Source organism: Drosophila busckii, chromosome 3R (assembly GCF_011750605.1).
Source record: "Drosophila busckii strain San Diego stock center, stock number 13000-0081.31 chromosome 3R, ASM1175060v1, whole genome shotgun sequence".
NCBI lineage: Eukaryota > Metazoa > Arthropoda > Insecta > Diptera > Drosophilidae > Drosophila > Drosophila busckii.
This window is the reverse complement of record NC_046607.1, coordinates 15293399-15408309: the sequence shown is the minus strand read 5'-3', so window position 1 is coordinate 15408309 and position 114911 is coordinate 15293399. Positions and strand designations below refer to the sequence as shown.

General features: G+C 40.2%; 22 protein-coding genes across 31 annotated transcripts; 8 read left to right on the top strand and 14 right to left on the bottom strand.

Moving 5' to 3' along the window:
- Nucleotides 1-536: 536 nt before the first annotated feature.
- LOC108603679 (odorant receptor coreceptor) lies at nucleotides 537-3445 on the bottom strand. Its single transcript, XM_017992682.2, has 7 exons — nucleotides 3310-3445; nucleotides 2712-3019; nucleotides 2134-2648; nucleotides 1853-2066; nucleotides 1369-1573; nucleotides 1126-1281; nucleotides 537-1065 (listed from the first exon to the last, which is right to left on the bottom strand). Exons 2-7 carry the CDS (start codon nucleotides 3017-3019, stop codon nucleotides 1015-1017), a joined length of 1449 nt encoding a protein of 482 aa, XP_017848171.1. The 5' UTR covers nucleotides 3310-3445; the 3' UTR covers nucleotides 537-1014.
- Nucleotides 3446-13808: 10363 nt separating this feature from the next.
- Nucleotides 13809-15356, bottom strand: LOC108602170 (casein kinase I). The gene has a single exon (XM_017990206.1). It carries the CDS (start codon nucleotides 15260-15262, stop codon nucleotides 14159-14161), a length of 1104 nt encoding a protein of 367 aa, XP_017845695.1. The 5' UTR covers nucleotides 15263-15356; the 3' UTR covers nucleotides 13809-14158.
- An 8294-nt stretch (nucleotides 15357-23650) lies between these two features.
- LOC108601989 (ras-like protein family member 10B) lies at nucleotides 23651-34295 on the top strand. Its single transcript, XM_017989983.1, is given in 6 exon segments — nucleotides 23651-24226; nucleotides 27827-27949; nucleotides 32708-32821; nucleotides 32891-33004; nucleotides 33087-33154; nucleotides 33227-34295. Coding segments are annotated over 6 exon segments (936 nt in total). The 5' UTR covers nucleotides 23651-23851; the 3' UTR covers nucleotides 33369-34295.
- LOC108601990 lies at nucleotides 28687-29330 on the bottom strand. Of its 3 annotated transcripts, none has more exons than XM_017989984.1 (2): nucleotides 28890-29330; nucleotides 28687-28836 (listed from the first exon to the last, which is right to left on the bottom strand). In XM_017989984.1, the coding sequence occupies exons 1-2, from the start codon at nucleotides 29311-29313 to the stop codon at nucleotides 28697-28699; spliced, it is 564 nt and encodes a 187-aa protein (XP_017845473.1). In that variant the 5' UTR covers nucleotides 29314-29330; the 3' UTR covers nucleotides 28687-28696. The 3 variants fall into 3 exon arrangements, with proteins under 3 accessions (XP_017845473.1, XP_017845475.1, XP_017845476.1); XM_017989986.1 differs by having other exon boundaries at nucleotides 28687-28824; XM_017989987.1 differs by having other exon boundaries at nucleotides 28687-28819.
- A 2250-nt stretch (nucleotides 34296-36545) lies between the features above and the next one.
- Nucleotides 36546-41823, bottom strand: LOC108604270 (eukaryotic translation initiation factor 2-alpha kinase). 2 transcript variants are annotated; one of them, XM_017993666.1, is made up of 4 exons: nucleotides 41296-41823; nucleotides 39362-40097; nucleotides 38146-39291; nucleotides 36546-38092 (listed from the first exon to the last, which is right to left on the bottom strand). In XM_017993666.1, the coding sequence occupies exons 1-4, from the start codon at nucleotides 41532-41534 to the stop codon at nucleotides 36752-36754; spliced, it is 3462 nt and encodes a 1153-aa protein (XP_017849155.1). In that variant the 5' UTR covers nucleotides 41535-41823; the 3' UTR covers nucleotides 36546-36751. The 2 variants fall into 2 exon arrangements, with proteins under 2 accessions (XP_017849155.1, XP_017849156.1); XM_017993667.1 differs by lacking the exon at nucleotides 41296-41823 and adding an exon at nucleotides 40200-40286.
- A 477-nt stretch (nucleotides 41824-42300) lies between these two features.
- Nucleotides 42301-43887, bottom strand: LOC108601894 (protein RER1). Its single transcript, XM_017989868.2, has 2 exons — nucleotides 43369-43887; nucleotides 42301-43295 (listed from the first exon to the last, which is right to left on the bottom strand). The coding sequence occupies exons 1-2, from the start codon at nucleotides 43453-43455 to the stop codon at nucleotides 42759-42761; spliced, it is 624 nt and encodes a 207-aa protein (XP_017845357.1). The 5' UTR covers nucleotides 43456-43887; the 3' UTR covers nucleotides 42301-42758.
- A 948-nt stretch (nucleotides 43888-44835) lies between these two features.
- LOC108603746 (E3 SUMO-protein ligase RanBP2) lies at nucleotides 44836-53542 on the bottom strand. The gene is made up of 5 exons (XM_017992819.1): nucleotides 53234-53542; nucleotides 46814-52933; nucleotides 45909-46755; nucleotides 45240-45848; nucleotides 44836-45181 (listed from the first exon to the last, which is right to left on the bottom strand). The coding sequence occupies exons 1-5, from the start codon at nucleotides 53303-53305 to the stop codon at nucleotides 44868-44870; spliced, it is 7962 nt and encodes a 2653-aa protein (XP_017848308.1). The 5' UTR covers nucleotides 53306-53542; the 3' UTR covers nucleotides 44836-44867.
- A 240-nt stretch (nucleotides 53543-53782) lies between these two features.
- LOC108604419 (E3 ubiquitin-protein ligase TM129) lies at nucleotides 53783-55450 on the top strand. Its single transcript, XM_017993885.1, has 2 exons — nucleotides 53783-54742; nucleotides 54807-55450. Exons 1-2 carry the CDS (start codon nucleotides 53909-53911, stop codon nucleotides 55356-55358), a joined length of 1386 nt encoding a protein of 461 aa, XP_017849374.1. The 5' UTR covers nucleotides 53783-53908; the 3' UTR covers nucleotides 55359-55450.
- Nucleotides 55451-55562: 112 nt separating this feature from the next.
- LOC108604420 lies at nucleotides 55563-58936 on the bottom strand. Its single transcript, XM_017993886.2, has 2 exons — nucleotides 58187-58936; nucleotides 55563-56063 (listed from the first exon to the last, which is right to left on the bottom strand). Exons 1-2 carry the CDS (start codon nucleotides 58394-58396, stop codon nucleotides 55884-55886), a joined length of 390 nt encoding a protein of 129 aa, XP_017849375.1. The 5' UTR covers nucleotides 58397-58936; the 3' UTR covers nucleotides 55563-55883.
- A 955-nt stretch (nucleotides 58937-59891) lies between these two features.
- On the bottom strand, nucleotides 59892-61745 carry LOC108604579 (E3 ubiquitin-protein ligase MARCH5). The gene is made up of 4 exons (XM_017994110.1): nucleotides 61728-61745; nucleotides 61003-61566; nucleotides 60738-60934; nucleotides 59892-60676 (listed from the first exon to the last, which is right to left on the bottom strand). The coding sequence occupies exons 2-4, from the start codon at nucleotides 61546-61548 to the stop codon at nucleotides 60196-60198; spliced, it is 1224 nt and encodes a 407-aa protein (XP_017849599.1). The 5' UTR covers nucleotides 61549-61566; nucleotides 61728-61745; the 3' UTR covers nucleotides 59892-60195.
- Nucleotides 61746-61961: 216 nt separating this feature from the next.
- Nucleotides 61962-63263, bottom strand: LOC108604580 (Golgi to ER traffic protein 4 homolog). Its single transcript, XM_017994111.1, has 2 exons — nucleotides 62773-63263; nucleotides 61962-62710 (listed from the first exon to the last, which is right to left on the bottom strand). The coding sequence occupies exons 1-2, from the start codon at nucleotides 63163-63165 to the stop codon at nucleotides 62081-62083; spliced, it is 1023 nt and encodes a 340-aa protein (XP_017849600.1). The 5' UTR covers nucleotides 63166-63263; the 3' UTR covers nucleotides 61962-62080.
- Nucleotides 63264-63586: 323 nt separating this feature from the next.
- On the top strand, nucleotides 63587-65745 carry LOC108601788 (uncharacterized protein CG5902). Of its 4 annotated transcripts, none has more exons than XM_017989721.2 (4): nucleotides 63587-63672; nucleotides 63769-63838; nucleotides 63902-64141; nucleotides 64223-65745. In XM_017989721.2, the coding sequence occupies exon 4, from the start codon at nucleotides 64469-64471 to the stop codon at nucleotides 65270-65272; it is 804 nt and encodes a 267-aa protein (XP_017845210.1). In that variant the 5' UTR covers nucleotides 63587-63672; nucleotides 63769-63838; nucleotides 63902-64141; nucleotides 64223-64468; the 3' UTR covers nucleotides 65273-65745. The 4 variants fall into 4 exon arrangements, with proteins under 4 accessions (XP_017845210.1, XP_017845209.1, XP_017845208.1 ...); XM_017989720.2 differs by having other exon boundaries at nucleotides 63899-64141; XM_017989719.2 differs by having other exon boundaries at nucleotides 63894-64141.
- A 208-nt stretch (nucleotides 65746-65953) lies between these two features.
- On the bottom strand, nucleotides 65954-69557 carry LOC108604758 (protein UBASH3A homolog). 2 transcript variants are annotated; one of them, XM_017994347.1, is made up of 8 exons: nucleotides 69353-69557; nucleotides 68924-69164; nucleotides 68664-68859; nucleotides 68357-68458; nucleotides 67958-68127; nucleotides 67562-67889; nucleotides 66628-67500; nucleotides 65954-66562 (listed from the first exon to the last, which is right to left on the bottom strand). In XM_017994347.1, exons 1-8 carry the CDS (start codon nucleotides 69463-69465, stop codon nucleotides 66324-66326), a joined length of 2262 nt encoding a protein of 753 aa, XP_017849836.1. In that variant the 5' UTR covers nucleotides 69466-69557; the 3' UTR covers nucleotides 65954-66323. The 2 variants fall into 2 exon arrangements, with proteins under 2 accessions (XP_017849836.1, XP_017849837.1); XM_017994348.1 differs by lacking the exon at nucleotides 68357-68458.
- A 147-nt stretch (nucleotides 69558-69704) lies between these two features.
- On the top strand, nucleotides 69705-71619 carry LOC108601636 (ras-related protein Rab-7a-like). The gene is made up of 4 exons (XM_017989534.1): nucleotides 69705-69809; nucleotides 70536-70775; nucleotides 70846-71202; nucleotides 71262-71619. Exons 2-4 carry the CDS (start codon nucleotides 70596-70598, stop codon nucleotides 71346-71348), a joined length of 624 nt encoding a protein of 207 aa, XP_017845023.1. The 5' UTR covers nucleotides 69705-69809; nucleotides 70536-70595; the 3' UTR covers nucleotides 71349-71619.
- An 889-nt stretch (nucleotides 71620-72508) lies between these two features.
- On the top strand, nucleotides 72509-73200 carry LOC108601339 (ras-related protein rab7-like). Its single transcript, XM_017989238.1, has 2 exons — nucleotides 72509-72703; nucleotides 72769-73200. The coding sequence occupies exons 1-2, from the start codon at nucleotides 72509-72511 to the stop codon at nucleotides 73198-73200; spliced, it is 627 nt and encodes a 208-aa protein (XP_017844727.1).
- Nucleotides 73201-73550: 350 nt separating this feature from the next.
- Nucleotides 73551-74224, top strand: LOC108601338 (ras-related protein Rab-7a-like). The gene is made up of 2 exons (XM_017989236.1): nucleotides 73551-73724; nucleotides 73790-74224. Exons 1-2 carry the CDS (start codon nucleotides 73551-73553, stop codon nucleotides 74222-74224), a joined length of 609 nt encoding a protein of 202 aa, XP_017844725.1.
- Nucleotides 74225-75412: 1188 nt separating this feature from the next.
- Nucleotides 75413-77461, bottom strand: LOC108601929 (polyadenylate-binding protein-interacting protein 2). Its single transcript, XM_017989906.1, has 4 exons — nucleotides 77221-77461; nucleotides 75832-75984; nucleotides 75670-75770; nucleotides 75413-75602 (listed from the first exon to the last, which is right to left on the bottom strand). Exons 2-4 carry the CDS (start codon nucleotides 75973-75975, stop codon nucleotides 75473-75475), a joined length of 375 nt encoding a protein of 124 aa, XP_017845395.1. The 5' UTR covers nucleotides 75976-75984; nucleotides 77221-77461; the 3' UTR covers nucleotides 75413-75472.
- A 541-nt stretch (nucleotides 77462-78002) lies between these two features.
- Nucleotides 78003-80495, bottom strand: LOC108602217 (sialin). The gene is made up of 7 exons (XM_017990263.1): nucleotides 79796-80495; nucleotides 79510-79743; nucleotides 79151-79450; nucleotides 78941-79090; nucleotides 78757-78889; nucleotides 78460-78704; nucleotides 78003-78402 (listed from the first exon to the last, which is right to left on the bottom strand). Exons 1-7 carry the CDS (start codon nucleotides 80114-80116, stop codon nucleotides 78229-78231), a joined length of 1557 nt encoding a protein of 518 aa, XP_017845752.1. The 5' UTR covers nucleotides 80117-80495; the 3' UTR covers nucleotides 78003-78228.
- A 4204-nt stretch (nucleotides 80496-84699) lies between these two features.
- LOC108601778 lies at nucleotides 84700-89189 on the top strand. The gene is made up of 10 exons (XM_017989705.1): nucleotides 84700-84780; nucleotides 86040-86347; nucleotides 86407-87133; nucleotides 87193-87312; nucleotides 87372-87491; nucleotides 87663-87926; nucleotides 87995-88153; nucleotides 88215-88346; nucleotides 88399-88548; nucleotides 88597-89189. The coding sequence occupies exons 1-10, from the start codon at nucleotides 84717-84719 to the stop codon at nucleotides 88695-88697; spliced, it is 2145 nt and encodes a 714-aa protein (XP_017845194.1). The 5' UTR covers nucleotides 84700-84716; the 3' UTR covers nucleotides 88698-89189.
- A 388-nt stretch (nucleotides 89190-89577) lies between these two features.
- Nucleotides 89578-91295, bottom strand: LOC108601674 (probable cytochrome P450 304a1). Of its 2 annotated transcripts, none has more exons than XM_017989579.1 (3): nucleotides 90930-91295; nucleotides 89972-90834; nucleotides 89578-89916 (listed from the first exon to the last, which is right to left on the bottom strand). In XM_017989579.1, the coding sequence occupies exons 1-3, from the start codon at nucleotides 91273-91275 to the stop codon at nucleotides 89584-89586; spliced, it is 1542 nt and encodes a 513-aa protein (XP_017845068.1). In that variant the 5' UTR covers nucleotides 91276-91295; the 3' UTR covers nucleotides 89578-89583. The 2 variants fall into 2 exon arrangements, with proteins under 2 accessions (XP_017845068.1, XP_017845069.1); XM_017989580.1 differs by having other exon boundaries at nucleotides 89972-90856; nucleotides 90930-91077.
- Nucleotides 91296-91647: 352 nt separating this feature from the next.
- LOC108601675 (kinetochore protein Spc25) lies at nucleotides 91648-92539 on the bottom strand. 2 transcript variants are annotated; one of them, XM_017989581.1, is made up of 3 exons: nucleotides 92286-92539; nucleotides 92023-92230; nucleotides 91648-91967 (listed from the first exon to the last, which is right to left on the bottom strand). In XM_017989581.1, exons 1-3 carry the CDS (start codon nucleotides 92401-92403, stop codon nucleotides 91676-91678), a joined length of 618 nt encoding a protein of 205 aa, XP_017845070.1. In that variant the 5' UTR covers nucleotides 92404-92539; the 3' UTR covers nucleotides 91648-91675. The 2 variants fall into 2 exon arrangements, with proteins under 2 accessions (XP_017845070.1, XP_017845071.1); XM_017989582.1 differs by having other exon boundaries at nucleotides 92023-92227; nucleotides 92286-92533.
- A 397-nt stretch (nucleotides 92540-92936) lies between these two features.
- LOC108604556 (probable aminopeptidase NPEPL1) lies at nucleotides 92937-103376 on the top strand. The gene is made up of 6 exons (XM_017994085.1): nucleotides 92937-93014; nucleotides 93855-94867; nucleotides 94933-95089; nucleotides 98162-98338; nucleotides 102885-102995; nucleotides 103056-103376. The coding sequence occupies exons 1-6, from the start codon at nucleotides 92937-92939 to the stop codon at nucleotides 103185-103187; spliced, it is 1668 nt and encodes a 555-aa protein (XP_017849574.1). The 3' UTR covers nucleotides 103188-103376.
- The last annotated feature ends 11535 nt before the right edge of the window (nucleotides 103377-114911 follow it).

Sequence of the window (114911 nt, the reverse complement as noted above, 5' to 3'; positions counted from 1 at the left end):
TAGTGTCAAGCATATGAAAGCGGCCAAGACGAAATAAAATTCCAAGCTCGAACCCTTGCAAGAGCTAGAGCAAGAGCAACAGCTCTTGAGCTTGAGGCCGGGCCGCAGCTAGTTGGCCGCATTTGGTCTTTTGAGTTCAGCTCAGTTCAGTTGCAGTTCGAGTTGAGGTTGGGCAATTTAGGAAAACCATAAACATAAAGCGCGCTTTCAAAACTACAACAAGCTGATATATAACTTTGTATGCGTGTGTGTGTGAGTGTGCGTGTGTGTGTATAATTTTAAATTACATTTTTGCCACTTTAATTGTTTGCTGCAATTGTTGTTGCCGCAACTGACTTGGCTAACAGTTGCTTTTTAATGCGACTGCCAAAAAAATAGCAAACAAAATTCCAGCGCAAAAACTATTATAAAAAATAAATATTATATATAGTGGAAATGGGCATTAATAATTTACATTCAATTAAGCGCGCTTTTTGCGCAGCTTTTCAAACAGAAATAAAATTCGAAAATATTTTTAACATGCAACGATGCGTGCAATACGAGAGAGTTAAATATTGTTGATTGTTGAGCGGGTGGCTGCATAATAAATAAATAACGAGCACTAATTGGTCCAAGCCTGTTGAGCTCAAATGAATTGCAGACAGCAAGAAACGTAAGCCTTAAATTCTAATTGCTTTTATAAAGTTTTATTTTTGCATTCAGCGCTTCATAGCTCTACACATGACAACAAACTGTAAGCTGTATTAATTAATAAACATTTGTGTATTGTGTGTTTAGTTTAATAGCAGCACACGTACGCTATAATTGTGAGCTTTGCATAATACTATTTGTGGACTTGATTGGGGGTGTAGAGAACAGGCGCTTGCTTATATCAAGTATACGCCCAGAGTGCGGCTGTTTTGTCAGCTTGCTGGAAATGCTGCTAATAAAAAGTAAAAACTTTGACACAATTTGCTGATGCTGATGCACACAATAATTTATCAAAGTCAAGTTGCTGGCGCTAGTTGTTGTTGCTCACTTGAGCTGCACCAACACCATGAAGTAGGTGACAACAGCTCCGAGCACCTGTAAAAGTTTGCCAGTTATAAATTGTAAGCAAGCACATAGAAATGAAACACAACTTACCGATGCAAACAAATCCAGTGAAACGGTAAAGAACTTCGCACCCGATATGCTCATAGCCTTTTGGCACTGCTGGCAAACGATCTGTACAAAAGTTTTCGCCTCCTCAGAGCCATCGTACCAATGGCACGAGTATGCCGCCTCCATGACAGATGAGCTCTGTGTGCAGCAGCAGTCAAACAAAGTAAATAAATATATGCATATATATATATATATATATATATAGTTTGTTTTGCCTGCACTTACCTCCTCAATCAGGCGATTGCCAAAGATGCAAAAGTGAAACACCTGCGCCAGAGCATAGCCCAAATAGCCAACCACCGTGAATGCATAAACATTGACGCCATTGATTTTGGTTGCCTGGTAGGCCAGCAGGGTCAGCATAATGGTTGAGACCAACATATGCAACAGCAATGCAGCGCCATAAGTATCGCCAATACCAGCGACCAAGCTGCAGAGATACATATATATTTATATAGAAGAGTATTGTATGTCAATAAGCTGTCAGTCAATTGCTGGACAAGCACAATCCCCAATAAGCGCAATGGCAATAGCCAGACTATGCAATCAAAAAGCCACAAAAGCAATAACACAATAACAATTGGCTAAAAGTGAAATTGGTTTTCATGTCTGAGCGCACTCTGGCAAATGCGCTAAAGAAAAGTATTGTGAGCTAAGCTCTTGTGAGTTATATATTTTTGCTTAGCATCGAGCGCTTTAATCAACTTACCGCACAACATGCTTGTGACGCTCGACCCAATACTTGATGGCACTGCGCACCATCATCTCCTGTTTTTTAGTTAGTCCATTGGGATTACCCATGGCATTGCCATTGCCATTCGAATTGAACGACTGCAGCGTAGTCGGCGCACGAAACTGTGCGCCCCAATCGGCCTTAGTGCTGTATATGCCAGTGATGTCCATGTCAGTGCCAGGATCCTTCTCTGTACAATTACAATTAAATTGAGCTCAGCAAGCAATTAATCATGCTGTGTGTAGCTGTCTGCTTACCCTCATTATGTATCAGCTCAGACTTGGAGTTGGCCGACAGCGATCTAAACAAGGCAGCAGAGTTGGGTCGATACGTATCCAGCGAGGCGGAGAGTTCCATAAGCGGCTTCATAATGCCCTTCAGATGCTGCAGCTGCTCGCAGGCAAAGATGAGCCAAGAGCAGAACATGACATCGCACAGATTCGAGTGCACCATGGAGAAGAGCACATAATAGACCTGCAGCGCAAAGCTTATTATATAGAACAAGCCCTTGCCGGCGTCCCAGGGATAGAATGCCTTGATGGGCAGCCTGGGTATCTCGACGGTTATGGTGGCGTTCGTATCATGATCAATGGCAAACTTGACGCTCTCGCCAAAGAAGGTAATGGTCGTCCAGGCGGTGGCCGATGCAAATGTAGTAAGCATGACCAAGAAGAAGAGTTTGCGCATTTTGGCCAAGGCTATGGCATGATAACGCGCATCCGATTCGGCAAACAAGGGATGTGAATTGGCCTGATTCCATATATTAAGCGTTCTACGAACGCACATGTGTTAAAATAAAACTGTAACTTAATTTTGCTTGTGCTGTGTGTTTTACCTGTAAAAGTTTTTCTGATTGATGGCCAGATAAACGAACTTGATGATGCAATGGGTAAAGAATAATGTGGTAATTGTATTGCCGGACAGCTCATTGACCTCCTCGGCATTTAAGGCCATGTTGACCAGTATAAAGCCCAACTGCATCACAATGACCACCAAATGTATTGACGAATAGATCTTCTTTGTCAGCGAGCTGCCGCCGGTGAAGTTATGCATGAACAGGCCGGAGTACTTCATGGCGCGTATATTGGGCATGAGGTCGGCCACCAGGCCCGTGTATTTGCTCGGCTGCATTGAGGTTGACATCTGTGCAGACACACAAAATCAGTAAAATTAATTAATTTGCCGTCTTTCTCTCTCGCTCTGTGCGTGTGTTCAGTGCTATTTTTTCATCCCAAAATTTAATTAGGCAATCATCGAAAGTGGCTTAAGTGCTACAAATTGACAAAGTGCCACACCAAAGCTGCCGCAAATATGTTTTATTCAACACAAAGGAGAAGCAAAAACAATTTCGATTAGCTGAGATAAAATTTCATGCAGATTTAATTTGATTTATCTCTGCTTAAATTCCCAATTGAAATTGCATTTAAGTTTACCTTTGCTATTTTATGCACTTGCAATATTTATTTATAATCAATTAAGCAATGTTTACACTTGCAACATTTTCACTTTTACTAGACACTCGAGGCTTATCTTAATTCGAAAAGCCGTTAATTCTTGAGCTAACTTGTCGCTTGCAGAGCTGTAACGTTAATGAAAGCAGCATTTCGAGCTTACCAACAGTTTATCCTTTGAAGTCTGAGTACATATGTATGTGCCCACAAGGAAGCAGCACACATGCAACCTAGACCTAGACTAAAGCGTGCTTTGAAGACCAAATTCCCACGCCACGCCCCTCGGTGAAGCGCCCTCGTGTAGTATTAAGGGCCAAGTACATAACACAAGGACACTATATAGTTCAAATGAACTCGGCTGCTCAATCCTTGCCGGCCTAAGGTGGGGGGCTGTCTCTGCCACATTGACCGCGCGTTGCATGTTAATGAAAATCCATGGCGGCAGCGCACTATATACTTTGTTAACTTATAGAGCTGACTTTGGAAGCGCTGTAAAGAAGTTGCTGCTAAAGCGGCGCCGGCTGCTGAATTCTCACAATTAAATCAGACACCCACGAACTTAAGCTCGTCGTATACTTGTGTAAAGCATGACAAGTGTGTATGTGTATGTGTGTGCCTGCGAGTTAGTGTTAGTGTGGCACAGTGGCAAAGTCGCTTGTGGTCTATTTGGTGCGTGTGGCATCTGTGGTATTCAAACTTATGCAAATTTTAAAAGCATCGATTATTTCAAAATGTCTGCTTGTGTGCTTGGATTTAACACACCACACCCCAACCTACCAAAACCATTTAATTCCCACTTTAAATTGGCCAATTGACCTATAAATTATAGATAATTTTGAGAAACTTTTATAAATAGCCGCTGTTGTTAATGTGCTATGACAAGTTTTAGGCCAACAAATATAATGACAGCTATTAGTTTGGTAACCACATTAGCACTACATGCATGAGTGGTAAATCCATACGAGCTCACCTGGCGAGTCCCAGCGTTAGAGCTCGAAAGCAAATACAAACGCAATTGAGGCTATCACAGCCTCTACGCATACAGACGCGTATTTATTTGTTTGTTTTTTAATTGAAAATTGCTTGCTCGCAGCTGTGTTATGTTTGCCATTTGCAGTTCGGCTGCCATAAGCGTACACAAGCCTATTTGTGTAGCTAAACTAATTTGTATGTGTATGCGGGTGTACGTGTCTGAGTGTGTGCTGCCACTACAGATTAAATAATATTGATACAATATTTAATTGGTGCGACAAAAGCGCTCGCCATTCAATTAAAATACGGTCGAGTAAATCAAAATAAAGGCATACACACAAACATATTTACATGTCCATGTAGCATGGACGACATGTCCAGACCAAAATCATAATTAAATTGCAAATCTAATTAAGCATTGCCTGTCTTATGCCATTTGCTTGACTATTAATTATGCAAATCAACAATGTGACAGTATTATCAATTATTTAAATTGTTACAATTAACTTGTAAGCTATTTTAAATAATTCCAATAGCATGTTGTCTATTTTGCGGCGCATTTTAATATTAATAACCAGACACGAAGTATGCTATTCATTTATTTATGTGTGTATGCTTACATAAGTCAAGTTGGGCTCACACTTTAAGAGCTCGTCGTGGCATCCATAAATTTAAAACATTCCGTTAGTGTTAAGTCATATATTGCAGTAAAATAAAAAAACAAGTCAATTTTCATAATGCAGCAAAAAGTCAACAAAAGTCAATAACAACATTAATCTTAAGCACATGACAAGCAAGAGCAACAACAAGAACAGCAGCAACATCAACAATGGCCGCACAATAAAAACTCAAAAATCCAGCGCACAAAAATTATTTGTGCAATTCATCAAAATGCTCGTAAATTACGAAATCAATGTGACACACACACGCACTTAAACAATTTTTATTAACAAAACAAGCAAAAGATTGCAAATCAATAGCAAAAAAATCTTGTAAATGACAAAACACAAATACGTAACAGCTTAGGCCACTTTATGGTGTCCCATGTGTGTATGTGTGTGCTTGAGTATGTGTGTGACCACATAAAATCAGAAATTATTTGCAAAATACTTGAGTGTTACGTGGCCTTCAAGGCTCTAACAAATTTATGGCCTATGCGCACCACAAGCCAAGCTAACTGATTGAAAATACATGTAAACATTCAACTGTCTGTCAGTCTGCCTGACTGTCTCACTGTCTGTGTGTGTGTATGTGTGTGTGTTCGCATTGTCATAAGCAGATATGTGTGTACCAAAAAGCAAAAACAAAATCGCAGCCATGTCATCCAAAACGCCAAAATTTATTATTATTTATTTCATGACGCTTGGCGTAAGAAAGATTTCTAAAAATACAATACCGAATATAATGAAAGCTCATAAATTCTGACTGTATGCGCTGCCATTCGGCGCGCGTGTGTGTCACACTCCTTTTGTTGTTAGAGTTTCAAAGGCAAGACCGGAAGTGTAGGGAAGTGCCTTCATGGCTCCACGTCGAGACAGTGTCAAAAGTTTCACATTAGATTTATATGGCAGTTGTTATGGTTGTTGTTTCACCATTGTTGTCGTTACACTGCCCAGCATAAATCTTGTGCTGCTACCGCTGCTGCTGCTGCTGCTGCTGCTGCTGTGTGACGCGTAAACAGGTCAATGTTTATGCCAACTTTTTAACAAAGAAGTTGCCGCTGTTTAGCCGTTACACATACGCCCCATGCTCTTCAGCATATTGTCAACGTATGTGCACAAATTTTGTGGGTGTGCGTCTGTGTGTCTTTGTTTATGTGTGTGCAGACATTCAAGTTTGTTGGCTGCCACAAATGTTGTCAGCGCGGCAACTAAACGGGTTTTGGTCCTGCGGTTACCTATATGAGTATAAGTAGATTATGCTGCTATATATGTTAGTTGTCTTCAGCTGTTGTTGTTGCTGCTGCTGCTGTTGCCAATAGTATGCTTGTTGTTTAGCTGCCATCTGCGCATGTTTGCTGCGTGAGAGGAATCTCTTATACGCTACAAATTATATGGGTAGCATAGCTGCTGCGTTGCCAGTTGTTGCATTAATTATGTAAGTCAAGCATAAGAAGATATTAAAGCTGAGCACATCAAATAAGTCACATATAACTTAATTATATATTAATTTTAATTGGCTAAAATATTTAAGCTAAAGGCAGAAACTTTTGTATTGAAGCCATTGAAAGCTGCTTTTGAAATTTCTTTATGAACTGTATTTAAGTTTGTCAACATCTCTACGCCATCTGGCAACTCTGGCAGCTTTACACGTGCACTCGCATACATTGACAACTAGCGGGTCACGCTTACTCTCTTGAGCTACGCTCTTTGGCTCTCGCGTTTTGTGCACAGATGCTGAGCAGCAGCAACAACATTTGGCCAACTGCTGGCGAACAACTTCATCTGAAGTCAGTCAAAAATGGTCCACCGTCGTGCTATGAACAGCCAGCAGCATTCGCAGCCGCATTTGCCGTCGCAGCCTTTTTAACAAGCACTGTAAGTCGAACTCGCAAAACGTGCGTGTGCGTGTGAGTCCCAGCCTCTGACTGTGTTCTATGTCCTGTGTCCTGTGTGTCTCTAACTCTGTTTCTTTGCGCTGCTAACTGAAATGGCTTCTATGTAAAGTGTATGCGAGTCGAGCAGAGCAAAGTGAGTGGCCCGTTGCCCATATCAATGGGTCGATGTCTCGGCTCTGTGTCAATGTATTGGTGTCGCCGATAAGCGTATACTTCTTGAGCTCTGCTGCTGCTGCTGCTGCGGCTGCTGTTGCTGCTGCTTGTTAGTGAGCGTAAACAGAAAGTGTTGCGGATATAAATACCAATGAGAACTTGTGCTAAATCCGTAAAGCAAACAACACACAAAATTTAGCAGAGCATACACACTAACCTAAAAAAAAAAATAGCAAATAGCGAAAGCAAAAGAAATGCCATTTGAATGGCCAGAGCTAAGTAGAAAAAAAAAAAACTTGAAGTGCTGCCTATGCTGTGCGTGTGCCTATCTGTGTGTACGCGCTGCTGTGTATGTGTGTGTGCACGGATTTATGCAGCGTTAGTTACATAAGCTATCAACATGCTCATCAGCAGCAACAGCAGAAGCAACATAGACACACAGCATCGTTAACATGCGAGCCGCCTGTTGGCGCGTCTAAGTATGCTATGACTTTGACTTTATGCGCAGCCAGCAATAAGGCAATCGACAATGAAAATCGCATTAGCAACACCAGCTTCCTAGCATAAACTATAGCAGCAAAAATAACAACAATAGTACTGTTGCATTGCTGTAATCGCTGCAATGCTATTGACTTGGCTTGTTATAAGCTCTAAATACTCTTAGGGTATTGAAATTGAAAGTGAGGAAGTGAGGAGGAGCTCAGCTGCTATTGCTGCAGCTCAACGCCCAACAAATTTGCAATTTCTGTAGCTAATTAGCTAACTAAAACCAACTGTGAACAGCAACTACAAACACAAACAAACAGTTGTGTTTTAAAAGTTTTACCCATGTGTGTGTGTGTGTGCGTGTGTGTGTTTGTTGTTGTTTGTGGTGGGCGTGGACATGCAAAGCAGAGTACATTAAGTAGAATTTTAACCAGCACAAGCAGCTGTCAGCATTAAGAGACTGTGGTTAGACAGCGCCCAGAGTATGCTATGAAAGCGTTGAGGCGTGAGAAAACAACAACAAACATGGCCAACAAAAGCAAACCGCAATTAAAATTTAATTAAATTTGCATTAGCTTAAAAACAAAGCAAAACATGTTGTGCACTGACAACAGCATCAGCAATAGCAACAACAATATGTTATCTTTGTTGTTTCTGCTGTTTAGCCAGCTAATTGTGTAATTTTTGTAGCTAACAATGCAAGACAAGTTGGCGCCTCATGCTGCAGAAAGATAAGCACATGTAATAGCTACTATAACACGACGTGCAACCTTTGACCTCACACCGAAACCCTTTCTATCGGCCAAGCGGCAGCAGCAGCAGCAGCAACAGCAAACAGCATCTGCAGCATTGTCACATTTTGTTTGTTTTTTATTCCACATTAACAAAACAAACAACAAAAAACATACACAAAAACCAAACGATATTATGCTGCTGCCAACAGGCCAGAGCGACAACAACAACAGCAACATTGCAGCAACGCGCAGCAACAACAAGCAGCAAACATAAATGTGACAAAAACAACGCAAAGCCAAAAAGCAAATTCAAGAAAAAAAAACACCAAATTATTGTAGCAACAGCAGCATAAAAAAGAACAAAAAACCGAAAAAAAATAAAAAAAAAATTCATAATGATGATGGATTAACTGCTTTGTTGCAAAGTGTGTGTGCGTGGGTGTGTGTGTGTGAGTGAGTGAGTGAGTGAGTGTGGCAAGTGTGTAGAGCGGGCGTGTAATGCACACAGTGACGACACAAGCAACAAAGCATAAGCGGAAACGGAACTACAACAACAACAATAACAGCAGCAGCAGCAACAATAATAACAACAACTGCCAGCCGTGTGGCGGCAACATCAGTGCAAGTGGCAGCAACATCATCAACAGCGTCAGGAACAGCAGCAACAGCAGCAGCAGCAGCAGCAGAAATCGCAAAAGGTTAGTTGCGCTTGCCATGAAATTTCATCTTTTCCTACTTCTGCTGCTTCCGCCACTCGTTATTGCCTTATTTCTTTAGCTCTCTCACTCGCCTGCTGCTCTTTCTCTGCCATTATGTCTTCTATATATTCATGCTGGCGGTTAGTCGCTGGCCAACCCGAACCGCAGACGCCGACGCCAGCGCCAGCGCCAGCGCCAACACAGACTTTGCATAAATCATTATTTCTGCATTAATTATTAAAAATGTATAAGCAGCGCACGCAGGCAGCGTGGGCTACATTAATCTTCGCTCCGCACCTACTACGTGCTGACGTATTAAGCTTGTAATGCGGCAATGAGCCAGACTAGCTGGCAATTAAATGAAATGGAATTATGTATATATATGTATATGTATATGTAGCTGCTTGCCATGTGGCACGTGCCACAGATTCATCTTATAATTGACAACAATTCCAATGTCTGACAATTGCCAGACAATAGTTGTAGTCAGCACAAAGCGATCTAACTACTTGGGCCTTGGCTCGTGTGCATTTCGCAATTCTGTGTTATGACCAAGTTTTGCCAGCATGAGCAGCAAGGCATTGGTAACTTTGTTTAGTTGCAAGTTTGCTGAGTCAAAGTTTTATGCGAGAGTGCATGTTGAGCATTGTGTGCACTTAGGCTAAACTAAAGTTGCGCATACGCCGCATAGACGCAGGCATTTAAACGCAATGCGACTAAAAAAATAAATACACACACACACACACACACTGTAAGCTCAATAACAACAAAAATAGTTTTAATAAACAATTCGAACAAATACAAACGCTGACTGCAACAACAATGCAAATAAAGGCAACAGCAATTCCAAACAAAGCATCATCAAAGCAGCAAAAAGATTGCAATTGGCAGAGCTTGTTGCATGTTGCCTTTGTCTGATTGTTTACCCATTATGTGCTGCTGATGCTGCTGCTGTACTTTGCAAAATTTAAATCAGACGGCAGTCCAACTGTTTGTTTGAAGTATTTGCTTTTGAAATTATGCTGCCGCTATCGTCGCTGTGCGGCACACGCAAAGCTTTTCAGTTTATTATGCTGTAGCAAGTACTAAGTAAGCACAAAGTAATTAGAATTTGTTGGATATGGAAATTGATAGCAAATATTTGTGCAAACTTTGTGGCACTTTAAAACTAGCGTAACTAAGGCTTAGCAGTATTAAATAAATATTCACATTGGGCTTACTTTGCACTGAATAACTGCAACGCAATTGATAGGCATTGACATTTTTAATTGAACTTGAACATTTGTTGGGCTCACAGCGCATATACTATTAAGGCCTCATTTCTAATTAGAGACACGTCAGCACTACGGCCGAGTCCAAACAGCGTGTATTTAGCCTGTCAGAGCGAGAGGAACATACATATTGCAGGCAGCAAATGTTGTATGCATTATTAATTCTCTCTGTGAACTAACAACAGCTGTGCATATGTAAACCTGCCAACAAGATAACAAAAATTAACAACAACAACAGCAGGTAGAACAAGAAACAGGTAGTGACTCGCCTTGCCTTGACCTTGAATTTAACTTTGAAATCCATGCATGCACGTGAGCTTTAGCTGAAAGATAGAATAGCTCTAGTTCAAGTTGTTAAGCAAGCGGCGACAATCAAAGCAATTTAAATTGACAAAGGCACACATAGTCCTGCAAATGGGTTTTTCTCAGCTAATTTTAGCTCCAAGCGATAAACAAAAGCGCGTGCAACGCAAAGCTGTGTAAGGCAATTAAAAAGGGTCGCAGTGGGCGTGGCTGTCAAAAAAAAAAAGCTGATAAAAGTAAACTCTAAAGCTGTCAAGTGTTTTTTCATTGTTCTTGTTGTTTGTTTGTTTGCCTAGAGATTGGTTTGATAGTCCGAACACATACAGAGTATTTAGAGCTATTTTTTGTGATTTTTTTGACGTTGCGCGCATGTCAAAAAACCAACAAAAAAACTAACTGAAAAAATAGATTTAATAAACAACAGCAACAACAACACTTCAATTTTAGATAAACTTTTGTGACACTCGGCACTTTTTTTTTTATTTTCGTGCTGTGTTGTGGTTAGTTTGTAAAAGTGTGTCAATAAAATCAATATTTACACTGCCTATCTGACTAAACGTTCAATTAGCGCATCAATCAAAGCCACAATTCAAGCGCCCACTAGCTTTAAGCTGTGTGCTGAGTCCTTCAAGTGGGCCCCACTCTTCAAATATTCCACTAATTAGCAAATGACTTTTGTAAATAGACAAAGCAAAGCTTGCGCTATGAATAAAGTTAGGCACTTGTTTTAAGTTCGCTTGACTTTGCAGTTAAGCTCATTTATACTAAATAATTAATTTAGTTAATAACTTAAAGTTGAACAAAGTGCAAAAACTTTTAAATAGTTTTACAGCTACAAGAATTAACACATTAAAACTTAAAAGAATCTGTAGACTTTTAACTTATGAGGCTTAAAATATTCTAAAATTATTAAAATCATTTAATTTGAAATACAATTAATGCATCAAAGTGAAGCAAACGATTTCAGTGGCAACAGCAATTGGCAATTGCTCGCAAATTGCAAATGCATGACCAACCGCATGAGTCGGCCCGAAGGCTAAAGCTCGAACGCAATTTGCCATTAAGTCCACAACTGCCGCAAATTGCATTAACGCTGTCAAACAGTCGCAGAATGTGCCGCATAGCCCAGAGGCCAAAAAGCGGGCCAATGGTTCAACATTAATGCGCACTTAAAAGCATTAAGCTTAATGCGGACACATTAATCATACGACACATGTAACGTTATGACAGAATTGCGGACGCTTATCAGCGCAGCCAATAGCAAAATACGTCCACAGCACTGATGACTGATTTGCAGCTGCAGCAGCAGCAGCAGCAACAACAACAACAACAACAACAGCTGCTGGCCACGAAGCCACAAGCGGCATAGCAAAACCACAAATGCGCCCAAAGTTATGCAATGAAAGTCAGCAGTTTCTAGATTTGCATGTGTGCATGTGTGTGTGTGAGTGTGCGGTTCGTATTGCAGCCAAAAATTTATGAGCTTATGTTCGCAGCGTTAGCGTTTGAAATATTAAATATAACTATACAAATTTAATGGCTTAAGAGCAATTAGAATTAACAGAAATTTCATTTTGAATTTAATAAACACTTTATCGTTTTTAATGCTTGTGCTATTAAGAAATAAATATGAAACAAGATATAATTTATTATTGGCTGAAACTAGATATAATTTATTATTGCCTGAAACTAGATATATTTTATTATTGGCTGAAACTATATATAATTTATTATTGGCTCTAAAGCGAATAAGTTGTGGGTTTATGCTAAATTATATACGAAGAATTGTAATAATTTAAAGAAGTTATGTTTTGGAAACATCTAAATACTATTTGAATTGCTTTAAATTTTTGCGTTAGCTTTGTCTTTAGCTCCGAATGCAAAAAATTTGTTGACATTAAAGCAAGAATTCGAATTTTTGGCAACCAATTTGCGCAACAACCGCAGCTACTTGGCAAGCATATGCAAATTAATGCTAACGATACGTTAGCGCAACTCTTAACTGCACACTGACGCACAAACATGTGTGCATGTGTATGTGTTGTATAATTAACAGCCAAGTGAAGCTTGTAATTCATTGCCCAAGTCGTTTAGCGCGTTGTGGCAGCAGCAAATTTTCTCTTGGCATTGCATAATTTTTTGCAAACAGCTCACCGCTTGCCAACAAATTTTAATTAACACACACACGTTGGTATATTGCGGCTTATTTATAATTGCTTGCTGGCAATTTACATGAACGTGTACGTAATTGAATTAATTGTTAAGCCTCGAATTAGGCGCACTTAATTAAAATCTTGTTTGCCGAACAAACTGCAATTGCGTAAATCAATGGAAATTATTGATTAAATGAAGCAGCTGCCGGCAACATCAATCATACACACATTACGCATACGCCATATAGCCACAATATTTTAAGCCATTGCCCACTTAATGCATTATACATTTGTGGCAGCTTAGAACATTAACTTTGCCTCATACCGCAGGCGTTCATTTGTCATCTGGCAATCTCAAATCTCAATTGACCTGCAAATCGCAGCGATTTGCGTTAAGTGACCAATTTGAATGTCAGCAAGTTCGTACGGCCTGCCATATGACTGGACATTGAGCACTGCGCATTGCTTATAAATAAAATACAAATTTGTTGCCATTTTTGTTGAGCTGACTTTGGGGAGCAACAAAGAAAGAAAAAAAGGAAACTTAATTTCAAAATGCTTTGCCAAAATATTTTTATGCTTCACAGCACCGACTGACTGAATCTTTATTAGTGTGTGTGTGTGCGTGCAACATTTGCCATTAGGCATGCAACAGCATGCGGCTACTTTTGGGCGCCAAAGTCGTGGCAACTGTGCTAGTGCCTGGGCTAGATTTCGGTCCCAAATCCCAAGCCCATGCTTAGCCAAGCGCAAACACAAAGCGATACCGACTGCGGTGCCTGTGGGTGTGGCTAGTTGGGTGTGTGTACGTGTGGCAAGCCAAGTTATTTATAGATTTATGCACACACACAAACACACACATGAGTATATAGCGCATATGTGCAGGCAGAGCTCAAAGAAATCGCTTTAGGGCAGCAGCAAATAGTAAAGTCACCATGTGTGTGTGTGTATGTGTGTGAGGACTAACCTGCTTTATAGCTAGTGCTTATAATCAACGTCTTCTAAGGGGGATTGGCTTGCAGCTGCCGCTTGGTCGCGTCTCCAACACGCCTTGACTTGCCTTCTAATTAACCCTTTTATTAACACGCCAGCTGGCTTAACCCCGACTAGAGTTTATACACTTACTTAAGCTTACACCAGAACTTAGATCAGCATTCAAAATAAAAGCAGTTTATTAGGATGGGCTAAGAAATAAAAAAATGAATAAGCCAATATGCAATATAATCAATAAAAGCATTTGGGTTGACTTGTAGAGTATTTCAAGTGCAGAGCGCTCTGTCTCAGTTCTCAGCCATGATAAACAGCAAAAGTTTGCCAACTTTTTGTATGTAGGTGTGCGTGTGTGTATGTGTGTGTGTGCGTGCCAACACAGCCAATTATGCGAAAAGCCATTGATTTGATGAACAAAGAGCTTATACACGCCCCACTCACACACACACACACACACACGCATACACACACACAAAACTGTATACGCTGCAGCGCTAGTGACTGAGCGAGTTAATTAACGTGGCACGTCTATATGTCGCCTCCTGCTCAAACGACGCTCATACTTTGCTTTGCGCTGCTGTTGCTCCTCTTCATCAATCAGCCGCTGCTGAAACTCGTCGGCCGTCTCCTGCTTAATGTCCACCCAGTCATAGAGACAATCGTGCAGAAAGCGCTGCGCTTTGAAGAGCACCTGGAACAGCTGTCGCAAGTAGGCATAGTCCGGCTGCTCCTCGAAGTGCAGGCTGCGACAGTACTTCATGTACATGTAGAACTCTGTGGGTATGCCGGAGCAGAGGACATTGAGCGGCAGCGTGGATTTGCTTTCGGCTATCTTCTCGTACTTCTGGCGACGCGTGTCTGCGCTTATGCCCTGCCAGGGCAGACGACCGCGCAGGAAGTACATCAACAAGTAGCCCACAGACTCGAGGTCATCGCGCCGCCCCTGCTCCGCATAGTGGGCACGCACCGAGGCGTAACGTGCAGTGCCGACAAGCTCATGACGCTCATTGTACGTGATATGAGTGCAAGTGCGTGGGCGATAATAGCGCTTGGCCAGTCCGAAATCAATCATGAACACACGTGCACGCTCCTCGCCCAGGCCCATCAGAAAGTTCTCCGGCTTGATGTCACGATGCAGCAGGCAATTCATATGCAAATACTCGACGCGCGCCAGTATCTGCAGGCCGAGCATTAATGTGGTCTTTAAACTAAAGTTGCGCGCACAAAAGTTCAGCAAATCCTCTAGTGAGGGCCCCAGCAGATCCACCACAAGCACATTGTAGATGCCTTCGGTGCCAAAGTAACGCAACTTTGGAAAGCCCAAGCCACCACGCAAAATGTTATAGATCTTTGCCTCGCGCGGCAGCTGCGGATACTTGACACTGCTGCTCTCCAGCTTGACGGCCACCTTGTCGTCGCCATCCTCCACATTTTCCGCTGAATACAATTCCCCAAACGAGCCGCTGCCAATGGGACTCAAGATTCGATACTTGCCGCCAATGATAATGTCACACAATCTGCCACGCTTAGCAGCCGCAGCCGCAGCCTGCGGCGTCGGCGGCGGCGTCGTCACCCCTGCCCGCTGCTTGCCCTTGTCGTTAGCTACACGCGTAGCCATGTTTAGTTGAAAACTATTTTGGAAACGCTCCACATGACTTGTGTGGAAAATCTGTTGTCACAAACAATAAATTATACTACACACCGGATAGAAAATATAACTCATATATCAATATATATGCAGCGAGTGCTGAGTTGGGCAACAAATCTGCCAATCGATTTGAGCATGAGTTACACAGTCACTGCCATTGCAACTTCAACTGCCACAGCTCAAAGTTCAATCAAACAACAAATTGCTTTTGTTGTGTATTGGCAAACGTAACTCAATTTCACACTCAGACATCTTAATGGCAAAATAATTGTACGCTCTACACTGCTCTGCCTTTTATTTGCCATCAACTGCAGTCGGTTGGAGCCTGTCGATGCTGCAATGCAGCCTCAGCTCAGTTCATAATGCATCACTCATACGCCCTCGCTGCCTCGCTGCCAGCAAATTGATTAATTTTGTAAATTGATTAGGCAACCTGGCTCTCTGACCCCTCGAAGGCTGCCATACGATAGATATCAGCAACGTTGCCAGACTTACGTTGCAATTGCAATTAAATTGCTTTGCCAGCGTTGCGTTGGGTATGTGTGGCTTATATCGTGTGGCCCAACTTATTTATTTATTTATGTTCGTTCAACTGCTCTGCACATAACTATGCACTGCACTGTAAAGGGCAAAGGACTGCCTGCCAGTCTGCCAGCATGGGAGCCTTTCTGCCTGACTGTTATCTTTCTGTGCTGCTGCTGCTGCTGCTGTTGTTGTTGTTGGCATTTCGGTTGGGCATAGGCGCTTTTAAGTTTATTAGATTTATGACCCAAATTGTTTACAAACACGCACTATTAAATTTGCTCTGGGCATAACCGAGTTTTAACATTTTTCGTTCACTATACAGTGGCAGTTTTGATTATAGTTATTGCGCCAACAAATAAAAGCACTGCAATTAATACTCATCTGCATATTAAGCTGCTGGAAAGCTTGTAATAAAATTATATAAACTGCCGACTCGGCAATTTTAATATACTTTTTGCTTGGCTGATTTGCATAGAGCGGCGGCAACAACAGCGTTAAACCCTAAACAAAGGGATCTGCTTATTTATGTGACACATATATATGTGTGTGTGTGTGTGCGTGTAGGTGCACATACGCACATTAATGCCTGGGCTTATGAGCGCTGCTGCTAAGGATGTGGCATTTATTTAGAGCTTATGGCGCATTAATTTTAATTAAAATGCTGCCACAACAACCCACTAGCAGCATGGATTACTAGGCGTATGCTTTATGCTCTAGCTGCACTTAAGCCGCTTAATAACGAGCCCTGCTGCTGCTGCTGAGTGGCACGACTGAAAAGGACACTATTATAAGAATACTCGGGCGGGCGGCTGTACAAGGGTTGAGGCAACGAGCCAGCCTGGCCACATAGCTGTCAGTTTGAGTGATTTGTTGACAGTTTATGTCTCCGTTTGCAGCATCAATGACTCAAGTTTCAAGTTGAAGCTAAAAGTTTCAAGCGAATGAGAGAGCGCACAACATTGTGTCAAAGGTTATGAGCAAATTGCTTGCACATGTTTCGCATATTTCAAACTCGTTGTTGTGTATTTTTCACTGCCCTGCCACAACTTGCTTATTTATGCATGCAACTTTGTTGTTCTTGTTGTTGCTTGCCACAGAGATAACTTTTTTCGGGGCCAGTCACATCATTTACATGCTGTCACTAACACATTGAAGCGTCCGCAAAACACAGATAAAGATACATTGATAGCTTGTTGTATGCTATGCCACTGGGCTCACGTGCCGAATAACTACATTCGAGTTGTGATAAATTGCATTGCCATTTATTGAGACAACTTTTGTTGCTCGCAGGCAGGACAAGTCCATTTCGTAGGCGTTGGTGTTTTTAACAGTTATACAACATTTAAATTTCAATTCTCTGCTTGGGAGCTGTAGCCTATAATTTTATAGCTTTTAGCCATACACAAACGCTGACAATCTGGCAAATGCAGACATGTGCAGATTTGTGGGTTTTCGGTGGGTTTATGTTTCTTGCCAAGCACTCAAACATTTTAACGAGCACTCTTGGCGCGCCTTGAGTTGCAAATTAGTTGAAATGCTGCTGGTGCTGCTGCTGCTGCTACCAGCTTGACTTGAATGTCAGTCAAGTGTGCTGTGGCTGCCAATTTGTAGCTCAACAATGTAATCATAATGAAATTTATAATTATCATGCTGACACTGCGCTATGGCCATGCCCTGCAGCCCTCTCTCTCTCTCTCTCTCTTTCGCGCTGTCACTACATGGTGTGGAGCCAGAGCTGATTAACCAAAAAATAGCTGACATTGTTGCCGGAGCCAAAGTTGCCCACAAGGCAAATATGCTTGCACAAAAAGTCATTAAAAGCGACATGAGCAGAGTAAGCGATAGAGCGAGCGAGACAGCCAAGGATGTTACCTTTAGTAATGGCAAAATATAAAGATTCAACTGGGCGTATTATATTCTTAATTGAATTCCAATCTGTTGAAAACAATCAGCTGAAATTGCTACATAACGACTTTCTATTTATAAGCAGCAGCCTTTAAGCTTGGACTTAGTTTAAAGTAACATGTTCGTCTTCTTTTTTATTTTTTGTTGCTGCTGCTACTTGTTGTTGTTGCTGTTGCTGTTGTAAAGCAATTGCTTAAATGCATATTCAATTTGTAGCTCGGCAGCCAGTCACGTACAACTTCAACATAATTTTGACGCGTTTTGGCAATTTGCACACGTTCAATGGCCTTTGCCACGCCCACGTCTTGAGCTCTATCAACACGCCTTTGCTGCCACTGCCACTGCCACTGCTACTGCTACTGCTTCTTCTTTTTGTTTGTGGGTGTGCGTCTATTTTTAAATTCCATAGGCGTAACTAGAATTTAATTTTTCAGCTGCCTGCCCATAGAGCACGTACTGCACTTGTGTGAGTGTGCGCGTGTGTGTGTGTACTAGTGGGGATATCCCAAAGGAGCGGCGCCATTTTAAAAAGCGAACAAGAGTAAACAAAGCCTCGCAAGTTGCCATAGCATTCGAAACAAAAGCACTTGCCAGACATCCCAAGTTGTTTATCCATCCATATTAGTGCAAAGTTATGGCAGGAAGAACATAAGTTCTAATATTAGAGTCTATGTTTAGAGTTTATGTTTATCATTTAATTGCTCAGCGCATTAAATTTACGTGGGCTGTCAAACTGATTTAAATGTCTTTAATTTGTGGGCGTCACATGTTGAGCACAGCTACACATACATAGGTGTTTTGCTGCGTGTGTGTGTGTGTGTTTGCTTTTATGTGGGGGTGGCTCTTGGTTTTTACAAGTCGTTTGGCGCTGCTATGTCAACCAAGCTGCTTGCTGCCTTCATGCGCTGCTTAAACGTTTTAAATTTCCTTTAGCATATTTTTATCTCTTGGTCGCCATGAGAATCCGTTGAAATATCTACTTAGGCACAGGCACGCCAGTTATCATGTATGTCTGCGTGTGTATGTGTGTGTGTGTGTGTGTGTGTGTGTTTGTATCTCAACTCGTGCGCATAACAGTTTAAGTAAAAAATAAGAAAGGGAAAAGCAACTCATCTGTCTTGCATTTTAATGATTTAATTTTGCATAAGCTTATATACATATATCACAATGTTGAGCTAGTGTGCGTGTGTGTGTGTGTTTATGTGCTTACTACAAAGCTGGCAGCCACAGCTGAGTGACATTCCATTTGTTGACATTAGCCCAAGCCTCGTTGAATTTCTGATAAAGGCGCGAGCTTTTGTTTGCCTGCACAACTTTCAATAAAAAATATACGCTCATTTATGTCTGTCTATGTGTGTGTGTCTCGGTCTATATGTGTGCATGTGGTAGGCATGCCAACTAACTATTAACTAAGCGCAAAACTTTTTGTCATTGTTTGTCACAAGTTGCAATTTGTTGTTGCAAGTTTTTGCACTTTTGGCTTCTTTTGCAGCATTATCAGTAATTGCACAAAGGATATGCGTAATTTCCGCACAGGATACAAACACACACACACATGCCCAGACTCATCGCTGACAACTGCTAACGAAGTCCTTCATTGGCTTGACTTGTGCGTGTCAACTTCAACTATTTCGATTTTTGCCCTTTCTTGCACCTTCGATGTCGTCGACACGCACTTCAGGGCGGGCGAGCATTTCACACGTAGCGCCAGACACGCCTGTCAAATGAATCCAGCTCATCAACACCCAACTGTAATTCTATTGATTTCTGGCTTGACAGCCACGCGCGTGTCCATGCTCAAATTGTTGTACACACATCTGCTGTTGGTTTGTGCTCATTTATTAAGCGTGCGAGCTCCCCATGTCAGCTGCTGCTGCTGCTGCTGGCAGTCTGCCTGTCTGACTGGCTGGCTGGCTGGCTGTCTCTCTGTCTAGCTGTTATGTCTCTCTGTCGTATTGTTTATTTTTTGGCCAGTCAATGTTGGCCTCCGGCACCGGCACGTACATAATCCTCTCCGAGCAATGGAGCACACGTTGTAACGCTTAATGACTGCATTGTGGCCATTTGCCGCTTGGCTGCTTGGCTTTTATGACTTGGCGTTCATTGCGTTGCGCTGTCAGGTAGCAAAATAATTGTGCTCAAATTGTAGTTTCATTGTAATGCAGTTAATTGTTGTTGCCCCAAGAAACTTTGCGCATTAGCCCAAAGTCATCATATTAAAAGTGCTCGACTCTCGACAGCAGAGAGTGCTGCTATGCAAAATATGTGCGTCATAGTTTATTATTTTACTCCTGACACAATTTAGCCACTATAAAAAAAAATAGCTCGCATTTTTTGTAGCCATCAAAAAACATATCAAAATTCATAGCCTACTTAAAAGGGCTTAGCAGCCACTCATGCAGCAACACAGCATTGGAAAAAAAAAAAAAAAGCAATGCCACAAATATGTATGCCCTCTAAATCTGAAAGCAGCCACAGCGCCGGCTTGGTTAAGTCGTGCGGTTAAAGCTGCTTCCTTCCACTCAATTATATTAAGATGCAACAGCAACAGCCAGACGCTGCTGCTGCTGCTGCTGCCACAAATATTGTATTTCTTGAAATATTGGAAAAGTTTTTCAGTTAAAGGGGAAAACGCAAAGTACTGTACGCTTAAATAAACATAAAGCGTGGATTCTTCTTGCGCTCGCTGCTCAACTGAGCTGACTGCAGCTTAAGACTTGAACTCGAATTTCGAAGTTTAGCGCCAGCAAAAAGTTAACGCAAAAAATTCATGAGCTAGAGTTGCTTGCAGTCAAGTTAAATCATCGAATGCCTTGGCGCGTGCTCAAGTTGAGAAACTGACTCCCACTCCCAGCTCCCAACTCGAAGAATCGCGGTAAGCCACGGCAAACGTTTTCGTATTTGCTGAGCACTCAAAACGCACACTTAACGCATCACGGCACTGGCGCTCTCTTTGCTGCTTCCTGTGCTTGACATTACGACAAATGTATGCAAAAAAGGGAGTAAAACGTTTTGTGTTCCTTGCCCAGGCATAAGTGCTCCTGCAGTTGCGCCCGCTGCTTTCTATTGTATGCTTAAGCGAAATCAACGAAATCCAAACACATTGACAGTGCTTAAGTATTTTGTCTGTATCTTGTGCTTTGTTCAGCAAAGATGAGCGTGGGCGACGGCATCAACAACTAAGCGCGTCAGGTGGTCCCTAATGGCGAGCAACAAATTTTTATCAACCATAAAGCGAATAGTGTGCGATATTTATAGATTCAAGCGGCAAATTTATAAAACAGCTGGAGCGCATAGCAGTCAGCTTGTGTCTGCTTTCACTTTTCACTTGTGCCAAACAAAATGCTTTAGTTGAAATTCTTATTTGGTAGCAAAAATCAATATCCTTTTGCCTTATTCTTTTTTTCTGCTTATTTTCTGGCAGCAAATGTCACACATTTCATTTCCGTTCTGTCGTCTATCGTACGTCGCTGACGCAGCCCAGCCGTAAATTTGCATAACAGGCGTTCCCTTTACGGCTGCTGCGCCCGTTTGCCATTTTTTTGGTTTTTTTTGCAGAGTTACAAGCCAAAATAGTTTGCAATGTGCACACACAGGCAGAAGAATTTGGCAGCAGAGCACACGCAAAGAGCGGCTGCTTCTTTGACAGCTGTTTGATTTGCATGCAAAAAAGCCAGCTAAGCCTCAAACACACACCACACACACACACAAGCACAAGCACATTTGTAAAATAAAAGCAGGCAAAAAACTTTATCAAAATGCAATTTCGGTCGTCAGCTGTTGGGTGAAAAGCAATTTGGTAAGCGGACCCCCAGACAGTGGCATTGTCAAAGATCTCAGTGAAACGTGCAGAGGCGTTCGTAATTAAAAAGTGTAAAACTTTTAATTGATTGTCTTGCGTTTGTGGAGCGCTTAACGCACTACATAATAAGTTGAAGCATTCGCCCACGCATAAAGCAAAGACAGACAAGTAACAACAACCACAAAAGCAAAAGCAACAACAGTAAGAGCAACTGTGGCAAGTTGCTCTAAAAACAATAAATAAACCAATAAAATTTGAGTGGCACGCAGCACAAAGAAGCAGCAAGAGAAAGAGACAGAGAGCGAAAGCGAGTAACAAAGTTTAACGCAAACACAAACAACAAGGCAAGGCAAACGAAGAACCGGAAGTGAGCTGCAAAGGCATAAAACAATAGCAGCCAGATACAAATACATGCAGAGAGGCAGTGGGAGTAGCAGAAAACAAGCCGAGAGCAGACAGTTGGGCAGGACATAAAAATGGTCGGCATGGCAGGCTGGCTGGCAGCCTGGCGGCTGTAGCTTGGGCTTATGCATGGACTCCATGAGTCTGACAGCGTAAACATTCTTGTATTTATTTTTTTATTTTATTTTGTCTTGTTTTTTGCTAAAACAACAATCAGCGCAAACGGCGTGGCATGAGTGATCCAACAGCAAAGTGAAACTGAGACAATAACGCACAAGCTGCAATTGTGTAATGTTGATACAGATGCCAGCCAGTCGCCAGCCAGCCAGCAGCCAAAGGTAGCAGCCAGGTAGCACATGTGGCACAAGTGGCAAGTTTTCAGTTGACAGATTTATGCTCACTCATACTCACACCCACACACACACGCTCAAACACCTCAAGCTGCTTTATTTTTATTTTTGTTGCTTACGGCGCTCGTATCAATCAATTATGCTACGTGTGCGTATACGTAATTTGGCTAAACAAAAGCCATGGCGAGCAGTTTGCATTGAAATTTTAGCCTACAATTACTTTAAGTTTACGGTATAAAGTTGCTCAAGGATAAGCTTTGCAACGCCCCAGCACTTTTCTTACTCGAGTTGATATGTCAAACAACTTCAGTGTGCGTGAGCGTGCGTGCGTGAGCGTGCGTGCGTTGGCGTTTAATGTCACGCCCAAGCATCGTCTTAAATGAAATCAAATCAAATCAACAGCCCTCAGCTGTTGCTACCACACAATTTGTAGTTGTACGTTGTCTAAAAATAGCGTTACCTAGCTGTCTGTCTGTCTGCCTATCTATTTTGGAGCTGTCAGTCGCTGCTGCTGCTTGCGTTGCCAAAATTTTGCGGTTATTAAATTCATTAAGTATACGCAGCGTGAGACTGTTAGACTGTCAGTAATGATGATAGATGCAGAAATTTTTGGCATTTTGTAAGCCAAGCAAACTAATTAAGTGAACTCCTCTACACAGCTAATAGGCCAACTTATTTAGCTGGGGTAGAACTTTTAGCAATTCAGCGCTCATTTTTCAATTGCTGTTAAATGCGCATTCATTAGTCATTTAAAACAGGCATTGAAACTTTTGCCCAACATGTTAAGCATTGCCTAAATTAAAGTCTACGCTGTCTGTTGCGCTGCGCTACGCTTATTTATTTATTTACTTTTCTTTTGGCACGTTGTCAAAACTTTTCTAATTATAAGCTAGCTGTCTGCTAAGGCACAAAGGTTGCCAGTCCCAGTCCAACTCCAAGTCCATGTAAAAATGTTGATCAAAATTGGCATACATTTTTTACGCCTCAGCGAATTGTTGCTGTTGTCGTTTTTCGTTTACGCGGCGCCGCATTTGGCGGCAGAAATCAACTTCCGTTGTGCAGCGGAAGTGAAATGTGAAATTTGAAATTTATTATAGGTAATACTATAAGCAAGGAGGCTGGGTTGAGTGGCTGAGTGTAAACAGCAGCGCCAACAAAATATTTATGTTATTAAAATGAAATCATAAAATCAATGCGCAATATCCGCTGGCATCGCAATAAATCTAATACAAAAGCTGCCTGCTATGACCACTTGACCAATAGACAATTGAGTGTCGGTTTAAATTAGTCTAGTCTGAAAATAAATGCCTAACATTTGCACGCATTCTTTTGTATTGCAGGTCAGCAACAACAATAACAACAACATCATCAACAGCAAGCCGCTTGTACAATGCAGCAACAGCAGCCACAACAGCAACAACAACAACAACGACAACAACAACTATTATAAGCGCAGCTTTAACCAAAGCCACCAATTCCAATTGATTTCTGCCGCAACGTTATACATTAAAATCATTCAAGCTGGCGTCGTTAAAGCGTAATAACAATAATATAAGCAATTATAATAACAATATAATGTGGAGTAGTACTATATCGCCAACAAACTCTAAGAAACTATTGATCGGAAGCACACGAAGCGTTGATTATGTCGGTGCAACAGCAGCAGCAGCAACAGCAACAGCAGCAACAGGCAACACTAAAACCGCAACAGGCACAGCAGCAGCAGCAGCAATTTCCAAAGCAACTAAAACGCAACAAAAGACAGCGAAGCCAACAGCAACAGCAAATACAACAAAAATCTCAATTGAAATGGAACTTCATATACAAAATAAGTGCATTTCGGCATAGCGTATCACTCTGGAGGGTGGTGCGGAGCCGCCATGGCTGCAGGGCCCCCTTAAAGCCGCATTTTTGGGGGCTACTGGCGTCGGCAAAACAAGCATATTACAGGTAAGAGCAAACATTAAACATTTAAATGTATATAGAGTGCTGCCAAAGAAAATATTTAAATAGTTGTGCAGTTTTCATTATTGCAGCCACAAATGAAAACCACTTGCAACTATTTATACAATAAATTTCGCTCTCTAAGCACTCTCAATTAATAGAATTTGCATTGCTATACGCCCAATGCTACGCCCACTGTTGGGTTCGAGTGCGAGTGCGTTTTGCATAATGCCCATTGCACTTTTTATGGCTACAACTTGCCAGCTTAGCTGCTGGCTGCATTATTAATGCCTCACCAGAGTACAACCCAAATGGCAGCCAAAAAGTTAAGCAGGTTAGCAGCAAACTTTTAATAGGCCAAAGCCACCCAAAGCAGCTGACACCCAGCTACCCAGCACTTTCACTCCTCCCTCTGCCCTGCTTGACACTGCTTCATTACTCTACACTAATTACATTTGCGTGCGTGAGCGTATGCGTAAGCGTAAGCGTATGCGAGAGCATCGTTAATTTGATTTACAAAAGCGGCACATCGCATCACAACGCTACGTTGCGCATCCATTGTGGTTTATCTTTTGTAATTAAACAATGGCTTTGGCACAAAGTGCTGCAAAATGTGTTTCTATGTGTGTGTGTGTGTGTGTGTGTGTGTGTGAGCGCAGCTGCGTATACTCTTTGCTTAGAGCATGCTTAGGATATGACAGCACTCAAAGTATTTAATTGGATTTGGCTACAACTTTTAGTTTGCTTATCGATTATTGTAATCGAAATCGTTTTGCTTGCAAACTCAGCAGTCTAAGTACATGCACTTGAAATAATAAACCTCTTCGCAGCAGCTGCCAGCGCAAGCGAAATATATAAAGTAAACTCGAGTCGAATTTCAATTTCGATTTACTTAGCAAAATGATTTCAATTTCAGTCGAAACTTGCTAGCAGCATATTCTATTTCAAAGAGCTGACGCTGCTGCGCCAATTACAGCTCTAGCTTAGCTAATTCAATTAACTGCAACGCAACAACTGCAGTTGGCAGCTGACAATCGGCAGTTGCAAGTAAGTATTAGACTATTTACTATTTACAGTTTGTTGTATGCCATTTGCTGTCCCTTTGGCATTTTCGCAGCTGCGCTTAATGTCTATGAGGGTCCACTGCACAGCTGTGTGTAGGATGTGTGCTATTTATTTGGCTAAAGTTAAAACGTGTTTATGCTTTTAGCTGCCCACTCAGACGCAAACCCCAACCACGTTGCTTCTTTTATTGTGTGTAATGTGAGATTTGCGCATTTTTACGGTATTTTAAACGCTGCAAAATCAATTACGTGCTGTTTAATGGCTGTTTTTGTGGTCAGACAGAGCGACAGCTGCGCACAAAGTTTAACAATATATATAAGTGTGTGTCTGTCTGTGTGTGTCGGTGTGTGTCTGTGTGTGCTTAGAGGATCTACGCAATAAGTCAATAATAGCTTACATTAACTTAGTGGTGATTGGCATTGACTGCTTCTATAGCAACTATATATTTAAACATATACGTACGTATACTGCGCTCCAGCTGCCCACACAAATCTCTCAATATTCGTAATGCTGAGTCAGCGCATAAGCTACTCCCACAAGTTGCTGCTTAGTGGTAGTTGCAACAGCAGCAGTAGCAACAGCATCGTCTCAGCTACATCCAAAAGCTCTCAGGCGTGCATAACTCAAAGCCCAGTTCGTAATATTAGCAACTAAAGCCCCCAGCACGAGGCAAACTTACGTTACGGTACGTGGTCGAAACGATGCCATTAACCCGCAAGCGTTAGCTTTAAGGCACAGGTTATATAAGCAGCGCCGTCAAGGCAAAATGCCCCAAACATAAAGGACACGCTGGCAAAGGCATAAAATAAATTTTTGCCTAAAAAAAAGAGAAAAGGAACACAAAAAGAGGCTGCCCCAAAAAGAAAAAAAATGTGCCTGAAAACCATTATGAAAAATGACTGTGTGTGTATGTGTGTGTGAGTTAGTGTGCAACAATGTAGCAAACTGAAATGAGTGACAGGCTCAAAGGATATTTAACGCCTGATTGCGTTTTAAAGTAAAGTGTAAGTCATATTGTTACAGTCTGCCGACATTGAAAGGCACAGATTGCCAATTGTTGAGTATGTTACTCTGTCTGTGTGTGTGGGGCGCGATAAGCCTGGAATTGGCAATTGGTATCATTGCTAAACTTGCTGTCCATGTTTGCAGTTGGTAAGGCAATCATTTGGCCATTTCGCCAGCGCTAATCTAATTTACATGCAAATGCCGACTGTCAGTCAATCAGTGGAGCCATTGTCGACAACGCAGCAAATTCAACTGCAATTTATGCTCGCTACGATTCAATTACATCAGAGAGTAGCGAGCGGGGCGACAAACGAAAGTGGCCAGCTAATGGCAGCTGCCCTGCCAGCTGCTTAAAAGCATCAATGCCTGCCGAAGACCCAAGTAATTTTAAATAACACACACAGACACATACACTAATACACGCAGCACTTACTCTAAGATGTATGTATATAAGTGTTGGGAATACGCCGTCGCAGCGCTTTTATGTGCCGTAGCATATCATTGCGTTTTATTTTTATTGAACTGGTAATTGAATAAGGAATGACATTGATGGCCTTGCGTGACTCCTTTAACGTGGTCCTGCCGCACAGCTGGACGGCTTTGCGCCTCATTTTATGCGTCTGCTGTAGCCCCATAAAGTGCGCTACATTATCTGCCACATAAATAAGCTAACCAGGAGGCCAAAGACTTTTGAGCACTTTACGCTGCGCGCTATGTAAAATTATACAAATGGTTATGCATGGCGTATGCGTAATTTTTTATTATGCATTACTTGCATTTGATGAGGATTTCATTTGATTAGCGCCATTTATTGCTAGTTTACCCAATGCACTGTATATTAGAAGGCGATAAGGAGGGAGAGCGAGCGCGTTTAGCAAATTGATGCACAGCTATAAATCGTTGAATTATCAAGATGCAAACAAACCGTGCTGAGGATTAGATTAATGATGCGCCAAATGCCAAGCCAAATGCTTGCTAACGACAAATTGAGTTGGAGCTACAAATAATTACACTAAAAAATAAGCGCCATGTGTGTCTAACTACACTGTTAAATAAATTTAAATGGCAAATTCTATGGCTTCCGGACTTTTATAATTTAGTATAATGTATGCGCTGTGGTACATTCAAGCATATAACATATTACATATGCTGTGCTGCCATTTTTCTGCATACATGAGCACGAAGCACAAAATTCGTAGCACACTTTTGCGGGTATGTACATTTTTAATAAGCTAGAAATACGCATACAATAATAGACCACATGCACACATTCAGTGAACTCGTGCGAGTGTGAGTGTGAGTGTGCGTGTAAATGTAAATCCGCGCAAAGATTTAATACTCAGAATGAACTGATTGAAAGCGCAGTATTCCAGGTATTTCGCATTTAAAGCAACATGTAATAAATTTTATTTAATGTGTAGCCTAAGAATTAACTTTTGTAGAACTGAGCTCGCTCAATAAAAGTATTCGAATTGATGCGTAAAAATTTATTGATATCGTTATTTACAACATTTAATTTTTTCTCTTAAATTGCAGCAATTTTTCTACCATGACTTTCCCAAGACTCATCAGACAACAACGCGTCGTAAAATTTATAAAAACTGTTTGGTCTGCGACAATTGCATACGCGAGCTGATAGTACTGGATGTGCCGCCCCAGGTGAGCATCCCACCCAAACAAAAAATAAAAAAAAAACTGAAATAAGTATTTAAAATATGCTGCAGCTGCCTGGCAACTTGGCTTGTAATTTGATTTCATTTTAATTTTTATACGCTGCATAAATTTAATAGTATTTTTCAATGCGACTGCACAATTTTCCACTGCATTTCAGCGGCCGCTACTGCAGCAGCAGCTGTTGCTGTGGCAAGGGCTTAAGTAAATGGACAAACACACACACAGACACAGACACGCACCTGTTCAAACTGTGAAGCAATACCTGCTTGCTTGCGGTTACATTTTATTAAATCAGTTAAATGAATTTATGCAAAAATTCGCACAGACTGCTTGTTCAAGCTGAAGGCGGCCCAGCTGCCAGGCTTGCGTTGATGCATAAATATTCACAAGTTCACTTAGTTTGGTTGGTTATTTTTTGTTTTCATGTTTAATGTTACTTTACTTAAGCTTGTTGTTGCTCTTGTTGATGATGTTGATGATAATGCCTGCTGTTGGTAATGTCTAGACTCTGACTTGCAACAGCTGCACTTGCAGCTTAAATTTTTAATCAAAGCCCGACGGGCGTTGTTTATCTTTAAGCAGCAGGTAGCCACAAAGAAAATTATGGGCAAGCTTTACTCGAGCTTAACAAGGTTTTATCGCCTGCCAAATCTACAAGTTACAAGCTATTAATTTAGATTTATACAGTGAAGAAAACTTTATCATATAATAACATAGTTGCAATGAAATAAACTATAATTTAAACTCAGTAAAACATATAAATTTTAAATTAGGCATCGCTTGATAATAATTCACATCTAAGAAATATTTGTTATTCGTGTTTACTGCAATGGTTATGAGCTCCACCTGTTGTAGCTGCCCTAGATCATTTACTAGACATATAATTTATCAAACAGTGTATATGATGCATTTCTTTATGACTTACAATGAGCTTGATCAACATTCGCCAGCGACAGTATCTTGAGTTTTGGTAACTTTGCCAGTAAATCAATAGGGCATATAGCTGCATCCGAAAAGACAACCTCAAGCTTTTCAATATTTTTGCAATAGAAAATAAGTAAGACCAAAAAAATGCTTTTGGGCACTGTAACTTGAGACTGCTTTATATCGAGCAATTTGCATTTCTTAACGTTTGCTCCAGCCGCACTCAAGAATTCACGCCAATCCCAAAATGTTGGCAGCATGCAATGATGAATCTCGGCATAGCAGTTGTTGGCTATATACACGAATACCTCCTGTAGTATTTCTGGAAAAGCTCTCTTCAAGTTGAGTTGATCCAATAGGCTCAAATGCGAAAATATGGCAACATAGCATTCGAAATTCAAGTCCATTAGACTTTTGCTGTCCATTTTAATGATTTTTATGTTAAACAATCTTTTCAATGCCTACGTTTTCTGCTTCAAAAAAGTTTAATCATTAATTAATTAATAAATAGTACAAATAAACACATTTATGAAGTTATCAGTTCAACATTGTTGCTATTCAGACAATGAAGCGTTTCATTGTTACTTTATCTATATTTATTGCTTAAATATGTCTGATATACTCATCTATAATGCTCAGTACAAATATCAGTTGTCAAAATGTTTACGCTTTCGGCCATTATCTTTAGTTTTCATGATTTAACTTTAAAAATTTTTAATTGCCCTTAAATTGCTGCACGTGTAGGTTTCTACTTTTTCTCCCCAAGTCCTTTTACGATGCTATTATGCGCATGAAAGCTCAATTATTGCCAGCTATAAAGTTTGCGCCCGAGTGCCATACTTTATATGCATGTATTTGTGACGCTGTGTATGTGTGTGAGCGAGAATGACTATGTTGTGGCCAGTTTATTATACATGGCTGATTCTACAGCATCTCATGTGAATACAACTACAAGGCTTGCAGCGTTGCCAGAGCTGTGTCCAAGCAGCAATTAAGCAGCAGTTTACAAAGCCGCAAATCAGAAACTGACACCAAAAATGTTTAGCCCATGTGGGGCTCAACAGACGGTTGGCGGGTGCGGGTGGAGGGGACATTTGGCTTGTAGCTGTGGCTTGACTTGGCTCAGTTTGTTTTGCATTTTTGCCTGGCCAGCGCTGAATAATCATAAAATATTTATAGCACACACACAGAAACTGACAGCAGTTCGACCTTATTCATTGCGCTCAAGCTGCATCCGGCGATGACTTTGCTGCAGCTACAAAAAGAGAAATAAAATAAAACAGAGCAAGGACTTGACGAATCTTTTATGCGCTACGTGGTTTTACACTTGCTGAAAAACTATGCCTATACACACCCTTTTCCAGGGCTATAAATAACACAGCATGACAAAAGAACAAAGCATAAAATACAAAACACAAAAAAGAAAATTACAACAAGTGTACATGAACAAGCAAACTGCAACAGAAGAATTTTTCACATTAAAAGAGTTGACAAGCAGCAGCACAAAAAGCAGTTGCCAGCTAGACAGACGAGACGGTGAGACAGTGAGGCCCAATCCCCATTGTCATATTAACCACCAGCCAAAGGAAAGAGCAAACCAGTGCCAGTGACCCAAATTGCAATGCTTGCCTGTAGTACAACACCGTAGTCAGGCTTTCAATGGCTTTCAACTTATTCATGTCCATTTTGGCGTGAATTTGTTTTCGAGTACATATTTTAATGCATACACATATATATAGAATTGGTCGTTGTTGTTGCTGCTGCTGCTGCTGCTGTTGTTGTTGCCAGCCATTGTGCTGACCAAATAGCTGCCTCTTTATTGTCTGGCACACAAGTGGGTGAGGGTAGGCCTCAACCATGTTTTGTATTCGTTTTTTTGCGTTTCTTTTTTTGGAAGCTGAATTGCTGTTTATTGTGGTGAATTTTTCATCGTCAAGTGCAATGCCTAGCAGTCATAACTCAAAGTCCACCTTAATGGTGGCCACTTGTACAAACAGCATTCGACTCGCCAACAGATTTTGCTGGCAGCAGCGTATATGTTTGTATGTGTGTGTGTGTGTGTGTGTGTTTGTGTTGGAGGCCATTTAGTTGGTCATTGTTTATTTTAAGTGGCCAGCACAAGTTGAAATGACAATTTATAGAGAGCATAGAAGTATTACGTATGTGTTTGTGTGTGTTCGACTGTGTGTGTGCAGCCATTTTGTTTAATTTAATGGCCTAGAACTAAGCCTGCTTTAGTGCTAGCATAAAACTAAATCACAACAAATGCTAAAGCGCGCAGGTTTTAATATTTAAATGCGGCATAAATCAATTAAGCGTGTCTTTTAGGCTTAACAATTGACAAATAGGCTTATTAAACTTGAACCTGTAGTTCGAAGAGCAAGGCCGGCAATGCAACAATTTTTCAGTCTATGCTAACAACAATTAAAGCAGCAGTACAAACCTTAACGAGCTGCTCACATTTCAAACGAACGCACAGCTCTTAATTAAGCACAGAAACAGCAGCAGCAGCAGCAACAAAAACATCAGCAACAAACAGTTACAATAATAAGAGCATCAACTGTGGGCGGGGAGAAAGCGCAAATTAAATGAAATTTAATCAAAAACGTAAATCTAGCTAACTTACTGTACAGTGCAGGCAGGCAACGGAAGAAGAGGAAGCAGTAAGATAGTAAAAGAGTCTACTGGCTGGCAGCCAGAATGAAATAAACAAACAAACAAAAATAGCGTCAAGTAGGGCGGTAACCAAATGGGTAAAACAGCAGCAAGGAGCTCTGAAAGAACGAAAGAAAGAATGAAAGCGTTTTTGGTAAGGCAGACAGACTGGCGCCAAGTACTAGCTCTCGGACTCTTGAGCTAGAGCTGTCCGCTGTCATTTGTAAGTGCTGCCGGGTTGCTGCCGTGCCGGGCTGGCGGACTCTTCTACTATTTCTAATTCTTAACCTTGTGCCTTTTGCTTCGCCCCACGCTTGTTTCACTGTCTCGTCGGCCTTTGACTTTTGTTTGCGCCTAAATGCTGCGGCGTAAATTTAATTATAACGTTTACTTACGCTCTCATATATAAAGCTGTCTCGCTCTGGCCTGGGGCGCCATTTTCTTGCCCTGCTCATTAGCGCTGTATGCGTGTGCCTGTGTGACTCGGCACTGATTTGTCTTGTGGGACACGATTACGAGTGCAATAATGACAGAGAAAGAGAGAGAGAGAGAGAGAGAGCAGCGGAAAATAACGCCTTAGTGCTTAAAGCAAAAGATGCTTGAATGGGAAGCACACAAAACAATTATTGTTGTTGCTGTAATTTTAAATATCATGCAGTGTTTAAACTAATTGCCACCTGTAATCAACATTAAGCAGCGATTAACCACAATTGTACAAATTACTGTAAATATACTACTATTAAGTTTGCCAGCAGCAGCCGCAGTGTCAGATTAATAACAATTACTATGCCCACCGCATGCCGTGTGGCAAAAGATAAAACAAAAGCCTTTTAAAACATTAATACTAATTAAAGTTAATACAAAAAATAATTGAAATGCTGCCAAAAATATGAAAATCAGTAAAATAAAATGCTGCTTTTATTTTTCCAATTGTATTTGCTTTTCATACGCTTCCACAAATAAAACGCAACTCAACAACAAAACGACAACGTTTGCTGACGCAACTGACATAACGACACACATGTACGCAATATTATATATATATATACATATATATGTGTGTATGTGTATATAATGTGTACATATGTTGCTCGCTGGCAATATGCGCTGATGAAAAACAAACACTAAACCAATTGGCATTGGGTCGCCGCCATATCTTGCCAGAAGCGATTTCCGGCTGATAACTTTGCTGAATGGAATAATGGACATCCGCTGGGGCTGCGTACGGTGCACGCCTATGTGCTGGTCTATGACATGGGCAATTTGGAAACGTTTCAGGTGAGCCATAAAATGAAATCTATTGAAAATTGCCTAATGACCATTGGTGGCCATTCGAATTTCGCGCAGTACTGCCGCTCGATGAGAGATCAAATCTTGGATAGTTTCAGTCATCGTGATTTTAGCATAATTGTGGTTGGCAATAAATTTGATAGTGTGACTGATGTGCAGGCCAACTCGCAGGTAAGCAAAGCAAGCTACTGCTATGCCTTAACTATTTTATGTCATTTCATTTCATTTCATTTCGTTTTGCCATGGTTAACAGGAGCTCAAGGACATTTCGACGCTGGTGCGCAAACATTGGCGCTGCGGTTATGTCGAGTGCTCTGCGCAGTAAGTAGCGCCCTCTAGCGTCCAGCAGCACTTGCTAAACTTTTTTTATGTGCGTTTTTTATTTCTCTGCAGATACAACTACAAAATTGGCGACGTTTTTCGCGAGCTAATGGGCTGCAGTGGTGTGACTGGCGGCGCTGGCGCTGGCAGCGCTCTTGTTGGCGCTGAGTATTCACAATCAACTAGGAATAAAGGACGCTGTACAATACTGTAGCAAATGCTGCATAAGTTTTTTAAGCAACAAACATTTTGATCTCTAGCGCGTTATACCCCTGCGAGCTATTCTTATTATTATGATTATGATTTTCAGGGGGGGTTGTGTTGGGACGCTGGGGCGTATGCGCAATCTTCTTAGCATATATAACTATTATAATGAAAACACACATAGACACACACACACATACACATAGAAACACACATAAAAACAATGGCACGAACTTTGCACGTGCCCCCACCGCTAACGCTAGCTCTTGCTCTTGCTCCTGCTCCGGCTCTTGCATATTTGAGGCTACATATATATGCAAATATATATATGCTAAACTTCTTAGTTGCTTTCTAGATGGCCTTTCCCTTGTCGGCCATACGCTTAAGCATCTTTTGTTGTTCATTATTAAATCATAACACTGACTGCGACTGCTTTGTTTAAACGCTTTTGACATTCACGGTCTTGCGCATGCAAATGACGCTAATAGCCCCAACAGCAACGTGCAGCTGCAGCATGCAACATTTATGCAGCATACACAAAGCACAAGGCCCCGAAGCCCGCTTAAGCCTGCCGGTAGTAGTGCCAGCTGTCGATGCAAACAAATATTTCACTTACAATTTGTTTTTCTTTTAACAAAATTTTGTTTTTGTACGTAAATAGGCAATTAATCCCACCATAATTTACAATACATTTTATAAAACCAAATGAAACGAAAACGAAAATTGAATCTTTGAGAATCCGACAGTGTTAATTGGTATATTTATAAGTATGTTAGCTATATAAGCCGTATATACACATACATAGATATATAAATATATACATGCATACTTTAACGTTGTGATCATTTCAAGAATTAGTTATTAAGACGCCAAAGTCAGTTTGAAGTCAAGTATGAAACATAACTAAACTTAAGATTAGCTCGACAAATAAATAAAAACCAAGTATGTTATAAAAAATTAAATTGAATATTTAAGAAATTTTCTATTGTTGTAGAAATTGTTTGGCGCACAGCAATACAATCGAAAAAGAAAACTGCCTAAATCGCTTTGAGAACATTTTCTAGTGTTAGTTTATAGCATTTTGTTAAACATTTGTATAATAAGCATACGTATTGTTGGCTTTAAACAATTTCTATAACAAACAAGTTCGAATTTTAGCGCTGCATTCGAATACACAATTCCCATCTGAGAAGTAGTCAAGTATAAATGTAATACAAAATTACTAGCAGCTATAAAGCCTTAAATAATTAATACATACAATTAAACGTTAAATATTACAAAACCATAAGTGAGATATTTGATAAAACGCACAACAAAAACAACAACAACAACAAACACACGTGCTCTAATGTTTAGTGTAAACAATAAGTTATAGTTCAGGTTCAGGCGTTGTTAACAATTAGTTAGGTAACAGTTTAGTTTTCCAATTGCTCAAATAAACTGAAAAGCTGATGCAAAAACTGACTCTCACCACACTACTACGTAAACACTATACTGTACTCTTTCTTTACCTCAAACAACACGCGAAAGAAAAGCAATCAAGGCTGACTTTGTACATAGAGATTTCAAGAACTTTAGCTATAACTACTATACTTAACTCGAAACCAACTAAAACAAATCTAAGAAGTCAGTCAACAGAGCACACAGCTAAGATCTATATAGAGAGTATGCTATGTAATTGGTAAAGCTCGAATAATAAAATTGAGTTAAATTAAAGGGTAAAATATTAGGCAATAACATCAATGGATATTTCAAATAATGTTGCATATACTATAATTAAATTAGTAGCATTGTGGCTTTGATAAAATATATATATATATATATATATACATATACTTGGCATACATACAAACATACCATATATACACGCATACCGTTAACTGATTAAAAATAATAATAAAAAATATGAAAACATTTTAGCGACACCCATATTCGCTTACTTGTCAAAATGTGTTCATTGATTTTTCACAACAAATAAAAACTCACTTGATTTATGCTATAAAAAAAATTATGCTCAGCCATTAAGAGCAAAACGAGTAAGTAGAACTTTCGCTGAAAACCGATTTAAATATGTATGCTATCCCTTAAGTGTTAGTACGTTAGTATATGTAAATGAAATGAAAAACAAAAAACAATGAATTTGATTTATGGTATACTCTTATGATTTTCAAAGTTTACGGATTCGTCAAAATGGCTGTTAATTTTTGAAAATAAAAATAAAAGCTAAACGCTAATGTCGACACGTGAATAATTAAAAAGAAATGTTAAAAAATAATTGTAAATTTAAGCAAATCATTGCCTGCAACGCATACAACAAAATATTTGTAGCAATAAATATTTAAAAATTAAATATAAATAAATCAAATGCAATATGCTTCAGCCGCTTGTTGTTTGTTCAGCGCGTTCAAAATAAAAATGAAAAGCAAAAACTAAGCTTAAGAATTACACAGACACACACACCCACACAAACAAACACACACACATACACATATATGTACTTATTATTATAAGATCTAACAAAGATCGCTGTTTTTTTTATCGAGCTGCTATAAAATCATGTTACACAGTGGGAAGTGTAACCAAAAATGCTAAGCAATGCAAAATAAAGCCTCAGTATAAAAACTAAATAATAATTATATACTACTTTGTATGAACATTGTGCAAAAAGTATGAATTGTGAGCATATACACACACATACATGCATACATATGTAAACGACTAATCAAGTAGCAATGTAGCAAACGTTTTTGGAAAAACAAACAAACATTAATAACACTGACAAAAAGAAAAGAAACACGACACAAAACTTTCAAATAAAGTGATACAAAATGCAAGCTCTTGACTGATTCAATAAACCAGGTGGGCAACGGCAGTAAAAGCAAAGGTAATACTTTATAAGCTGAATGAAATTACGTATACGTATCTTATCAACATCTTGGCGTCTGGTCGCACGACTTTAAATGAATCAACAGCTGATTATTGTTATCAATGTTCAACTAAAAATAGCACAACACAATTAATATATTTTATGTTTTTATTTTGTAACTTACGCGCTTAGCCTAGAAACAAACATTTTATGGTTTTAGCAGCCAACGTTAATAGAAAAAAAATGATTTATACCATAAAATTTGGGCATATTGGGTAAATTAATAGCTAGGAAATGTATACCTAGGTACAACTTTCATAAGTCTTAATATTAGTTACAACGGCAGCGTGCTAACTAAACTTATGAATAAACTTATACTTATATGCATAAAATGATAGATTAGGCTCATACTAAATCATACAAATTAATAACTTACTAACAAAATGCTGACTGATGACTTATGATTGTTTAAAGCTTAAGTACTAAATGGCGCCTCGGCAGCCGCTCACCGGCTGTCTAACAACTTATCACTGTGGCTGCTCGCTGCTGCTGCTAAAGGTGCGACTGCGACTGAGACGCCTTGAGGCCTCCGCCAGTGCTGCCTGCTCGCTACGTCCGTCCACCAGATGTTCGGGTAAACGCAAAATATCGTGTAGCTGTTGCTTCAGCTGCTTTGTTTGCGGACGCTGCGTTGGCTGGGCAGACAGCATCTGCTGCAGCAGCATATATTGCTCGGGATACTGGTTGCCAAATGTATGGGGATAGTGGCCACCGCGCAGAGCACGCAATGTCTTAATACGCTCCATTTCAGTGGAGAAGTAAACATGCAACTCAAAGAAGATGAGACCCAGCGAATAAATGTCCACCTTGTAATCATAGTGTTGGCCCAACAGCTGTTCCGGCGACATATACAGATGTGTACCCACTTGCTGGGTGTGCCGTGCACACGAAGGAAGTCCGCTGTGATCACCACAGTCGTTCACTAAATTGGGTATTTCGCCCATATCGGTGACTAGACCAAAGTCACCAATTTTAATTTGGCCATCTTGCGAGAAAAATATATTGCTTGGCTTCAGATCACGATGAATGAGACCCTTAAGGTGAACATAATCCACTGCATCGACAATTTGATGAAAGATGTGCGCAATATGCGCAGCACGCTCCTCAGTCCGATTGTCCCGCAGCCAATCGCGCAAGCTCTCTTTGCGACACAGTTGCATTTGTATATAGAGGTAGACTTTGTTTGGCTTTTGTATGCCGGCACTTGGTGGCGTTGCCTGTGAATGCACGGGACGATTGTTATTGTGGGCCAGCGCCAAGGTTAGCGGCTTGCGTCGCGGCGCAGGATGCGATGCTTCATCGCTATCGCTCGAATTGTTTTTAGAGCGCACAGATACAATTTGAAATGAGTTTGTCGACAGCTGATGTTGAGTGGAATAGTTAATGTTTTTTAAATCAAAGGACGCCGAGTGTATGTCTATGGAAACGGAGCTACGTTGCACTTTCGCTACATTCTCTTCATTTGCAGCATCGTCATCGTCGTTGTCTTTACCATCATCATCATCATCATCGCTCTCAATTTCGGCTCGCAAGGCAGCCGACTGCGATTCACTGCGAAACTCTATAAGCGAATCCTCCTCCTCGTCGTCTTCTTCATAATGATTTATGTGATTGCTGCAGGCAGTGCTATTGGCTGCATCCGAGACCCACGATGTTAGCTGACGACGTTTATCCAAAGCATGATGCTCCATGGAAGGCAATGTGCTGCCATCAGGTGTTTCAATTTGTATGGAAGTGGACATTTCATGCGCCAGCAATTTGCGATCTTCCTCCTCTTGCCAGCCAATTGGTGGCGTTTCTACCCAAGACTGCAATTAAGGCAATTAGTTTACAAGTTTAATAAGTAAATCAATAAACTTACATGAAAATAGCGCACAATATTCTGATGTTCACAGCTGGCCAAAGTGCGCGCCTCACGCATGACTCGCTGCCTGGATGTCTCCTTATTGGGCAACGTAATACGCTTGATGGCATAATGATTCTCATCCAGCTTATTCTTGGCCTCAAACACAACGCCAAAACCGCCACGGCCCAGGCACTGCATAAGCTCAAATTCAGTTTGAAAACGCGATGTGAAGTGTTCGCCCGAATGTGTTGTCGACTCGGAAAGGGTGCGCTGCGTACTGAGTCGCTGCTGATGATTGTTAGACAGCAGTGGCACTACAGGTCCCAGCAGCGCCTGGGTAGATGCCTCTGTGGCCTCAATGGCCGTTTGCACGGGCACATGTCGTTCGATAACTAAATATTCGCGCTCCACACGCTGATTACGTTGGCCCATGAACATGTTGAGCAATACAGCTGAGGTAAAAGCAATAACCACAATTTCCTTCCACCAGAACCAAAGCGATAGGATTACCACTTTGACGGGCGCATCAATGTCATCCAAACTGAAGCCAAGATCATCACTAATGCTATTATTACCGCCATTCTCGGTGACATTGCTCTCCTTGGGCTCTTCGATAGCAGGACGGCCATCGGGCGTTTCATTTGAGGCGCATTCCAGCACCTGTCCCGGTTTTTCCCAAAGTGCCTCTGCATAAAAATAGAACCCATTGCCATTTACAAATTCGGAAGCATTTAGCACAGATTGCGCGGCCAACGAAAAGTCCTGATCGTCATAGGGCACCAGTTCATTATGTTGATTGCTATCGCCAATGACAGCTGGCTCACTACCGCCTTGGAATATGACCAGAGCATTACTGCTAGCCGCTATGGGTCGCCAAGGTATTTTAGGCATAAGACTGGTGTCGCCTGAGAGCTGCTGATAAAGCTTTGTTTGATCTATGATCTCTTGACGCAGCCGAATGGACTCCTGTATGTATAGCTGCTTCTCATACATGCCCAGATAAATTGAAGGTGCTTTATTGGGTTGTTTATCTTTAAGCTTTTCCTCTTCGTCGTCCTGCTGTTCTTGATTCCACAGCCACTGTGAAGAGCTGAACAAATCTATGGATTGAAGCTCATCGGACTCATTGGTGTGCCAGGCGCTAACTATGGGATGCTTAAACTGCAAACAAAAAATAAATCATGAGTTTAACAACAAACAAGCATAAATAAAGCGCAGGCTTAACGCTTACCTGATGTTTCCAAAGCATATGCTGTGGCTCACTCTTGCTGAATGCACAAATTATGCCTTCAGGCACAACAACACGTATATCCACATCCAGCACGGCCAGCTCCAGTTCGTTGCGCGGCTGCTCATGACAATCGGCAGCTCGCATCAAGTCCAGCTCGTGCTGTCCAACGCTAAAATTCCAGCGTTCAAGGCCCGTGCGTGATTCTACAGCGCGAACCGTCTGCGTCTGACGCCGCACCACAAGCACATCATCCAGCAATGCATCATGCTCCACTACATAGCCATCCTTATCACGCAACTGTTCGCCATCCTGCTGCTCTTCGTGCTGCTCAGTTTCCTCAATGGCATCGTTTATGGTGCGATCATCGTTTGTCGCATTCACACAACCATTTATGGAGCATTCATAGAGTAGTTTTCCTGTGCGCACAGAGATGCCATAGTTACGTGTCTCCTTGCCACCAGATATAACTAGATCATCGCTAAACTTAGCACTCGAACTAAGTAAATGCTCTGCTGTTATAGGTATAGGATCTATAGAGTCACCATCGAATTTGTAAATCCCGCCGCTAAGCGATGGTATCATGCGTACAAATTGACCATTATTGGTCAGCTCCAATCGATGTATGCTGGATGAGATAAGCGCTCCGGGACCCGTTTCAATGCTCCAACGCATTTTGCCGGACTTGGCGATATCCAAGGCGCTGAGACGTCCATCGAGTGTTGTTATATACAATAACCTGAGAGAATATAAGAGAGAAAACAACGTAAGTACATAGAGTATATAGATTGACGCCAGGTGACCATGACCATGATCAATAACAAAATATGTATTTACATACATAGGTAATTGCGCTTATCGGAATCAAACACATGAAAACCGTTGATTAAATGCAATTAAATTTGAAGATTTATTCACATACATAAATTTGCATTATATAAGCAAACCGATTTCAAAAATTGTTTGCAACAAGCAGATATGAGAATAATATATTTTGTAAGCAGACTCTTCCAGTTTACTCTGTTATACGTGTATGTGTGTATACTTTAAAAACTAATGTATTATTTATACATACATATATATATGTATACAACTGTTTATCTAAATTTTCCAATTGTGCATTTTATGCGTAGGGTCACACTTTCAGCTGTCTGCCAATTGCAGAAGCACACATCAGTGCTATCTAGATGGAGAAAAAAGGGGAGCGTCGGAGGTGTGTGCAATGTCAGCTGATTTCCCGCATATAAACAAAAGCGCGCCAACGCAGCCAAACAGTCAACAAGTGTTTGGTCCGCACACACACACACACATACACATGGGGAGATGTCGCTGGCCTCGCTACCCAGAAGCGAAACAGCGTACAAAGCAAAAATGCCAAGAATGGTGAAATTCGAAATTATTTTAGGTAAGCTGAAAGTTTAAACTTAGCCTATACTTGTATGTACATACATATATATATTATGTATGTGTGTAGAATTTTTCGCTTTGTTTGTTTGTTTATAATTATTGTGCACATGGCAAGTTGTTAAAAACAAGCTAGCTGACTTGTTTTAGATTGTTGTTGCACTAGATCAATATTTTGTTAAAGGTAGATGTTTAACTTTTTTTTGCAAATGACTCACCGTCTTTTTGATAAGCACTCAGACACCGTCAACTTACAATTATGCCTTTTCAGCATAGCTTAAGTTTTACACTAGTTTTCACAAGAAAATTAAAATTTCTTATTTTCTTGAATTTCACAATAGAGTTTTATTTACACTTTGCACTATATATTCTTGTAAATTATGTGCAGACAAGTATTAAGCTTTTTATATTATAAAAACGAATAAGTCTGGCCTATGTTTATTTAGCTGCAGTCGTTTTACACTCTTGTCTTTTAAGTAGAACTTTCCAGAACTTTTGCATATCACAAAGTAGGCTTTGGTGCTTCTTCTTACCTACGTCCAATGCGTCGTTCCTGTTGTTCCACACAATAAGGAATCGCCGGTGGAGTGACAGTTGGCAATGCAGCCTGTTTATCAGATTCAGATAGTAATGGTGCTTCAACATTTGATGATGCTGCTGCTGATGTGGGTGACGTTACAACGGCCGCCACAATGGAAGTGATCATGGTGTATAGGAGAATGCGCCGGCGGGAAAGCTTTGCAATGCCTTTCAAATCATTTTGCATGCCCATAGTTGACCTCTTTAAGCCGTAATGTGTAGTGGAATGTATATTTAGCTCTTAATTGGTTGTTGTGACGTCGACGCAAACCGTAATAACGGCGCTGTCGAATTTACTTTGGTTACAGCTGCAGCAGGAGCGCCCATCAAAGCTAAGGCACATTGCTGCATTGGATACGCGTTTTGGGATGAAAGCCGTTATTGCAAAATAGCAATTTGCAATAACTTGACGTGCCAAATAATTTACCACAACACCAACACACGCTTCTTAGCCGAGATTTTTTTAACTTAATCAACGCATGGATGACAGTGTGTTGCTTGTTCAATAAGCAGTTCCATTGAGCGCTCATCGAAGAGAGCTACTGAATTATTTCGACTATGGCGCGTGAACTTATACATTGTGGCAACGCTGTTGCGCAACTTAGGCGGCAATATTTAACTTAGCTTAACTTTTTGTATTTTTAAAATTTACAAAAGCATTATTTATTATTTATTTTTTCACTTTATTCATTCGACGCACCCAATTTGAACTATAAAGTTCCCTTTTCTTTTTTTTAACATGTATAGTTAACGCTAACAAAAATATATGTTTATTTATATATAATGCAAAATATATTTAGCATCTAGCCAAATTATGTAATCAAAAATATTTGTTAGAATCTGTAACTCTACTTTTTGGATTAAAGAAACGTAAAATTATGTTTACATTACATAAATTTAAATTATTTTAATTTCCGGCTAAATTGTTGAACTGTACTATTTTGTTGTTTTTTTGGGAATTACAAATAAATTGCATGTAAATAAATATATAATTAATCAAAAATTATTTAAACAATAAACAATGCTTTGCACTAGACGCCGCACGACAACTCAAAAAAAAAATTAAGCAAATCAAAACCAAATCAACCGCTCTGTCCAAAAATTGAAGGAACTCAAAATGAATGCAAATATTGTTGTTGTTGTGGTTGCTGATGTTGTGATAAAAAATTATTTGGGTTTGTTGCTCAGTTTTCCATTGAACTTCTTAGTAGTCCTCAATTGCTATAATTTGTGGTAGCTTAGCGCTGGACGTTGGTGTCCCCACCCCCGTCGAGCTACTAGCTGCCGTTGGCATTGAGTTGCCTAAAGTTGTTGTTGTTGTTGCTGCTGCCGCTGCAGACGTTGCTGCTGATGGTGTTGCTGCTGCTGCTGCGGCCGCTGTTGTCGTTTGCGAATCCGGCGTCTGTGCGGCTAATTGTCACTTTGAATTGCCACCAAGGGAGGCGGCACCCGCAGACTCATTGACGCGCTGATAACGCGGCTTGTTCCGGGTAAATGGTAAATACTTGTATTTGATCATATGCTTGATTTGCCGCTTCATTGTTATGCAGAAGAGTGTGATAAAGTACATGACCAATATGGGCCAGAATACGGGCACATTGAAGAAGTCAAAAAACGTGCAGAACAGGCCAATTGCCGTGCTCTTTGTCACCGAAAGCCAGAACTTGAATTCGGGTAGTCGGCGTATGAACGGTCGAAACTCCTCATTGCTGCGCGTTGGCAAATTGGGGCCTTCGTCCTCTTCATCCTGCGCATACGGATCAAACTCCGGATCGATTTTGGGCGTTAAGAATGCAATAAACAAATTCAGGTGATAAATGCCCAACGCATAGCATATAATATACCAGCCTTGATACAGGAAAATGCGCAGAACAAACAGCAGCAACACGAATCCAGCAAACACCCAGCGCATTTGAGTGTGCGGAGTGGAGCGATCCAATGTCGACTGGTAGGTCTGTAAGGCCAATTATTAGAAACCTTTATTAGTCACACTAATACAATTATTATCTTAATTGCTTTGCACTTACCTGTGATAAACGTATAAAGAATTTCTTAACGCCACCACTGCCGCCACTAGACGACGTTGAGGGACTACTGATGTCCTCGTTCATCATTGCTACCGCAGCGTGCTTGCGCACCCGTCCCCGCCTGACTCACACAATAAACGCTTTGCGCTTCCAGTTGACAACAGCAAGGCAACCCAATTTGTTGCTCACGTCGCTATTGGATGCTATTGCTGACGATGTAACCACGTCGTCTGTGGCTTATATATTTAAATAAAAGAAGCAAACACAAAATGGAAACTTGTGTATTTCATTGCCCTTCTCTTGCTCTTGCAAATTTATTACTAATTTGTATTCAGATATCAATGCTTGCTGCGTGCAATGTGTTTTAGTTGTCTTTGACAGGATTTTTGTTTACAATTGTTGATTTATTGTATATTAATTAGATTAAACTACGAATTTTGTCGGCGGCAATTTATTGTTCTTTTTTCACACACATTCACCACGTCATTAGTGTTGGGCAGTGTTGACAATTCAGTTTTTCCCGTCAAAGTCTGTCTATTTTCAAAGTCCAATTGCGAGAAAAAACTGAAAACAGAGGGAATACTGGCCTTATTTATTTTAAAATTTTGCTGTTTTCGCTATTTTATAAAACACGAAGCGTTTGTTATATTAAGCCTAAACATTATATTTATAAGAAACTTTCTGGTATAAATAAGCACATCTGAATTTAGTTCATAATTTTTGACTCAGTTGGATTTTCCGCTAAAAACATATTTTTTGTTTCAAGAAAGTTGGCAGCACCGATGCTTGCGTTCGGCTGCGAGCGTCCGAATAAGAATAGCGAAATTAACACATATTATCCAACTGACATGTAATAAGTGTGAGCAGGATGCAAATAAAAAACCGACTGTCATCTATAATACTGTGGGAGCAGGCCGAGCGAAAAAGGCGTAATGTTAATTTGAGTAACAGGAGTTTTAAAAATGTTCTGTAACAGACTACATAACATTTAAGGATGCTCTTCTGTATCCTTAATAGCCACAGCTGTGACACTGATTGCCTACTGTACTGCATAATGGATGGATTGCGCTATTTCTTGATTCATAAAGCGCAATGCAAAGCGTTCCAGTTGCGTTTCACCCTCACTGTAATCGTACACAATCGTGCGCGGCCAAAGCCGCGCTCCGTCCATTCACTTTCTTCGGTGAGGCGATACCAAAATTAAGCTTTTGTAATGTGGATGTAGCTTAGATTAAGCACCAATCCAAAATTGATTGTCATTCTCAGGCACTGCGTCGTCTTAGGTCGCCTGCATTGAATAATTAGGCGTAGATATTTTACTAATGTTCTGTAATAGATGTTTCAGATCAAGAATTTATTTCCATCTGATATTACAGTTAAAAGTAATCTACAAGAAGAACTTAAAAGTCTAAATTTCACATTCATATATATTTAATATTCATATTTCAAATGAAATGAATAGTTTTAAGCAAAGTATTTAATATATATTTAATTTCAATTCATGATGCGACGGACTGCACATTGTTATTTTCAGAATTTTCCTCTGCAGATCTTGAGTTTATAATTGTGAGGAACCTTTCCGCCATCTCGGACTTCTTAAAACGGCAGGCTAATTTCTCCACAACTCCATTAGGGTCTTCGGCAAAATTTAAAGATCCCCATATCAAACTCTTCTTTTGATCGTTCATATAAGTAATGCTGAAATTCTTGCTCACTGGCACGTTGAGCACCAATTTATGAATCTGCTCACGACGCATGACAATGCGATACGATTTCTGTGACTTGTGCTTTAAGATTTTTACCTCGCCCACACCTTTAAAAACAAGCAAGGATTAAATAGTTGTTATTACAACAAATTAAAATAAGCTTACCGCGTTCTTTCCACTCTTTGGTAGTGGCGTCATAGCGATAGAGCATACCACGTTCACCGAAAAGCTTAATTTCATTCTCCTCTCCAGTGCTCAACACAATCTCTTCGGGCAGGGCAATAATGGGCTCATAGTGTGGATCATAGTTCTCATCGTTTGTCTCGTCAGAGGATTCATTTTGTGTTGTAGACTTTGGTGATTGGAAATTCTTAAAATCGTTCTGGTGCGTCAGACCAAAGAAGCCGCCAGTGCTGGACTTTTGAACGCCGATTGGCTTGGCTGCCAAACTGGAAAAATCATCTCCAGAATTAGCGGCGGCCAGCTCCGCAAATCCAACCATAGGTTTGCTGTTGTTAAGCGTAATTTCCACATTATCCTTATTGTTCTTAGGTGATTCCGTTTTATTGGCGGCCAAATCGCCAAATGAGAAAGTATTTTGCTTGGCACCAAACACATAGTCGTTCGTGCTGCCACTGTTATTGTTGCTAGCAAACATATTGTTGCTACCAAAAATTGATGTGCCAAATATGGATTTTTGTGCCTGTGGTATGTCCTGCTGATTGCCCAATTTGTTGCCGAAAATTGAAGCGCTCGAACCAAACTCATGCTTGCCTAGAAGTAATTCAGTTTATACTTGTGTTCAAGCAAAAAATATGTCAACAAGAGTTTTACCTGTGGTCCCAAAAAGAAAGCCGCCAGTAGATGCGATAGTCGTACTAGCGGGGCTATTAGATGTAGGATTAACACATTCACTAACAGAGGTACTGAAGCCACCAAAGCTATTATGATTGTTGTTATTTGAAACTAATGTGCTTGCCTTAAGCAGTGGACGATTGGCTGAAGCTGGCGAGACAGCAGCTGCTGGCGTTGTTGGAGTTGAAACTGAAGTTGTTGGCTGTTTTGGTTTGGCTGGCGGCATCTTTAAGGCTGGCTGCATCATTGGCAACGCAGCCTGCTCTGTTGGTGTCGATACCGGACCATAGGCAAAGCTGTCGGGCTCACAGCCACGGCAGCCAGCGCATTTGTGCTCACTTGTAAAGAATTCAGTATTGAGTTGAACTTTGTTGGCCAACTCTTGCAACTCCTTGGATACAGCAGCAGGTTGTTGTTGGCCGACAGCTGCTGGCTGCTCTTCTGTATCCTTAATAGCCACAGCTGTGCCACTGAGTGCCTCCTGTACTGCATTATGGAAGGCTTGCGCTATTTCTTGATTCTTAAAGCGCAATGCAAAGCGTTCCAGCTGAGTTTCACCCTCACTGTAGTCGTGCACCACGAACAGCCATGTTTTGTCATCTTTGGGCTTATAAATCACATCAGCATTGAGAACATGATTAAGGCAAGTCTTCAATACTTGCTCACGTCGCATAACGCAGCGCAGACTTTTGCTTTGCTTGTGGCGCAGGATTTTAACATCGCCCAAGCCGCGCTCTTTCCATTCACCTTCTTCGGTTAAGCGATACAGCTTGGAGCGCTGTACATAAAGCAGCTCTTCATCCTCTTCGCCAGTTTTGACATCAATCTATATAAATGGACAATAGCTGGTTTAATATATTAGGAACTCAAGCTGAAAATATTACCTTATCTGGCAAAGGAATAACAGGCGCAAAATATGCATTATTTTCCTCCTCCTCCACATGACTGTCATCATCATTGTTGTCAGCAGCAGCAGCAGCAGGGCTTTTGGGTTGCTGTGCTAACGAAGATGTGGCCGTGGGCATGGCAAAGCTAAAGCTGTTGCTTGATTTGGGCATAAAACTAAAGCTAGCCGAACCAAAGATGCCACTGCCAGTGGACTTTGCTGCGTCTATCTGGCTGCTGCTTTCGCTTACACTTGGAGCTATGGATGCTATTGAATCCTTTGTTGTGGCATCAGTTGTCTTGGGACCAAAGCCAAAATTAAACTTTTGTGATGTGGATGTGGTCAGATTAAGACCTCCACCCAATTGATTGTCTTTCTTAGGCACTGTGTCATCTTTGGGTGCCTCACAGCACAAGCAATAAAGCTGCGTTGAGTCATTGCTGGTATAACAACCCGGGCAGCTCCAGCTACCTGTCTTGGGCTTGAAGGCATCACCAAAACCGCTAGTTGTGCTGCTAACAGCAGGGGCTGCTGCTGGCTTTGGTTTGAGCGCTTCGGCTCCAAGACTATTACTGCTGCTGCTCACAGTTGTTGTCATTTGCTTCGCTGGTTCAGCTGCAGCTGCAGCTGCTGGCTTTGTTGTAAAACTAAAACCCGTCGTCGACGCTGTTGTTGTTGTCACCACTGCATCCTTTTGCTGCTCTGTCGGCTTTGTATTAAAACTAAAACCAGTTGTACTGCTCAGGTCAGTTGCAGGCTTCGCAACGAAACTGAAGCCACCAGCACTTGGCATGCCAAAGCTAAATTTGCTGCTGCCACCACTAGTGCTATTGCTAAGGTTCAAGGCGCCCGCCGCTGGCTTGGGCGGCACTGTGTCATCCTTAGGCGTCTCGCAGGCTAAGCAATAAAGCTGCTCTGCCACATTGGTGGTATAACAACCCTGACAGCTCCAACTGCCCGCCTTGGGCTTGAAGGCATCACCAAAGCCCTTCGCCGCGGGTGCTTTGGTAGCGGACGCTTCAGCAGTCGGTGGTGTGACCTTCTCCGCCTTCTCCGGCTTTGTCGACGCCAACTGTTCGTTGTCCATGCTTGCCTGCGCCTTGAGCACGGCATCATAGAACTGTTTGCAAGTGTCAGCGCTCTTGAAGCGCACGCATAGCAGCTCTGTGGTCACCTCCTGTTCGGCAAAATCCTGTCCCGCCCAGGTGAGCGCGTTTTGCGTATTCGACGCGTAATTAAACTTGGTTTCGGGTAAAAGACGCTGATTGCAGCAGATCTTCAATACTTGTTCGCGTCGCATGAGCAAACGTATCTGGCTGGGATTGGCCTTTTGCTGCAGCAGTTTCATGTTGCCGATGCCACGTTCCTTCCACTCGCTGGCATCGCGATCGAAGCGCAATAGTTTGGCACGATGCTCAAAGAGCACCAGCTCGTCCTCCTCTCCGGTAACCACTTTGATTAGCTCAGGCAGCGGTATAACTGGCGTAAACTGAGCTGTGGGCACATATTCCGCATCATCAGCATCGGTGGTCTCTGTGCCGGATGTGGGCTGCTGGAGCATGCTGCTGCTGCTGACGCTGCTGTTGCTTTGGCTGCCAAAATTAAAAGCTGTGGTAAAGGCGGTGCTATTGTTGCCACCGCATGTTTTGTCTTGCACAGTGGTGAAGGTGGTGCTGGTGGTGGTGGTGGTGGTGCTGCTGCTGCTGCTTGTGCTTGTGCTTTGAGGCTGCTGCGCTGCCAAGCTGGCGAAGCTATAATTTCCAGTGCTGCTTTTGCTGTCAAAGGTAAAATTGGCAAAAGGTGAAGCTGCTGCTGGAGCTGGAGCATCAGTTGTTTTAACTGTTGTTGCACCACCAAACAGCGACTTCGGCACCGCAGATGCTGGCGCTGCAGAATTCAGCTTGGCTGCCTCCAATTGCTTGGGCTTGGCTGCTGCTGGCGTTGGTGTCGCTGGTGACGGAGTGCTGGTCACAAAGCTATTGCTAGCCATGCCAGCAAACATGGTCTGTGGCTTGGTGGGCACCGCTGTTTGTTGCTTGTTGCTACCGGCTCCGGCACCGGCTGATTTAACAGCATCATCGAAGGCCGCCTTAAATTCCTTGGCGGTCTCGGGCAATTTGAAGCGCACCAAGAACTTCTCCACTGTCAACTTCTCATCAGCAAAATCATTTGCACCCCAGATAAAGGATTTGCCTTCTGCGTCCAGCTGTGGCGTGGTTAACGACATGTTTGCCATAATTTGATGATTGGCGCATATTTTATGTGTTTGATCGCGTCGCATGAGTATGCGTGACACTCCTTGTGGATTAAGCAGGATCTTAATGTTGCCCGTGCCACGCTCCTTCCATTCCTTTTCAGCAAAACGATAGAGCTTGGCGCGATTAGTGAATTTCACCTGCTCATCCTCTTCGCCCGTGCGCACTTCCACCTCTGCAGGCAGCGGTATAATGCCTTGAAAATCTGGACGCGGATCATAGTCCAACTCAGCACTATTATCAGCTTGCTGCTGGCTACTGGAACTTTCATTTAATTCCGCCTCTGCCTCGGACGCCGCTTGCTCGCGCTGCTTCTCTGCTGCCGCCTGCGCTACTTGCGCCTTGAACGAGAAATTTGAGAAGTCACCAAACATGCTGCTGCTCTGCTCTTTGTCTAGACTGAAAATGTTGCTGCTGCTGGTGGTTGCTGCGGCTGTCGGCTCTGTAGTCTGCGAGACCAGACTGGGCTTAATGTGTTGCGCCGGAATGGTGACGCTCAAGGTGGGCTGAGCACTGGACATGGCTGGCTTGGGCAAAGGATCTGAGCTGGTGATGACCACATTTGCTGGCGGTTCTTTTTCCACAGGCTGATTGTTTTGGGCGCGATTGAAGAGCACTACAGTAGACGGAACAGAAGCTGGAGCCGGTGCTGGGACAACCAATGGAGCAGTGGGCTTAGGCAGAACTGCTGGCGTTTGCAAAGCGGGCACAACTGGTGGCAGCTGTGGAGCCAATTGTGGCGGCAGCTGTGGAGCTAACTGCTGTGGCAACTGTTGTGGCATCTGTTGTATCAACTGCTGTTGCATTTGTTGCGGCATCTGTTGTGGCATCTGTTGTGACAACGCTTGCGGTGAATTATTAAAGAAGCCGGTCCCTGGCGTTGAAGGCATACTGGCTACCAGACTTTGCGGCGTTCCATAATTGAGTCCATTGAGTCCATCCATAAACGGCGCATTGCCAGCAAATGGCAAGCACTTGCCATAATAGTTGGGTCCAGACTGCGGAGGTTGTGGACCACGCATAAACTGTGCCGCCTGCTGATTGGCAAAGTAGTTGTACATTTGATTTGGATTCGGATACATGGGATTGCCATAGGTATTGACATTGCCGGGTGAAAAGAAACGATCTTGTCCCATTCCTGCGACGGCGGCTGCTGCAGCGTTCTGTGGCGTCACGCAGTTCGACTGCAATGATTCCTCTATATTCAGTAAATCCTCCAGACCAAAGTTAGAGGCAGCGACAGCAGCAGCAGCTGCATCCAAGTCCCGGGTTGGCGTCTCTTGTCTAATCTTTAGCTTCAGCATATCCTCGATCAGCGTCAGCTTTTCAGCAAACTTGTCGGTAAGCGATTTAATATCCTGACGCATGGCATCCATGCTGTTGGCCACATCATCTTGCAAGCCACACAGCTGCTTGCTCATCTGCTTGACTGTATTCTCCAGTTCGAGGTTAACAGGCGCTGCCACCATCTCTGGCTTGCTGCGTCGAGAACGATTTGATGCTACCTCTGCATAGTAATCATCCTGGGCATCCTCATAGGTGCTGGAATTATTGTGCAGATCATTAGTTTGCCCAATATCGTCTTCTATGTAGCTACGCATTTCGCGCTCCACCAGCGTACTAAGCGGATGATCCACATGCTCAAGGAGCAAGTGCTGTGTTTGCCGCAAGCAATCTTGACGACGCTCCCGATAGGATTGACGAGCAACACGAGGCGATCGTGGACTCTGCGCCAGCTGGCGATAGGCTTCGGCCTGCATATAGCAGGCCATGGGCAGCTGCAGACCACGCATCTCTTCCAGAAATTCCTCGTAGAGACGCTGCTTAAATAGACGCGCGCTCATATAGCTAATCGCCTTTTCCGCCAGCTGTTGGGTTTGCAGCCAAACACTGCTAGCATTAGCATTGGAAAATTTGAAGAATCTAGCAAAAGGTTCCAGTTGCTGCTGGCGATGACGTCGCAGCATATTAAAGCCATGTTTGTAGATTGTCTCGATGCGTGCATGCAAACCAGCGGAAGTCGTAGCGCGCTCAGCACGATTCTCCAGCAGATTTCCCAGCTGGAAGACCAGTATCATATCAGCATGTGGTCCATTCAAGCCACGCACTGCCTCCAGTCCACACTGCAGCGTCGCACGCTGCTCCATGCTTAGCTGCTCGGCATGGTTATAGATGCTCAACATCAATTTCCACCACTTAAGTTGGTCTGCTGTAACAAGATCAAAGCGTTTCAGCACCATATTGGCATAGGGCAGCATATAGGGACCCTGCGCCTGCTGCGCCTGGCAGCTGAAGTTCTCGCGCATCGTTTCCAACTTGCGCTGTGCTTGCAGCACGACGCCGTATAGAAATATATCCACGTCCAGACGGCTGAGTGCATCGCAGCCAAGAAAATGCAATGCACCTTGTTTGCAATCCTGTTGCATGTGATCATAGAAGTGCACACGTTGCATTGCCGCTAGATTATCGCTACTCAGCGCCAGATAGACATGTTGCATCAATGTTGGCACCGGCATTAGCTTCAATGCACGCTGCTCTAGCTCCTCAATGTCCGCCACGGCAGGCCATTCATACAGCGGATGTTCGAGGCGTGAGTCACGTGCCATGTATGTGGTCTGCTCCTTTAGCTTCTGATCCGTATGTGTATAGAGCATCTGATATAGCTGTTGACGCCATTTTTTATCCGCACACTGCTGGCGTATGTTGGACAGCAGCTCATCGCTGCTATCCCAAAGACTGCGCTTTTGAGCTGGCTTACCTAGCTCGTCGTCCTGATTTTGACGCAGACAGCCTTGCAAGGTGCGTGCCAGCTGCGCGCAGCGAAACGCCGCTTGATAGCGCCAGAATTGCAGCAGCTTCTTCTGCACGTTGCTACAGTGACGATGCCAATGTGGAGTTTTCTCTTTGAAGGGCTGTTGCTGATAGCCCAGCAGCAACAGCGGTAATGCCGTACGTATTGTATTCGACCAAGTGCTATTCTTTTTGCTTTGTAGTTCGCGTTTAAACAGCAGCGTAGCTGCATGCAATAACAGCTGGCCAGCAAAGTGTTCCACACAGCACTGGTGCAGCTCGCGACAGCCGTTCGCCGTCAGTTTGTCAGCCAGCAAACTGAATTTGTTTAGATATTGATCAAACTTGAACAGCTGGGTGGTGCACTCTGCTAGGCATGGTTCTGACTGCAGGCTTAATTGCACCAGACGCTCCAGTGTAATCAATGTGAGCTCCCAATACGCCCAATTATTGGAGTTATCCTTTTGTGACTCACATTTGCGCAGCACAGTCCAAACGACTTCGTACCATTCAGTTGATTGCCATTCTGCAGCAGTCGACTCCACTTCGGTTTTGTAGGCAAAATTGAAAGCCTCATCATGGCGCTTGCTTTCTAAATAGGAGTGCATAAGACGTACGCGTATAACTGGGTCCTGTGGACGAGCAATGAGCTCTCTGTGCAATAGCAGCTCTACCGACTGCTGTTGATCGCCTCCGCCCGAGTTGGTCGAGGTTCTCTGCTTGAGGCTCAACGCATACACAATATCGCTTTCGCGGAGCTCTGGCTCGTCTTTAGCCAAATCAATCCAGTAGGCAGCGCGTTCAGAGTTATACACAGCCGCATGCTCATTCAACAACTGACAAGCATCCTTGATAACGTCCGGCTGCCTCGGATTAAGTTGAATGCAGCGCTGATAGTGATCCAATACCTTATTATAATCTGGTGGTGTTTGTTCCTTATAACATTGGGCAATCAATTTATGTCCGGAATACTCATCCTTCACCCTCAAATATGCAGTCAAATACTCAATAGCCTTGGGGAATTCATTTATCTTCACATATAGACGGGCAATAGAGTAGCCCTTTAAATCGCGCTGTAAAAATTAAAAAATTAGACATAACCTCAAACGGCATTTATTCTTTTGCAATATATAACAAGCGTTTTATTTCAGGATTTAACTATTATGTTTCTATTGTCTTTTGAACTTTTTTGTATACAAATGTATGCATGTATGTCGTCTGGAATAGAATAACAAAATGACGCGCTTTTTTTCTAGCGGCTTCCGAGACGCCGACACCCATACATACATACATATGCATGTATGCACAATGCCCTACACGATTTCGCAAGCGTTGTATAGTGAAAATTCCAATGCAATAGCATGCAAACTTACCTCTGGACCTGGTGGTATTTTACCAATAAAGCCGTGAACATGTTCGTCCAGCTCCTTGCGTGTTTTAAACATTGTTACTCTTCTTAATCTTCACTTATTTGCTAATATATTCACTTTCTTGCTGGGGGAAAAAATGTGCTTCAAATTGCACAAATTGCCAAAGAGTATTCGATTTTTGACAAGTTTTTTAATTGCGTAAGTTGAATTTTATAAATCGAAAACTGTGCACTTAGCTACCTTGAAGCTAGATTTGCCAAAGCACAGCCGTATTAAATACAATTTATTCTTTCTTTTCAATGGCAAATGACAGCTTCTCTTGTACAACAAAAATATGTAATTTTTAGCGCCGAATCTGCGAATATTAGTGATGCAAAAATCTTATCGAAGCACAGATATATCGAACTTGACAGAGTTGTCGTGGATGACTGATTGATTGATTAAAATTTTCTTCAACTTTTAATTGAGCTGCTGTCAAAAATGTTGAAGCAAGCATTCTTTAAATTTATTTGAAATTAAATCACACACAAATTTGAACAATAGAAATAAAAAGATGATCATTTTCTGGGACTGTTTCATTTTATTGCTCACTGTTATCGTTTACTTAATTCCACTGCTATTACTACTATTAATGGCTCAGAAGATGCACAATTTGTACCAGAGTACGACTAAAGTTGAATGCATCTTAAATCTTTCCTTGCAGCAATATTTACAACCGGAAAATACCAATTTAAATCCGGCGCGCGTCAAGCTCCGATAACGGCGATAAGTTGTCCAATGGGACACATCAACAAATTTCCCCCATCACTAACGCAGAGCCCTGGACCTGTTATATTTTGGTTACTTGTTTTAGTTGAAATTTTCAAAATTTTCCGCAATATGGACGAGTCGGAATTGCTTTTTAATTTATTTTATTTCTTACTGTGTATGTGTGTGCTATATCCGCCCGAGGAGTTCCAACGCTTGGGCTTCACAATCGAACAGTTGTTCTCTCGCTTTCTGGGCGAAGAATACCTAGACTTTGTTGGCTATCATCTGCGGCGGACATCGCTGAATCTCTTTGTACACAGCTGCCTGCCGGCCACATATTTTCTAATACATCGACTCAAATTCTCAGTGTTTGCTACAGAAGCGCCATTGGAGAACAATGAGCTTGACCCAGATTTCCCAATGCCACAGGAAGCGGTGGCCTTTAAATCGTTGACCTGGAAGATGGCACAGCGCTTCAGCGTGCTGGCTGTATTAGCCGTGCCAGCGTTAATATTCAACTGGCATCAAAACAACTGGCGCCGGCATCCCATAAACAAAACACTCGCCAAGTACGCAAATGCGCCAGGCAGCTACAGCGCTGTAGCCAGAGACATTGGCACTGAGTTTCGTCGCCAGGACGTTTACAAACGCAAGCTAAACTCAATAAGCACAGTGATTACAACAGAAAACTGGATTATCAAGACGACCATGTACAATGTGAACTTTGCACTTCAAAGCAATACATCGCTTTGTGTCTCCAAGGTTTGTATATTTGTTGTTTAGAATATTATCAACATAAGACTAATTGTATTCTAATACTTTGCAGGCGGAAACATACAATATTTCGCAGCACGACCAGAACGATACTTTGCAAATGATCAGCATTATAGTGCGACCAACGCGTGAGGGTGTCTCCGACTTTCATATACGCATTAATGCACTGGAATTTCGTAGTCTGGAAGATCGCGTTAGGCGTCCTATAACCATACCATCGAATATACAATTTCATCGCAGTGTAATAGATCGCTTTGTGGATGTATTCAAGACACAGGTGGCGCTCAATCCCATATTCACCGCAGAGCCCATCACAGAAAAGTGCTACGCGTGCATGCTGGCTGAGCCCAATATTAAAATAAACAAACAATGTACCGATATGGACCGTGCGGGCGTTCCACTGACTGATGAGGCATGCTGCTCCAATTGCTACTGTCGTCCCATGTGGTGTGTGGAATGCTTGGCGCGATGGTTTGCTGCCAGACAAAGTGATGTCGATCGCGAGGTATGGCTAGAGCAGAAGTGCACCTGTCCCATGTGCCGTGCCAAGTTCTGTGTGCTGGATGTTAGCTATATTAGAGCACCTGAACAGGAAGACTCGTGATGGGAATAAAATCATCTATTTAATTCAAGTCTTATGCTTTATTTGGTAAGATTTAAGCATGTGAATTTATACTAATGTTATGTTAAGATATATATATATGAATGTAGTACTATGTATAGATAAAGTTGTGCATATACAATTTAGTGCAATTATCACGTTTTAATACTTGTATAAACAGAGATAATAATAATCATTACTTTATAAACTTAAGTACAATCGATCTACCCAGAAAACAAAGCCATCTATTTATATAGAGAACTAGCGTATGCGATAGTTAGTTTTCACAATTTTTACTTGCTGCGCCATGAAAATATTTGTTAACGGTTTAGTCTTGCTAATTTTCCCCTCCTCTGGACTTCCTTTGTCTCGCACATATAAATATATATATTATATAGCCCGCAAATTGTGCAATAAACTCTTAGGTTAAATTAATAAAGCGTAATACAAATGTTATATATATGGTGTATATATATATATGCATATATACTAATGTATATAAATTTGGTATACGACCGCAGCCACTATCTATAAGTTTGTTTCGTAAAAACTTTTATAATTCTCCGCTTTGTCACGTTGACCTCGCATTGATGACGATGACGGCGTTCCTGTGCCTGTGTTCGTTGTATTATTGCTCGCTGTGGAGTTAATATATGAGCTGGAAGAGGAGGTTTTGCTTATGGCGCTGGCAGCGACGCGCGATGTGATCTGCAATAAAATCAATTAAAATGCGCTGCTTTTAGTTCAATTATTGTTTAGTCTGTGGCGCCATATCAGCGCGACATAAAATACACTTTGATTAACTTTATCATTTAGGGTCAGCAATCACAGAGTCGAACTTTTTAGAAGTTAATCAAAAGACATCGCCATAAGTCATATATTTGGTTGAACAACTGATTTTAATCAAGCACAAACATACAAACCATAAGTATACTTGTTCGTTCGTTTGTTTGTTTGGCTATAACGCTTTAGTTAAAGCTTTATTTTATTTTTTGACAAGTGTCGAGAGCGTGCTCGGTCACATATATGTACATATATTTACCTATATACCAACACATGCATTTGGTATATAAAAAAGGTTTCCTTTGTTGTAGTTGTTGTTAGTCTTGCTGTGTTTTTGTTAGTTGATAAGGTTTTTGCGCTGTTAAAACGAACAGAAGTAAATTTTGCAATATCTGAGGGAGGTGCCTCATTGTTGGAGTGCTATTCGTTTGGTAAAACCATGTTTATAATTCACACTTTACTATCATTTATTTATTTATATATTTCTGATATGATAAAGGATTTTCTGTTTGCTTTTGATACCCATAAAAACTAAAATCGTAGCCAAAATAAGTATGTATCTATTTATTGATGTGCTAATACGAAAGCTACGGAACTGTATAGGTTTTTGCGTATTAAATAAGGATTGAGTATGTCTTTTATGGCATTAAGTTCATTGCACAGTCGGGAAATCGATCTGTCGCTGAACGCAATTATTGCGCAAGATAATACGCCCCTTTGGACGAGTCATGGTGCAATCCTCCCTGAACCAAGCGTGAACCACTTGCCAAATTTCAAGATTCGCGTGCCGGCAAATTTTATGGCTTGGTTTATTTTTAAATTTGAAAGCGCCCCTTTGTGTGATACTTTTTAATAAAAAAAAAAAATGAATACGTATACGTATTATATGTCATTTTATTGAACTTTTGTCGCCTTTAGCTCAACTGACGCCCAACAAATGCAACTGCATAAAGTTACCCAAAAGCTGTTTTTTGTCGGTCGTTAGCGTACTTAAATATGCAAACAAACAAACACACAGATGTATATAAAAGCGAAGTATATAAAAAAAATATATTGATCTTGGTTTTTTTTTGGACAAGTGGGTTCTGTTTTTTGTGTTTACATTGCGACTTATTTTTTATGTGTGCAATATACGTTTAAGTACATCTTACGATAAAGTATAAAAATAAAATGTTTAAGAAAGTGGAAGGTGCATTAGAATCAACTGACTGTGAACAACTTTTATTTAATAAGTGTAAGAGTTGTTGGTTTCTCGTTTTTTCATATTTGTTTGCAATTTTAACAAGATTTTGTAGTCAAGGCTAAATTATCTGATAGTAGGGAAAAGTACCTCATGTAATCTAATCTAAACATTGCAAATATTAATAATTTTGACAGCACAGTAAGTGCTTTGAAAAGTATTTGATTTTTTATAAACTCTAGTGCAAATTGTATAATTGCAGGCACTTTGTATAGATATCATCTTAAAAGCAAGCGCTCTACCAATTGCTTAAATTACTAAAGATTTTTATTTATAAATGCAGTTCATCAACAATGAAGCTGTAAATTTCTGCGGTTTTTGTTTTCACTTATTTTCAGTGACATTGAGCGCTATATATAGCAAAATAATCAAAGTATGTATAAAGAAAACTTGAAAGTCTTAAATCCATATCGATTGTTATAACATATGCATGTATGTTTATATGTTTGTTTACATACATATATATATTGCATACAATTTTTATCACAATAAAACAACTTCCTTTTTTATTAATGAGCGTTTCCGTTTGCTGCCGTCTTTGTTATTGTTGTTTTGGATCTTCTGTTATTGCTCATTTCACATGACGTGTGAAACCTCAAACGTAGCAAAACACACTAAAGACCCGTTTTGTAAACATACATACATACATATATGTATATATAGATTTGTTACCAATTTATAATGTGGATCATTGAAATTTTGGTGTCTGGGCAGTCTATCAAATCAAATGATAACTATATGTATGTATATGTATGTGTATAAGCGAAATGTTAACTAGGTTAACAGGAACTAAGCAAGGTTGACGCACCTTATTATCGTTTTCTTTGCCATAATGATTGCCGGTGACATCAAAAAGTTTTCCATCGACCACATCGCGCTTTTTATTCTTCGATCTAAAACGGCCCGAACGTGAAATTGTGAAATTGCGCCACTGGTGCGAGTACTGATCACAGCGCTTCTCCTCCTCGTTCAAAATGCTGTCCAGATAGTGCATGGTGGGTTCATGTGATGCGGCCATTGTGCGTTACCTCCTTTAACTCGAGATCTACTTTTGGGGTGCCCGATGTGTTTATGTTGTGAGAGTGCACGTTTCAATGATATTGCAGCTAAAATCGCTCGATTCAGTTTCAGTACATTTCGTTTATAGATAAAATAAAGCCGAACCGAACCAGTGCCGAGCAATGACGATCACTGCGTGCAATACAATTTAACTTAACTTAACTTAATGTATTGTTTGTTATCTTGAACAGTACGCGACGCTTGCAATGCGTGTTGTAGCGGTAGCCGGTGCCCGTCTGACTGTGGAGTTGCTATTAACGTAGTTGCTGCCGTCGTCGTCGCACACAAATGACAACAGCGACAGCAGCAGCAACAGCCGAGCCGACAAGCAACACGACTTCCAGCTCCAGCGATTCGTTACGTTATTTTCGCCTGCCCGCTCACACTTCCCCCAAGAACAAACACAACCCGTTGGAATTGTTGTTGCCGCTGCTGCTGCTGCTGCGACAGCAAAAGAAAGCAGCAAGAAATCTTTCAACTGCTGTGAACGCAAGAGCGTGTGATTGCTCCTGAAAACCCCAAACAGGTGAGATACACACACAAACTGGCAGACACACCGATGTTTGTTGGTATAGAGTGTGCGAACTATTTGATTTCATGCTAAAATAAGGTCTTTCGGACTACCCCAATGCACTATAAATTCAAATAAGTACATAAGTTTACATTTCAATTGTTTGAAGAACAAAAATAGAACGACTTACAGCTTCTAAGCTGCTCTATATAACTTTTCTTTCTTTTTTTTTTTTTAGCAATTAGAGCATTTCAAAATTCGCTGCAACCGCTACTTTAAATACACGCAAACATTTGTGTATATAAATATGTATATACTGTAGTTACCTGTGTATGTGTATGTATGAGAGCGTGTGTTGTCAATGATAAGCGTAAATAGACAAAACAAACACTCGAGTCGCTAACAATTATAAATGATTATATCGCTTTTTGGAGCATTCACTTTGTCCGGGTCTTTAACTGTAACTTTTGTATACATATGATAGATGGATGATGTAGCGCCCATCTCATGAGCAGCTACTCCAGGCCAAGAGTCTTAAATCGAATGTACATATGTATGTATATACTATATACAGCGATGCTTAAACTTATGTATTGTTATCTTAATGACTCAGCTCGCGCACTGCATGCTATTATAGCTAAAGATATTATTCACACTTTCTTGTTGGTATTGCAATTAAAAGCAACGCTTATCTAATCCATTTAAGCAAATGCAAAATTTGCACTTTGTCTGCGAGGCTGTGTGCTACAGATATAAATAATTAATGTATGTATGTGTAATCAACCGAACCACAGCCAAGGGTGTTGGTTTTATTTACATAGGCAATTTTGTAGTTTACAAAAGGTTAACATATAAATTCAAAGTGTGTGTATGTGTGTGTGTGGAAGCATATTTGCGTAAGTGTTAATATAATATTCATATATGATAATAGCTTAATGGACTGTGCAATTTTCAGTTTCTTATTTATTATTGTTAACAAAAATTTTGGGCAAGCAACATGTGTTTACCTATCATTGTACATTCTAAACAAGCAATTAATTTTCTTTACATAAGCACATACGTATAGAAAATTTCGTAGACATGTATACATGTATATGTTAATTATATGCATTATATTATCTTCTAATTTTGTTTGCCAACGACTACCGAGTGTTAAAACAAATTGAACTTAAATCAAAACGGAACTTGTCAAACAATTATAGAGTTCAGCTTCATAATTGAATGTCCAGGCTATGCGAATGTGGCTTCTAAACAACACTGTCTCCATTAGGTTGCTGATCACGCTCGCGGGCAGCCACAGCAGCAGCGGCAAGACGCGACATAGGCAATACAGGCTGCTGCTGCTGCTGCTGCTGCTGCTGTTGTTGTTGTTGTTGCTGCTGCTGCTGCTGCTGTTGTTGTTGATTAGCGGAACCCGCATTGTTGTTGCGATGCATGAAATTACGAATATTCTCCTCGGTGTAGTCTACAATGCGGCGCTTCTTGCGACGAGCGTATTGTTTCTGTTTTAAATAGATTTTCAGCATGCCCTTGACTGTAATGAAGGTGAGACCACCGAGCAGTGTGCGATGTAGTGTATTCTCTACAGAGTCAAACAATATGCGTCCAACAATGCACGAGATTGTGGGCAGCAGCATGGCCCCACAGAAGATTCGCGTTGCTGAGACTGGATCCGATAGCGCCGGAGTTGCTGGATTGGATGAGCTCGGCAGCTCCTCCTCGTGATTGCTATAAATGAAAGAACTGAAGCTGAGAAAAGAAAACGTTTGCCAAAAATTGATTTACTTACGGGCTTGGATATATAAAATTAACAAAAGGAAATTTTCGCATGACGGTGCCACGATTGCGTATTAAACGCAACAGCGCATCTTCCCAGCGTATTAATCTGCCTAGTACCAGGCCAACTGGTATTGCGGGCAGACCTATTAGTAGCACCAGCGGATCGCCACTTTCCATTATAGACATGCCATGATCATGTCCAACGATCTGTTTTCAAAAAGACAAGACTCTTTGTATTACAGCAGCAACATTTGTTATTGCATTTGCACACTTACCTGAAGGAACGTTACGGCACCATAGGTTACGGCTGTCCAGTAGATTGAGCCAACAAAGAAGCCCGCTGCCAAAAATGGGCTTAGACGCTTAACCAGATTGTCCATGGCTTCTAAGGCACCTCCCAGTTTGCCCATTTGTGGGAACACAATAATGTACTCAGTTTGGCACTGCGGGCATGATACCGATCGCAGCGTATTGCCCTTTTGTGTCTTTTCATCGATCCAGCGATACAGACAGCTTTGATGCACCCACTTGGTGGTTCCACGACACTGGCATGGCTGCACCCAAGCCGCCAATCTGTTATCCTCATCCGTAGCAAAACAAATCCAGCAACAACGCTCTGCATCAGCATCTAAGTCAGCAGCGGCTGTTGTGCTCAAGCTTTCAACGCCTGAACTGGAAGCCAACATACCGGAAGTTGTCGGTATGGAATCTACTGTAACAGCTGTATGCGTAGGACTATTCATTGGAACAATCAAATTACTCGAGCCGGCCTCTGTCTCGGTGGCAGCGTCTGCAGTGGGCACTGCTGCTTTATCTTCCATATCGCTGCAAATTTCACACTATATTTGGTAAGGTAAAGATTATTGCAGTGACCTTTGTAGTGAATTAACTTGGTGTGAATCAAGCTGCTTAATATTTTTAAATATCTTAACAACAGGTCTATTTCGTTTACAAACTATTAATTGAATATTTCTATATTATTTTTATTTTGCCACTTAACTCTACGTAAAATGTTGTTGTTGCTTTTGACTAGTAGTATTCGATTTATATTATAGTCGATAGAGAAGCAATCGAAAATGGATGGAGGATATCGAAGCATGTACTTGTCTCTAGGACGATTATTCGTTGCTCGTTGTATTTTTCAGCACTGGCTTGGGCGGCTTTCTTTGAATATTTAAAATAGATAATTATTGTAGAATTCATTTGGCCCACTCCCGCAACAAACATATGAAATAGTGTTGAGTATATTATTGCAGTTGCTAGTAAGATTTAGTTTAGCAAATATATAATAACATTAAGAAAGCCCGGTGTATTTAATGCCTATGATTTCGCTGACTTGGTAAATTTCAACTGCTAGTCCAACTCATGGTTGGCATTCTGTCGTCGCTGGGGTCTACTCGGTTCTTCATCGTCATCGTCAAAGCCTTGCATGAGTCGATTGAATATGTCTCCAAACATACCACCAAGTCCGCTTGGTCCAGAGTGTACATGCTCGACCTGCTCGTCAAAGTATATAACTCCAATTTTTGTGATATATTTTTGAAATGAAGTGTCCCGCTTTAAGGAAGGCTCGTAAAGCTTGCGCAAAGCTCGAAAGGCCGATACGCTTTTCATGTCAATGAGACGAAAGAGAAAGTAAATAAAATTGACCAAGGGCTCCTTGTAGGGAAACTCATGTCTCAGCAGCTTTGGATGATGACGTGTGTACTCGGTGAAGGTGTCTTCTGCCGTTTTGCGATCCTTCAACGATAGTTGCTGCAGCACCGCCTGCACCAGAAACAAATCAACCTCTTGATGGAATCCCTTGTTCTGGCTTATTTCAATCAGCACACGCCCACAGAGACTGCCGTCTTGGCAAAGCAAAAAGTGATGCCGTGCCGATTCAATGTTTCCTTCGGACCAAAACGTATGCGCTATAAGCTTATGCAATACCGGATGCCCGTATTGTCCATGCAAAGCAATGCTCCATTTAATCGCACGTTGCTGTAAAAGAAACACTCTCAATAAGAACTTTCTCAATCGAAATTTCTAGATTATCAACATACAATTAGCGTCTCGCGTTCTACTGTGCTGGCGCTCAATCCACGTATTAGTTGACCTAGCCAAGGCACCCATTGGAAGTTATTCGTGTCTCCCGTTTGAGATCCGCGTTTTTCCAGCGTATCCACAATCAGCAGACACAAGTCAGCTGCGCTGCTCTCTTGTCCTTTCTCAATAAGCTTCTGGGCTCCGTCAAAGAGCAGATCCAAGCAGTCTTGGTAGCGTTTTTGGGCAGTATACCGAAAGTAAAGTGTTCTATACATCATATGAGCCTCGTAAAACTCTCCCAGCTCCAAAGAATGCGACAACTTGGCAAGGACACGACTAACACCCCGCTGATTGGCGCTGGAGCTGTTGTTGCCGCTCTCAACAGGAGCCTCGGCTTCGGCCGTAGTCATATTTCAGCACTGTGTTGTAATTACGGCACTTTAACAAGAAATATATATTGTCCGACGGTGTTTCTAAGTTTTCTTAAAAATATATATTTTTTATTTGTCGAGTGGATGACAGTATGTTATTCACTATGTAAATTTAGCTTTTAATTTTAAAGTCATCTCTAGCAGCAATACCCCAGGTTAGCCACTGTTATCCAGTATGTAATTCAATGCATATTGCTCGCACTTATTTCAAATGGAAATGTTATAAATGTTTTATGTGACTGAAGACCGCGGGAAAAATGAAAAAACAATGGATTTCTGAGTTGATTCAATTATTCAATATTTATAAAAAGAGAGTCAAAAACGGCTAAAATTATTCATCAGTTTATAAGATCGTTATTAAAGAGACATTTATTCTGCTCATTTGGCAACTCTTTTTTCGTCAAGTTTCTCTTACTCAACACCGTTCTTAACGAAGCCACACAACTCTGTAAAATTTGTTTATATTAATTTGGATCTCAACAAAAGGTATTTATTTTGTATAATTCTAAAATTATAAGTATAAAATTCGAAATGTGTGTTAATATTTGTTTTGAGGCTTGTGTTAAACAATTTGTTTTCCAGCAAGTAGAATTTGGTGTTGCCAAATGCGAATGAAGTGGGAACAAAGGCACTAGCTTTTGTGACGCAAAAGGTGAAGATCCCAACGAGTGCATTTAACATTTATAGAAAATATTTTACACCCCCAGCAAAGAAGCGTTTAAACTGTAATCAAAAAACGGGGACGAAGCAGACGAGACTGCAATTCAATGTTGTGCTTATGAGCGTTTAAAACGGCAGCCAAGCAGATAAGCCAATGTCTGGGAGTCAACAACAACAACAGCAACGACGACGACAAAGGTGCAACAGAAAAAGAACTGTGCACGCGTTAGCGAACTGTTTACATCACGGCGAGAGCACGGATTAAAAATATTAGGAGGTTGATGCGTTGGTCAAGGTAAGCTATTTGCACGCTAAACGTGATTAGCTCACAATTAAATTATTGTATTTTTTAAATTTGTTTTTGTTTTGTTTGCAGCACTAGAGTGAAAGAAAAAGAATCTGTAAAAACGTTGGACGAGACACGCTTGGCTGGCGTTAACTTAAATGCACAGAGAAGTGAACGTTAGATTGTTTTTGTTACTTCCTTATGTTAATTGAACCTAGATCATCAAAGTGCACTGCCATTAACTATAAAAATATATAGGATAAATAATTATTAAAATTCGTAGGCTTAAACTGAAACTAACAAGCGCAGCTCCAACAGCAACATCCTCAAACCAAGATGTCCAACTCCAACTATAACAACCATCAGCAGCCGCACCATAACCATAATAACTACCAGCAGCAGCAGCAACAACCGCATCACTCCAATAGCAACGGAGATGATCGTCATGGAGAATACCATCAGCAGCAGCAGTCAGTGCACTATGCTCAGCCTTATATGAACGGCCATGTCATTAAAATTAAACCTTTGGATAACGTGGCCGTACCAGACATGTGCCTGTTCTGCTTTGAAGTGCTAGATTGTGAGCTGAACAACATTGATGGGCCGACCACTCCGATGTTTAGCAACGATGCATATCCATTGTTTGTGACCTGGAAGATTGGACGGGACAAGCGTCTGCGTGGTTGCATTGGCACTTTTAGCGCCATGGAGCTGCACAATGGATTACGCGAGTATGCTTTGACTAGCGCCTTCAAAGATTCGCGTTTCGCACCCATTTCGCGCGACGAGCTGCCCAAGCTTACGGTCTCCGTATCCATATTGCAGAACTTTGAGGAGGCACAAGGCCATTTGGATTGGCAGCTCGGCGTTCATGGTATACGCATTGAATTCTTGACTGAACGCGGGTTGAAACGCACTGCAACTTATTTACCACAAGTGGCCACTGAACAGGGCTGGGATCAGTTGCAGACCATAGATTCTTTGCTCCGTAAGGGTGGCTATCGTGCCACCATTACCCAGGAGCTGCGTAAGTCCATAAAGCTAACACGCTATCGTTCCCAGGAGATACAGATGCACTACAAGGAGTATCGCGAACATTGTGAGCGCCGCGGTGTCCCATACGGGAAGGTGCAGTGCTAACAATTAGAAAACCAAACGTTGGGGCAACGATCCTGGCTAGGGGCAGGCGTTGTTGGCGTGCTGCTGCTGCTACTGCTGGCAATTGAGCTGACTCAGGGCATAGGATTTCTTATATTTTATCTACTCCTGAGCTGAGCACGCCTTAGCATCCGCCAACAAGCGCCAGTTGCCGTTGATGTATTCATTGTATCATTTGCGATACACACAGAGAGAGAGAGAGAGAGAGAGAGAAAGTTTTAACGTACTTTTTATTATACAACAAATGCTAAGTATACTTAACCTGTCTTTGAGCTGCAAATTGATGAGCAATTTCGTAAAGTTAATAAACATAACTCGGAGGAGAGCCAATTCATAAATTTAATTATACATCTATCCTAATTTACGTTCGTCATTGCTGGTTTGTACTAACGCATAAAAAATTTATATGAATGACAAATATATACCATAAAAACATTAATAACAATACAGCTAAAATTATAATTAAATAGTTCAACAAATATATATTTCATAGTTTTAACAATTTCAAACAATTACCGTAATAATTCAATGCGCAATAAATAAACTATGGCTTTCCAACATGAGAGCCGTAAAAAAATGTGATTGTCGTATAAATGCTATTGGGGGTATGAGTAAAAGATTTATGGTTATTTTTATATATAATTCGCATAATTTATTGTTTTTGTGCGTGATTAAATAATTTATTTTAACAATTTATAATACTAAACTAAACTCTCTAAAAACTATGAGACGTATATGATTTTGTATATTGTTTAACTGTAGCGCTAGAATGTGCCTCTTGGGGAATCTAAGTTTGTAATTGATCAGCTAAATATATATATGTTCTTGTGTAAATATATGGTATATAAGTACATATTTGCAAATTAAATATGCATACGCAAATTGTGGCATATAAAGCAATGGCTTCTGATCCATAGGGTAAGTATGTATGGTATAGCTATGGTGTGTATTGTTCTCTTGATACCTTGGTCAAATGTTATTGGCTATCAGTTCAGTTTCAATGGCTGCACTGAAACTGCTCCAAGCACAAGCACTAGGTGGCCGATAATGCATTCCACTCGAAGCGCGGATTTTTCGAGTGTGTTATGGGCAAGCAGTCTGGCTCCACAAGCTGCCACTTGCCCTCGATTTGCTCGACAGTAACCAAACTGCAGTAGGGTATCTTGTGTATAACCTGGCGCAATTCATTGGTACTACGCGCTGCACCGCCAGTTAATTGGCGAGAACAAGTGTCCAGCGTGGTGGCATGGGCTACAACAAGAATATTGCCAGCTATAAAGTTAAGTACATATTAATTAATATTGCTGCTTTGATGCTTGATTGATTGTACTACTTACAAGTGCGCTCAAGCAGCTGTAGCAGCACCTCATGATTACGCATATAAAACTGCTCCGTGGTTTCCTTTAATTGCGCTGATAAGTCCGCAGCTGATAGCACAGGTTCATAGCTGCAGTCAACATCGTACTTGGCCTCAATCAATTCACTGTTGTTCAGCCAATCGGGCACGCCATTGGGATACCAGGCCAACCACTCAAACAGTCCTGGCTCGAGTTTAATTTTTGGCTTGCCAAGCATCTTGAGGCCCTCCAAGGCACTTGTACAAGTCTGCACACAGCGATATGAAGGCGAGCAATACACATGATCGATTTGAATTTTGGCCTCTAGCAGCGCTTCGCCTGTGAGTCTTGCCTGATAGACACCCACGTTGGTGAGCGGTGAATCGTTCTGCCAACCTTCCGGACAATTTTTGCGCCTTGGCAGCACTTTGGGCATATTTAAGTCCTTGCGCATATAATTGCCAAACTCATCGAAACAGTATGGTATCCAAGTGCCGAAAGTAAAGTCCACACGCTCGCCATGACGCATTATATACAACTTGCGATTCTTTGTTGAGCTTGACTGCAGCGAGTGCTCGTGGTCTGAGTGCACACTAAGCGTGTCCTCCGGTCGTGGTGGCTGCACTGTCAGCGGTTCCACCATGATTTCGTCCACTTTCTTGGAAGCCGAATTGGATGAGCTGCATGACATATTGGCAGTGATTTCAATTGTGGGTGTATGTATATTATGATGCTGCGATAAATTATGATTGTTCAGCAGTTGCACGGAAGGCAGCTCCAGGCAGGGTTGCAAAGTCTGACGCAAATACTTCTCAACACTCTGTTCTGATTCCTCAAAGGACGAGCCTTCAATTATGCCAGTATGTGGCGTGGCTATTTGAAAAAGAAATAAACTAGCATCATTGTTTTTATTACAAAAAAGCATTTAACTTACTTTGATGCAATTCACGCTGTCGTTCTTCGGGTTCTGTGGAAATGCTGCGTCCATCTACAATGTCCATATCCTCCGCAGAAGTAAGCGAGGACGCGACGCTTTTGGAAAGCTGCACCACACGATGCAAAGTCCACGCATCCGATTCTGCTGTGCGTTCAGTATAATTAACGGGCAAGTGGCCGGTGCCGCCGGTTAGCCAAGAGATGCCCTCGGCCCAGCCATCACTAGAGCTATCCACCCCGTCTGTGTTTAAGTAAATGTAATCGCCAATGCGCAGCTCCAACTCATCAGTTTCATGTGGATTGTGTGGATATACAACCTTTTGCACCTAGACATAAAATAGAATAGAATGTGAATAATGGAATACTTGGCATGTTGACGGTGCGCTGTGCTAACTTGTTTGGTGGCTAGCCGTGGATCGCGTGAATACAAGCGCAGCTCCCAATTTGATGCGCAGCTGGCGTCAAGATTTTCCACAAGTGATTTCAGTGCGGTGAATTGTGCCTGCGGGAACTGATAGGCGAGCGTCAGGTGCAGACTCTTAACGTGAGGCTCGAGTGATATGGCTATGGGGTAATTGAGTCTATTAGTAGACTATCTATCTATGTATAAGACGCCTGTTAACGGGGTTTGTTTGGTTTCTTTAGATAACAGCTAATCTTTACAAGTGCAAAAACATTATCTAAGCCAGGCAACTACAAATTTGTTTTTAGTAAGCATGCTTAAATTGAATAGAAACGCTTGGTTTGAAAATAAACAAAAAATGTTAAACTAATTAAATAGTAAATCGCTTACATCGACTGCTGCGAGGAATGCAGCGTGTGCCTGAGGAAACTGCACCACACCAGGGAAAGCAAGCCACAATAGCATCCAGCTGCTCATAAGTATCACTTATAACTGTGATTGTTTGTTTGTTTGTTTTTCAATTAATGAAATCCATATCCAATGATTAGTGCAATGCATTTCAGAGAGATAGGAAAAGTACGAAACCGTAAGCCACGCCAAACTGAATTCAATCTCACCAATATATATAAACAAATAAAGTGAGCAAATTAAGCAAATGCTAATTTAAGCAATAATTGAGCATTGTAACTGCGCCTACTTGAGTTGGACACCTCCTTAACATATTGCAGCGCCAAACGTTTCAAATAATTGGCATCATCCTCGGCCACAAAGAATCCCATGAAGTTCTGACTTGTATAAAGTTCCAATTTGATGGGACGATCCAAAAGCGAGCCCGTCATGTCCACCACCTGCTTCAAAGCCTTGGACAACTGCAGCGAGCATTCATCAGGCGCCTGGTATTGAACAGTATTTAGCCTTTGAACATTTGTGTACATTAATAATTGTGGTATAGCTCACCTTGAAGAAAGACACAAGCGTTATATGCGGCACATAGTTGTGGGCACCATTCCAGCCACACATCTGTCGCGACTTTGCCCAGAACTCTTCCAGCTGCTGCAGAAATGGTCCAGTGGGACATACGTATATAATATACTCACGCGGCGCACACTCATCCAAAGTGGCGTCATTTACGTGCGCCAACAGCCAGTCGGATGCAATTTGCACACCCCTATTACCGGTGGAAGCCAAAGCCTTTTCACTGTAAAGTAAGTAGATCATGTCTATTGTATAAATAATCAATAAAATTCGCCATGCATATTGACAATAGCTGCGATTTGCTCTATTTACAATCGTAGCTGTTCTATCAACTATATATATATATATATATATATATGTGTATTTGGTTGCAATACTCATATGCACATTAATAACAATTGATGTACTTACGCTCTGTGCTTTTGAAATCCCATTTGCAATAGGGTTTGAAGTGGAGTCAAGTGCGGCTTAAGATTACAGATACGAGTTGGTGTCTGATTTTTGCGTGGCGGTAGCGTTGCCATGATTGCCAATCACCTACTCTAGCTTCTGCGTATAAACTGTAGCGCACACTGAATTTTAAAGTAAAGCTTTTTAATGTTAAGTGATTTTTTACAAGTTTTGTGTCTTCTAATTACAAAATGTTGTTTTTCTTTATCGACGCATGGTTCGATTTTTAGCACACACATACACACTCGATATTTAGCTTATTCGATAACCGATGTGGTGTCCGATTTGTTGATTTTTAGCACAGTCAAGCAACAACAAGATTCGATAGTAAAATCTCTGTGTAAAAAACAAATAATTTAACTGCGTAGTTCAGCTGAAACAAAGTGTGTATAAACAACAAATAGTCGTAAATAACAATGTAAGTGCAATGAGCTACCTTTTGTGCACTATTTCCGTGTTGAAAATAAACGCAATGAGTTCAAATTGTAAATGGTTGTTACGCAGCAGTAAAAACAGTATGGAAAATGCCAGTGGAGCCCAGACAAAAAAACTCATACATACACTTGCATGTATACGTGTTAGTGTAGTGGTGTGCAAAAACAAGTCGCTTGTGAGGCCCCAGAGCAGTTGCGGGTGTCGCAACGAGGTCAAAATTTTGTTGCTTTCGCACAATTCGCAATTGTATATTGTTTCATTTCTTATGGTACTACTCCCCTCAATGGCTGGCAGTCAAAAAATATGGGCGTTTTCATTTTGGCAGAATAGTGACTTAATAACAAACATTTCCTTTTTGTTTGTTGATTGCACTTTGTACATTTGATTTGTCATACACCTCTGGCCTTTGTTGTCATCGCCACTTTCTCCATTGCATACGCTTCATATCATTCGGTTTATTATCGTTTCAATGCGGGCGCCGTCACATGTTTTCTCCAGAATGGTCAATTGTTGTCAGCTCTGGAGCGTGAGTCATTGTAGAATCTGAGTTATCATACAAGAGTCAAATATGTAGGGGACCAGATTTTGTCTGTGTTGCTGGGTGCAGCTGTTTGTTGGTAATTGGAAGCTTCAGAGATAAGCGCGTAATTAAATTATGCCTAGTGTCAATGTATTTTTAACAACAAGTCGTTACGTCTGTCTATTCCAGCCTGAAGCAACGAGCACATTTAAAAGCTAATTGAAAAAGATATACATAAAAAAAACTGCAATGGCCAGTCGGAAGAAATCTCTGCTTAAAGTTATCATACTGGGCGACAGCAGCGTTGGCAAAACGTCACTGATGAATCAATATGTAAACAAACGATTCTCGAATCAATATAAGGCTACAATTGGGGCGGACTTTTGCACGAAAGAAGTTGTTGTGAACGATCGTGTGGTCACAATGCAGGTGAGTTAAGCACTAACAATCCTGGTTTGGTTTTGTTCACTGATTGCTCACATACATCTGTTCATTTTAGATTTGGGATACTGCTGGACAGGAGCGCTTCCAGTCACTTGGCGTGGCCTTTTATCGCGGAGCCGATTGTTGTGTACTCGTCTATGATGTGACGGCGCCAAATTCATTTAAGAATCTAGATTCATGGCGCGATGAGTTCTTAATACAGGCCAGCCCACGGGATCCAGAGCATTTCCCCTTTGTTGTGTTGGGCAATAAGGTGGACTTGGATAACCGCCAAGTTTCCACGCGTCGAGCCCAACAGTGGTGCCAATCGAAAAACGACATACCCTACTATGAGACTTCGGCCAAGGAGGGCATCAATGTAGAGATGGCGTTTCAGACTATAGCCAAAAATGCGCTGGAACAGGAGACGGAGGTATGCCTTGATTAAATTTAAATACTTTACAATTATTATTTAATATCTCTTTTCATCAGGCTGAACTCATTAACGACTTTCCCGATCAAATACGCTTGAACTCTGAAAACAATCGTCCAAGCAACGCTGACAATTGTCAATGCTAATGTAATAGGCCCTAATTACATTCAGATGCTGCAGCAAGAGAAAACAACGCAAAAGTGGATAATTACACAATCTATATTAATAATAATATAAATAAAATTACAGCATAGTATGAGTTATATAGAACGCGAAAATAATGAACGACCGTAAAAAAGTTATAAGATTAAGTAAAACAATTTCAGCAAAGAGCATAGTTTTTAAATATAGAATGCTAAATTCACATAAACTTCAGTAAATTTCGATAAATAACGTAAATTTTTCCCGTTATTGCTATTTATGGTCTTTGTATTCATATTTAACAATCATACAAATACATATATACTTTAACATATTGCCCATGCCCTCCTATTAATATTTTGCCATTAACTAGTAAAAATTAATGAACGTTGCAATCGTCAACAATCATCAACAGAAATTTATCTTCAACACGAATTAAGAATACAAACAACAAAAATCTTGTGATTGTAAATTTAATAAAAACAAAATATACATTTTTTATTATATTTAATTAAAACAATTTTTTTCTGCACATTTTAAATCGATTGGCATTGGCATCAATTGGCTCAGCTGCTGAACATTTAAAAAGTAAAAACATGCGAGCTCAAATCGAGTTAATGAATTATGTTAGCCTTATAAAGTATTTCATAAACTAAATGGCTTCTTTATATAGTTTGTATAGTTCTTAATTTAATATTCACACATTTTTGTTTAAAAGAAAAATACATGCCTCTGGTTTAATTTTGTATATTCAAAAATGTCGCAAGTGACATAACTTATACAAAAACGCTAATCGAAATAAAATTTTTCAAATACATTTAAAGCGCGTATTATATGTGAAATCTTAATTCGATAAGTATGTTCGTAGCTACATTTTATATTATTTATAATTGACATTTCCCAGCTCAGTAGTCAACCACAAATGACTTATATACTGCTAAATCGGATGAAAAGAGCTCTGAATAATACTAATGCCAGTGACTGCTGTAACTCCAACTCATATAGATGTCTTACATCTGCTGCTAGGATATATAATATCAGAAAAACAGTTATATATATATAGGTAAGTGCTCAAAACGAAACACCCATTCGATATTATTTGCTATAAATAAATATTTTATTCTGTGAGGTTTCTTATTTTAATCATATTATTTTTCCAGTTATAATGAGTCATCAGCAAAAAGTATCCAAAAACGAAAAGATAGTAAAAGTATTACTATTGGGAGACAGCTTTGTCGGAAAGACCTCAATAATCAACCGTTATGTGCTTCAAATACCCACTAAAACTTACAAGGCAACGGTCGGGGTGGACATTTGTTCGAAGCACATAATTGTGAACTTTCGTGTCGTCACCCTGCAGGTCTGATAAATATTAAAAAATACTTTACTATAGTGTATTTTTTAAACGATTGTCCATAAAATTAGCTTTGGGATACTGCTGGACAGGAGCGATTCCATACACTCGGCATTGCTTTCTATCGCGGTGCTGATTGTTGTGCACTCGTCTTTGATGTAACGAGTCCAAGCTCTTTCAAGAATCTACAGACATGGCATGATGAGTTTCTCATATTGTCCAATCCTCGCAATCCCGAAAATTTTCCTTTTGTCGTCCTAGGCAATAAGGTTGACCTAGAGAACCGCCAAGTATCCAGGCACCAAGCTGAAAAATGGTGTAAATTGAAAAATATGCCCTATTTTGAAACATCCACCTTGGACGGACTAAATGTGAAGCAAGCATTCCTGGAACTAGCCGAAAAAGCAGTAGAGCAGATGGAAGAAGAGTTAGATACACCAGACTTCCCTGATGTTATAAAATTAGATCAGAAATCATATAAACGTAAAAAGTGTTACTGCTAGAAGTATAATTAAATAAATATATGTACATGTGTGTGAATGTATTTTATAAACTAGCGTTTTATAGTAACTCACCAATGGGGTAATAATCCAAAAATTCGCGATAAGTTATTAAATGAGTTCCCTACCGATATTACCTTTAACCGCAAATGATTTATATACTGAATCGGATGTAAACAGTTCTGAATAAAATGAACAATGCCAGTGACTATTATAACTTCAACTCGTAAAGAGGTCTTTCGACTACTGCTAGGACAAATAATATCAGAAAAACAGTCATAGATAAGAGCTTAAGAAAGGTGTTACAGCAGTTACAGCAGTGTTAAATCAATTATATTACTTGTTCAGTAAATATGAGTCATAAGCATTTGCTAAAAGTAATCATTTTGGGAGACAATTTTGTCGGAAAGACCTCATTGGCAAACCGTTACGTGCTTAAAACATTTACTGGATTGTATAAGGCAACGATTGGGGTTGACTTTTCTTCAATGAAAATTATTGTGAACTCTCGCGTCATTACCATGCAGGTCTGAAAACTTTTTAAAAAGTACTCTATAATAGTGTATATTTTTTAATTACTTTTTATAATTAGCTTTGGGATACTGCTGGACAGGAGCGATGGCATTCACTCGGCAATGCATTTTATCGCGGTACTGATTGTTGTGTACTCGTCTTCGATGTAACGAATCCACAATCTTTCGAAAATCTACAGATGTGGTATGCAGAGTTTCTCATATTGGCCAATCCTCGCAATCGCGAAAATTTCCCTTTTGTTGTGCTGGGCAATAAGGTCGACTTGGAGAACCGTCGAGTAAGCAAGCAGCAAGCTGAGCAGTGGTGTGAAGTAAAACATATTCCATATTTTGAAACATCAGCCAAGGATGGTCTAAATGTGAAGCAAGCATTTCTGGAATTAGCTGAAAAAGCGACACAACAGATGGAGGAAGATCTAGTTACACCAGACTTTCCTGATGTTATTAAATTAGATCAGAAATCAGACAAACGTAAAAAGTGTAACTGCAATTAGAAGGACATGAAAGTATAACTAAATAAATATGTAATTTAAATAATAAGATTCTTTGATTGATTGCTCAACGGCTTATAGTAATACTTAATATTTTAAAAATTAAAAATACTGGTTAAATTTATGCTATAATACTTCTTTTTATTGGGATTTTTAAAAATAGTTTTTATATTTTTTTTGAGTCATTTTTTTTACATATTTATATCACACGTAACGTAAGTAAGATCTTTTAATGCTGCCTTAAGAATCTATAACTATCAAAATTATAATTGCAATTCTGCTAATTTGCCGTGAGACAAATGAACGAATATTAAAGTTGCACTTAATAATAGTAAACAAAATCTATTATTGCATCGAATTACACTAGTTATACATATGCATTTGCAATATATATGTATATGTATAAAAAGAGTCATTAAACATTAGTTGTTAATAATTAACATTTTAGGATAGTTATATACAACTGCACACAAAAAAAAGAAGACATTAATAATATATAGTGAACAATAATTAAATGTGAAATTGCAAGTTTCGTAACAAAGTTATAGAGAACATACAACGAGTTAACATAGCCAAAACAAATAACTTAATAAGATAGAGAGTTTAGCTGTACCATAATTACAATTAGTCTTTGAATAGAATTTCAATTAGGTGACATGAAGGCTACATACACAGTATATTCGCTTGGTTCCTAACACAATAAGTCTTCTTCTACTGATTATGGAAAATTTATGTCTATGTTTGTTTTGGGGTAACCGTATAGTTCAAAATTTCTACACACATATATTGTAAAAGTCATTTGTTTTGTACGTTAATACGATAGATACATATAGGATGGCAAAGTTAACGGAATTTTGATCTTTACACTTAATTTTTATGTATTATTATTACTTTTTGTTGTATTTTTTTTTCTTTTGTTTGTTTTTGAGATATATATATTTTTCTGTAAAGGTATTCGCTTGCAATTCGGTTGAGTTGGTTATGTAAATGTTTTTCGTGTATGTGTTGGTGTACATATACATATGTGCGTACAGTTTAAACTTGAATTTTGTCCTTAAATTTTGTTTGTTGAATTTTGACATTGCTTGCTGCATGCTTTGCATTATTATTTATATCTGAGTTTTTGGTAAGACATGTGACGCGTATATTTTTACTATTTATGGAGATATTGCAAGGGATTCTCATTTAGCATTTCTGCTGAAATGCTGCCTTTTGAGGTTTTATGTATTCCATGATCATTACAATCGCCGTTTATGAAGCTGAAAAATCGATTTGGTGGCAACGAGGTATGAATTCGTCGGCCATGGGATTTAGCACTGATTTTTCTACGTTACATTGACTTTTGGGTAACGCTGAGAGAGCCGAATTCTGCTCTTCCGTTCTGCAGAGAGTTGGAAATAACAATATGTTAGCCAATTGTTTGTAATTAAGATTGGATGAACACTCACTTTGCTTTCTCCCACTCGTTGATTTGCTCCTCTAGCTCATCCTCGATCATGGCCTCGAAGCACTCCTGCATGATTTCTTCTTCCTCCAGCCGTTGTAGTTCCTATAAATATATTAATTTTAATATTTCGATTCTCTCTAGTTTGAATTTATTAATATCTTACATTCTTATCAAACTCCTCCTCATTTTCCATCCACATATATTCCGAGAAATCTGGTTCGTCGTCAAAGTCCGACAAAGATTCCTCGTCGTCCATTATATACACTATTTGATCCGTCCAGTCCACAGATGGTACTTTCATCAGCATGTTAGATGTCTAGAAATGATGTAAACAATTATATTTAAATTTGTTAATGCCGGTCAAAGGTGTTGCGTAGTTTTAAAAAGAAACCGGTTTGACACCATTTACACTCGCATAAACAAAATACAAAACAAAAGGCAATGACAAAATAACACTCATACAAGCGCACTACGTACATACATATGTACACACATACGATGCATGCAAAATTTTCTCTTTTCTTCTTTAACACAATTTTTGTTTATGTCACTCGAGTCTATATTTTGCGCCGTACAAATATTTAAAAACAGAATGACTAAGCTCAAAGTAAAATAACAAAAGAGACGACGACACACGTACGCACAAACACAAGCAAGCAGCTAGTAGAACAAGAACAGGTCAGCGCCAATTGTTTATAAACAAGCTATGGTATGGATGTGCAAACAAATGTTGATAAGCCATATCAAGACACAATGAAAATAACGCCATAATAATGTCACATACATCAATAAGTATGAACATATGAATGTGATTTTTTAATTTACCCCGTTATCAAGCGGTTGGTACGTGCAGCAACAAACCAATAAAAAGTTAAACTAAGTTAGCCGGCGGCGACGTGAATTTATGCAAAACGCAATAAGGCAATGCTCGAAACTTTTCGAACATGGACGCTGGGCAGTTCATGGGCGTAGTAGATTGTTTTAGCCTTAAGCAGACACTCACAATTACAATTACACTCAATTCGTTAGCTCTCAGAGAGAGAAGAGAGTATGTTTAATCATTTACACGCACATACAAACATTCATTGCGCTAGTATTGCAAAATTAAAATGTTTTTCTTAGCTCTGCAAGCTTAAAAGTTGAACATACTCAATGTCTACACACTTGTGCATACACACAAGCAATTGAATGAACCTCCCTCAACCTCATCAACAACAACACGCACTCAAGGTAACAAGTGTTTTGAAAAAAATTAAAATTCGTCGTTTTGTTTAATTGCGCCGCCAGAGAAAATGTTGTTAAAGCGCTAGCACGTAGCACAGTTAAGGCAACCGAGGGTTAAGCTTATGTCCAAGCAACATGGAGGCGACATTTTGGCATTTATTGATTTGTCAAGAAGCTTTTTGAGCAATACACAGTTTTAGCATTGTTTTTCTCCCTCTATACGGAAATCAAACGCAGTAACAAATGAGGAAGTGTCGTTTTAAAGCTTCCGCCTTTCGTTGGCTAAACACCAATTAATATTAATAACTGTTTTGCACTTCATACTCACTTTGCAATGTTCTCTAAAATCGAAGGTTTTTGCCCAAATGAAGTCGTCCTGAATTGGTTGATCTTCCACTGAGAATTTTGTAATGCTAAATGTTTTTACGGAGACAAGACACTGACAATTTACTGCTGCATTTGCATTTAGAAAGAAAACACGAAAATTTTCCTATTGCGAAACCAGTTCAACTATGTGAAGCACGTCCATGAACGTCAGGCAAAACGAATCGAAAATGATTTATAAAGCAAATGCGCCTAAAAACAATACACAACAAACTTTATATGGCACATACACATTTTTTGGTTTTTCGATTGTTGTTTTTACGTGAGTGGGAGTGAGAAGATTAACTGACTGTTAGAGCGAGAGATCCGTGTTCGAGCTCGCTCCCATGGTATGAGTTCGACTCAAAGGTTCGTCTCTATTGTATGAGCAAATTGTGCAAGTGAGAGATCCGATGTTAGATTCAAATGAGATCAATGGATCGCCACAATTGTATGAGCTGTCGACTAGTTAAAATTTCCACAATCGATAAAGATTGAACTTACTATAACAATATTTCAATTTTAAATTATAATCTATAATTTTTATCGTCCCTAATTGGTTTATTTATTTTATTTTGTTTTAATTTCCATTTGCATTTAGGTGCATAAAGCGAATAGCACGAACGAAATATGGGCAATCACAACCAAATATCAAACTGTAGCCAGCATGGATCTATCACGCCATATCTGGTTGTGAGCAAGAGTTGCCATATGATGTAGAAAAGTTTGTGCGCTTTTGGCTTGAATACTCAATTAGCCGTTTTTATTTAAAAATAAACATATAAATTTTATTGTACAGAGCTTAAAGAAACGTGACGTATTTCGGTATTAACAATGAAAATAGACTGTCACAAAAATATGTATAAACTACAAATTACGCACTACCTTTTATAACAAACGTGAGATTTAAAAAATATTTTACGCAGGAGTCAACAAATTTAGAACATAATAAAAATGTGGACATAAATGCATACTAATTTTGGGTTTTCCTATTATAAGTGGTAGGGCTTGAGCTTGTAGCTAAACTTTGACTACGTGGATCCCATGATTGCAGCGATGAACTGCCAAAGAATCCAAAAACAAGTATGCCTAATACATTAAAAACTATTAAAGATAACAAGACAAAATCCCACTCCGCTTTAAGTCCCTAGAAAAAAGGTGAATCAAAAAAATGTATATTAATTAAATGTCCAGAGCAACTTACAATGTGCACCAAGCTGCTGATCAGTATGGGAGCTAGAAATCCGGAAAGATGTGCAAGACAGTTGGCTAGACCGGACAACAAGCCAGAAAACGAAGGCGCTATATATAATAAACTGGGCCAGTATCCAGCACTGAAAGCTAAATCTGCAAAAGCGCCCAGCACAACAAACATCATGAGAACAAGTGTTTTCTGTTCACAGCTGGCATATATAATTGCGCCAATACAAATGATGGCAACAATATTACCTAAATAGATGCGTTTGTAAGTAATAAGAATGAATATCTTTAGATAACTTACAAATGACGTATAAGAGACGACGCAGCCCGTTCAGATAATCGGCAAAGCTGCGCTCTATAAATGCACAGCTCAAAACACAAATAAACTTTGAGAGTAAGCTACCCAGAAATGGCGCCGAAGCGAGTAGACCAATCTGTAAACAAATAAACAACATAATGAATTGTATAAATAAATAAGTACTTACCTCTTTCATGTTATACTGCATGGCTTCACGCATGAAACGTGGTAGGACCAGCGCGACGAGCAGAAAACCATAACTATGAAAGATGTGGGTAAGCACAAAAGCATACACAGGCATAGAGGTCAACAAAGCTGTCCAGGGTATGCTGAAATTCTAGAAAGTAATATATAGTAAATGGTTAAAAATGATTTCTACATATTTGGTAACACATACTTGTGTAGCATCCAACTGCTGTGTGGAGAGTAAATACGCTTTTTCGGCTGCACTCAGGCGTGGATGCTCATCCAAACTATTGTAGACCAACCAATTGCAAAGTACAGCGAATAACAGAGTTGTAGCTCCGAGCACATAGAAGGGCACTCTCCAGCCGTAGTCGCTTAAATAGTTTGCCAATGGATAGATGCACATGGTGCCTATTATATTTCCACTGTAGGCAAAGGAGAGTAGTGTAGTGCGTTCCTCGGGATGAGCCCAAACCACAAACAGCTGATACAAAGGTGGATTGCCGCAGCCCTGTCGCAAATAAATCGAGTGCGAAAATATTTCAAAATTGCCTCAGTTGCTCAACTTACCGTACACAAGCCGGATATAACAAGAATGCTGACCGCTACGGCGTAACTATGATGAGCCAACAAGGGTAGCGCTATATATGTTAAGCCATTTAATGCCATTGAATTAATAAACAACTTTTTGCCACCAAATCTGTCCGCCAGCAGTCCTGCCAAGGGCAAGGCAACAACAAAGCCGTAGTAGAAAGTTCCAGGAAAAGTTAGCTCTTGACTGCGGGTCCATGGCAAATCACCAGACTGACCAGAGAGTGTTAATTAGATAAACACTTGTACAACCTATTCCGCTTACCTGCGCAACATCGAGGCTGTCCACCGGCAGCACCGTATTCTTACAGCTTGGTGTAATATCAGTAAGGTTAAACAACTTCTGCTCCAATGTTACCACCAACGATTCCCCTTGACGCGGCATGACCATGCGCAAAATGATGAGGCCCAGCATGTTGCGCATACCCATTTGAAGAGCATTGTAGAAAAAGGCGCAGAGAGTGTAAGTGAGTCGAGCTGAACCAAAAAGGCGGCAATTTGTTGTAGAAGATTCCACTGTCTCAGCTGTGGCGCCAACTTCTAGCGTTGTCAGCTGGCGGGGCAGACTCCATGACTTGTGCACCATTTAAAAATCAATTTTAGCTACTTAACTGCTTAAATGTTTTATTGCATGTGAGCTGAACGAACTATCAATGTTAACTGAACTGCACTAAACACGCCCGGCTTGGCCCGAAAATAGTTCAGTAGCAAAACAATTTGTAATTTGTCACGTTTTGACGGCTCGTGTATCACAATTAGCTAGCTGAGTATAACGGAGCTACAAGCAATGATAATAACAGAATTCCTTCAAACAGTTTCTCCAGCTTCAGCTACAACTGTAGTTGCTTATCAAGAAAAGGTCAGCAAGATGCCGAGCTGCTCTCATTTTCGTCGTCACTTTATGCACTCTCTTCTTGCTCGCTCTCTTCGTCTCTTCTTTGTGCACAAGCAAAAGCCGCACAAAAAGCTTACACTACATAATTGATGACCATAAAGCTTTGCTTGCACTGCTATAAATTTAAAATTTTCAAGTCAATACAATAGCAAAGTTTTAAACTAAAAACGTTTTTTTTTTTGCTAGCTGTTCGTACAATTAAAATTCGTGAATTCGTTTCGTAAATTTTTTGCAAGTTAACGCTTATGAATAAATAAATAGCTTTTACACTTGCTCATGCATGTCGAAAAACGTTTTCCACCGTTTCACATTACCAGCAATTAGTTAAGGGCAATTGTCTATTGCAAGAAAATAAAAATAAAAACAAATATGTATTGCTGGGGGGCAGGGGTGGGGGCTGGTCCTTTCGATTCAGGCGGATTGACATGCAAATGTCGTTTGCCTTAGCCTGAGCCGTATGTAGAGCACATACATATGTATGTATGTATGTATAGGTAACTGGACATGTGACTAGTGACTACGTTTATATTTCAACGCAGTTGTAACCGTTATCTGGCTCATTGCATCGCCAATGTAATAGACATACATATGTATGTATGTGTGTATCGCTGCGTTCTATTTTTATACAGTGCCATTCTTGTTGTTGCTGCTGCACTATATTTCGATTAAATTTTTGAATTTTTTATAATGTGTGACTCGCTGGGTCTCATTTTAAATGCATAAGCCAACTTACATACATAAATAGGTGAGTATACTATACGTATAGTTTACATCATGTGCTGTTGGTATGTCGACCTTTTGATTGATTTTTTTTACTTTCTTTTTTGTGTTGCCACATATGTCGCCCATTGTTATTGTGTCCTTGCCTAAACCGCATAAGCTAACCAACTAAATACGCCCCCTCTACCCCTTCGCGTTTGATCTCATGTCAAGCCACTGCAATTTTGTTTGCCTATGCATATGCAAATACAAATACAACATGGCTTTGTGGACACATATGGTCTGGTCAGTCATTCCATACGCTGTCTTTTGGCCTAAAAATAGCCGCCGCTCGCATGGGAACTCGCATTTGCTAGCCAAATTCTCGTTGTGTGTATTAATATTTGAGCATAGAAATAAACAACAGCTCAATTCGTTTTGATGGCCGCCTTGAGACCTGAGAGCATAATAATAATTTTATATGCCAGCCTTGGCTTGTTGTTCATTCGATTGCAGCTGCCATAATATTTAAGATAGAGAGTGAGAGAGAGTTTGAAAATAGTATAGAAAGCATCGGGAAGCCAATCAGTGCAAGTGTTGTCAAGGTTGTTCAACTTAAACTTAAATTATGCACAGCGAATAACATTTCTTAATAATGAACACTCGGTTAACGCATTAAAATTTAACATTTCCCACACTAAATGCTTTGTGAACAGTTGGTTAGACTGTTAGACCGCTGTAGTATTAATTCATGTCTGTCGACTTAGCGCACTCGACCCAATTTTCGTGTACACAATTGATGGGTATGGGGAATCCTTAATGGTGAGGGTAATACGTTTGATCACGTAGGCAGCTTTATTTAAATTAAATGACATACATGCAAAGAAAATTTAAATGTTAGGCCAATAATTGCATTTTCAGCTTAATTATAGAAAAATCACTCTACGGCTAAATACTATTATGATTTATAAATTTTAAATTACCTGCTGCAACGGCAATTTAATGAGCAATTTAAATTGCTGCAGCCACAAACACACACATATATAGAAGCGCATATACTATGGCCAAGTTTTTGCTGCTTTGCCAAAACATCAAAGATTGAAAGCAAGCACTAGTACAACAACTAGTACTAGTACTACTGCAATTACTCTACACGAGCTCTTAATCGTAGCGTATAAGATTCGCTGTTCGGGCTGTTCGTGCGCGAGGTTTGTCCGGCTCAGGTGTTGGCCACATGCAGCGGCAACTAAATACAGTCGTACTCAGAAGCTAAGCACGAAAGGATCGGAACGGAACGGAGCGGTAACTTGCGTGCTAGACCAACAAAACGGAACTAATGAAATCAAAAGCAATTCAGCGGCGTGCGCGCAAAACTATGCAATGAAATTTTCTAGGCGATAAAACGTAAATTCAATCAAATCAGTGTCAACAAGCATGTTGTGAATTGAGTTGTGCAGTTAAGCTGTAAAATGTGATATGTGTATCACACATAAGCAATAAGCAAAATAACAACAGCAATAACAAATATATTAGTGTGTATATGTGAACGAGACAGCAACAACAATAACAACAACAACAACAGCAACAACGACGACGACGGCGACGCTATTGTTAATAATTACAAGTTTTTTTTTTGGAAAATTTAATGAGTATTGATTGAATAAAAATATGTCGTAAGTGGAATAAATACATATGTATTGTATTAAGCTAAAAACGGGTCACAGAGGTCATTATATGCGTTGGCTCAGCGCATTCCAATTCATTATCGTCCACACATTATATATGGTCGACAAGTAAAACCAAAATACTTCAACATGGCCTACATACACACACACTTACATACACACTATAAAGACAAACACATGACATTTAGATGTAGACAAACGCGAGGTCATTTAGTTAGCCTAATAAATGTAACTTTATTTATTGTAATAAACAATTAATTAGCTTAAACCTAAATAGTATTGCATCAAACTGATGGGCAGCTATTTTTCAATATTCAAATTTGTTGCTTTCATTTTGAAGTTAATTAATGCATTTCTATAAATAGTCTTAAATTCATTTATTATATGAACACATGTATGTGTTACCAAATATATGTTTGTTTAAATATACATACGTATGGCATGTCCAGTTTCTAAGGACTCTCCCAACTTGCACCTGTCGCTTGGCTTGGCTTGGCTTGGCTTACTTTCCTTTATTTCATCGCGTGCGTGGCAAAACAGTTTTACAGCCACAAAATGTCATTTCACTTTGGGTGCTCGGCATAGCACACAATTCGCTAACGAACTCAACTAAAGCACTTTACACACACACAGACACACACATATCCAGACAAATATGCCTGCTAATGGGTGCAGCCACTATAAAAAAATAAAAACATTTCACCTGCTCTGCATACTCGAGGACACTCTGACAAAAGTTTCGCCTAATTTATTTGTTAAATACAACGCAAAGTTTTTAATATTTTCAACTTAAAGCTAGTACAGCGCTTAGCAATTAAGAAAGTGATTTCGATTTTAGTTACTTTTATCGATTTGGAATTGGTCTTTGTGGTTTCCTGTTAAACAATTCGTTAATAATAGCCCTCTATAGTATTTTTGTCCGCACTTGAACTATTTGTGTTCAATGCTTTCTTTATTAATACAATACACATTATGGGGCTTTTCATAAAATGTATCAATACAAGCTCTTAAATTTTTTATCAACAACCCTTAATATGACGCAAATGCATATGGCGCTTTCGCCTTACAATTATATATATAGTATAAAAGTTGAATTTATTTTTGGTTGCTCTAATTGCCCAAAAGTTTTTAACGAATATAGAAAAATCCGTCGTCTATAGACTTGTATATTATAGAATAAATTAAAAGTTTGTAGTATAACAAGCTGCATAAGATGTTATAAGCTCAACGAGCAGGATTGCAATTCCTTGTAGCTGCTTGTCAGAGATGCAGGCAGGCGTAGCCATTAAAAATGTATGCCATGTGTGTGTGTGTGTGTAAATTTGTTAGCGAATCTGTGTGTGTGCAACTATTGGATTTTGTGTACTCAAGTCAACCCAACTCAACTCAATTATTAATTTTTTGTTAAAAATCACAAAGCCCTGGAATTAGCTTTAGTTCAACAATTTTGCTGAGTAGACAAATGATAAGAGCATTAGTAATACAACAATAGAAATTATAAACTGCTTTTTACTGTGCTACTTCATAAACAGTCGAACAGGTGTCCATAGCCAGGTGTTAGATATTGATAAGGCTGGTATTCAAGCCGTTTAGCTGATTAGACTATAAGAGCCCGATTAGCAACTTTGATAGCCCTGGCAACAACAATTGCACAGCGTGCGCTAACCCTAAGCTGTGCTTAAATTAATAAAATATAACTTACACTAGTCGGCTTTAAGTATAAAGCGTTTTAAATTGTTGTACGCACAGCAATTAGTATTATATTTGTATATTTATTTTATACGGCACTTTAGATAAGATAAACTTAATCAGGCTTTATATTGAACAGTTTTGGCTACTACCGATTGACATCTATTAGTCAAAGTTTTAGTAACAATTTTGCTGCAAGTGCGTTAACATTAAAAGCAATGCAAAAGCAAAAGCAACTGCTCTTGCTAATTGGTGTCCTTTGTACGCTGCTTAGCTCACAAGGTATACACTAGCTAACAAATCAGCGCAAACTTCATTAAGCTGCTAGCAAGCTTAAATTGTGTGTATGTGTATCTGTGTGTGTGTGTGCATATAAATACTAATAATAATAAAAGGCAATACACTAACGGTGTCCAGTCATAATAGCTAAAGCTACTAAAGTAATTAATGCAAAATACCAGCAAGGTCAAGTGCTTTGCCCTATTGACCCAAGAAACAAAACGAAAAGTACAAAAGCAAAAGTAAATAAAGAAAATAAAGAAACCCACGAAGGACTTTCAGCATAAGAAATTGTTTTACAGGCCACGGAAAATGCAAATTAAAGTGGCAAAATGACGAGCGAAATTTTCCTATTGTTATTGTTGTTGTTGTTGTTGGTGTTTTACTGTAATGCCTGCAAACTGTTTTTGCAACAAGCGGAAGTTGTTGCCGTAAAATAAGCTCATAAATTTTACTACTTTACTTTACTTACGTGCTGGTCAACAACAACAGCAACTACAGCAACAAACAAAATAGTATGCAAATTGTAAATGCGATTTTTAATAAGATTAATTAAAAAACTTGCCACACAATTTAGCAGCTTTGTTCAACAATTTATTCAAATATGCCTAGTAGCTGAAAATATAATAGAAACGCTTATCGATTTATGGCTTACAATGGTGTGTGGCATTTTTAGTGAACATAATAAAATTACCATATCAATTTCTGATTGTAATCAGGCAGTAGTAAGGATATTACTTGCAACAATGTTGATAACGTAAAGAAGTTAAATAAAAATTTAATGGGGATTTACTTTAAGCAACTATTTTGGGTTTGATTATGTTGTTTATCAGCCAAATTGGTCGTAAAATATTTTTTTGCTTCACATTGATTGCGCTTTGTGGGTTTTCCCAATGAATCTAAGTGATTATTCATTAGATATGTGAATATTACAAAAGTAAAAGCAACTTGGTAAATAGTCGAAGGGCAGCTTAACAGAATATTTATTGACTAACGTTTTCCCTTTAGTGCATATTTGAAATATTCACGGAATCTTATTACACATAAATTCTCACTATGTCTATCTACGTCTTCACTTCACAGTATTCTTCTTATTCTTAAAGATTTTTAGTAATCCATATATAACCCTTTACTATACCATTTATTTAATTTCGTTACCGTTAACCATTTATTAAATTTGCCGAGCTGCCTGCATAAATCATTCTGACCATAATATAATATGTGTATAGCCCCATATTTATGGTAATTTATTTTAAATCTAGGCAATGGCGGTGCATTGGCTGTAATTTGGCCATGTGAAAGCTCCGCGGATTGCACTGCTGATGGCTCAAGTTGTGACCCAGATACGAGTCAATGCAAATGCTTGGGCTTTGACACGGTCTTCTCGGCGAATTATACGCAATGCCTGAGGACGTCGCTCATTGGTGACGCATGCCAGGACACAGTTCAATGCAATCTTATGCCAACGGGAGCCAGCTGTAAAAAGGGGGTCTGCGATTGCGCCGATGGCCAAACCTATTTGAGTGGCAAGTGTAGACCATTGAATGGACTCAACGAGCCCTGCGAGAAGGTAAGCAAATTTTTTAATTGCCCCAACAAATGTTATTAAAGAAAGTGTGTGTATTATAGGATTCCGACTGTTATTTTGGCTACGATCGAGATTCGGTGAGCTGTGAAGAGAAGGTCTGCGCCTGTGCAAATGGCTATTATCACAGATATGGAAACATATGCCGTCGCAGATCAATGGAAAAGGACGATGCCTGCGTCGTTGATAAGGACTGTGAAGAACTGGACGCGAACGCGGCTTGTGTTAGTTTAAAATGCACCTATGCGGATGATACCAGCACGCCAGCCAGCACAGAGACTACGCCGGATGAGAGCGAGACCACGCCGCAGGATAACGATACAACAGAAACCGAAACTGAAACTGAACTAAATACAATCACCACTGAAGCAGAACCCAGCGTCAGCTTTGTGCGCGAAAAGAAATATTTCACAAGGGCTTTCATAGCAAACACGCCCACACATCGCGATGCCGCCGCCCAAGCCTCACTCACACTAATCAATGGCGATCGCGAGCTGCTCCTAACCCCGCGTCGTTCACGTGAAATTGCCGTGCAGACGAGCATTGACAACTATGAGCTCGAGCTCGCGGAACTGGCACCCACTGTACGCGATGTGGGCACAACGACAGTCACAGTCTCGAACAGCGGCAGCGCCGGCAGTCGGCGCACATCCACCCATGCGCTCAACATTCAACGTCGCCATCTCCCCGCCATCTTTAGATTTGAAAATGAAGATGTCAGAACCTATTCGACATTGGGCTCGAGTCGCGACGATGAGGAGGATAAGAAATGTAAGTAAAATAAATAAATAATAATAATTTATTTAATTGTATTTAATTTCTATTTACAGACGGCAGCAGCTGCACAGAGAATGGAAAATCCTGCACGGGTCTGCCGCACTCCGTCTGCACCAATAAAATCTGTGTCTGCAGGCAGAACTACTATGCACGCAATGGAACATGTTTTGCAGGTGAGCAATCCAAGCAACTAACAATAAGATGGTATTAATATACTCATGATTTACTGCAGAGCTTGGTGAGATAGCGGAGAGCAAGGATCAGTGCGAACATGAATTCGATAAACTGACCAAGATATGTAAATGCCAAAAGAATTATTTCTATGAGCGCGATTTGCGCAACTGCAGAAAACGTAAGTGAAAATTTGTTAATTTAATTAAATTTAATTGTTTTATTTATCATCATTGCTTGCTGTCAATTTACTTGACTTCAAATTAGCTAATTTAATTTAATGGATTTAGCATCATTGTCTACTGTCAATTTGGCTCACTGGTTATTAATAAATATTTATTTTAATTTGCAGCGATTCAGTATCATTTGTCCTGCACATCGAATAGCCAATGCAGCCCCTTCGGCGCCTCCTTTTGCCATCCTCAAATACCGCGACGTTGCACCTGCGAGGAGTATGCACAGTATAATGAGATTACACAGATGTGTGAGTATAAGGATGGCCTGGGCGCCGAGTGTGAGTCCAACGATGGCTGTATTGTGGATCATTCCGTTTGCTCAAATCGCATTTGTGTTTGCAAGGACAAGTTTTTCGAAAAGGATGATCTATGCATAGCAGGTAAGTGGCTGCAAAATGAATTAGCAAACATTATAAATTTGCAATTTGTGCTGGTTTGTTTGACTTAGGCATAGGCGCTGACTGCTCAGATGATGAGGAATGCATGGCAGAGGATTCGGTTTGCTTGGAACACAGCAATAGTACAAAGAGCAAGGACTTGGAGGCGGCACGCACCTGTCAATGTCGCAAAGGCTATGTGCACTTCAAGGATGAGTGTCTAAAGGAAGGTAAGCAACATATCATTGCCATAAATATTTAGCTGTAGCTAAAGCAACTGATCTACAACAGCGGAACAACTGGAGGAGGACTGTGTTGAGGATGAGCAATGCATGCCGCTCTTGGCCAGCTGTAGCACCGAGGGCAAATGCAGCTGCTCCAGTGAGCAGCATGCAAAGAATGGTGTATGCGTAACGAAACGACGTAAGTGGCATTATTCAAAGCAAAAGGATTTTATTAATGCATTTATTAATAGTTGTGAACGAGCCCTGCTCCAAGGCCACCGAATGTTTTGTGGAAAAGGAACCGGAAACTGTCGAGTGCCGCAATTCCGTATGTCAATGCAAGGCTGGCTTTCAACCCAGCTCAACCCATCGGCAATGCAATCGCATACCAAATAAAAAGAGTGAGTAAATAGTCAACTAGATTGCTTATTTTAATGCTTCGCTTGCAGATTCTTCCGGTAGACCGAGTGCTCTAAAAATCATAACCTTTGCACTGATTGGCTCAGCATTTCTGATAACAAGTGCGGCCATCAAGCAGGCCTACTACTAAGCCACACCCAATGCACGCGCCTGCGAACGCAGCTAATCGCAGCCTGAGGAAAAATGTTACTCAATAGCAACAACAAAAGAAAAACTTGTTATTTAATCATAAACTATATAATATTAAGTATAAGGCGTTGTGAACAAGCTACCTTAACTAAACTAAGCTACTTACTAGTATTGGCAACAGCATCGAGTTAATTGTTGCAAGTAGTTTTAATGTTTAAGTAGCTCCCAAAATTGCAGCAACTTGACAACTTAAGTCAATACTTAGGACTTGAAGCAATAACTAATGACTTGTAAACACCATAAAGTAGTTTTACTAATGTTAAACGAATTGATTTAAAAATGCAATCCTTATGTATATATGCTAATAAGCTAGTTAATATAGAAACCTAAATATGCGTGTATGTAAGCTTAAAGGAATTATCCTTAATGTTATGTTTATCAATAAAATTGCATATTAAAGAATATTTCTTAACTCAAAAAAACGTTGGAATGCCATATAATGAAGTTGGCTTAAATATATACAAAAAGTTACACAAACTTCAAATGCTTCATTAATCGCTTTAGGCTTGTCAACAGTTACCAACTGCTTAACTTAACGTCAACTTTAAGTATAAATTTCTTTTGGAGGTATAAGATTATATCTTGAACATGGAGTAAGTGCAGCGGGAAAATCGCTAAAAAGACAGAGCCCAAATACATTTCGCAAGCAATAATCAGTGCCAAAATATTTGACACTATCAACTATCAATTACTTTTAATGCTGATTACTGATTATATTTTGAATACTAATAATAGCTGTTAGAAGTACATTTGAACAAAGAAACTATTATACATATATATATATATATATATATATATATATAGATTATTATAATCTTTGATTACGGTTAAGGTTGACGTTCTTTTAATTGCAGCCAATAATCTGGTGGCGTTATAATCAATCCATTGTTATTCTTAGATAAATCAGGCAGCGTATCTCCTGGTGCCAGCACAAAATCAAAATTCTGACACATTGCGGCGGTCAAGAGGAAGAGCATATTGCGAGCAAAGGTCTCACCCGCACACAAGCGTTTACCCGCGCCAAATGGAAATGAAACGTCCTTTTTCAAACACAATTTGCCCTGACTATCCAAAAAGCGCTCCGGTCGAAATTCCATAGGATCATCCCAAACACGTGAATCCAAATGATAAGCATACAGACTGGCTATCACTATTGTGTCCTGTAAAAAATGTATTTATAAGCAAAGTGGACAAACTTTTGGTTCTATACATTACCTTTGGTATGCTATAGCCCAGTAGCTCTGTATCGACCAACGCCTTATGGGGCACGGAGGATGGCACCAAAGTTTCAAGCCGCATATTTTCGCGTATGGCAGCTTCCGTGTAGGGCAAGTTTACGCGATCCTCTAACGTAGGCAAACGGCTGCTGCCCACCACTTCATCTATCTCACGCTGAATGCGAGCCTTCACCTCTGGATAGAGCATCAGATATTGTATTAGCAGCGAACACTGCGAGCCAACTGCACTGAAGGCAGGAAATGAAAAGTCTATGAGTCCCAAGATGAATTGCTCGCGGTTGAAGCCAAATGCCTCGGGATGACCTTTGGCCATTTCGGCTATATACAAATCAATAAAGTTGCGCTCACAGCTCTCATCGTAGCTTTCAATATGACGATCAACAATTTCGGCAAAAAACTTGAGCATAAATTGATTTGACTCATTCATTTTGCTATAGCCACTGGTTTCGGGCCAAATATGCCTGATCCAGGGTATGATGCTTAGCAGTCTGCCGTAATCATCGGCAGTCCGTTGAAACTGCAAGCCAAAGCGAACCAATTCCACAAGCTTGCCCATTTCAGCACGCGAGTAACACTCGTTCTGCATAATATTAAAGTGACAGTTGATCACAAAGGGACTGAAGAACATAGGTAGCTGTATTCTATAACCGCCTGGCCTGACCAGATGCTGCTCGTGTGGATAAAGCGGGCCATTGCGTATAAGACTCAGCATATCACCAATCTGTTCCTTTATAATCAGTTCCAGCTCCACAAAGCGTCGTCCAAAACCAAAATCACGCAAATAACGTAAAATAAAGCGACGTTGCTCTTTCCAAAGTATGCCTTCCTGAAAAAATATTCCTGAAAAAGTGAAAACAAAAACCTTATCAGCACAATTGCAGTTGCGTACATTGTAATGCCATTTAGATTAAATTCAAATTATACATATACTTTACCTCGTATACAATCGCCTGGGTCACGCATTTCGGCAACAAATACCTGAGGTCGTCCATCGTAGGATGGATTATTTAAAATCTCTCGCACTCCTTCGGGACAATGCACGACTACAGTGGGAAAATTACCCAAATGTAGACCAACTATATCCGATTTATACCACTTGCTTAGCGTTAAAGCAGCCTTGTGTAGATATTTATAGTTGAGCAGCAGCAGAAACAGATAACTGCCGAAAATTGGTATACGCGGAGGACCTGGTGGAAATCCTTTTGTACGTTCGAATGCATATTTATAGGATATACATAAAAATATTATAGCACATGCTATAAGTAATATAGCAGTTAACATAATTCACACACGTTACGCTTGAGCTTTCAACTAATAATGCCGTTTAATTGATATAAAATAATTAAATAGCCAGTGTTCCGAATATAGCAAATCGCACTTTAGGTTGCAGATTAGACAAACATGCATGAGCGTTAAAATCAACCAATTAATATTAGATTTGCAGTAAATAATCGTATATATTTTTTAATTTCACTTATTGATTGATTGACACAGGCGCCTGGCTTATTGCAATAACAATTAGTACAGTTTGCTGTGCAGACAGCAATTGCTTCGAGAAGCGCTTTAACGAACTGATTGCCCTGGTTTTGCTTTGTCTACTGCAAATATATTACTGCATATTCTTAATATATACAACAAATGCATTTTTAATCTATGTTATTAATAAATATAATAATTGATATTACTTTTGTGCCGTCGGCGAGGTAAGATCAATCTCAATAACAGATTGCGTGTGAATTGCGTTTCCCCTGTCAATGGTTGATGCTCCTAAAAGTAATTCTAGCCACTTTGTACTATGAACATTACGACTTTGTAGTCGTTCTTGCAATTCACTCAGTGGCTTATCATTCTCAGCTGCAAAATCAAATGGCAGCCACACTGACTGCTCCGGCACGACAGAAACTCCTCTCAGACGCGAGGGCAGCTCCTTGTAGTTAATGTGTGTATTGGTTATCTCAGTTAGAGCATGCACGCTGTAATTAAAATGTTGTTAATGTGAGTGTAAATTTGATTCGACTGCTTACTCACCAGCCCAGTAGGTGATTGTGCTCTTCGAGCTTTTTTTTATACTTTGTTTCAAGATCTTCATTGTTTTGCTTAATTGCTGTCACGTGCTCATTTATGTTATCAATAATTTCCATTGATCCCTCGACATAATCGTTTATTTCGGCTACCCGTTTTTGTATTTTGGTATATTTTCCTCGCTGTTCCTCAATGCCATTTAGCAACTCCACTGCTTGTATTAATTCAGATGTAATACTTTTTTGAAAATAATTATTTATTGTACATACCAACATTGCTAAGTTTTTTGTTTTTGTGCTTTTGTAGTTTATATAGCTCCTCTTCTCCATCCATTTTATTCTTTTTTATTGTTATTAGGCGGTTGATCGTGTCAATTTGGTGTGCCATTGTTTAAACAACTACAAGCCTTTCTTTTATAATTATTTGCAAGATTATTATAATAGCTTCTAAGCTACTGAGCACAGTAAAGAATTAGTTACAGTTGTGTGCTTTATTTTTTGTTAATTTTGTTTTGTTTATTTTGATTTTAAAGCGTCACTTCAAACTAATAGAGTTGCCAGACTGCTAGCTTGCTTGTGTAGTGCTGCCATATGCCGCGAACTCAAAATGCTCCAGGTGTTAAATAATGAACATCACTTTGTATTTGTTTAATTTAGTATACAGTTAACAACACAATAACGGTTGATAAAAAAATAGCTGTTAAAGTGCAACAAGCTGTTGAAGAAATTATTATGTTTAAATAAACGCGGCTGTTAACATACTTACGAGCAGCTCCTCCTGTTAAAATTAACAGACTTATTGTTGACTCTTTCACACAAAGAGATGCCACTTTGTTGCCGGCATGAATTGCAATCTAAAATTTATTTGCAACGAAAACAGAAGTCAAGCTAAATTTAATTCGTGCTGAAAGTGTAACATAAATGCGTTTATTGAACTGCGCAAAGTCAATCTCAACTACATTAAGCCGCAGTTATAGTAAAATTAGTTCAGCTGCTAAAGTAAGTAAATTAAATAATGTATATTTTATCAAATGTACATGTGAATGACCGGTAAAATATTTGCGAACAAAGCAAGAAACACATACACACAACAAAATATCATATGTGTGTGTTTTGTTTGCTTAAAATAAACCAAGAGATTTGCATAAACAATATGCGTCATTCGTGGGCGGAATAGTACTGTGTGAGAACCAGTGATTTTTATCTAATATGCAACAATTTTAAGTTAATATATACGCTGTTTTATAAAATCAAAACGCATTGGCATCTTTTCGATGAAAACTACCAAAAAGCCACTTGTTGTTTCTTATTAGACCTGCATATTGGCAAGGTCACGCATATTTCATTGTCACGGAGCCATAAAACTTATGACGTCGTACGCTAGTCCAATTGTTATTAAACATATTGCTCATCGTACTTAGTATATAAGTCAATTTGCCTTTTATAGATAAGCATGAGCTGATATTTGTGAAAAATTATAATTTGCTGGGCTTAGGAGCGGCAATAAAAAAAACAAGTAAAGTACATTGCCTTGCTATAGATTAGACCAATTGTCTTTTTAGCGCTGCAGACATACAGTAAACACTCAATAAAAAGCACAGCAAGTTTGAACGTTTATAGTAATCTTTGTTAGGGCTATTATTAGCTTAAGCTAATAGAGCAATCAGTATTTGCGGCAATCAAACTACTAGTAGTATTCAAGTCATGTGCACATAATCACAGTGCAAAGTGTGATCATAAATATCATAAATCATTGCTGTCAAGATTAACTGTGATAAGGTATAGTTTCGCCTCAACTCAAATCCATTTCATTGACTAACTTTTGCTTTTGCAATGCAGATGGCTACGGATATCAAATTCAATGCGTCGCTGACCATTTCGGATCCGCAGGTGCAACCTGTGCTAATCATTGGCCAGCTGCGTCATCTAAATCTGCTCAAGTTTGATCAACTGGCCTGCAAGCTGGAGCCGCGCGTTAGCGAGGAGACCTTCAAGAATGCCATATCCTGCCTGCATCCAGCGCCGACAGACAAGTCTTCACTCTATCTCGATGTGGCCACAGTCGCGGCACTGCCACTAAAAGCATCGCGTCATAATACTTCCTCGCGTGCCCATGCCATAACGCGTCTGGTCAAGAACCATGTGCTCAATGTCAGCGAGGAGTGCGTGGTGTTGGTTTGCCAGCGGGAGAATTTATTTGCCAGCGCTTGTGCCGTAGTGCGCGCCTTTCCGCTTTATTCACGCAAAACGGGCAGCATTAATGGCAGCGGCTCCAAGTCGCCCTGCAATGCTAGTGGTGATGGCCAGGCGCCTATTGTCAACGTGGAGTTCGTTATTGTGGACAAAGATGGCGGCATTGAGACAACGCCGCTGACAGAGCAGGAGCTCCAATGCTTGGAGGAGACAGCGCGTGGCATACGCCTCGCTGCTCGCATTGTGGACATGCCCTGCAATGAAATGAACGTTGATCACTTTATACAGAATGTCTGCGACTTTGCTAAGGAGCTGTCCATAAAGCCGCAGATCATACGCGGCGATGAGCTGGAGCAGCGCGGCTTTGGTGGCATCCATGGCGTTGGCAAGGCAGCCGCAGTGCCGCCAGCTTTGGTGGTGCTCTCGCATCTGCCCAAGGGCGCACAGGAGACCATTGCGCTGGTCGGCAAGGGCATTGTCTACGACACTGGCGGCCTCAGCATCAAAGGCAAAACCGCCATGCCCGGCATGAAGCGAGACTGCGGCGGTGCTGCGGCCATACTTGGTGCGTTCTATGCGGCTGTCAAGTGTGGCTTCAAGGATAACTTGCATGCGGTCTTTTGTCTGGCCGAGAACTCAGTGGGACCCAATGCTACGCGGTGTGTAATTGTTAATTTATAGTTTGTTGAATTATGCTTAATAAGTTATTGTTATTTATGCTTAGTCCCGATGATATTCATACGCTGTACTCCGGCCGTACTGTGGAGATCAATAATACGGATGCTGAGGGACGCCTGGTGCTGGCTGATGGCGTTTGCTATGCCAACAAGGATCTCAAGGCTAACATTATTCTCGATATGGCCACATTGACTGGCGCTCAAGTGAGTATTTATAAATTATTGTTAATAATTAATAAGATAAGCTTGGAAGTGCATAAGAAAGTTCTTAAGGGCTGTTTATATAGAAAGGTTCATCGTATATATCAAAGTTAACTACTTTATATTATTCTGATTAGAAAACCTTTTTTGGCGCCAATGCTTTATATGTAAAAACATTTAGTTTTATTTTATATTAAAAATGTATGAAGTACAGCTATATAGCAAAAGTATGGCAGTCATGTGAATAACAATTTCAGCCAAGGTGCTAAAAGTTAGCGAAAGTTGAATTTTCAATAATTTAATAATTATTAAATTGGCAGCTCCTGCGAGGCTTCTTCACTTGTCAACAATCCGCACTCAACTGACCTGCCAGTGGCCTAGTCTACTGACTTACCTGCCAGCTTCATACACATTGATCAGAGCGTGAGAAGAGAAGGTGAAAGCGTAAGTCGACGATTGCTTGCGCTGCTGCCAGTGAGAGCGTCGGTGCCATGATACAATAATACAAAATAGCGGACTGCGCTCTTAGGTTACTTCTTCCATTTTGCTGCTTTCTTGCTCTTGTTTTTTTCGTTTTGTATACGGCGTGAGCGAGAGCGAATGAAGCTAAGTACCCAAACACTCAAAAAGAAGAGTGCAGTCCGTTACTTTGTATTATTGTATCATGGTCGGTGCTTTAGATATATCGTACGACGACCAGCCTCATACACATTGATCAGAGCGTGAGAATAGAAGAAGAAAACGTAAGTCGCGACAGCTTAGTTATCGTCGCTCGTGCACGATCGCTCTGCGCTGCTGTGAGTGAGAGCGTCGCTGCTTTATATGGTACGAAGACGTGGGTGGGTAGATTTTGTTTTTAGTACAAGTCAAACCAGCAAGAGGGGTAGACTGCCTTAGCTTAGCTGTTCATAGAATTGATGCCATGTGCTTTGTGTTGGTTATTGTCTTTGAATCATGAAATAAAATGCACTTATTTGATTGCAGATCAATTAAATATTTCTGTACCTTAGTCTTGCTTTAAATGTATGCTCCAAAAGTTTATTATATTAAATTGGTTTGATTGCTCAAAGAATCCGAGGCTTCATACAAGTTTTAATAAATTCACTTCATGGAAAGCCCTAAGTTTGCCTTTAAGCAGCTTTACCTGCAGCAACATTTTCTAATCGTCAAAGTGGTTTGCTTTTCGATTTTTGACGAATTGTACTGCACTTTCCACTTAAATGGAAAATTTATGCCACGCTTAATAAAAGTCACGAGGTTAATTGGCAAAAATAAATTGCAAATTTGATTTTTTTTTGCTGCTGCAACGGCAGCAAACATCGTCATCATCGTCTACGGAAGCAGCAGCAGCAAAGTAGGAGCGGCTCATGCACAAGAACAACAACAATGAGACCATGTTACGTTTGTGGTTGCTGCTGTTGTTGTTGTTGCTGCTGTTGGTGGTTTGCTGGCTTGGCTTGCCACCGAATTTCCAGGGCAGCTACAATTGCAGTGTGGCAGCGAAGAAGAGCGGCAGGGCTGCTGCTGTGGCGCACAATTACCATAAATCTTGGATGCAATTTGCTTAAAATATGATGCCAATTTGCGTTATTTGTGGTTCGATGGGAAATAAATCGAAATTGGTCAGGGCTAGGGCTAGAAACAGGACAAGACAGCAAAGCGTTACAACAAAGCCAATTGCGGCAGCATGTGGAGCGTTGCCTACCAAAAAAAAAATATATATATATATAAATATAAAAGCTAAAGATAGTAAAGTGCATAATGTTAACTGGTGTAAGCCTTTAGCAACTAGGCTACGCTTTTTGCGCTAACACTCGCAAACAATTGCAAACAATTCCAGTAAATTGTTTAGAATTTGTTTTGACGCTTGTTGTGTTTAATTTTATTACACACACACACACATACAAACATATATATGCAACTTTGCACCCTTCTGCAACATGCAATAATATTAATTGCCAACATTTGGCGTTACTACGACTGCAGCAACAGCAACAAATGCCAACAACAATAGCAACAATCATGCTGACAAAAAGCGAGCATAATAAAAATTGTTAGCTTTGTAGTTGAATTAGAAAATACTCTATGAATGGAATTTGGAATATAGAAAATTTGTATACGCAGAAAGTTTAGAAAAACTTGCAGGCTATAATAATATAAAGTGATAAGTTTTGGTAGCAGCTGCCAATTGACTTATAAGCAGTAAATATATTAAATTTTTGTATTAAGCTTGTTAATTTTTAACTGCTCCAAAAATTAATGTACACTTTGTATGTAATTTTGAGATTTGTTAACAGCACAGAGCTAAAAATTAAGCTGTACTTAGTTAGCTGCGTTACTTTATGCTCAGATTCAACAATTTACAAAATAATTGCTTAACTATTATTAAGCGTATAGAGCAGTTTTTGATTGCTTATTTGTTCAAACCAAATATACTTAACTTCAAAATTGATTTGACTGTACAAGTTCAAATTCGAGCAGCAGCCAAATTCTTCTATAACATATTATTTATTTTGCATTTTAAACAATTAATACAATAGCATTTGCATAGCATATATACCCGATTTTGTGGCTAATTTATAGAGTATTATTCTAACAGCTACAGCCAAACTACAGGCAACACTTTTGCGCTTCAGCATTTTATGTTGTTGCTTGTACTTGTTCGACTCGCTGTGTATGTGTGTGTGTGTGTGTGTGTGTTAGTGTGTGTGTGTGCTTTCATTTGTCCAGCTGTAGTTTAGCACGCGCAAAGCACTCGGTGTTGTTGTTAATGTTGTTGCCAGTGCTAAATAACCTTGCACCTTTTTATTGCTGGTCGCGTCGGAAGCTTGCAATACACACTTGGCCGCTTTGTTTGCCCCATTCCCAGTCCCAGCAGCAGTTGTTGCCACCTTAACAATGTTAATTTCTGTATTCACGTGCATATTGCATGTTGGGCTATGTGTGCCCAAGGGTAAGTCTGTTGCTGAGGGGATTAGCAGGCATTGCTCTATGCATTCAATTTATCGTTTGCTCACTTTCGCAGTTTTTGTTTAGTTTGTTTTCTAAATGATTTTCTTTTTTGTCTCTTTCCAGGGCGTTGCAACAGGCAAATATCATGGCGCCATATTGACAAACTCGGAGAGCTGGGAGGCAAAGGCCTTGCAGGCTGGACGCAAATCCGGCGATTTATTGGCGCCCATTATTTATTGCCCTGAACTGCATTTCTCGGAATTTGCATCGGCCGTTGCTGATATGAAAAACTCTGTGGCGGTAAGTATTGAAAAAGCTTCAGACTGTTGACAATTAAGTGTTGTTAAGATCCCTAGATTTGTTGCCATATAAAATTGAAAGTTTGTTAGTAGCATTTTAATTAAAAAAAGTTAAAGCACATAGATATATACATAAACAATAGCGCCACACATACAAATTGTTGTTGTGTTGTTGGTTTTTGTGCAGATTTTTTATTAACTTTATTCCAGGGTCAGTCAAAGTTGATTTTCTTTTTAGCACCGCAATGTTGCGAAAAATGATGAACGTCATGTTCGGTTTAAAGATTGATTAGTATTACTCTGATTTATGCCACACACACACACACACACACACATGCGCACATAAAAGTATCCAAAAAGTTTATCGCTCAAACTGAAACATTGGCAGACGTTAGAGCAGCCCAGCCAAGCCATTGATATACACTATCGTCGTATGTTGGTTGCTGCTGCTGCGTGCCTCGAGTCATGCCACAAACGCAACCAAATCGAGTTACCTTATTGTACGTCTAAAACGTTTCGGATCAATGGTCATTCATCATTGTCACGCCATAGGGCGACTCTGTCGAATAACTTTGACGCAACGCAGAGACGCACGGCAGTTCGAGTGGCGTTATAGCTCTTGGCCACATGCCCATTACCCACAACGAAGCGAAGCGCAGCATCATCTCACTCAGAGTTGTTGGTACGCTCTGCTCTGTCTGTCTGTTTGACTTTTCGACCCACCAACCGACCAGGTTTGCCAATTTTTGCTTTGTGCAGTAAAAAAAAAGAGAGAGAGTGAGCCAGCCAGGCAGCCAGCCGGGCAGCCCGTGTGTCATCATCACACCAACGCAACGGGTCAGGTCACCGCCCACTGCCAGCAGCATTTGATGTGACATCAAGCCAACGCGCACTTTGTCAGGAGCCTGTGCCTCTGCCTCTGCCTGTGATTAAGTGCTTTAAACTCCAGCGTTAAATTAAAACAATACAAGTTGCAGCAGCATAAAAAACTTGCAAACAAAAAAAAAAAATACAGCCAGGCAGCATTTTTTATGATGTACTTTCTGTTGTTTTTTTTGGGGCAATTTCCCACGCGTTACATTTAAATTACAGCAGCTTTTGGCGCTCACTAAAAACGCACGGATTATGACTCGCTGGTCACGCTTTTGGCTCATTTTGGTTAACTTTTGGCCAGGCGAGCTTACGTCCATTAGTTTCGGATTTAAAGCTATTTATAGTATGCTCAACAATTGAGCCATGAATTTTATTCCCAAATTTGTCTGTTAAGAGAATAAAAAAATATTCAAGCTTCTCTCTCAGTCTCAATCTGTATTCAACTGTGGAGCAGCAAGTTACTCAAATTTTATGGCTGTGAAATTTTACCATTGTTGGTAATTGATTTTTATGTTAAATCGTAAAACCGCCGCAGTCTGAGGCATGAATTTTAGATAAACCGACGTGTTGCAAGTGTCTTTTGTGCGCTGGCTTATGCTGCGTATGCGTAATTGTTTTTGGCTTTATTTTTTATTTTGTTTGTTGTTTGAGTTTTGACTTTGAGTTTGTTGTTGAATTTTTATTAAGCGGTAACATTTGAAATTCAATTGTGCTCTTGACTTATTTTTTCTTTTGCTCTACGCTGTTTAATGTTTAAATTGAACTTTTTATGTGGCAAAGTTTTGCGCTTTTATGCGCTTGTCTTACAGTTTACGCCCCGCACTGCCCCGAAAAAAATAAAGCGGCGCGCTTGCTCTTGATTAAACAATGCCCAACGCACTGAGTCTATAACTAATGCTGCATCCAGAGCTCAATCGTAAGTCACGTAATTTGCGCAATGGCCGCGATTTCCGTTGCCTACTTGCCAAAGTGGGCGTGGGCATGGAGCGGGGCGGGTAGACTTTGTTAACACAAATCTTTCCGCTTGTTATGTGTTGGTTTCCGTTCAACTTTAGCACGTCGCTCAGGCAACAAAGGCCAAGAGCGAGAAGCGTGAAGTGTGGGCGAGAGCAGAAAAGGCAGAAGAAAAAGTCACCAAACGGCAACCGCCCGGCAATCGCATTGAATGTTTCTAATATTTTCCTTTTGCCTTTGCACACGCAGTGCGAAAAGTTTTCTTTTTTTGAAAAGCGCTGCTGCGACACATTCACAAAAATTGAATAAAAATTGCCAGACCCAGAGCAGAGCAGAGAGTGTCAAGCGTCTGTCTGTTTGTCTGTCTGCCAGACTGTTTGACTGTCTGGTGCAAATCCCAGCGCTGGCGGCAGCAGCAGCAGCAGCAGCCGCATCAACTCACGCCCATTGGATGAATGTGTAATTGATACTGAAACCAGTCAAAGGCATTCAATACATTTTGATGCCTTAAGGCGACAGTTGCAGGGTAACAGTGTGGCATGCGCGCTGATGTGGCAGGCAGCATTTTGTGGCGTGTCGCTTACGCTGCGGCATTGTGTGTTGTTTGCTTTTCTTTAAGCCACATGCGGCTTTAAAGATCTAAGCGATTTGCTTATAGAAATTCTTAAATTATGCAGCCAAATTGCAGCTAAATTTAGAATATGGAATTGATAGCAAAATTAGGCGGAATATAACAACTAAGCGCAGGACTGACTTAGTTAAGCTAAAGTTTAATACAAAATTAATGACTCACTAATTTGTTAGATTCACAGCTGTTGACACTAAGATTGATTAAGTTTGACTTACAATATTTTTATTATATTTAAAGTATTCTTTTATTTATCACAGCTGAAACTTTAAATGCAATTAAACTTTAATTTCTTCAAATGCACTTTTTTCGGTGTGCATTTAATTCATTAAAACATTAATAATGCATTAAAACAGTATCATTGTGCAATTAATTTCGAGTATTTAATTATGCGCACCATGTGCACGCGCTTGGTGCAAATAGCAGCTTAACAAGCGCGATAATTTCTAGGGGCTAATTAAAATGCATGTTAATCGTGAATGGATCGTGTTGCTTTCAATGCCGATTGGCAAACGCATCAAATGCTGCTACGCCAATAAATGTGTGCCTATGTGTTCGTGTGTGTGTGTGAGGCACGTGTGTATAGGCCTGGTCACGTAGCTGTCCGCAATTAGTCGCTCGCCCATTGATAAACTTCTATGCGTGTGTGTGTGTGGGATATTTACAAAAGGTTCACACAATCAATGCGACGCGCAATGCAATCAATGCTAATGACATTATGTTGACAAATGTTTGCCATTATTGATGAAAACGCTAAGCCCAAAACTGAACTGTCATTCGGTTGACTGCGCTGATTTCGCTAATTTGGCCAAACTGTTGCCCATTGCTCGTTTGTGCGTGCGCGCGCGCGCCTAAAACTGCAACAATTTTTCATTTGAACAGCTTTGCAATTATTTTAGAAGAGTTGCAAAGAAATGTTTTTCGATCTAATTGTATTTAGCCAAGCATCAAATCGATTTCTCAATTGGCATTAAAACTTATTTAACAATTGCCCTGCCCGCCGACGACGATGCGACTCTGTTGAGCTGCCTGTCTAAAAGTTGCTGCAATGCCAGCAAAAACTTTAGCAGCAATATGCTTAAGTTTCATAACAAGACTTTAAGCCTTGTTTGTGTTGCTGGCTGGCACAAAAAACCGCGCGCAAGCAGCTCCAGTAACTCAACTAAACATAGAGCAATAACAAATATTATACTAAAGCAACTGTTAGTTTCAATAGACTTGAGACTTGCTACGCTAACTGTGTGCATATTTTTATTTAAGTTCTAACATAAATATTAAGTAAATAAGTGAGAAGGACTTTCAATGCTTTAAGTTGAGGCTGCAGCTCAGTAAGTTGCCTTATTTTCAAGCTGAGTTGCTGATCTAAAGTTGAGCTAAGCTAATTTATGAAAAGCTCTGCTTGAGCGTGTTTAACAAATTAATAAATAATAACTGTGCAGCTTAATATGCGCAAATTTATTAAACAGTATTTAGTACTTTTTATAGTTGTTTCAATCGTCAATCATTATAGCGATTAATGTTTGCAATTTTAAAGTTAAGCGCTTTATATTTCTTTTAGTCTAGGCTGCTTCACTACTCAGTCTATAGGGCATTGTATTAATAAAGTTTTATATTTATTTATTTATATTTAGTTCATGCAACTTTGTTGCTCAGTCTAACGCTGCTCGTTTTTTTTCAAAGAAAAAGAGTAAACAAAGCTTTTTGTTAGTTTGTCTTTTATTTAATTAAAAACGTTTAAGTAACAAGCCCGCTAGCTATTTAAAACAATTAACTATGATTATTTAAAATGACTTGCTATGCGTTTAATACGCTACGCAGTATAACTTATAGAATTTAACTAACTTAAAGCGTTAACTGCTTGGTGGCTGCAGCTTGTCCATCAAGCACTGCAATTTCCGTGCAACTTGATGATGCGACAGTTTGCCGTTTGAATTACACAGCAGCCGTCGCTGCAGGGCATATAATTTAGGTTAAAGCACACACAAGCGAGCGCTGCTGGAAACTTTTTAATAAAATAGCGCAAGCTTGTTGCATGTTCCAGAGTACGCGCTACATATGCTATGCCCAACTAATATATTGTACTTTATTCTAGGATCGCTCGAATGCGCAGTCCTCATGCGCCGGCATCTTTGTGGCTGCTCATTTGGGCTTTGATTATCCCGGCGTATGGATGCATGTCGATATGGCCATGCCCGTGAATTGTGTAAGTGTTTACCATCATTTGTTTTTAAATGTAACTACAGCTCTCTCAATTTGCTTGCAGGGTGAACGTGCCACGGGCTATGGTGTGGCATTGCTGCTCACACTTTTTGGCAGCTATACAAAGTGTGCGCTGTTGCAGTCGATTGCACCCGTTGATGAGGAGCCGCCATCGAAGCGCATTTGCCGTGATTAGCGCTCAAGCTGAGCTGAGCTGCGTTTTGTTCTGCATTTCACACACACACACACACAGAGACACACACACATACACACACGTTTATTAATGCGCATGCATGCGTGCGTACAATATTTTTATGAAATAAGTTCAAATGCCATTTACAATTAGCTGCCAGGCAATGAAAATAAATGAAATCGTATTAACTGATTTAAGCTTTTTGTTTACCTGATTTTCTCGCTGGCTTTTCAATTGTTCAATTAGTCGCACTCAGTCTGCTAAGTGGATTCATCACCATTATTGTCAACTTGCTGCTGCAGCCAACAGCAACAACAGCAGCGGCAACAGCAGCAACTGCAATTTGTAGGTAACAACAAAAGCAGCTAACAATACAAATTAAATTGCAACAGCACAATGCCACGCCATTGTTGCCTACAAATGGGTTTGTCAGCTGTCAACATCGCAACAGCGAGCGGCAAGACACAACACAAGCCACTCAGCCACGCCCCCATTACCTTGGCAGCTTATTTGCTAAATTTCATTTAGAATGCTGCGAGCGCGCGTGGGTTTCTCCACTTTCTGCTTCACCTTTTTCTTCTTCTTTTATTGTTGTTCTTTGCTTGCGCTTTTATTGTTTAATTAGCCTGAAATACGTTTATTTTCTTTTGCAAGTGCTCTGCGCGCTGTTCGCTGTGCGCTATGGCGTATATATCTAAGTGCAGGTGATTTGTTAAACCTTGAAATGTGGCGCAAATAATGGCTTACATAGATTACCCCACCCACCCACTCACCCACCAATTGCTTTCACTTTGCTGTGCGCGCGTACACTTCACATACGTGTTGCATTCTTAAGTGAATACGCTGCGAATACTTAATAATGTGTATATTGAGTGTGCGCATCAAAAGTTTTAAATACGCAATTCATTTGAATTTTAAATAAGCTGCAAGTTAAGTTTTTATTACAATTTTCCAAGAAATACTTTGTAGCGCTAGATCTATAAATATTATTTATTGATTGATTGATTTGCAGATTAAGATTAAGTTTTCTTTACTATTATTATTGTTTAGTTTCTGTATGTAGTCGAATGTTTTTGACTCTCTTCTTCAACTGTTTATGATAACCTCTGTGTCTTATTCTACTTTAAGTTTCTATTTATTGTTCTGTATTAATCTATGTTAATCTATTAACTACGCCATTGCACACTTTATTCTATAATAGTTACTTTTTTATCTGCTTGCAATTTTTATTTTATTTTGTTTAGTGCAGATGCAAGCTATAAATTAACTTATAGTTTCAGTTTTCTTTTATATCTTACGTTATTTATTATTGTTATTATTTTGATTGCAAGCAAAGATCTCAATTTATGTGCACCTATTTGCCTTGTTGGCATTTATTTACATGTTGCATTTAAATTGCATTTGTATTGGCCTTTTACACAAATATTAGCATCGAAATATTGCTCATGCGCCATGTTGGCTGCAATAATTGAATCATTGCGCATATAGAGCGTACGCAATGTAGCGTTTTAAATCTTAAATTGACTCAAGCCTGTCGTCGCTTGCACACTGTGCTGGTCAGTGGCCATAAATTGCTTCATACTGTGGCAGTCCGACGCCAAAGTCCGTGAATCCCCATGCAGCAGTTGAGTTTTTGTCGCATTGCCCCAATGGCAACGGGCAACGACAACTGTTCTTGTTGTTGTTTATATGCGTGTTGCTTGCTGCTAAGCCAGGTCAAGTGCTGCGAAAGAAAAAAAAAACAATAACAATGACAATATTAGAATTTGTTGCTCTTGCTGCTGTTGCTGCTGCCAACTTGTTTCGCCACGTAGACAGCTTAACTCTAGCTAAGGCGTTCTGAGCTGTGTGTGCTGCGTGCTGCGTGTGCAGACAAATGCCGAGCGGCAGCCAAATTGAATAATTCTTTGCTCGAGCTCAAGCCTGAATGACAGCGCAAACTGTTGACATTAGCTGTTTGGCGTTTAAATAATGCACAAGTTGTTTGAACTCGCTGGCTCTACAATTCAATTCCCCAAAGTATATAAAATATGAATAATGATACGCAGCCAAACAAATTGTCAATTTAGCAGTAAAGCGCACAAAACTTTGCGCAACTCTCTCGCTTTGGCATCAATACGCAAAGCAAAGCCAGCAAAGTTTAATAAATAAAAAATTAGCTAAATTATGTAGCCTACTTTGCGGAGTGCCGAATATTTCGGCGCGTTTCGGATCTCAGTGGACTAAAGCCATGCTACGCACTACAGTACACACTCAATAATAAGCAACTTGTGGCTGTCTATATTTGTAGCTTAACCGCAAAACGAGACTACACTATTTAGTCTAATTACAGCGCATTAAGCGTGTGGCTTGCCTTTTGGCCTTGGTTCGACCTGTTACCAAGGTCTGTCACAAAAACCGCAAAACAACAGTGCTGCTGTTGTTGTTGGCCACCCGGCGTTGACGCTCGTGCAGGCCACAGGGCAATAGCTTAAAATTAGCTATAAGCAAAATTACTGTAAAATGGTTTAAATGAGTGTTAAAGCAAAATATAATAAGCCCAAACCAAAAAGAAGCCAGCAATGACTAATAAAAAAAGGGCAGCCAGAGTACACTTGCTGCTCCTGCTGCTGCTACTGCGTTGAGTTGAGGCCTAAGCAAATAAAAAACAATGCGTTAACTGTGGGTGGGCCTGCCCTCACACATCTCCCGCGGGGCTGGCTGTTAAATGAAGAATAAGCTAAACAACAAAAGCAAAAGGCAACGACAACGACAACAAACATATTTTATGAGCTAATGCTACTGTTGTTGCCTGCTCTCCAATGCAGCTGATAATAAAAGTTTGCTCATGGTTGTTGGTTAGAGCCCGCTGGGAGCCAAAACCCTGGGGCTGGTTGCTTTAAATTGGCAAAAAGTGTTGCAAATAAAACACAATTTGGGCAAACAGAACATGCACTAATGCTTTATAATTGTTCTGGCTGAAAAATCAATGAAATATTTATAAGACAAGCGTTGCTTTTAGCGCACTTTTCTGTTTATAGTATAAGCCGATGTTCAACATATGCAATTGCAGTCAATGTATATTTAGTTGGCTTGTAAGCTGCAGCATATGCAAATGGCCTTTGGGGCAGCTAATAAAAAGCTTGTGGGCAGTGTCGAAGTCCAAAACTTTTGCTACGACAAAGTCACAAACTTGAGCTGCGTCTTGGCTATGCATGAGCAGCATATAAAGGGTTTGCTACAAGTTGCAGCAACATAAGTATGTTTGTTAGTTTCTCGTCTCTTCGTTCTCTTTTTTATATGTAACTAAGCAAAACTATCGTTGCAGTTTATTAAAGGCTAATTTAAGTGAGAGTCACATGAGTGTGTGTGTGTGTGTGTGTTTGCTTTGAGTGCGTTGTGTTGTTGCCTTGGAGACTGGCAAAGAGTACGCTTTACCTTTAGCTGCGCTGCTTGTGAGCTTGGCGTTCAACATAATCAATGAGAGCACTCGTAAATAATGCATGCCTAAGAAAATAAGCTGCACTCAAGTGCGTCATTCTAGCGCCCAGCACTAAGCCTTTGCTCTGTTGCTGCTGCTGCTGCTGCTTCTACGCAACATCAACCTGTAATGTGCTTACGAACATAGTGCAGCAGATAAAAACATTTAAGTAAACAGCTCTGAGCAAACTTAATGCAATGCAGTTGCACAAAATTCCATTTCGTACTGTCATAACATAACCTAGCAATCAACAACAGTTATTCTTTTTAATTACAACGAACTTAAATAAACTCGCAATGACAATTTTTTACATATGCGCCCCATGGCAACAAGTTTTGAACGCACATGTCGTAAAAAGCAGGGGCAGCAACTTTATTAATTATGCTGACGTAAGTTTTATGAGATTTTAATACAATCAGCGTACTCAGTGCTAGGCTTGTGTGGCTCTACCGTGGTTTTAATGAAAGAAAATGTAAAAGCCAAAGTGATTAACGCTGTTGAAATGAGCACAAAAAAAATTAACAAGCGTCGGTCTAAAGTTGGCTGTAACCAACTGTTGTATACAGTTTGTTGCTTGCAAGTGCATAAGCGTTTGAGTTTGCTGCCCTTATAAATACAGACAACAACTATAGTATACCCTTTTGTTATCATCCTGCAGCATTTAAGTAGCAAGCCATAAAAAAAAGCGCACAGCGCAGAAAAGAAAAAGTTTAAATTGCTCTGAACATTGCTGCAGGCGCAGCGACAACCCTAAGCAGCAACCAAGCAGACAGTCAACCAGTCAGGCACATACGCTTAAAATTCGCTACAAATGCAAGTTCAAATTAAAACTGAAAATCCTTGTTGATATGCCAGCCTGTGCTTGTTGTTGTTGTTGCAGTTGCAGTAGTAAAAGCAAAAGTTGCACAAGGCCAAACTTCAAACACACACATGGACGCACACACACACATGTATATATTGTACGAAAAAGTAGGCGTTATACTACGGTCGAGAAACTTGGCCCACATTGAGCTTTGGCCTATGAAGTTTTTGGCCGCGTTTACCTTGGCCATAAACTTGCCCGGCGACTTGCTGGCAATTAGTGCACCTTTCATGCTACTGCAGCTACGTCTGTCTGTGTGCGTGTGTGTGTGTATAGGTGTGTCCCTATTAATTCATTTTCAGCAGCTGAAGTAACAGTCGCTGCGCTGCGTTGCGCTGCCTTAAGCCGCCCCAGCGACTGTCGCTTTTGCACACAATTTCTCATTCAGAAGTTTTTCTTTGGCCGCTTGCGCGCGCCTCGCGCTTACAAGTTTGTAATTCTTAGTCTGTTAACAAAGTTCATAAATACTTGAGGAAGTTAGTTGGTTTTCCTGCAGGCAACAGCAGCAGCAGCAGCAACTGGAACGAGCCGCGTCTTGAATTTTCACAGCATTTTCATTCAGCAGCCCCCCGTCCCCTTGGCGTGGCCATAAAATAATTGCAGCGCTATCAGTATTTGCTGGGACAACAAGCAATTGTTCGGCTTTCGGACAGGCAGCTGAAAGTTATAGAAAATATCAGAGCTTAATTGTTAACAGGAGCTAACAGCAGAAATATGACTTTAGCTAATGATAGCATAGCGAGCAAATTTAACAAAATATTTACTTGAAAATTTAATTTTAATTATACAGCAGCATATTGGGTAGAATTTCAGTTTCAGTTAGTGAGCGCTCTCTGCATTCTTCTTGCGTACCAATTATGTTTTGTTGCAGTCTGTTTTATATCACAAAAGACTGTGTGTGCTCCTTTTTTTTCGCATAAGTCTGATTGGAGCATTCCGTTGAAAGTTCGTTATCTGGCATTTGGCTCAATGATGTTCGATCGATGAACGACAGGTGAAGCGAGCAGTGCAACTTAGTGGGGGGCGTTTGGTGTTGGCAGCACTTGAAAATGTAATTGTTTGCGATTTGAAGAGTGTGGTGTGTGACAGCAACAGGAGGAGGCTGCTGCTGCTGCAGCAGCTGAAGCTGAAGCACGTCGTCCTAACCCTGACTAGAGCTAGCTGGCAGTGCTCTTGAGACAGTTGAGTGGCCATCCGGGGTGCCAGGGCAACAGCAGCAGTCAGAGCAGTGTAACGCAGTTAAAGCTGTCCAACTATTCAATGGGCAAAGCTCTCAGTGCTCAGCTCTCAGCTTTCTCTCAGACTCAACGTCAAATGCAACGAGTTTATTTGCAGTCGAAATATGTCCCCAGACGGCAACAATAGCAATTAGTTCATTGTCAATAGTTTGCTTGCTGCTAAATTTGCACACTGCCATTGTCCTTGAGGCTCCAAGAGCGGCGAACCGAACGAGCGAGGGCCCAACCAGAGCCAGCAAGGCAACAAATTTAACTAAATTGTAATCGGAATATGCGCATGCAAATGGCATTAGCTTGAAATGCAAATTACTTTACGGCATGGCAGCATGGAATTGTAAAACGAGCAGAGGCAGAGAGACAGAGACAAAGACGAGCAGCGCTCACTCTCTCTCTCTCTCTCACTCTCTCTTTGTCTCTATCACTGCTTGGGCCTCGTTGCAGTCAAATTGCAGGCGATTAAGTGAAGTAAGCTAATTAATTTTGCATTGTGTGTCATGCGAACAATATCTAAGTACCGTCTTCAGTTGACTCTACTGATTGCCAAATACACACTCACAGACATTCCCACACACACACACACTCACAATCACAGACTAGCAAATGTTTCAATTTATTGTCTGCTACTTTTGTTTGCAATTGGAATAGTCTTCATAATTTCATTAATGGCTTAAAGAGAATTCTAGGCAGGCCAACTTGGTATCTTAACAATTCTATATATAGTGTATTTTAAAATGGACATAGTAGAAGTATGTAAGTCAATAAGCTCTAATTACAATTATTGACATCAAAAGTAGTTGTCAAATATACAAACATACAAATAAATTATTTAATACTTGATTGGCAACTCTGCAAGGCAACGCATTTGAAATAAAAGTTATGCAAAATATAATATAATATTTATAATAAACAATACTAAAATCTTTCTACATATGTCATCTATAGTGACACTCATATATTGACTGGAAATTTGATAAATTGCATCATTGTTTCGTATTAAATTTTGCTTTGATCAGAATTGCCTTTGGTCATGTTTCTTTTATTCAATATATATTAACTAAAACTCCATTATAAGAAAATGTATTTAAATTTATTTTAATTATGTGAGTTTGCTCTCATGTTTTTTTATGTTAATATAAATAACTAAAAATTTAATAGATAAACATAATGTGCCTTAAATATAAAAACTTGCAAACCTAATTCAGCTTCTAATAATAAATCAAAGCTTATTATTTGTATTTGTATATTTACTTAACTATTTTTAAATTTATAAATTATTGTATAATGTCAAGCTTATGCAACGCTAATGGCAACTATTATATTCTAGTATAAATATGCAAATTTATTTTTGTAGTTTGCGTCATTTTCGCAATTGCTATGCATATTTGTTTAGTTGTTGTTTATGTTGGTTTTTATTTTTTGCTGCGGTTGTACAGCGCAAAGTACGAATATTGTTCTAAGATATTTGTTTATGTATGCATGTGTGTGTGTGTGTGTGTGTGTGTGTAACCAAGCATGCAGCATTAGGCAGGAGGGTGTGATGGGGCTTGATATCTCAGGCCAAGACGACAAATTGAGCGAATGGATGACAATTTCGATTTGTGTCGTAAAAAGTGCAGTAAATGCGCTGCAAAATGCAAAAATAAACAAAAAGCAGAGCAGAGAAAACAAGTAACAAGCAATGGCATAGAATCAGCAGCAGCAGCAGCAGCAGCAGCAGCAGCAACAAAATCCATGGGTTTGGGCAATTGGAACTGAGCACTGAGCACTGAGCGCGCGGCTAACTTTCAACAAAAACAAAAAAGGCATGCAGCATGTTGTAAAAAGGTCACACACTAACACACACACACACACACACATAGAAACACAGACACATAAGCTTGTGTGTTAACTTTTTGTGTTTTATTTTTGGTTTTTGCTGCTGAACAGCATAAACATTTTTATAGAGTTTTGTTTGCATTTTATCTGCCATGTTTATTTATTTTTATTTGTAGCCGCCCGTTGTCCTGTTTTAGTTGCGCTACACACACACACACACACACACATACACATACTATATATAGCATCTTCAGTTATTTCTTATAGTGCAATATGTATTTTGTAAATTTTTGGTTGTTGTTGTTTTCATTTGCCTTCGTCGTTTGGCTCGTTGTCCTTTTTATGTTTGTTGTAGCAAGCAAATGAAAAATAAGCTTTCAAAACATTTTGTGCCATTTAAGGACCAACAACATTCTCTGTATATGTTTTTGTTTTTCTTATATTACAAGTTGTTGAGTATCCTTGCATTTTCGCTCTCTCTGTGTATGTGTGTGTGAAAATCGTTTGTTGTGTGTCCAATTTGATTTTTATATATTCGTACTGTCCGTTGCCATAAAAGAAATGAGTTTTTCTTTCCAGTTGACGTGTTTAATGGCGTTTGCTTTTACAACTTCTTTCTTTCTTTCTTACAAGTCTGCAGCTGTATCTGTGTATCTTTGTTTTTGCTTGCGGCTATACATTTATGCTAATTTTTATGTGTCAACCAACTAGCAGACAAAAACCCAACTTAAGCTATATTGCAAATGCTCGAAATATCGCATATGAACTGCTGCTCATTGCTTTTAGTGTAATTAAAATAGTTGCAATATCTTTTGATTAGACAAATGTTGCATTAAAAAATGTTTAAGGCTGCAGCAGCAGCAAAGTGATTTAATTTGCTTGCATTTTTGCAATTAACTGCAAGTCCTTGAAATGCACGCAGCCAGACACTAATTGCATTTTTCACGCCATTTTTCTGTAAGTATGTGTGTGTGTGTGTGTGTGTGTGTTGATAAAGGGGATTTGGCCAGCATGGCAAATGAATCTTCACAATAGCAGCAAACTGAGCACTAAGGACGACTGCCAGCAAACTTAATTAAGTCAGCACCAACTGCCTACGGTGTCGTCCAGAGATAGAGCGCAGAAAATACAGAGCGAAGCGTGGGTGGTGTTTGGCCGATAGTGTGCGCATCTTTAATAAACCGTTGCGAAAGCCAAGTTGGCCGCAGGTAATGAAAATCCTGATGACAATTTTTAGTTGTTGCAATGAAAACATTTCAATTGCGGTCGACGTTGGCGTTGTCCTTGCGGAAGTTGTTGCGCCTGATTGCCTGCCTGCCGTCCCCGACACGCCTGCAATACAGCAACAACGACATGAGCAACATACAGCTGCAACAACAACAGCAACAGCAGCAGCTGCAGCTGCAAACAAAGCGGATGAAGTCAATTCAAGTAAATGCTTTTCTACTTTGCTTCACTTCCCTTTCATCTTGTGTTGGGTTTGCCATTTCTACTTTTTTTCTAGCTTTCATTTTTTTATTTTCTCTTTGCAACAATTGCAATTGTCATTATTGTTGTTGCCTGCTTTGGTTTATTGTTGTAATTGCGGCGCATTCTAGTTTGCAGCTTTGTTGCCAACAAACGCTGTGGCAACAACACCAGCTGCTTGTGGCAGGTGACAACAGCGCTGTTGCTGACAATCATCAACATTTCTAGCAACTTTTATTTACCTGCGCTCGCCTTTGTTGCCGCTCGCTCGTCATTAATGACTTTTTGCAAATGCTTTGACTAAATTGAATTATATGAGAGCTAAGAAACAATTAAGAGTATCAATACAATTATTATAAGGCGATATAGTCAATAATTTGATACAACAAGGCGTATACGTACTATAGTTGGTTAGGGTTTGCTAAATGTTTTTACAGAATGAGCTGCATATGTTCAATTAATGCAAGTAAGAAGTTATAAAAACAAATATATTCTATATTAAGTAGTTATTTTTATGTTTATTTTATGGAAACTCTAAACGAAAGACAGAAAGCCTCAGATGGCAGCTCAGCAAACATACGTATACTTGATATAAAATAGCTTTGAATAAAAGGTAGCCCAGGGACAGTTTCCCGAGAGGAATCGAGAGCATTGAGTGCCCATTATGATGCCAGTTAAAAAACTGTTGTAGTAAATAGAAAGTCGCTTTTATACTTTATGTCTAGTTCAAACTTCTCTTATGTTAGTAGAAATATTTTTGAAGACGTCATTTATTTTGTCTTTGTGCGCTTTTAAAATCGAATTGTCGTCTGTCTTGGCCTGCACATATCACTTGTCAATGCTTCATTAGCTGCGCCAGCTTAGACTAACAAAAAAAAATAAACTTATGTGTACTATATGCTGGCCAAGTGAAATGTATTTGCAATCTAGAGGAATCTCAGCAGCTGAGCTTTGGGCACAATTTTTCTTTGCTCAATGCGCTCTCAGTGCATACCCATGTACGAATGTGTATGTGTGTGTGTGTTGTGAGTGCTGTTGCTTGAATAAATAATGGCAATCTGTCTTGTGAGAGGTGGCAACGGATCAGAGCACATGTTAGTGCGCTTAAAGCTACTAGCAATTTGATTGTCTTTCAGCCATCAGCAGGCAATAAAATAAAAGTGTAAATTTAAGGGCCGTCATCGAAAAAAACGAAACTTATAAAAGTGCGCATAACTAGAGCGAAGCAAGCAAGAGATAGAGTAAGAGAGAGAGCTGGTGTGGTTATTGCAAATTAATGGGCTTTAAAGTGGTTAAAAGAAGACGAAACAGCTTGGCAATGCTTTTTCATTGAGTCCACAAAGAGCAACGAAATTTTATGAGTTTTTCACGTTGAAATAAGAAATTTTGCGCTAAATATATATATATATGTACGTCTGCTTGTATGTGTGAATTTTTTGGCTGTAAGTATGGCTGGCATAAAGGGATCGAGCGCAAGTGGCGGCTGCCTTTTCTTCCCTGTTGCCATTAAGTGCAAAAGGATTTTCATTCTTATGCGCATCCTGTGCATAATACACTCTCGCCACGACAGACACGCAAATACATACGCAATGCCATGCTGTGTGTGTGTGTTGGAATTTCTGTCTCACTCGCTCGCGCTGCGTCTGTTTGTCTGTTTGTGTGTGTGTGCATTTTATAAGGATATGCCAATTTATTGCACACACGAGTGCATTAGAGCACCACAGCGCTCTCTCTCTCTTTCTCTAGCTTTCACTCCCTCTTTGCCTTGCTGCTCTCTCCGCTGTGCAGAAAGTTTTTGTGTTCATTTGGCCATTGTGGCTGCTGCATGTCTGGCAGAAATTACTTAATCCTTGCGGTTTTTTGGAGCAGCAAATGCACAGCGGCCCCACGCTTTACACCCCCGCAACCCCCCGCACATTAAAGCAATTGTAATTGGCATTTGTTGTTGTGCTAGGCGGCCCTAGAAATTATTTGCCCACTTGCAGCTTAACCCCCAAAGCTTTAAGTCCAGCTGCTTGCCTGCCTGCCACATTGTCTGCATCAAATCGCCAGCCAGGCGAGTGGTGGTTGGAGTATGTGAAGTAAAAAGTAAACTGCTCGACTTACCGTCTTTAAATATTTGCGCCGAGTCCAGCACCGCAGCCGTTTTTATTACCCCACGAGATGTGCAGCAGCATCCTTTCAGCAGAATGCGTCCGACATTCTGTTTGCTGTTTAACTGCTGCTGCTGCTGCTGCGGCTGCTGTTACTGCTGATGCAGCTAGTCCCGCTGCATTCACGTCGCAGATTACAAATAAATTATAGCTTAATAGTCTTTTTATTGTGCTGACTAGCGCCCGCTCCCCCAGGCAACTTTGCCAGCAACTTTGATCATTCAGCTCTGTATTTGCTTTTGCTTGCTGTCAGACTGGGAGTTGCTTGCTGGGAGTTGCTCTTAGACTTAAATGAGCCAATAATATTTAATTATTTCATTATTTTTTTTCCATCCAAACTGAGCGAAGTAAACAGCGGAAAATGTAAAACGTTTTTACAGCTTAAGCTGCTTAAGCGAGGCCTTAAAGCTTTAAAGACTGAAAAAACATTCACAGTTGAATAGTTGCTTGTTAAAATAAATAAATCAACAACAATTCTTAAAATTAAATTTCTTTATAAATAAACTTTTCAACATATGTACGAAAAATTAAGCATAAAAATTACTTTTAAGCGTTTGCTAAAGTAAATCGCACATATTAAACATTTAAATTGAAATTAAAACTGTGCCGTAGGCTGCTGAAGTCTCGTCTGCTACCCTTGCCCCCTTGCCTACGCCTTAAATGCAAACAGAAAATCAATCTCAGCCTGTCAAGCGTTGTAATTGATATGCAATCTGAGTGTTGGGGCTGGAA

Bases quoted from the DNA above. Each gene is read 5' to 3' on its own strand.
- LOC108601339 (XM_017989238.1), top strand. From the start codon at position 72,509: ATGAGTCATCAGCAAAAAGTATCCAAAAACGAAAAGATAGTAAAAGTA. The intron at 72,704-72,768 runs GTCTGATAAATA...CCATAAAATTAG, and splicing joins TTCGTGTCGTCACCCTGCAG to CTTTGGGATACTGCTGGACA.
- LOC108604580 (XM_017994111.1), bottom strand. From the start codon at position 63,165: ATGACTACGGCCGAAGCCGAGGCTCCTGTTGAGAGCGGCAACAACAGC. The intron at 62,711-62,772 runs GTATGTTGATAA...TTTCTTTTACAG, and splicing joins TAGAACGCGAGACGCTAATT to CAACGTGCGATTAAATGGAG.
- LOC108601674 (XM_017989579.1), bottom strand. From the start codon at position 91,275: ATGTTAACTGCTATATTACTTATAGCATGTGCTATAATATTTTTATGT. The intron at 90,835-90,929 runs GTAAAGTATATG...TCACTTTTTCAG, and splicing joins CCCAGGCGATTGTATACGAG to GAATATTTTTTCAGGAAGGC. The intron at 89,917-89,971 runs GTAATGTATAGA...CATTTTTTACAG, and splicing joins TGGGCTATAGCATACCAAAG to GACACAATAGTGATAGCCAG.
- LOC108601675 (XM_017989581.1), bottom strand. From the start codon at position 92,403: ATGGCACACCAAATTGACACGATCAACCGCCTAATAACAATAAAAAAG. The intron at 92,231-92,285 runs GTATGTACAATA...AATTAATACAAG, and splicing joins CAAAAAACTTAGCAATGTTG to CAGTGGAGTTGCTAAATGGC. The intron at 91,968-92,022 runs GTGAGTAAGCAG...TTTTAATTACAG, and splicing joins CACAATCACCTACTGGGCTG to CGTGCATGCTCTAACTGAGA.
- LOC108602217 (XM_017990263.1), bottom strand. From the start codon at position 80,116: ATGGTGCACAAGTCATGGAGTCTGCCCCGCCAGCTGACAACGCTAGAA. The intron at 79,451-79,509 runs GTAAGTTGAGCA...TATTTGCGACAG, and splicing joins TTATATCCGGCTTGTGTACG to GGCTGCGGCAATCCACCTTT. The intron at 78,890-78,940 runs GTAAGTACTTAT...ATTTGTTTACAG, and splicing joins TGCAGTATAACATGAAAGAG to ATTGGTCTACTCGCTTCGGC.
- LOC108603746 (XM_017992819.1), bottom strand. From the start codon at position 53,305: ATGTTTAAAACACGCAAGGAGCTGGACGAACATGTTCACGGCTTTATT. The intron at 52,934-53,233 runs GTAAGTTTGCAT...TAATTTTTACAG, and splicing joins AAATACCACCAGGTCCAGAG to CGCGATTTAAAGGGCTACTC. The intron at 45,849-45,908 runs GTAAAACTCTTG...AATTACTTCTAG, and splicing joins CTTTCTTTTTGGGACCACAG to GCAAGCATGAGTTTGGTTCG.
- LOC108601990 (XM_017989984.1), bottom strand. From the start codon at position 29,313: ATGGACAGCAAAAGTCTAATGGACTTGAATTTCGAATGCTATGTTGCC. The intron at 28,837-28,889 runs GTAAGTCATAAA...TTATATGTCTAG, and splicing joins GAATGTTGATCAAGCTCATT to TAAATGATCTAGGGCAGCTA.
- LOC108601894 (XM_017989868.2), bottom strand. From the start codon at position 43,455: ATGATGAACGAGGACATCAGTAGTCCCTCAACGTCGTCTAGTGGCGGC. The intron at 43,296-43,368 runs GTAAGTGCAAAG...TTGGCCTTACAG, and splicing joins TCTTTATACGTTTATCACAG to ACCTACCAGTCGACATTGGA.
- LOC108604758 (XM_017994347.1), bottom strand. From the start codon at position 69,465: ATGGCAACGCTACCGCCACGCAAAAATCAGACACCAACTCGTATCTGT. The intron at 69,165-69,352 runs GTAAGTACATCA...CTTACTTTACAG, and splicing joins GGATTTCAAAAGCACAGAGC to TGAAAAGGCTTTGGCTTCCA. The intron at 68,128-68,356 runs GTAAGCGATTTA...ATTACCCCATAG, and splicing joins CATTCCTCGCAGCAGTCGAT to CCATATCACTCGAGCCTCAC.
- LOC108604420 (XM_017993886.2), bottom strand. From the start codon at position 58,396: ATGGCCGCATCACATGAACCCACCATGCACTATCTGGACAGCATTTTG. The intron at 56,064-58,186 runs GTGCGTCAACCT...ATTTTATTGCAG, and splicing joins GCAAAGAAAACGATAATAAG to ATCACATCGCGCGTCGCTGC.
- LOC108604419 (XM_017993885.1), top strand. From the start codon at position 53,909: ATGCATCTTAAATCTTTCCTTGCAGCAATATTTACAACCGGAAAATAC. The intron at 54,743-54,806 runs GTTTGTATATTT...AATACTTTGCAG, and splicing joins CATCGCTTTGTGTCTCCAAG to GCGGAAACATACAATATTTC.
- LOC108604270 (XM_017993666.1), bottom strand. From the start codon at position 41,534: ATGGGCATGCAAAATGATTTGAAAGGCATTGCAAAGCTTTCCCGCCGG. The intron at 39,292-39,361 runs GTAAGCGTTAAG...TTTTGTTTGCAG, and splicing joins ATATGCTTTGGAAACATCAG to TTTAAGCATCCCATAGTTAG. The intron at 38,093-38,145 runs GTAAGTTTATTG...CCTTAATTGCAG, and splicing joins ATATTGTGCGCTATTTTCAT to TCTTGGGTAGAAACGCCACC.
- LOC108601338 (XM_017989236.1), top strand. From the start codon at position 73,551: ATGAGTCATAAGCATTTGCTAAAAGTAATCATTTTGGGAGACAATTTT. The intron at 73,725-73,789 runs GTCTGAAAACTT...TTTTATAATTAG, and splicing joins CTCGCGTCATTACCATGCAG to CTTTGGGATACTGCTGGACA.
- LOC108601778 (XM_017989705.1), top strand. From the start codon at position 84,717: ATGCAAAAGCAAAAGCAACTGCTCTTGCTAATTGGTGTCCTTTGTACG. The intron at 87,134-87,192 runs GTAAGTAAAATA...TTCTATTTACAG, and splicing joins CGATGAGGAGGATAAGAAAT to ACGGCAGCAGCTGCACAGAG. The intron at 87,492-87,662 runs GTAAGTGAAAAT...TTTAATTTGCAG, and splicing joins TTTGCGCAACTGCAGAAAAC to CGATTCAGTATCATTTGTCC.
- LOC108603679 (XM_017992682.2), bottom strand. From the start codon at position 3,019: ATGTCAACCTCAATGCAGCCGAGCAAATACACGGGCCTGGTGGCCGAC. The intron at 2,649-2,711 runs GTAAAACACACA...GTGCGTTCGTAG, and splicing joins AATCAGAAAAACTTTTACAG to AACGCTTAATATATGGAATC. The intron at 1,282-1,368 runs GTAAGTGCAGGC...TGCTGCACACAG, and splicing joins GCAATCGCCTGATTGAGGAG to AGCTCATCTGTCATGGAGGC.
- LOC108604579 (XM_017994110.1), bottom strand. From the start codon at position 61,548: ATGGAAGATAAAGCAGCAGTGCCCACTGCAGACGCTGCCACCGAGACA. The intron at 60,935-61,002 runs GTAAGTGTGCAA...TTTTGAAAACAG, and splicing joins GTGCCGTAACGTTCCTTCAG to ATCGTTGGACATGATCATGG. The intron at 60,677-60,737 runs GTAAGTAAATCA...TTTCATTTATAG, and splicing joins AATTTTATATATCCAAGCCC to CAATCACGAGGAGGAGCTGC.
- LOC108601636 (XM_017989534.1), top strand. From the start codon at position 70,596: ATGGCCAGTCGGAAGAAATCTCTGCTTAAAGTTATCATACTGGGCGAC. The intron at 70,776-70,845 runs GTGAGTTAAGCA...TGTTCATTTTAG, and splicing joins ATCGTGTGGTCACAATGCAG to ATTTGGGATACTGCTGGACA. The intron at 71,203-71,261 runs GTATGCCTTGAT...TCTTTTCATCAG, and splicing joins CGCTGGAACAGGAGACGGAG to GCTGAACTCATTAACGACTT.
- LOC108604556 (XM_017994085.1), top strand. From the start codon at position 92,937: ATGCGTTTATTGAACTGCGCAAAGTCAATCTCAACTACATTAAGCCGC. The intron at 93,015-93,854 runs GTAAGTAAATTA...TTTGCAATGCAG, and splicing joins AAATTAGTTCAGCTGCTAAA to ATGGCTACGGATATCAAATT. The intron at 98,339-102,884 runs GTAAGTATTGAA...ACTTTATTCTAG, and splicing joins ATATGAAAAACTCTGTGGCG to GATCGCTCGAATGCGCAGTC.
- LOC108601788 (XM_017989721.2), top strand. From the start codon at position 64,469: ATGTCCAACTCCAACTATAACAACCATCAGCAGCCGCACCATAACCAT.
- LOC108601929 (XM_017989906.1), bottom strand. From the start codon at position 75,975: ATGCTGATGAAAGTACCATCTGTGGACTGGACGGATCAAATAGTGTAT. The intron at 75,771-75,831 runs GTAAGATATTAA...ATATATTTATAG, and splicing joins AGGAGGAGTTTGATAAGAAT to GAACTACAACGGCTGGAGGA. The intron at 75,603-75,669 runs GTGAGTGTTCAT...AACTCTCTGCAG, and splicing joins AACGAGTGGGAGAAAGCAAA to AACGGAAGAGCAGAATTCGG.
- LOC108602170 (XM_017990206.1), bottom strand. From the start codon at position 15,262: ATGGCTACGCGTGTAGCTAACGACAAGGGCAAGCAGCGGGCAGGGGTG.